This window comes from Lolium perenne, chromosome 5 (genome assembly GCF_019359855.2).
Source record: "Lolium perenne isolate Kyuss_39 chromosome 5, Kyuss_2.0, whole genome shotgun sequence".
NCBI lineage: Eukaryota > Viridiplantae > Streptophyta > Magnoliopsida > Poales > Poaceae > Lolium > Lolium perenne.
Window position 1 is genome coordinate 99869674 of NC_067248.2, and position 144179 is coordinate 100013852.

The window sequence follows — 144179 nt, forward strand, 5'->3', positions numbered from 1 at the left end:
AGTGGACTTGGAATCGGTGGTGTCCTCATGCAAAATGGAAAACCCGTGGCATACTATAGTGAGAAGTTGGATGGCGCACGCCTCAACTATCCTATATATGACAAGGAGCTTTATGCTTTAGTTCGTGTTCTTGAAGTTTGGCAACATTACCTTTGGCCAAAAGAGTTTGTCATCCACTCGGATCATGAGTCCTTGAAGTATTTGAAAAGTCAACACAATTTGAACAAGCGACATGCTAAGTGGGTTGAATTCATAGAGTCCTTCCCTTATGTAATCAAATACAAAAAGGGCAAGGAAAATGTGGTTGCGGATGCACTTTCCCGCAAGATTACTCTTCTACTCACCCGCTTGGAGTTTCACATTTTGGGTCTTGAGGAGATCAAGGAACTTTACCCTTCCGACGCTTTCTTTGGTCCAATCTTTGCCAAGTGTTCCGTGGACCACGGATTTGATGATTTCTATTTGCATGATGGCTATTTGTTTAAAGCTAACAAGATTTGCATTCCCGAGTCTTCTCTTCGTAAGTTGCTTTTGCAAGAGTCACATGGAGGTGGTCTCATGGGTCACTTTGGACGAGAGAAGACATATGCCATGCTATCAACCCACTACTATTGGCCAAGAATGTACCGCGACGTGGAACGCCTTTGCCGCCGGTGTACAACGTGCTTACAAGCTAAGTCTACTTCCAATCCCTATGGTCTTTACATGCCTTTGCCCATTCCATATGCACCTTGGTCGGACATAAGCATGGACTTTGTACTTGGCTTACCACGCACCAAACATGGTCATGACTCAATATTTGTGGTAGTGGATAGGTTCTCTAAAATGGCTCATTTCATACCATGTCATAAGAGCGATGATGCTTCACACATTGCTTCGTTGTTTTTCAGGGAAGTGGTTCGCCTACATGGGATACCGGCAAGCATTGTGTCGGATCGAGACGTCAAGTTCATGAGTTACCTATGGTAGTCGCTCATGGCGAAGTTTGGAGTGAAGCTCTTGTTCTCATCATCCTCGCACCCTCAAACCGATGGACAAACCGAAGTGGTCAATCGAAGCCTCTCCACACTCCTCCGCACACTTGTGAAGACAAATTTGAAGTCATGGGAAGATTGCCTACCCCACGCGGAGTTCGCCTACAATCGAGCCAAGCACTCCACAACCGCAAGGAGTCCCTTCATGGTCGTCTACGGATTCGAACCTCCAATGGCACTCGACATCCTCCCACTACCTCTTCATGAAAGAACGAACATGGACTTCGACGAGCGCACCACCGCCATCAAGAAGCTACATGAAGAGACAAGAGCAACCATACAAGAGCATGTACTTCGCCAAGCTACCCGCCTCAACGCCAAGAAGAAGGAACGCGTGTTTGAAGAAGGAGACCTCGTGTGGATCCACCTAAGGAAAGAAAGGTTCCCGCAAGAACGCAACTCCAAGCTCAAGCCAAGAGGAGATGGGCCTTTCAAGGTCCTCAAGCGCATCAACAACAACGCCTACGTCATCGACATACCAACATCAAAGTACTTGGTGAGCAACACCTTCAACGTCTCGGATCTTTCACCCTATCATGGAGATGAGGAGGAACAAGAGTCGAGGACGACTCTCTCCCAAGGGGGGGGGAGATGATGCGGGGTGGCCTTCGGTCACCTCCTCACCAAGACCAACAAGTCCCCCAAGTGGACCCATGACTCGTGCTCGAGCCAAAGCAATACATGACAAGGTGAACTCGCTCCTCACTACCCTCGACCTAGATACCCCATTGGATGGAATGCTACCTCATGCCGAGACACTTTGTGTGATTAGGTACATGGAGCACCAAGGCCCCGGAAAGGATGAGACGTCATGGTCAAGGGAAGGAGAGGAGCAGCAGAACCTGGAGATGAACATGGAGCCGAAGCCGACGTCGCCCGAAGAGCGCCAAGGAAGAAAAGGACGCTGGCCGGTCCAGGACCCGGTCAGACCGGCCCTACGACCGGACGCCCCGGTCAGAGACCCGGTCAACCGGACGCAAACCGGGCCAGTTCCCTCGTACCGGACGACGACCGGACCCAGGACCGGATTCTTCGCAGAATCCCGGTTGGCGACCGGTCGACCGGACCCAGGACCGGACAGCCCGGTCACAGGCCCGGTCAGACCGGACCCCTGACCGGACAGCCCGGTCCCAGGCCCGGTCTGACCGGACGCCCAACCGGATCCGACGGGAATACCCCACCAAACTGCTTTGACTTATCCATTCGCGTACCTGTTCGCCCTTGCTGGCTGTGCTTGCCTATTTAAGTAGCTGAGACCCCTCCTTTACTCTTTAGACTTGTTTAGAACTCAAACCTACCTTTGAGCTTAGTCTCCCTTGGGTATCATCCCTCTGTAATCAAGGCACCTTGGTTGTTGACTTTGAATTTGTGGAGTGAGATTCTAGTACTTGATACTCTCTCTCCCTCCCCAAGTTCATCCTCTCCAATCCCAATCTCTCTCCGGGAATTCTGCCTCGTGCCTCTTCCACGGAGATTCTATTGGCGTGGTCCATCGAGCCACGGAGGTAAGCATCGGGTGTATCGGGTTGGTGTGCGTGCGTGAGTCTCGGAGTTCATCGTGTTCCTCGTCCCCCCTCGCGTTTTCCCATCTCTCCCGCTTGGTTTCGAAGTCAATCCGCAAGATCGGGCCACACACGGGGTCTTAGACCACATCACAACTTTATGCCAACATGACAATGATTTGTCCACCAAGACCACGTAGCTCCCAATGCTTTCGTTGCACACAAGACGGTCATCATCTTTGGGAATGCCCCAATCTCCATTGTGATGTGTGCACATCCAACAAGCACATGACATGGGAGTGCAACACACCTCAAGCCCACAAGCTCTACTTCGCCCAATTGGATGCCCAATTCGCCAACAAGACACTTCAAGATACCATCATCTTCAAAGAATGGTGCAAAGAAATGGACAAGATGACGACTATGAAGCCCACACTTCAAGATGGAGCACGAGAAGGCCAAGACAAGAATGACGTTGATTCGAGCCTAGCTCTCAACAACACCATAGCGCCATCAAATGGTGTCAACATGGGAGGCGATGGAGTTGAGAAGGTTGAGCATGGGATGATCCCTTCAACCAAGGTGGCGAATGGAGTTGAGAATGGTGAGCATGGGATTCTCCCTTCACCCACGGAGGCGCATGGAGTTGAGATGGTTGAGCATGGGAAGTTCCCTTCAACCACGAAGGCGCATGGAGATGAGCAAGTCGAACCTACTCCTATATGCTTGAATGATGAGTTGGTACCAACCCCATGTGAGCATGAGAGCCACTTAGCCCACTTGAGCGAGAGTAATAGTGAGTTGAGTGACTTCCACCCCATATGTGAGTTTGAGTGCTTCCATATGGAGGACATGAGTGATACACCAAGTGAGTTGAGAGAGGTAGTTGATAGGTCTATGGAGGCCATTTCACATTCTAACAACTTAACCTCTACCTCTAGTGTGTTTTCTCATGTTGCAATAGGTTCCATGGAGGACGAGTTCCCGATCATGGAGAAGATGTACATGGTGCATGAAGATGATGATATCACACCATGCTTACAAGAAGTCAAAGATGTCGACCACATGGATCCTACCACTTCCACAACACCTACCACAAATGAGTCGGACTACAAAGGTAACAATATAGGTGTTGATGATGCCATGATCCCACTAGTGGACATGATGACTTATGAGTGCATGCATGATCTTGAGGATACAATTGCTATGCCACATGCTTTGTTCATTCCCCCATGTGATGCTTTGCTTGATAACATTGTTGATAATGTGGGTATGCTTGCTTGTGACAATATGGTCATGCCATGCTATGAGAATTTCACTTTCTCTTCTATTGCTTGCAATATGTCGAACAATTGCTCTTTCCTATGTGTTGCTTGCAATGATAATGATGATGCTTGTGTTGTGACAACCTTGACGAACAATTGCTCTTTCCATAGGTTTGTCGACAATAATGATCAAACCTTGAACATGTTTTGTGCAAAATGCTTGCAATACTCTCCCATTAACGCAACCAAAATGTTGAATACTTGCTCTTTCCAATGCTTGGTTTGCAATGATGTTAATATGCTTGTAAATGAGATTGCCCCCATAGCTCTCTCAAAATTTGGAGACTTTGCCTATATCCATGATGAGCATGTTCATGTGTTTACCCCGCATATTCACCATATCTATTATGATGCTTTGCTTAACGCTAATGGTGATGTGCAAAAGAAATGGACCATCATGATGGATGATGTGTTCATATACCATGCACACACGTTCTTTGCTTTGCCGATTGTGTGTGTAGGAACAAGAATGCCAATGTCAACCTCGATTGAGCACGAGTTGACAAAGAGAGCTCTTGAGAGCATAATTCAAGTGAGTACAAGATCGAACCCGGCTCTAATACCTTTCCCATGCTTTGCATTGAACATGCCGAACAATTTCTCTTTCTCATGGTTCTTTTGCAAGCATGATTGATGTAGCCCCGCTCGCCAACGACACTACATCAAGGCCAACAAGTCCCCCAAGTGGACCCATGACACGGGCTCGAGCCAAAGCAATACATGACAAGGTGAACTCGCTCCTCACTACCCTTGACCTCGGCTCCCCATTGGATGGAATGCTACCTCATGCCGAAACACTTTGTGTGATTAGGTACATGGAGCACCAAGACCCCGGAGAGGATGAGACGTCATGGTCAAGGAAAGGAGAGGAGCAGCAGAACCTGGAGATGAACATGAAGCCGAAGCCACCGTCGCCCGAAGATCGCCAAGGAAGAAAAGGACGCTGGCCGGTCCAGGACCCGGTCGGACCGGACCCACGACCGGACGCCCCGGCCACAGGCCCGGTCAACCGGGCGCAAACCGGGCCAGCTCCCTCGTACCGGACGACGACCGGACCCAAGACCGGATTCTTCGCAGATTCCCGGTTGGCGACCGGTCGACCGGATCCATGACCGGACAGCCCGGTCACGAGCCCGGTCGAGACCAGGACCCACCACGACGGACAGCCCGGTCCACGAGCCAGTCTGACCGGACGCACAACCGGATCCGACGGGAATACCCCACCAAACTGCCTTGACTTATCCATTCGCGTACCTGTTCGCCCTTGCTGGCTGTGCCTGCCTATTTAAGTAGCTGGACCCCCTCCTTTACTGTTTAGACTTGTTTAGAACTCAAACCTAACTTTGAGCTTAGTCTCCCTTGGGTATCATCCCTCTGTAATCAAGGCAACCCTTGTGGATGTATGGATTTGGTAGTAAGAGATTCTAGTGCTTGCACTCTCTCTCTCACTCCTTGATTCGTCCTCCCCACCGGTCTCTCCTCTCGGAATTCTACCTCGAGTCTCTTCCGGGCGGATTCTATTGGCACGGTCCATCGAGCCGTGAGGGTAAGCATCGATTGTATCGGGTTGGTGTGCGTGGTTCTTCGTGTGTTCTTCGTGTTCTTAGTGTTCTTCCGCCTCTCCCCCTCTTTCCCCCTTGATTCCTTGGGTCATTCGCGAGATCGGGCCACAATCGGGGTCTCAGACCTCATCATATGGTATCAGAGCCTTTGGTTTCCGCGGATTTGACCCTCCACCCACCCAATTTCGTTTCTAGAAAATTTTCCAAAAAAAAATAGCCCTAAATTGCCTTTGGACGGATCTGTGATTTGGTTGAGTTTTGAGTGGTTTTGCTCCGTGGATCTGGTGTTGTTGTGCTTGATCTACTATTTCCCCCACCTTTGAGCCTCCAATTCCATCGTTTCCCTTCGTTTTGGCCGATTTGGTTTTGGTTTGAGGAAGAACAGGAGAGAGAAAGCTCCAAATCGGCAGAACCCGGTTTCGCACCCGGTCAGCGGCCCCCGAGACCGGACCGTCCGGCGCAGAACCCGGTCAACCGGCCGCAAACCGGAGCAACCGGTCCCGAAAGCCGATCCAACCGGACCCCAGACCGGAGCAGCCGGCGCAGCACCCGGTCCGACCGGACCACCGACCGGGCTCCTCGTCTTCGACATCGTCTAACACCACCGCCGACCACCACTACCACCACCATCTCCACCATCGCAGGTATAACTTGCAGTAACCCTTGTAGCCCTCTTCTTTTGCGATCTATCCCACGAGCGAAGCTTCCGAGTGTTGCGAAACATCGCACGAGGTCCCGACCGTGAGGGTGTGCGTTGTGTGAGTAAAGCTCGTAAGTAGAGCTCGTGAGTGGCCAGCAAAAGAGTAAGAGCATAGTGTGCTAGTGAAAAAAAAAAAAAAAAGAGAAAAGCAAAGTGCAAAGTGCCACCGATACAAAAAGAGTGAAAAGCTTTTAAGCAAGCAAGAGAGATAGAGAAGAGAGACCTCATGCGAATCTTGGTGTTTCTAATCTATGCAACCTAGCTTCGATCTCTTCTTGCGTTAGTGTGACATTGAGCACCCTTGTTTTGGGTTTTTCCTTTTTCCGCTCGTTCCTTGGTTGCACTAACCCCGCTCATCCCGTGTGTGAGTTCCACATTTTTCCGTGTTTATAGTGATCGCCACTTTGACACTTGGATTTTTGGACCTTACCCACTCTTAACAACATACTCGATTTTGGATTTCGTCTTTTGGTTTTCCACCATCCACTCCTAACACCATATTTGCTAGCTTTTGCGTGTGCCTTTGTGTGTGTCCCGATACAATTGGTCTTACTTTCGGCTTGGTTGATTGCCTCAATACTATCTTGCCACGGTAAGAGTGAGAGGTAGTCTCCTTCCACTAACATCCACAACATAGTTCTTGTCTTGTGATCATGGATAGGAACGGAGATGAAACAAGGGATGGAGAAGTCCTCCGGAACACCGAGAGGTTGGCTACTCAACACAACCTATGGACTCAACGCCAAGAGTTCAAGGAACAACTATCACTCTTCGAGACACGCATCGACCAACAATATGAAGAAGTGGCTCACAACTTCGGCCAAGTGAACCAAGATATGAATCTTCTTCGTGAAGCTACGGACAACTTGCATGACCAAGTGACGGCCAATGATGCAAACATGGAGCGGCGCATGGATAGCCTTGAGCGCGCCATCAACAACTTGGGACGCCGACATCGACATCGCTCTACTTCCTCATCGTCATCGACTACCTCACATGATGACTACTCCCATGATCACCATTCGTCTTCAAGCTCCGACTCAAGGCATGGAGATCATCATCGCTCTCGTCGACCGCACGCTCGTCATGATGATTCTCGCTCCAACTCAAGGCGCGGAGAGTTCCATCGCCATGCTCGTCCTCATGAACGTCCGCAACAAGAACAAGCCCTTCACCAAGATCGTCATCAAGCGGCTCGCCATGCCCACCATGGGCATGACGACCAACCCCAAGACAACGTCCTCCACAACATGGACCCGGCACCTCATCGTCAAGCCCATGTGGATGCTCAAGACCAAGGTCATCATGATCCACCAAGGCGTGACCTCCGGAACCATCCTCGCCATGACCAAAGGGGTCGAGGGCAACCACAACATGATCAAGATGAGAGAGCCCTAATTGGGCAACGCCAACAACCTCGCCAAGACCCGCAACAACATCCTCAACATGAGCCAAGTGAAGCTAGTGTTCACCTCCAACGCCAACCCAATGCTATGGTTGGTCGTGGAAGACCTCCTCTACCACCTCAAGTCGCAAGAGATGAAGGCATCCGTCCTCGCCGAAGGAACATGGAAGATGAAGAGAATATGTATGGAAAGCTCAAGTTCAACATGCCCAAGTTCAAGGGTGAAGACGACGCTTGAGGCCTACCTCTCATGGGCACTCAAGGTTGACAAGATCTTCCGCATCCATAACTACTGCGGTGCCAAGAAAGTAGCCATGGCCTCCCTCGAGTTTGAAGAATATGCCAACACTTGGTGGGAACAAGTTGTCACTCTTAGGGAAGAAAAGGAGATCCTCCAATTGATACTTGGGAAGACATGAAGGAGGAGATGGAAGCTCGCTTTGTCCCTAAACACTACAAGACCGATCTCTTCAACAAGCTACAAAAGTTGAAGCAAGGCACCAAGACCGTTGAGGAATTCTTCAAGGAGATGGAGTTAACCATGATGCGAGCAAACATCCAAGAGTCCGAGAATCAAACCATCGCTAGGTTCTTCAATGGCCTCAACTACCCCATCAAGAGGATTGTGGAGTTCCAACAATACTCCAACATGGTTGAGTTGGTTCACCAAGCTTCCAAGGCCGAGCGTCAAGTGAATGAGGACATCAAGTACTCGAAGTCCAAGCAATACTTCGCCTCCAAGCTTGCCACATCAACTCCTACAACAAGTGTCAAGCCAACCGCATCCTCTACACCTTCCAAGCAACCTTCCATACAAAGTCGCATGAAGCAAACGGTATCCTCCACCGCCTCCTCTAAGGCCTCTACGGGACCCTCCAATGTCACTTGCTTCAAGTGTGGCACCCAAGGCCACAAGTCCTTTGAGTGCAAGAACACCAAGGTCATGATCACTATGGAGAATGGTGACATAGAAACTCTAAGTGAAGGTGAATATGAAGCACTAGTGCAAGCCGCCGTTGCTAATGAGGAAGACTATGATGAAGAAAGTGGAGAAGACCCCCTCTTATGCACACATGATCCAAGCCCTTCTCTTGTGGTCACTCGAGTGCTCACCACTCAACCACAAGCTATGGAAGACCAAAGATGCAACATCTTCCAAACGCGTGCCGGCATTGGTGGCAAGTCTATCAAGGTCATCATCGATGGTGGGAGTTGCCACAACTTGGCAAGCACCGAGCTATGTGAGAAGCTCAACCTCACGCTTCGCAAGCATCCTCATCCATACCATGTCCAATGGTTGAGTGACAAGGGCAATGTCAAGATTCAACACACCGTCACCGTCAACTTCAAGATAGGACCCTATGAAGACACCGTCGAGTGTGATGTGGTGCCTATGACCGTGTGCCACATGTTGCTTGGCCGCCCATGGCAATTTGACAAGAAGGCCATACATGATGGTTTCTCCAATGCATACACCTTCAAGGTCAAGGACAAGAAGTTCGAGCTTCGCCCAATGACTCCTAGCCAAATCATCGCCGACAATGCGAAGGCTTTAGCGAGGGCACAACACCACATCCACCATAGTGAGTTGAGAGGAGAGGGAGCTACCCACCAAAAAGAGAGTGAGCGCCACCACCCACATATGAGTGAGAGAAAGAGTGTCCTCCTAACCACCAAAAGCGAGTGGAGAGAAGTGAAAGACAACCCATCCACCACCATACACTACGTGCTCATTTGCAAGGGCCTCTCGTCGGAGACTAATGACTTAACCAACATTCCTTCGTCTTTGTTGTCTCTTTTGAAGGAGTTCCAAGACGTCTTCCCCGACGAGCTACCCCATGGACTACCACCGCTTCGGGGCATCGAGCATCGCATCGACCTCATACCCGGCGCTCCACTAACAAACCGCGCCGCTTACCGCACCAACCCCGAGGATACCAAGGAGATCCAACGCCAAATTCAAGACCTCCTCGCTAAAGGGTATGTCCGAGAAAGCCTTAGCCCTTGTGCCGTTCCCGTCATTCTTGTGCCTAAACCGGATGAGACGCAACGGATGTGTATGGATTGCCGCCCTATCAATGCCATTACCGTCCGTTATCGACATCCCATTCCGCGTTTAGATGACATGCTTGATGAATTGAGTGGTGCCACCATTTTCTCTAAGATTGATTTGCGTAGTGGCTACCACCAAATTCGCATGGCAATTGGTGATGAATGGAAGACGGCATTCAAGACCAAGCTTGGTCTCTATGAATGGCTCGTCATGCCGTTCGGTCTTTCCAATGCTCCTTCCACTTTCATGCGTCTTATGAATCACATTTTGCGACCTCTCATTGGCAAGAGCGTGGTTGTCTACTTTGATGATATTCTCATCTATAGCAAAAATCTCGAGGACCATGTTCAACATATGAGAGAAGTCTTATGCATCTTGCGCCACGAGAAGCTCTTTGCCAACCTTCCAAAATGCCATTTCGCTCAAAACAAATTGGTTTTTCTTGGTTTTGTGGTTTCCGCCAACGGGATTGAAGTTGATTCTTCCAAAGTTGAGGCCATCCACAATTGGCCCACTCCCACAAATGTTGGTCAAGTTAGAAGCTTCCATGGACTTGCCGGATTTTACCGCCGCTTTGTGAAAGATTTCAGCACCATTGCTTGCCCTTTAAACGAGCTTACAAAAAAGAATGTTCCGTTCGTTTGGGGCAAAGCACAACAAAAAGCTTTTGATGAATTGAAAAAGAGACTCACCGAGGCACCATTACTTGCTCTTCCCGATTTTGCCAAAACATTTGAGATCGAATGCGATGCGAGTGGCCTTGGAATCGGTGGTGTTCTCATGCAAAATGGAAAACCCGTGGCATACTATAGCGAGAAGTTGGATGGCGCACGCCTCAACTATCCTATATATGACAAGGAGCTTTATGCTTTGGTTCGTGTTCTTGAAGTTTGGCAACACTACCTTTGGCCAAAAGAGTTTGTTATCCATTCGGATCATGAGTCCTTGAAGTATTTGAAAAGTCAACAACATTTGAACAAGAGACATGCTAAGTGGGTTGAGTTCATAGAGTCCTTCCCTTATGTAATCAAATACAAAAAGGGCAAGGAAAATGTGGTTGCGGATGCACTTTCCCGCAAGATTACTCTTCAACTCACCCGCTTGGAGTTTCACATTTTGGGTCTTGAGGAGATCAAAGAACTTTACCCTTCCGATTCTTTCTTTGGACCAATCTTTGAAAAGTGTTCCATTGACCGAGGTTTTGATGATTTCTACTTGCATGATGGCTACTTGTTTAAAGCTAACAAAGTTTGCATACCCGAGTCTTCTCTTCGTAAGTTGCTTTTGCAAGAGTCACATGGAGGTGGCCTCATGGGTCATTTTGGACGCGACAAGACTCTTTCGATGCTATCCACACACTACTATTGGCCACGCATGAAGCGAGACGTGGAGCGCCTTTGCAACCGTTGCACAACGTGCTTACAAGCTAAGTCAACATCCAACCCCCATGGTCTTTACATACCTTTACCCATTCCATATGCACCTTGGTCGGATATAAGCATGGACTTTGTGTTAGGCTTACCAAGAACAAAGCATGGGCATGATTCAATCTTTGTGGTAGTGGATAGGTTCTCAAAAATGGCACATTTTATACCATGTCATAAGAGCGATGATGCTTCACACATTGCTTCATTGGTTTTCAGGGAAGTGGTTCGCCTACATGGGATACCGGCAAGCATTGTGTCGGATCGAGACGTCAAGTTCATGAGTTATCTATGGAAGTCGCTTATGGCAAAATTTGGAGTCAAGCTCTTGTTCTCATCGTCCTCGCACCCTCAAACCGATGGACAAACCGAAGTGGTCAATCGAAGCCTCTCCACACTCCTTCGCACACTTGTGAAGAAAAACTTGAAGTCATGGGAAGATTGCCTCCCCCACGCGGAGTTCGCCTACAATCGAGCCAAGCACTCCACAACATTACGGAGTCCCTTCATGGTCGTCTATGGATTCGAACCTCCAACGGCACTCGACATCCTTCCACTCCCTCTTCATCAAAGGACCAACATGGACTTCGACGAGCGCACCACCGCCATGAAGAAACTACATGAAGAAACAAGAGCAACCATACAAGACCATGTCCTTCGCCAAGCTAACCGCCTCAACGCCAAGAAGAAAGAACGAGTGTTTGAAGAAGGAGACCTAGTTTGGGTTCACCTAAGGAAAGAAAGGTTCCCTCAAGAACGCAACTCCAAGCTCAAGCCAAGAGGAGATGGGCCTTTCAAGGTACTCAAGCGCATCAACAACAACGCCTACGTCATCGACATACCAACATCCAAGTACTTGGTGAGCAACACTTTCAACATCTCGGACCTCTCCCCACACCATGGAGATGAGGAGGAACAAGAGTCGAGGACGACTCTCTCCCAAGGGGGGGGAGATGATGTAGCCCCGCTCGCCAACGACACTACATCAAGGCCAACAAGTCCCCCAAGTGGACCCATGACACGGGCTCGAGCCAAAGCAATACATGACAAGGTGAACTCGCTCCTCACTACCCTTGACCTCGACTCCCCATTGGATGGAATGCTACCTCATGCCGAAACACTTTGTGTGATTAGGTACATGGAGCACCAAGACCCCGGAGAGGATGAGACGTCATGGTCAAGGAAAGGAGAGGAGCAGCAGAACCTGGAGATGAACATGAAGCCGAAGCCACTGTCGCCCGAAGATCGCCAAGGAAGAAAAGGACGCTGGCCGGTCCAGGACCCGGTCGGACCGGACCCACGACCGGACGCCCCGGCCACAGGCCCGGTCAACCGGGCGCAAACCGGGCCAGCTCCCTCGTACCGGACGACGACCGGACCCAAGACCGGATTCTTCGCAGATTCCCGGTTGGCGACCGGTCGACCGGATCCATGACCGGACAGCCCGGTCACAGGCCCGGTCAGACCGGACCCCTGACCGGACAGCCCGGTCACAGGCCCGGTCTGACCGGACGCACAACCGGATCCGACGGGAATACCCCACCAAACTGCCTTGACTTATCCATTCGCGTACCTGTTCGCCCTTGCTGGCTGTGCCTGCCTATTTAAGTAGCTGGACCCCCTCCTTTACTGTTTAGACTTGTTTAGAACTCAAACCTAACTTTGAGCTTAGTCTCCCTTGGGTATCATCCCTCTGTAATCAAGGCAACCCTTGTGGATGTATGGATTTGGTAGTAAGAGATTCTAGTGCTTGCACTCTCTCTCTCACTCCTTGATTCGTCCTCCCCACCGGTCTCTCCTCTCGGAATTCTACCTCGAGTCTCTTCCGGGCGGATTCTATTGGCACGGTCCATCGAGCCGTGAGGGTAAGCATCGATTGTATCGGGTTGGTGTGCGTGGTTCTTCGTGTGTTCTTCGTGTTCTTAGTGTTCTTCCGCCTCTCCCCCTCTTTCCCCCTTGATTCCTTGGGTCATTCGCGAGATCGGGCCACAATCGGGGTCTCAGACCTCATCAATGATGATGTGATTCTTACCGTTGGTGTTGCCTCAAACAAGTTGACCAATTTCTCTTTCATGTGGTTTGTTGGCACGCACGGTTGTGCAAATTTTTACTTGGTGAACTTTTTGGATAATATGTTGTGTGTTGCACCAAATATGAGGACCAATTTCTCTTTCCAATGGTTTGTGTGCACACATGTTGATGATATTTTGGACACTCTTCCGTATGTGTTTTTGCCAAATTCTCCACTTGTTGCTTCAAGGATGTTGAGCAATTTCTCTTTCCGATGCCTTGAGAGCAACAATGACAATGAGTTTCTATATGAGATGGACACCACGGTTGTCTCACAATTGGGAGTTTTTGTGTTTCCACATTTGGAAGATGTTCATAAGGAGTTTTTACACATTGACCTTGCACATGCATTATTCTTGATATATTTGTGTTGTGCTAACGGTGTTGTGAACATGAAAGGACATGTCATCGATGATGTGCTCCAATATCACACACAAACATATTTTGCTTGGTCTTTGTTGTGTGAAGGTACAAGTGACTTGTGGATGAGCGTCAACGAATGGGTTCAACCCCACACTTCGACTACACAAGATCTCTCCATGAGAGCACACCGACATTATACTAAGGTGACCTCCTTATACTTGGGACATATTGCTAAATCCGTTGAACATTGGCTACGCTTTGAGTGTTGCTTGGCTTTTCTTGTGCTATTCATAGGGCTCTTGACAAGTGAAGGGACATTCAAGCGTTGGTGTCATCTACCTCCTTTACACATTCATGAAGAGTTATCGTCGAGGACGACTCTTTTTCAAGTGGGGGGAGATGATGCAGCCCGACCTTCGGTCTACACCGCATCATACACTTCATCGCCAAGAGAGGATGCCATGGAGACCCGAGGACGCAAGGCCGATGTCACGGAAGCATGGAAGAGAAGGAGAAAGAGGAGCTGGACGCTCCAGGCCGGAACTTCCGCCCCTGATGGCCGGAACTTCCGCCCCACCGGAACTTCCGCCCCAAGGACCGGAACTTCCGCCCAGATGCCGCCAAGATGCCTTCCAGCGCCCAGAGAAATGGATCAGGCCGGAACTTCCGCCCCGAGGGACCGGAACTTCCGCCCACTCGGAACTTCCGCCCAAGTTCCGCCCAAGTTCCGAAATTACGCCGAAACGCCCCTGGATGTTACTGCAAGGAAATTGGCCACTTTCGGAACTTGGCCGGAACTTGACCGGAACTTCCGGCCGGACCGGAACTTCCGGCCCCGAAGACCGGAACTTCCGCCCATGACCGGAACTTCCGCCCAAGACGGCCGGAACTTCCGCCCTACCGAACTTCAGCACAACAGCACTTTTCAGCGTGTAACTTATCCCTTCGCCCCCACCTATAAATAGGCTAGTTGGCTAAGATCTGAGATTAGACTTGATTTGAAAGAAAACCTGAGCTTAGCTCACCCTTGTGGGAACCCTACCTAGATCTATGATCTTGTACCCCCACCCGGGCTCCTTATCAACTCGTGAAGATCTCTTTGGCGACTTCTACCGTTTGTTTGATCTTTTGCTTGCACTTCTACCTATTTGGTCTTTTGCTTGCACTTCTATCAAACCTTCCGGTCTTTTCGCCCTTGTAGATCTCCCGAGCTTTGATTTGTCGATCTCTTTGCGGGACTTCTACCGGAAGGTCTTTTCCTGCAATCTCTATCGAGTTGGTGTTTCGAGCCAACGAGGGAAAACTCGAATTGTATCCGTGTGTGTGTATATCCCCGCGTTTCCCCCACGTGTTCATCGCGTTCATCCACCTACCCCCACGAATCCCTTCAAATCCGTGAAGATCGGGCACATCCCTGGGCTTAGCCCTTATCACTATTATTGGCCACGCATGAAGCGAGACGTGGAGCGCCTTTGCAACCGTTGCACAACGTGCTTACAAGCTAAGTCAACATCCAACCCCCATGGTCTTTACATACCTTTACCCATTCCATATGCACCTTGGTCGGATATAAGCATGGACTTTGTGTTAGGCTTACCAAGAACAAAGCATGGGCATGATTCAATCTTTGTGGTAGTGGATAGATTCTCAAAAATGGCACATTTCATACCATGTCATAAGAGGGATGATGCTTCACACATTGCTTCTTTATTTTTCAGGGAAGTGGTTCGCCTACATGGGATACCGGCAAGCATTGTGTCGGATCGAGACGTCAAGTTCATGAGTTATCTATGGAAGTCGCTTATGGCAAAGTTTGGAGTCAAGCTCTTGTTCTCATCATCCTCGCACCCTCAAACCGATGGACAAACCGAAGTGGTCAATCGAAGCCTCTCCACCCTCCTCCGCACACTTGTGAAGAAAAACTTGAAGTCATGGGAAGATTGCCTCCCCCACGCGGAGTTCGCCTACAATAGAGCCAAACACTCCACAACATTACGGAGTCCCTTCATGATTGTCTATGGATTCGAACCTCCAACGGCACTCGACATCCTCCCACTCCCTCTTCATCAAAGGACCAACATGGACTTCGACGAGCGCACCACCGCCATGAAGAAACTACATGAAGAAACAAGAGCAACCATACAAGACCATGTCCTTTGCCAAGCCACCCGCCTCAACGCCAAGAAGAAAGAACGAGTGTTTGAAGAAGGAGACCTCGTTTGGGTTCACCTAAGGAAAGAAAGGTTCCCTCAAGAACGCAACTCCAAGCTCAAGCCAAGAGGAGATGGGCCTTTCAAGGTACTCAAGCGCATCAACAACAACGCCTACGTCATCGACATACCAACATCCAAGTACTTGGTGAGCAACACTTTCAACATCTCGGACCTCTCCCCACATCATGGAGATGAGGAGGAACAAGAGTCGAGGACGACTCTCTCCCAAGGGGGGGAGATGATGTAGCCCCGCTCGCCAACGACACTACATCAAGGCCAACAAGTCCCCCAAGTGGACCCATGACACGGGCTCGAGCCAAAGTAATACATGACAAGGTGAACTCGCTCCTCACTACCCTCGACCTCGGTTCCCCATTGGATGGAATGCTACCTCATGCCGAAACACTTTGTGTGATTAGGTACATGGAGCATCAAGACCCCGGAGAGGATGAGACGTCATGGTCAAGGGAAGGAGAGGAGCAGCGGAACCTGGAGATGAACATGAAGCCGAAGCCGCCGTCGCCCGAAGAGCGCCAAGGAAGAAAAGGACGCTGGCCGGTCCAGGACCCGGTCGGACCGGACCCACGACCGGACGCCCCGGCCACAGACCCGGTCAACCGGGCGCAAACCGGGCCAGCTCCCTCGTACCGGACGACGACCGGACCCAGGACCGGATTCCTCGCAGAATCCCGGTTGGCGACCGGTCGACCGGACCCATGACCGGACAGCCCGGTCACGAGCCCGATCGAGCCGGACCTGGCCGGACAGCCCGGTCCACGAGCCCGGTCGACGGACGCCCAACCGGATCCGACGGGAATACCCCACCAAACTGCCTTGACTTATCCATTCGCGTACCTGTTCGCCCTTGCTGGCTGTGCTTGCGTATTTAAGTAGCTGGACCCCCTCCTTTACTTTTCAGACTTGTTTAGAACTCAAACCTAACTTTGAGCTTAGTCTCACTTGGGTATCATCCCTCTGTAATCAAGGTAACCCTTGTGGATGTATGGATTTGGTAGTGAGAGATTCTAGTGTTTACACTCTCTCCCACTCCTTGATTCGTCCTCCCCACCGGTCTCTCCTCTCGGAATTCTACCTCGATTCTCTTCCGGGCGGATTCTATTGGCACGGTCCATCGAGCCGTGAGGGTAAGCATCGATTGTATCGGGTTGGTGTGCGTGGTTCTTCGTGTGTTCTTCGCGTTCTTCGTGTTCTTCCGCCTCTCCCCCTCTTTCCCCCTTGATTCCTTGTGATGAGGCCTAAGGCCACGTGTGTTGCCCGATCTCACGAATTGACCGAGGGAAAGGCGGGGGGGAGAGGAAGAACACGAAGAACACGGCGAAGAACACGATGAACACACGCGAACGCACGCAACACAACCCGATACAATTCGGTTTACTCCCGATAGCCCGAACCACTATCCCGATAGAATCCCTCAAGGAGAGACACGAGGTAGAATCCCCGAGAGAAAGACCGATATACGATCTATGGAGTCACACGAGTGAGAGACCGCGGTAGAATCACAAGTGCGAAAGATAAATCATATAAGGAGTGCCTTGATACAACTCATAGATTTGTGTCTAAGAGAGGAGGGGGTTTCCCTAATCCCAAAGGGATGGTGGAGGCATAAGCCAAGTTCTCACTCAAGTTATGTCTAACCTAATGAAGGGGGAGGTGGGAGCCTATATATAGGGAGGCACCAAAGGAGGGGTAGTTTAGGCATACAAAGGGATAAAGGGTTCAGATTTGATGCTCTTTGCAGTGGGGCGTCAGGGCCAGCACAGGTAGGGCGATAGGGCCGGCGCAGGTAGGGCGGCAGTGCCGTCATCCTCAGGCGTAGTGGCGGTGCGGCAGTGCCGGTCTTCCTGGCGCGTCTCCTTATCCTCGACGTTCTCTTCCATGCTTCCACGACCTCGGCCTTGAGTCCTCGAGCCTCCATGGTGTCGTCCACTTCCTCCGTACTTGGCGATGTGTTCCTATCATGGTCATATGAAGGAGGATGAAGTAGCATACCATTCATGAGAGACAATTGTAGGCACGCATAAAGGAGAAGATTCACATTTGCGTGACGTGTCGGCGTTGACGCACATGATGCGGTGGAGACCGAAGGTCGCCCCGTATCATCTCCCCCCACTTGAAAAAGAGTCATCCTCGACGATAGCTCTTCATGAACGTGTATAGGAGGTAGATGACAACCACGCTTGAATGTCACTTCACTTGTCAAGAGCCCTATCAATAGCACAAGAAAAGCCAAGCAACACTCAAAGCATAGCCAATGTTCCACGGGTTTAGCAAAAGAGCGCAAGTAGAAGGAGGTCACCTTAGCAAGCTGTCGATGTGCTCTCATGGAGAGATCTTGTGTAGTGGAAGTGTGCGGGCAAAGCCACTCATTGGAGCTCACTTGTATCATGCTCTCAAGAGCTCTTTTTGTCAACTCGTGCTCAATCGAGGTTGACATTGGAGTTTGGGTACCTACACACATGTTAGACAACAAGAACAACGTGTGTGCATGGTATATGAACACATCATCCATCATGATGCGCCATTTCTTTTGCACATCACCATTAGCGGTAAGCAAGATATTATAGTACACATGGTGAATATGCGGGGAAAACTTAGGAACATGCTCAACATGGATATATGCAAAGTCTCCAAAATTTGAGAGAGCTATGGGGGCAATCTCATTTACAAGCATATTAACATCATTGCAAACCAAGCATTGGAAAGAGAAATTGTTCATCATTTTGGTTGCATTAATGGGAGAATATTGCAAGCATGTAGCACAAAACATGTTCAACATTTGATCATTGTTGTCGACAAACCTAGGGAAAGAGAAATTGTTCGGCAAGGTTGTCACAACACAAGCATCATTATCAACATTGCAAGCAATACATGGGAAAGAGAAATTGTTCGACATATTGCAAGCAATAGGATAGAAATCGAAACACTCATAGCATGGCATGGTCAAAGTGTCACAAGCAACTACTTCCACATGATCAAGAATGGTGGCATCACAAGTATCACAAGGGAAAGTGAAAGAAGCATATGACATAGCAATAGGATCATCCAACTCATGCAAGCACTCACAAATCATCATGTCCACTAGTGGGATCATGGCATCATCAACACCCATATAGGTACCTTTGTAGTCCCGCTCATATGAGGTAGGTGTTGTGGAAGTGGTAGGCTCCATGTGGCCTCCATGTTCATCTTCAAGCAACAAGCATGGTGTGATATCATCATCTTCATGCACCATGTACATCTTCTCCATGATCGGCGTCTCGTCATCCATGGAACCTAATGAGACACAAGGAAACACACTAGAGGTAGAGGGTAAGATGTTAGAATTGAAAATGGCCTCACATGACCTATCAACTACCACTCTCATCTCACTCGGTGTATCACTCATGTCCTCCAAGTGGTGGCTCTCAATCTCACATATAGTGGATGCACTCATCTCACATATAGTGGAGTCCCTCATCTCCATGGCAATGACGTCGTCGATGTCCGAGCAACCTAGCAAAGAGGAAGACAACACAAGAGGAGTAGAGGTTATGTTGTTAGAAATCAAAACGTCCTCACTCGACTCATGGTGTGTATCACTCTTGCTCTCAAGGTGTTTGAAGTATGCGTTGCACTCGGCTTTTTCTTTGGGTGTCATTTGGGCTTCTCGAGCATCTAGCTCGGCGAAGTATGCTCTCATCTCGGCTTGCTCTTGTGGGGTCATCATGTATATCTCACTAGGATAGGTGTATATGTATGGTGGAAGGAAAACTACACAAGTATCTCACCTATCAAGAAAGTATCGGAAAAGTGGTTCAAGTCAAGAGCAAAGCCAAAATGTATCGGGGTTACTCACACACACACTCAAAGCACACGCAAAAGGCTAAGAACTCTATATGTGGTGGGTAAGGGGTGGATAGCAAACGAAAAGATCAACGGAAAAGTCTATTGTCAAATGTGGGTAAGATCCAAAGTCAAATGTCAAAAGTGGTGATCTATGTCAAGGAAACACGGAAACACACACAACGGAGAACAATGGGGTTAGCGCGACCAAGGAAGTGAGCAAGTGACAAAGATGGTCCTAACGAAGACTATATGCTCGGTGTCACGCCAACACAAGAGAGACCGTAGCTTGGTTGCACAAGATAGAAGCAACAAGATTTGCACAAGGGCCACTCTTCTCTTATCTCTCTTAGTGCTCACAAACTTTGCACTCCTTTGTATCGGTGGACACACACTCTTTTTTCTATTCCTTTTTCTTTTTCTCTTTTTTTTTCACTTTTTTTTTCTATGCTTAGAAGCTTTATTTTTCTCTATGTATATGTCACACTTTTTCTTCTTTTGTGTATCGTTCTCACCGAGCTTGCTTCGGAGCTTTGCTCAACACAACGCACACACACACCCTCTCACGGTCGTGACACTTGTGCAATGCTTCGCAACGCTCGGAAAGCCACTCTCAATGGGATAGGTACGCAAAGGAAGAAAGGGGCTACAAGGGGTAGGGGAGGCAAGTTATACCTATTGACGTTAGGCGGTGTCAAGCACACGAACTTGCGATGATGGTGATGACGATGGTGTCGAAGATGCGCCGGAATCCGGGGTGCCGAAGGTGTCGCCGCGGTGTTGATGTAGGCGCGGAAGCTTGGTAGACAATCCTTGCACTCCAAAACGGAAACCGGGCAAATTAAGTCAATGCTCGAAAAGTTGAGTCAAAACGAGCGGTCAAAATTTGGTGTCCAAAAATCGTCAAAAATTAGACGTAGACTATGTAGAGTCGTTGGAGGGTGTTGTTAAAGTTTGGAGTCAAACGGGCTCCGAAAAGTTGTCAAGATTTGGGGCAAAAAGATGAGCTAAAACTGGGCGAAACTTGTGTCAAAACGCTACAGCAGCGGCACTACCGGGTGTACAACACGGCACTGCCGGAGTGCTTTGGCCGGCACTGCCGGGCTGATGCTAGCGGCACTGCCGGTGGGGTTATTTCCTGCGTGAAAGGCTGTAGGGAGCGCGCGGGCGGAATCTGCAAAAATTTGATGCGTATGATGCTGGGCAGATTGGCCTGGTGGTGGAGCGGGCGGGATGGGGGCCTGCTGCTGTCGGCCGAGCGTTGGTGGGCGAGCGCGGGTGCAGGTGGTCGCTGCGAGCTGGGGCGTGCGATGCAGGTGAGCGATTTGGCCGGAGGTGGAAGATGATGGTTGGCCTGAGCTAGGGTGCTCGCGCGGACGTGGAGACTGGGCCACGCGGGGCTTGCAGGCTCGCGCGTGCTGCGTGTGGGCGTGCGTGGCCTCGAGCGGGGCGGAGGCGGTCGCTGGTGCGTGCACAGCAGCAGCAACTTGGGGGCGGCAGCAGCGAGGTGAGCGATGGCCGTGCGCTCGATGGAGCGGAGCTGGGGCGGCGCGGCTTGGTGATTTGAGTGGGAGCTAGGTGCTGGCGGCGGGCGGGCCAGGGGCCAAGGCGCGGGCGTTGACCCAAAACGAGAACAGGATGAACTCGGGACGAACAGCCACGAGGAACGGACCAAAAATCCTCAAATTCGAGCTGAAATAGTTGGAATTGGGCTGAGAAAAATGAGGAACAAGTAGATCACCACAAGGGACAACAGATCTGTGAACCAAAACCACAAAAAACTCAACAAATCCAGAGATCCAAATTCGAGCTATTTTTTGGGGCAAAATTTTTGGGAAATTTTTTGGGTGAAATTGGTGAAATTGGAGGGTCAAATTCGTGGCAACCTTTGCTCTGGTACCATATGATGAGGCCTAAGGCCATGTGTGTTGCCCGATCTCACGAATTGACCGAGGGAAAGGCGGGGGGGAGAGGAAGAACACGAAGAACACGGCGAAGAACACGATGAACACACGCGAACGCACGCAACACAACCCGATACAATTCGGTTTACTCCCGATAGCCCGAACCACTATCCCGATAGAATCCCTCAAGGAGAGACACGAGGTAGAATCCCCGAGAGAAAGACCGATATACGATCTATGGAGTCACACGAGTGAGAGACCGCGGTAGAATCACAAGTGCGAAAGATAAATCATATAAGGAGTGCCTTGATACAACTCATAGATTTGTGTCTAAGAGAGGAGGGGGTTTCCCTAATCCCAAAGGGATGGTGGAGGCATAAGCCAAGTTCTCACTCAAGTTATGTCTAACCTAATGAAGGGGGAGGTGGGAGCCTATATATAGGGAGCCACCAAAGGAGGGGTAGTTTAGGCATACAAAGGGATAAAGGGTTCATATTTGATGCTCTTTGCAGTGGGGCGTCAGGGCCAGCACAGGTAGGGCGATAGGGCCGGCGCAGGTAGGGCGGCAGTGCCGTCATCCTCAGGCGTAGTGGCGGTGCGGCAGTGCCGGTCTTCCTGGCGCGTCTCCTTATCCTCGACGTTCTCTTCCATGCTTCCACGACCTCGGCCTTGAGTCCTCGAGCCTCCATGGTGTCGTCCACTTCCTCCGTACTTGGCGATGTGTTCCTATCATGGTCATATGAAGGAGGATGAAGTAGCATACCATTCATGAGAGACAATTGTAGGCACGCATAAAGGAGAAGATTCACCTTTGCGTGACGTGTCGGCGTTGACGCACATGATGCGGTGGAGACCGAAGGTCGCCCCGTATCACCTTGGGTCATTCGCGAGATCGGGCCACAATCGGGGTCTTAGACCACATCACATCGACACTCTTTTGATCACCATTTTTGCCCAATGCCTTTTGGAGAAACGACTTGATGCTTCGTATTTGATTGAGAGCCTCTTGTTCGCCGGTCACCAAATTGGCATCCACAAGCTTTCCTTTTGCAAGTTGTTTTTCCCCTTGTTCTTCTTCGACCGAGACTTGGCCCCTCCACCACTACATGGGAGACCCGTTATGGACTACAACAAAGACGCCTGCACTACGACGAGCATCCCTAAGGACACAAGGGCAACTATACAAGTCCTTCCCGTCTACCTCATCGGTGAGGAGGAGCAAGAGTCGAGGACGACTCTTCCCCAAGGGGGGGGAGATGATGCAGCCCTGCCTATCGTCAACGCTACACCATGGTCAAGGAGTCCCCCAAGTGGACCAACAACACCAACCCCCGCCCTATATGTCAAGGTGAACTCCTTCCTCTCGACACTCGACCTCGTTAATACCTTGAATGGTCGGCTACCTCATGCCTATCATTATGATGTCTATAGGTGCCGACATCGACAAGGACCAAGAGAGAAGGAACCCCCATGGTGCATGGAAGAAGGAAGAAGAAGAAGGGAAGAAGAGGAGAAGGAAGAGGAAGAAGAGGCGGGAGGAGGAAGGCCGGCCGGTCCCAGGCCCGGTCTGACCGGGCTCCTGACCGGACCACCCGGTCCCAGGCCCGGTCTGACCGGCCTCCTGACCGGTCCGTCCGGTTTTCAACCGGAACGTCGACCGGTGCCATCCGGAAGCAATCCCGGGGCTCCCGAAGCCCCGTCCGGTCACGTCCGGCCCAGAATCCGGTTTGGAACCGGATGGGCCGGTCCCAGGCCCGGTCTGACCGGCCCCAGGACCGGATTCGTCGGGTTTGACCCACCAACTTGTACCTTTTCGACCCATGTCGCCTTGTATGCCTATATAAGACCCCAGCTCGCCCCCATAGCTGGTTAGACAAGATTTAGGCTTAAACATGACTTTGAGCTTTGTCTCCCTAGGGTTTCATCCCCTTTGTATCAAGGCACCCCATGTTGGATGATTGGATCGATGTGAGTGAGATTCTAGTGTAGCCCACTCTCTCTCTGATACGGGGTGGCCTATGGACACCGCCGCCTCAAGACCGACAAGCCCTCCTCGTGGTCCAATGACACGAGCTCGAGTCAAAGCGCTACATGATAAGGTGAACTCACTCCTCACTACCCTTGATCTCGATACCCCATTGGATGGGCTGCTACCTCAGGCCGATATTCTTTGTGTTATCAGGTATGAACCTCGAGAGAAGGACAGCACAGCAGACCCGAAGATGGACAAGGAAGAAGGAGAAGAAGAGTCCCAGCTGAAGGACGCCCCTGCTCACCCCGGCACTGCCGGCCTGCTCACCCCGGCACTGTCGGCCTCCAGACACCGGCACTGCCGGCCCTTCCAGCTGAAGACGCAACCAGCGGCATTGCCGGCCTGGACCCAGCGGCACTGTCGGCCCTGCCGGCACTGCCGGCCCTTCCTCACCGGCACTGCCGGCCCTTCCTCACCGGCACTGCCGGCCCCACCCCTGTTGACTTCATCTCAACTGTCGATTTCGCATCCATGGACCAGGATAATTTATGTAATTCCGACTTTACCCCTGTACGAATCTGGGTCTATAAATACCTCACCCCTTCCTCCAGATTAGGGTTAGAGATGAACTAAGAAGAAACTTGAGCTTTCCTCCTACCCATGAGGGAAACCCTAGATCTATGATCTTGTATCCACCCGGGCTCCTTATCGAATCCTATTGTATCTCTTTGGTGACTTCTACCAATCTTAGTCTTTTGCTTGCACTTCTACCTATTTGGTCTTTTGCTTGCAGTTCTATTGAGTTTGGTCTTTTCACCCTTCTAGATTCATAGGATCTTCGATTTGTCGATCTCTTTGCGAGACTTCTACCGGAAGGTCTTTTCTCGCAACCTCCATCGAGTAGGTGTATCGGGCCTACGAGAAAGAACCGGTTTGTGTGTGTGTGTGAGTTGTATCCCCACGAGTTCTTCCCCGCGTTCATCGTGTTCATCCACCTCCCCCACGAAATCCACCCAAATCCGTGAAGATCGGGCACATCCCCGGGCTTAGCCTTATCATATGGTATCAGCAGCTCTTGGGTTGCCACGGATTTGACCCCCACATCACCAATTTCGCCCAAAAATTTTTCCCAAAAAATAGCCCCAAATTGGCCTTGGATCGATCTCTCGATTTGTTGAGTTATTTGTGGTTTTGCTCCAATAGAAACTTGTCTTGGGTGTTGATCTACTATTCCCCCAACTTTTCCCACCAGTTTGTGCCAATTTTCCCACGAAATCGAAGATTTTCGGGTCAGTTTTCCGCCAAATCAACGAACAGCAGCTGAGGCCGGCACTGCCGCCCCAACATCGCCGGCACTGCCGGTCAGGCCGGAACTGCCGCCGCCCAGACGCCGGCACTGCCGCTGGCCCCGAAATTTTTCACACTTTCTTCGTTTTTCGTTTTGGCACTAACCCCTTGTGTTTGGACTTCGTTGTGTGTGCCATTTCAGCTACCACTAAGCTTCCGCAACATCAACAACGACGACGGCACCCCGAAGATCCAAGCGGTTCAATTGACACCTCCACCATAGCAAGTTCAAGGTCGTCGGCCACCGTCATCAAGTGGTATAACTTGCACCTAACTTGTAGCCCTAGCTTCCTTTGCGTACCTTTCCTATCGAGAGTGGCTTTCTAGTGTTGCGAAGCATTGCGCAAGCGTCCCGACCGTGAGGGTGTGCGTGTGTTGAGCAAAGCTACGAAGCAAGCTCGTGTGAAAAGATAGGCAAAAGAAGTGTGACGTACTTACATAGATAGTGAGAAAAAGAAAGCTTCTAAGCATACAAAAAAAGAGAAAAAGAAAAAGAAAAAGAGTGTGAGTGACACCTATACACAAAAGAGTCTGATACGGGGTGGCCTATGGACACCGCCGCCTCAAGACCGACAAGCCCTCCTCGTGGTCCAATGACACGAGCTCGAGCCCAAGCACTACGCCAAGAGGTGAATTCGCTCCTCTCTACCTATGACTTTGACACCCCCTTGGATGGCTTGCTACTTCATGCAAATACCCTATGTTCAATCAGGTACATCGACCAAGACACAAGCCATGGAGACCAAGGCGTTGGAGAGAGAGCTGGAAACGATGAAGACGGAGCTACAGCGCACAGGCCGGAACTTCCGCCCCCCAGGACCGGAACTTCCGGCCAGATTCCTCTAAGATGCCCCCAAGATGCCCTCCAGCGCGCAGGAAAAAGCATCGGACCGGAACTTCCGCCCCGAGGGACCGGAACTTCCGCCCGGTCGGAACTTCCGCCTAAGTTCCGCCCAAGCTCCGAAAGTCCACGAAAAGGCCCCTGGATGTTACTGCAAGGAAATGGACGACTTTCGGAACTTGGCCGGAACTTCCGGCCTGGCCGGAACTTCCGGCCCCCAGGACCGGAACTTCCGCCCCTGACCGGAACTTCCGCCCAAGATGGTCGGAACTTCCGCCACCGCGAACTTCAGCACAACAGCACTTTTCAGCATGTAACTTAACTCTTCGCCCCCACCTATAAATAGCCTAGTTGGCTCAGATCTGGGATTAGACTTGATTTGAAAGAAAACCTGAGCTTAGCTCACCCTTGTGGGAACCTTACCTAGATCTATGATCTTGTATCGCCACCCGGGCTCCTATCGACTCGCGAAGATCTCTTTGGTGACTTCTACCGTTTGTTTGATCTTTTGCTTGCACTTCTACCTATTTGGTCTTTTGCTTGCACTTCCATCAAACCTTCCGGTCTTTTCACCCTTCTACATCTCCCGAGCTTCGATTAGTCGATCTCTTTGCGGGACTTCTACCGGAAGGTCTTTTCCTGCAATCTCTATCGAGTTGGTGTTTCGAACCAACGAGGGAAAACTCGAATTGTATCCGTGTGTGTGTGTATCCCCGCGTTTCCCCCACGTGTTCATCGCGTTCATCCACCTACCCCCACGAATCCCTACAAATCCGTGAAGATCGGGCACATCCCTGGGCTTAGCCCATATCATATGGTATCAAGAGCTCCTTGGTTGCCACGGATTTGACCCCCACACCCACCAATTCCACCAATTTCCCCCAAAAAATTTTCCAAAAAATTTTCCCAAAAAATAGCCCCAAATTGGCCTTGGTTGGATCTCGCGATTTGTTGAGTTTTTGGTGGTTTTGGTCCAATAGAAACTTGTCTTTGGTGTTGATCTGCAATTCCCCCACCTTCCCACCGCTCTTAGTGCCAAATTTTCCACGAATTCGAAGATTTTCGGCCCGGATTTCCGCCCAAATCGAAGAACAGCACGCAGATCTGATTGCGACCGGAAGTTCCGCCCCGGAGGACCGGAAGTTCCGCCCGGGACCGGAAGTTCCGCCCCTCAGGACCGGAAGTTCCGCCTGGCCGAAATTTTGACAGCTTTCTTCGTTTTTCGTTTTGGCACTAACCCCTTGTGTTTGGACTTCGTTGTGTGTGCCATTTCAGCTACCACTAAGCTTCCGCAACATCAACAACGACGACGGCACCCCGAGGATCCAAGCGGTTCATTTGACACCTTCCACCATAGCAAGTTCAACATCGTCGGCCACCATCATCAAGTGGTATAACTTGCCCCCTAACTTGTAGCCCTAGCTTCCTTTGCGTACCTTTCCTATCGAGAGTGGCTTTCTAGTGTTGCGAAGCATTGCGCAAGCGTCCCGACCGTGAGGGTGTGTGTGTGTTGAGCAAAGCTACGAAGCAAGCTCGTGTGAAAAGATAGGCAAAAGAAGTGTGACATACTTACATAGACAGTGAGAAAAAGAAAGCTTCTAAGCATACAAAAAAAAAGGAGAAAAAGAAAAAGAAAAAGAGTGTGAGTGACACCTATACACAAAAGAGTCCAAAGCTTATAAGCTAAAGAGAGAAAAGAGAAGAGAGGCGTCTTGCGCAAATCTTGTTGCTTCTCAATTTTGCAACCAAGCCACGGTCTCTCTTGCGTTAGCGTGACACCGAGCTAGTAGTCTTCGTTAGGACCAATTTTGTTCGTGCTCATTTTCCGTCGCGCTAACCCCATTTTGTCCCACGTGTGTGTTCCACATTGTGTATGCCTTTTGTGATCACCGCCTTTGACTTGTGACTTTTGGATCTTACCCACTTTTGACAATAGACTTTTCGTTTGGTTCTTCCATTTGGCTTTCCACATCCATACCTAACACCATATAGAGTTTTGTTTTGTGTGTGTGCATACATATCGGTTGTTCCTCGACTTGAAACACCTTTTCGATTTTGGTTTGCAAGTTTTGACACTCTTGGTAGTCTTTCCTAACCACCCACCACATAGTTCTTGTTTTAGTTGTAACCATGTCTAGTGGAGAAGGGAACCAACTACCGATGACGCGGCACCAACATTGGATAGCTACTCAAGCCGTCCACGCCAAGCTCAATCAATTTGAAGCCATGCTCAAGGATACCAACGTCCGCTATGAAGAAAGAGCTCAAGTGCAAAGGATTGACCTCAACAATCAAGTTCAAGAACTCAATGAGAAGATTGAAACTCAAGGCAATGAGTTGAAGGCAACACTCGCCATGCAAGGTCAAGAAACAAGAGAAATGAAGACGGCATTGGACAACATCCTCCATACACTCAACCGTCAAGAAGATAGAAGACAACATTCAAGGTCTTCGCGCTCTCATAGCTCAAGGTCACGAGCTCCTACATCGTCGCATCATGATTCCAATCAAGACCCACGCCACCATAATGTGGATGCTCAAGTGCTTCAACAACAAGCTCAAGAAGCGGAGCAAGCACGACTTCGACTTGTCCAAGAACGTCTACGCCTTGAAGAAGAACGCCTTCAACAAGAACATCTCCATGCTCAATTCCAAGAGGAACAACAACGTCTTCGTCATGATCAAGATCTCCTTCATGCACGTGAGCAAGAAAGGCTCCGCCAAGAGCAAGAGGCACGTCATCATCAAGGGCAACCTCGCCCATCTCAAGTGGCCAATGCTCAAAGGCACCACCATAATGCCGAACAAGAAGTGAACCAAGACCGCCGCATCATCAATGTTGATCAACCTCCTCGTGATAGGGCACCTCGCCGTCAAGGTCAAGACAACCGTCGTCATCATGATGATCGCCCTCATGGTAGAAGACCACCTCATCAAGCACGAGATGTTGAGATGGAGGAAGAATCAAATCATCACCAAGCATCAAGTGAAGAAAGTGTGAGGCCTCATCAACGCCACAACAATGATGATCAAGATGAAGGTCATGGAAGACCACCTTCTCCTCAACAACAAAGAAACAACAATGAAGATGCTCAAGGTCCACAACCTCAACCTCAACAACGTCAAGCTCATGGTGAAGAAAGACCACCTCCTAGACGCAATGACCGCAATGATGAAGAAATCTTTGGGAAGCTAAAATTCACCATGCCCAAGTTCCAAGGAGAGGAAGATCCCGACGCATACTTGTCTTGGGTCCTCAAGGTTGATAAGATATTCCGCATCCACAACTTCTCCGAAGCAAAGAAAGTTGCCATGGCATCACTTGAGTTTGAAGGATATGCAAATGTTTGGTGGGAAGAGGTCAACAAGAAGCGTGAGAAGGAAGACTTAGCACCCATTGACACATGGGAAGAGATGCAAGAAGTCATGCACACCCGCTTTGTACCAACTCACCACAAGCGTGACCTCTTCAACAAGCTCACTCAACTCAAGCAAAGCTACAAGTCCGTTGAGGAATATTACAAGGAGATGCACATGACCATGATGAGTGCAAATGTGGATGAGCGAGAAGAGCAAACTATGGCAAGATTCCTGAATGGCTTAAACATCCCCGTCAAGAGGATAGTGGAATTCTTGCCCTACAAAAACATGGTTGAGTTACTCCACCAAGCAACAAGGGCCGAGCGCCAAGTGCGAGAAGACCTAGCAAGTGCAAAGACAAAGACCTTCTTCGCCGCAAGAAATGCTATGAATGCCTCCTCAAGCATCAAGAACACAAGTACACTTGCCTCCAAGGATCCTCCAAAGCAAGCAAGAAGTGCCATCAAGACAACAAGCTTCAAGCCGGAGCAATCAACCATGTCCTCCAAAGCTTCCACCGGATCTAGTAACATCACTTGCTTCAAGTGTGGTGCTCAAGGACATAAATCCTTTGAATGCAAGAACACAAGAGTTATGATCACTCGAGATGATGGAGATGTGGAGTACTTGAGTGAAGGTGAATATGAAGCCTTGGTACAAGCCGCAACCTCTCATGAAGATGATGCCTTGGAAGATCAAGAGCAAGTCCTATGTGTGCATGATGCAAGCCCTTCTCTTGTGGTGACCAAAGTGTTGACAACCCATGCACTTCCCAATGAAGACCAAAGGTGCAATATCTTCCAAACAAGAGCCGGAATCAATGGCAAGTCAATAAAGGTTATCATCGATGGAGGGAGTTGCCACAATCTTGCAAGCACCGAACTATGCACCAAGCTCAACCTCCCGCTCCGGAAACACCCCCATCCCTACCATGTGCAATGGCTAAGCGACAATGGAAATGTGAAGATCCAACACACCGTCACGATATCCTTCAAGATTGGCGCTTATGAAGACACCGTTAATTGTGACGTCGTGCCTATGACGGTGTGCCACATGTTACTTGGTCGCCCTTGGCAATATGACAAGAAAGCCAACCATGATGGCTACACAAATGCCTATAGCTTCAAGGTCAACGACAAGACCTACATCCTACGCCCAATGACTCCTAGCCAAGTAATTGCGGACAATGCAAAGGCTTTAGCGAGGGCTAAGGAAGCCACTATCACTAGTGAGTTGAGATGTGAGAGAGTGATCCACCAAAAAGAGAGTGAGCGCCACAAACCATATGTGAGTGAGATGAAGAGTGTCCTCCTAGCTACCAAGAGTGAGATGAGACAAGTGCACCACAACCCATCCACCACCCTACACTACGTGCTCATTTGCAAGGGCCCCTCGGAGGAGACTAACAACTTAACCAACATTCCTTCGTCTTTGTTGTCTCTTTTGAAGGAGTTCCAAGACGTCTTCCCGACGAGCTACCTCATGGACTACCACCGCTTCGGGGCATCGAGCATCGCATCGACCTCATACCCGGCGCTCCACTACCAAACCGCGCCGCTTACCGCACCAACCCCGAAGATACCAAGGAGATCCAACGCCAAATACAAGACCTCCTCGCTAAAGGGTACGTTCGAGAAAGCCTTAGCCCTTGTGCCGTTCCCGTCATTCTTGTGCCTAAACCGGATGAGACGCAACGGATGTGTATGGATTGTAGACCTATCAATGCCATTACCGTCCGTTATCGACATCCCATTCCACGCTTAGATGACATGCTTGATGAATTGAGTGGTGCCACCATTTTCTCAAAGATTGATTTGCGTAGTGGCTACCACCAAATTCGCATGGCAATCGGTGATGAATGGAAAACGGCATTCAAGACCAAGCTTGGTCTCTATGAATGGCTCGTCATGCCATTTGGTCTTTCCAATGCTCCTTCCACTTTCATGCGTCTTATGAATCACATTTTGCGACCTCTCATTGGCAAGAGCGTGGTTGTCTATTTTGATGATATCCTCATCTATAGCAAAAATCTCGAGGACCATGTTCAACATGTGAGAGAAGTCTTATGCATCTTGCGCCACGAGAAGCTCTTTGCCAACTTACCAAAATGCCATTTCGCTCAAAACAAATTGGTTTTTCTTGGTTTTGTGGTTTCCGCCAACGGGATTGAAGTTGATTCTTCCAAAGTTGAGGCCATCCACAATTGGCCCACTCCCACAAATGTTGGTCAAGTTCGAAGCTTCCATGGACTCGCCGGATTTTATCGCCGCTTTGTGAAAGATTTTAGCACCATCGCTTGCCCTTTAAACGAGCTTACAAAAAAGAATGTTCCGTTTGTTTGGGGCAAAGCACAACAAAAAGCTTTTGATGAATTGAAAAAGAGACTCACCGAGGCACCACTACTTGTTCTTCCCGATTTTGCTAAGACATTTGAGATAGAATGTGATGCGAGTGGCCTTGGAATCGGTGGTGTCCTCATGCAAAATGGAAAACCCGTGGCATATTATAGTGAGAAGTTGGACGGCGCACGCCTCAACTATCCTATTTATGACAAGGAACTTTACGCTTTGGTTCGTGTTCTTGAAGTTTGGCAACACTATCTTTGGCCAAGAGAGTTCATTATTCACTCCGACCATGAATCTTTGAAGTATTTGAAAAGTCAACACACTTTGAACAAAAGACATGCAAAATGGGTTGAGTTCATTGAGTCCTTTCCATATGTAATCTAAAGGTATAATAGAGGCACCCTCATCAAGCCACCCGGTAAATCAGATTTAACTGTCCATTAGATCTCACAATAATGAATCTGAGCCATCCATTTTTTACAGCGTGTGGTACAAAACGACCAGCGCAGGCGGTGGAAACCCTAGCCGCCAGCCCCAAGTCTCCTCGCTCGCTTCATCTCCTCAATCCAATCGCCCACCTGTCCTCCCAATCATGTCGCTCCCCACTCCCCAATCCCGTCGCTCCCTCTCCCTCCCCAATCCCCTTCATCTTCATGGGCTCTCTCTTCTTCTCTTTCCAAGTGAGCCCGTGCGTGGTGGTGGAGATGCACAAGGCATCAGTGGCCGGCAGAAGCAACGCCTTGTGCCGCCACCGGATGAGCAGTTGGTGGCCGACCGGAGCACTGCGCCGTCGTCGCCGAAGGAGCGGCTGGTGGCCGGCGGCGCGGCGCAGCCACACCGCCGCTGTTCGTCATACGGTGGCGTCAACTAACACAAGATAGGAGCAGATGAATTGAGCATGGCGTCCAGACCTGGAGTGGAGGACATGGTCGTGATGAAGGTTGCAGGCCAAAACAACGTGATTGGTTGTGCTTTTTTGTTTGTTTCCCCACAACCTTCCCTGAACATCTCTTTTTGACTTGTGAAGTTGCAGATATGTACAGAAGTTGTTTGTGTAAATGCCTAAGGGTAAAGTCCGCTCCTGGAAGAATGCTCACAGCCCAGATTGGATTTGTAAGTTAATTATCCTCTCAAATGCATTCCTTTTGATGTTTTATATGTTTCAACATGGATTCTTGGTTCCTATAAATTTACAGGTTATGATGCCAGCAATGAAGTTTTTTGGGTAACGTCTTGCTTTTGTAAATATCTCTTTCGTTTATTTCCTTGGCATTGAAGGAGCGAGGTAATTCTCTCCCAACTACACTTTTTATGGTGTTCTGTACTTGGGATGTAATTGTACGCCGACATACTGCGACCTCTTTGGTATATTTGACTTCATATTTGCTTCTGTGGCTAGGATCGGTGCTGCAACCTTGGATTTATAAGGTGTGCTCGTCACTGATAATTTCAGGTTTTTATCAATTCATCTTGATGATGCCTCATCTAATTCATATAATAAATATTCTGAATACTACATGTAGGTACCAAATAATCTTATTTTCAACTGTGTTGACATGTACTAAATTTACTGGAGAGCAAATTTTCACAGCAAACTGAAGAAATGATGCAAGATAGTAAAACTGGTTTATTTGGATGATGCATGTACTATTTCAGATTCAATATTTGTGATCTAAAACTGAGAGGAACTGGTAGTAAAATATAGGTACGGAGATCAGTACACCAGTGTCCGATCAGTACACCAGTGTCCGGCAACAGCACACGCGATGGTGTTCAGAGGTGTGGTGTAGCAAGGCATTCTGTGAGCATGGTATGGCGAGTGCCTTGCCATCTACTGATCAACATCCTCCGACACCTATTAGCTGGTTTCCTCCAAATCTGGGTAAAATTTTATACTAGTGAAGATGAATACGTTGTATCATGGCTTTATAGTATTGTCATCTAGAGAAAAATTAATGGTCTATATTTTTTCAAAATGGGGGAAAATAATGTTCTATATATGCACTTTTTCTATTCATGTTCAGACCATCGACCTATCAAACAGAATGATATTACATTTGGTACCATTTCTGTTAGTCTACTCTTATGTATGCACTTAGGTCTTATATATGCAGTCCTCTAAACTCCCATTTGGAGTGGGCATAGCCAATGAAATAAGCATGCAAATTACCAAGTGCCTGGTAACAATGTGTTCTGTAAAAAATGGCATTGTTGTTAGAAGCTTATGGGCTTCAGTTAAGGGCATTTATCTTTGGAATAAATTGCTGCTCCAACATGTAAACATTTTTTAATATATATTAACCATGTGATAGGTTGTTCTGAAACCAGAAATTATATGGTTTATTCCATTTAATGCAGTTCCTTCTCCCAATTATAGTAAATACAAAAAATAGTGTGATTTCAGAGCTATAATGTTATTTAAGTTTTCGTTTTGGTGATGAATTGCCCTCCAAATCAATTTAGGGTTATTTCATTTGTGCTGCAACGACTTGGGATGAGCAATGGCAAGTATGTCATGTAGTAAAAAAATTGAAGGTGCATATCAGACTTAGTGTCCTAGATATAAGTACGTGTGCTTTGACATGTGCCATCTTTAGCAGGGGTTATTCCGAAACCAGCAATTATATGGTTTGTTCCATTTAATGCAGTTCCTTCTGCCAATTATAGTAAATACAAAAAATAATTTGATTTCGGAGATATTATGTTATTTAAGTTTTCCTTTTGGTGATGAATTGTCCTCCAATTCAATTTAGGGTTAGTTCATTTGTGCTGCAACGACTTGGGATGAGCAATGGCATGTCATGTACTAAAAAATTTGAAGGTGCATGTCAGACTTATTGTAGTTCAGTGTCCTAGATATAAGTACGTGTGCTTTGACATGAGCATGTATGTCTTTATATTTGCTGGCAATTTGTATCTTCTAGCCTAGCAGATACATTATTATTTTATTCTTCTAAATATAACTCCCTTTAGATTCACATTTTAGTTTCCTGCCTTTCTAAAGACATGATTCTTATGCAGCGCACGTTGTCTTCTTGTCTAATTTACTTGTGGAGAATCATAGAAATATTCACGAAATGTAGCATCTCAAATAAAACAAGCCAAAGCTTCATTCACGGGAATTTATGTTTGCGAGCATCTAATCTACTAACGGACTTGAGACCTATTACACAAAGACAATCAGTTGAACATATAGATAAAAGAGAGCTTTATCTTTTCAGAGTTTTAGGTATGCTTGGCTATTGTAATAGAATATCCGAAACTATTTCCTGATGCACAATAATCTAAATCTTCTCTGCTAAAAGACTGCAAATTTTAACAGGGCATATGCATATTTTTCTCCCAAAAAATATAAGACATGGTCATTGTGGAGTGATTTTGCCTTGTGGCTGAACCTTTTTCCAGCTTTGCTACTGTCGAAAAGAGCTCTGCTTCTTTATTTATGAAAAACTCCCATTAATCCTATTAACTATTACTTTCCTATGATCATCCAGCTATACTTTGACATGAGTACATGACTAACTGTAATATTGCTCCTGGTCTTCTAGACAATATAAATTCTAGAAATACAAAGATTCTATTCAAGAAATACGGGAGTACAAAGAAAGAGGATGTGCTCAGCTTTTCTCTGAGTTATTATGTTTACATGTATGATTGCTGGACTTGTTGCTCTTCAAAGATGTCATGCGGTTTTCTCTCTTATAGCAAGCCATATTTGTGTATCTTAATTTTCACTATTCACATGCTGCATGAACAGTTTCTTCGTTGTTTGAATCAAACATTATACTCTACATATCCTACTATTAGCGGTGGCTGAATTGTGATACAGTATTGAATTTATTTTATGTATCCCCCAGGTCTTTCCATTTGTCCTGAGCTCCTGCCATGTGTTGAATCGAAGGTAAGCTGATTGATTATGGATCGTCTGGTTCGTTGAAATGCTTATGTGTTTCTAAGTGAAGCTGCAACAATATTTGTCGGGGTTTACTTTTCATGTTCCGAGTTCAACAAGTGGTGCACATTTAATTTATGCCGGATCCAATGCTACTTCAGTACTGTAGAAACTGCTTCTGGGTTTTTGATGATGTGACATAGGACATGTTTTAAGCTTATTAAGTTTTATGGTCAGTTTGGTTTGCATAATTCCAGCTTTGCTAGTGTCGAACAGAAAAGTTACTGATCATGTGACATTCAACTTCCAAATCCCCTATAAACTGCCAACTAGAGAATAAGAAGTGCAGATCTTAGATAGTTACGATAATTAGCTTTTCCTGAAACCTACTGAGTCATACTACATGGTCTGGCTATTTGCTTGCAGAGACCTTTCTTCTTTAGTGCTGAGGGTATCTGTTGGTTATGCATGACGGCCATTTGGTCAGCTTTGTTACCCGTTGGCATCTAGGCACAATTTGCACACAATCAGCTGGTGAAGCCAAATATTTGTTCTGCTGACCAGCTGCAATGCAAATAATATTTTACCGAGCTTAAGTGAAATGGTCGTAATGTCATGTTAGGTAACATAAATTGGAATTGGAGATCAGTTCCAGTTAAGGGTGCTTGAATGACAAAGGAGTTGCACATCAGAATTAGCAGTAGTAAAGTCAAACATCACTCTGTTGTATAATATAAGACGTTTTCTTGTACTATAGAACAGAGGGGAGTACATATTAGCCTTCCGATGCTTCTTTGATTTGTGCCCTCTATTCGGTGACGAACCTGTTAAGAACATGTGGTGTATTATTGTGGGTATAATTCATTTATACATATGAATGCCTAAATTAGTGTTCCTGCTGTATGGACTATGGATGTTATTTCGCTCCAACGTTTCTGTTAAATTAGATATCCACCGATCTTTCTTATGTATGTGTGAAGTTTTTTAACATATTCTCTATATTATGAAATGTCTTGCACAATGATTTACATTCCGAGTCAAAGCTGGTGGTCATCGTCAGATTCTATCAGGCTTTCACTGTCTACAAATAATGATGTCGCAATGCAGTATGGATTTACTTATTCGACTGCTTAGTGCTTACCATCGAGTTGTATTAATTGTATTAATGTTTAAGTTTTACAAGTCCGCAATAGGCGGGTAACGTGGCAAGCACTCTACTAATATTAGATTTCAGATAGCGTTTTTGAATTGTTTATCAGTACGAAAGTCAGAACCTACTTATTTGACTGCTTAGGTGAACATAAACTGCTTACCATACGGTCAGGAACACCTAACTCCAACCATATGGAAGAGATAAATCATATGATTCATCGGTAAATCCCCAATCTCTCTCTAGATTTTGCCTGTTTGATTCATACCCATCCTCCTGGATATAGTGCATTGCATATCCCTTGCAGAAGAGGACCCTGAATGCAGGAGAAGTGTTCATTTTGCCCTTGTTTGGGTCTTACCATATGATTGGAGTGCAATTTTTCTACGAATTTGTCTCTTCCACTACATTTTGGTTTAATCCCCTAATCTTTCATTTTTGTTTGTCCAGATTCCTTTTTATTTATGCCTACATGATCTTTGATGAAAATACAAGTGGGCAACAGAGAAATGTTCCAGAGAAATATTGAGGCCTGTATTATGCATTCTACACAATAGATTTATTTTCTGAAGTTTAGCTAAAATATGTGATTTTTTTTTTTGCTTTTATATCTTCCTGTCACTTGAGCTCATCCATCCAGATTTAGGACCTGCCTATTATTCATGTATTATGTCTCTTTTCACATAGGTTATTTCCCAGGCTGTTCAGTATGCAATAGTTTATTTAGGACCTACAAATGTGCCTCCAGGTCTGCCAATTGAAAAAAGGTTTATAGTACCTAATTATTTAGAATTTTATGTAGCCTAAAATCTCAATACAGAATTAATAATATATGTGATGCTTTCTTAGGCATGATTGCTGATACGAGTACGGTGTATAGATATACAAATGACTGAATTACCATGCCATCTATTTTTGGGAGCTCATTTGTGTATCTCAATCAAGCAAAAGGATAAAATTGATAAATGCAAATTTTGAAGTCATATATATTGGTTGATCATGTGTGCTGCCACCTTTCATATGCTGTGGTGGGGTTTCAGTAGATTGGGAAAGTACCACTCGAGCACGTTCACTCGCAGATTGCTGCAGTGGGGTTTCATTAGAAAGCCAATACAAGTGAGATAGCTAACCGCACCAATCAGTTGTGTGAGTCATGTGCAAGTGTCCAGTAAAGCGGAGTGGTTGTCACTCCAAGCTGCAATGAAATATCACTCTCACTCAGCCACTTAGGTGACTCAACAACCTGACAGGTGCTCTACTCTTAGATCTTCAGAGATTCATAGTCATATAAGCATTATTATTCATGAACATTAGCAGTATTGATTATACCAATGTTATTTTCTCCCTTTGTAGGTAAATGATTACTGAGACTGTTTGGACTGAATAATGATCCATGTGAGAGAAATAGCATGCTGAGATCATCCTATCCTATAATAAGAGCAGCAGAATGGGATAATGTTGGTGGCTGAGGGTGCCTTAAACATTGGGAAGAATGGGACGTTCTGCTCTTTTTATTTGCAAACATTGGGAGGATTGAAGTGTTCTGCTCATTTTCTTTGTACAATGGTATCAAAGTCCTTCCTTCAGCGAAGCATTCCCCTAACAATAGGTCAACAACCTATCGCCACAAGCACGATGTAGGTATGTCTAGGCTCCTTATTGGTGGGTATATTACCCCAATTTCTTGATACCGTGTGTTTTGCTCTTGGTTGTGCAGGCCAAGCGGCTAATGCATTTTTTCTACTTATAGGGCAGTAAGCAGTCATATCTAACTTCAGCTGTACGAGAAATAGTGAAATTTCTTTTAGAGTATCTGCCATTTCTTTGCTGAAATTGTTGTCGACTATAATGATATACATATCTGAACCAGAAGTCCTTATGAATACTTTTCATCGCCTACAGTAGTCCATTTTCCACAGTGATAAGTACTTTCGCATATTTTCCTTACATCCTACACAGCTGGGTGCTTATGTTGAAATCACTTTTGGCTTGGTATCATTGGAAAAAAAACATGCTTCTTCCATCTTGAGATTGAGAGTTTTCGCTCGGCAGAATTTCTTTACATTTTTATATTAACACGACCTACACGGGATCGTGCGCCAAGGCGCACATCAAAATCTAGTCAAATACAAGAAGGGCAAGGACAATGTCGTTGCGGATGCCCTTTCCCGCAAGCTCACCCTTTTACTCACTCGTTTGGATTTCCATGTGTTGGGTCTTGATGAAATCAAAGAACAATATGCCTCCGATACCTTCTTTGGCCCAATTTTTGCAAAGTGTTCCATTGAAAAGGGCATCGATGATTTCTATTTGCACCAAGGATTCTTGTTTAAGGGCAACAAACTTTGTGTTCCAATGTCCTCGCTTCGCCTTTTGCTCTTACAAGAATCGCATGGTGGTGGTCTCATGGGTCACTTTGGACGAGAGAAGACATATGCCATGCTATCCACTCACTACTATTGGCCAAGAATGTACCGAGACGTGGAACGCCTTTGCCGCCGGTGCACAACATGCTTACAAGCTAAGTCCTCTTCCAATCCTTGTGGTCTTTATACACCATTGCCTATTCCTTATGCTCCTTGGTCCGATATAAGCATGGACTTTGTACTAGGATTACCTCGAACTAAATATGGTCATGATTCAATCTTTGTGGTAGTGGATAGATTCTCAAAAATGGCTCATTTTATACCATGTTCCCGAACGGATGATGCTTCACACATTGCCTCCTTGTTTTTTAGGGAAATTGTGAGACTCCACGGTGTACCAAGAAGCATTGTCTCCGACCGAGACGTCAAGTTCATGAGTTATCTTTGGAAGACACTAATGGCCAAGTTCAACGTCAAGCTTTTGTTCTCATCATCATCGCACCCCCAAACCGATGGGCAAACCGAAGTGGTGAACCGAAGCCTCTCCACACTACTACGAGTCCTTGTCAAGAAGAATTTGAAAGCATGGGAAGATTGCATCCCACATGCGGAGTTTACCTACAACCGCGCCAAGCACTCTACAACAATGAGAAGCCCCTTCATGGTCGTATACGGGTTCGAACCACCTACGGCGATTGACCTTCTTCCTCTACCGCTACATGAGCAAGTGAACATGGACATCGACAAGCGAGCACAATACATGAAGAAACTCCATGAAGACACAAGGACAACGATCGAGCAACAAGTTCTCCGTCAAGCCACAAGACTAAACTTGAAGAAAAAGGCACGGATCTTCAATGAAGGCGACCTAGTGTGGATACACCTTCGCAAGGACCGCTTCCCTCAAGAAAGAAAATCCAAGCTCAAGCCCCGAGGTGATGGTCCCTTCAAGGTCCTCAAGCGCATCAACGACAACGCCTACGTCGTCGACATACCAACATCCAAGTACTTGGTGAGCAACACATTCAATGTGTCCGACCTTTCACCATATCATGGAGATGAGGAGAACATAGAGTCGAGGACGACTCTTTCCCAAGGGGGGGGGGAGATGATACGGGGTGGCCTATGGACACCGCCGCCTCAAGACCGACAAGCCCTCCTCGTGGTCCAATGACACGAGCTCGAGCCCAAGCACTACGCCAAGAGGTGAATTCGCTCCTCTCTACCTATGACTTTGACACCCCCTTGGATGGCTTGCTACTTCATGCAAATACCCTATGTTCAATCAGGTACATCGACCAAGACACAAGCCATGGAGACCAAGGCGTTGGAGAGAGAGCTGGAAACGATGAAGACGGAGCTACAGCGCACAGGCCGGAACTTCCGCCCCCCAGGACCGGAACTTCCGGCCAGATTCCTCTAAGATGCCCCCAAGATGCCCTCCAGCGCGCAGGAAAAAGCATCGGACCGGAACTTCCGCCCCGAGTGATAGGGCAAAGATGGCCGATCTTTCGATGAGACGTGGATAATGTCGATTTGTTGGTGGAGTTCGTGCTTGACGATCCGACTACACGTGCAAAGCTCGTGCGCCAATGCAATCGCTAGGACAATCTCCGGGAGTTACTGATCTTGCGGATGCACGATCAGCCTGACCAGCGAGGGTCTTAATTCCTACCTGAAATCGAGAACAAGTAAGAACTAATATTGCAATCAGCATATTGCGGATATAGATGAAAGCTTTATTGAAAAGGTGGGATTCCGAATAGTCGGTCTTGTTCTGGGCGTTGGCCTCAAAAGAAGTACACGAGAGTTGCAGCAATGGCTAACTTTTAGTCTAATCAAAATCCGAGTCTAAACGTGACGGCTATGGAGGTATTTAAAGGAGGAAAAGGTGGGGTTTCGACCAGCCATACGTATGGTGGTCGAACCAAACGCTAGAAGGCCTTTCCCCCTTCAATACGGACTCTAAAAAGTGGCTGACTTAATTCCTGCGAAAATGACATGGGCCTGGCCCAAAACTAAAGGTGACGCAGCACCATATTATGCTATGGACGAAATTATGAAGTGGAGAACTCTATATTTCGTCCATGTCTTCATCTCTTCTTATGGTGGCTTCAAAGTTCTGAAATCTCCACTTGTGGCGTCATCTTCAATCCTCAAGTGCTTGCTGCCATCTCCTCCATGCGTGATCATGCTCCAATGCTTGTCCTCCTCATCCATGCTAGGTCCATCATTCCTAAGAGTAACAAACATATCTGATTTAGGCAGCATCATATTCTCATGTATATGAGGAATAGTTCCAAGAAACGAAAGTACCTGATAGTTAAGTTGTTTGGCACGAGCTCGAGTGATTGGTCCTTGTATTTGTGTGGCTGTAGGTACAGCGGTTGTATCAATAGATGGGATGTCCTCATCATGCCCCCCTTCTTGAATTGAAGTCGTCCTCGACGCAATCTCATCTTCTTCACCAAAGTAAGGCTTCAAATCTGCAATGTTAAATGTAGGACTTACCGGACCCAATTCTGCAGGAAGCTCAAGTTTATATGCATTATCATTTATTTTCTCTAACACCTTAAAAGGACCAGCGGCACGAGGCATTAACTTAGACTTGCGCAATGCAGGAAAACGATCTTTGCGCAAATGTAACCAAACAAGATCACCAACATCAAACACAACATGCTTTCTTCCTCTATCCCCAGCAATTTTATACTTAGCATTCATGCGTTCTATGTTGTCTTTAGTAGTCTCATGCAATTTTAATATCAATTCAGCACGTTGTGTAGCATCCAAATCATTTTGCACCGAAGATGGTAAAGGCAATAAATCAATAGGTGCACGTGGAACAAAACCATACACAATCTCAAAAGGGCACATCTTAGTGGTAGAATGCAGCGAACGATTGTAAGCAAATTCAATATGAGGCAAACACTCTTCCCACAATTTTAAGTTCTTCTTCAAAACAGCCCGCAGCATAGTAGATAATGTTCTATTTACTACTTCAGTTTGTCCATCAGTTTGGGGATGACATGTAGTACTAAACAGCAATTTAGTCCCCAACTTAGCCCATAAACATCTCCAAAAGTGGCTAAGAAATTTAGTATCACGATCAGAAACAATAGTATTTGGCACACCATGTAAACGCACAATTTCGCGAAAGAACAAATCAGCAACATGTGTAGCATCATCAGTTTTGTGACATGGAATAAAGTGTGCCATCTTAGAAAACCTATCCACAACAACAAAGATACTATCCCTCCCCTTCGTATGCGAGGCAAACCCAAAACGAAATCCATAGAAATATCCTCCCAAGGTACACTAGGAACAGGAAGAGGCATATATAAACCATGTGGATTAAGTCGAGACTTAGCTTTTTGACATGTAGTGCAGCGTGCCACAAATCTCTCAACATCTCGACGCATACGTGACCAAAAGAAGTGTGCAGCAAGTACATCCTCCGTCTTCTTCACACCAAAATGTCCCATCAATCCTCCTCCATGCGCCTCCTGCAACAACAAAAGACGAACGGAACTATCTGGGATGCATAGCTTGTTAGCACGGAACACAAATCCATCATTGAGGACGAATTTGTTCCATGTTCTACCATCTTTACAATTCAGCAACACATCTTTAAAATCAGCATCATTCAAGTATTGTTCCTTTATGGTTTCTAATCCAAAAATCTTGAAGTCAAGTTGAGATAGCATAGTATAACGGCGCGACAAAGCATCAGCAATAACATTATCTTTACCCTTTTTATGTTTGATAACATAAGGAAAAGACTCAATAAACTCAACCCACTTTGCATGGCGGCGATTCAACTTAGCTTGACTACGAATATGCTTCAAAGATTCATGATCAGAATGTATAACAAATTCTTTAGGCCATAAATAATGTTGCCAAGTTTGTAATGTCCGAACCAATGCATATAATTCTTTATCATAAGTAGAATAATTCAGACTAGGCCCACTCAATTTCTCACTAAAATATGCAACAGGTTTGCCCTCTTGTAATAACACACCTCCTAAACCAATTCCACTAGCATCACATTCAAGCTCAAAAGTCTTATTGAAATCAGGAAGTTGGAGTAATGGAGCATGTGTTAACTTATCTTTCAGTATCATGAAGGCGTCTTGTTGTGCATCGCCCCACACAAAGGGCGCATCCTTCTTTGTAAGCTCATTCAGCGGCGCAGCAATGGATCCAAAATCTTTCACAAAGCGCCTATAGAAACCAGCGAGGCCAAGAAAACTCCTCACTTGTGTGACCGTCTTTGGCTGCGGCCAATTCTCAATTGCCTCAATCTTGGCTGGATCAACTTCAATTCCCTGCGCAGTAACAACATAGCCAAGAAACGCAACTCGATTGGTGCAAAAGGTGCACTTCTCAAGATTACCATACAAACGTGCATCACGTAAAGCATTGAAAACAGCACGTAAATGATCCAAATGTTCCTCCAAAGATTTGCTATAAATCAGAATATCATCAAAGTATACCACCACAAAACGTCCAATAAAAGCACGTAAAACTTCGTTCATCAGTCTCATGAAAGTACTAGGTGCATTAGTTAAACCAAAAGGCATTACTAACCACTCATATAAACCGAACTTAGTTTTAAACGTTGTTTTCCATTCATCTCCTAATTGCATACGAATCTGGTGGTAACCACTACGCAAATCAACTTTAGAGAACATAATAGAACCACTCAATTCATCAAGCATATCATCTAAACGAGGTATAGGATGACGGTAACGAATGGTAATATTATTAATAGATCTACAATCAGTACACAAGCGTGAAGAACCATCCTTCTTAGGTACCAAGATAATAGGAACAGCACATGGGCTAAGAGACTCACGAATGTAACCTTTATCTTGGAGAACCTGAATTTGTCGCTGAATCTCTTTGGTCTCTTCAGGATTAGTACGATATGGCGCACGGTTGGGCAGCGAAGCACCTGGAATCAAGTCAATCTGGTGTTCTATCCCTCGGATAGGTGGTAGTCCAGGTGGTACATCTTGTGGGAACACATCAATGAACTCCTGCAAAAGGTTAGCAACCGCAGGTGGCAAAGAAGGAGGCATATCCTCAAATGAAAACAGAACTTCTTTGCAAATAATAGCATAGCATTGAGTAGTGTTCACATCAAGTTCAGCAATATCAGATTTGCTAGCAAGCAAACAAGGATTTTTCAAACGAATTTCAGTAGCATGGTTTGAATCAGATTTAGTATTAGTCTTATGTGGCACAAAATCTGCAGCAACAATCTGATTCTCACTCTTAAATTTCTCCTCGTTTTTTACTCTACTAGCTCTAGCAAGATCATCTTTTAGTATTTGTTCAGGAGTCATAGGTTTGAGACCAATTTTCTTTCCATCATGCATAAGAGAATACTGATTAGTTTTACCATTATGAACAGTTTCTCTATCAAATTGCCAAGGTCTACCAAGTAACAAAGAACAAGCTTGCATAGGTACAACATCACAATCCACAAAATCAGAATATGTACCAATAGTAAAATGCACACGTGTAGTTCTTGTTACCTTGAGCTTCCGAGAGCTCTCAAACCATTGAATGTAATATGGATGTGTGCGCTGCCTTGTAGGAAGAGAAAGCTTCTCCACCATGTCAACGCTAGCCAGATTATTGCAGCTCCCTCCATCAATGATGATCCTTATAGCTCGCTCTTTGACAACGCCTCTTGTTTGGAACAGATTGTGGCGTTGAGCATGCTCAGCTTTGCTCAATTGCACGCTCAACACACGTTGTGCAACTAAGCTCCTATACTGATCAGCAGTGTCAGCTTCCATTACCTCCATCTCTCTCTCAGAATCAGAATTAGCACCATCACGTGCAGCAATAAGGGCCAATGTATCTTCATCAAAGTCACTTGCAGAATCATATTCGCCATCTTCACGCACCAACATCACACGCTTGGTTCTGCATTCTCTCTCTATGTGTCCAAAACCCAAGCATTTGCGACATTGTATGTCGCGCGTCTTCCCCGTGGAGGCCATCGAAGATGAACTCCGAGGAGGACCAGCAGATGGTGGTGAAGTAGCAGCCGGTGGTGCTCGTGATGCAGGCGCGGTGTACTTAGAGGTAGAAGGTGCTGGTGTAGCCCCACGAGATTGTGGCGCTGATTGTCGCGTAGTCCATGATGATGTACGACCTGCAGAAACATTAGCTTTTCTCCATGGTGGTTGACGATCCTGCACTTCACGTTCAGCTTTGCAAGCAAGATGAAACAAGCGAGTAATAGTGTTGTACTCCTTATAATCTAAAATATGCTGAATCTCTTTATTCAAACCACCAAAGAAACGTGCAAGCATAGCCTCATTATCCTCTACAATACCACAGCGAATCATGCCAGTTTGCAATTCTTGATAATAGTCTTCTACAGAATTTTTTCCTTGTTCTAAGCGAGACAATTTCTTTAGCAAATCACGTTGATAATGTGGAGGAACAAAACGAGTACGCATAGCAAGTTTTAAACCAACCCAAGTAGTAGGAATATTAGCATGGTGTACTCTACAATGCTCAGACCACCAAATAGATGCAAAATCTGTGAACTCACAAGTAGCAGCACTAACGCGCAAATGATCAGGATAGCGTAAACATGCAAAGCGTTGCTCTACTTCCAATTCCCATGTAAGATATGCATCAGGATTATATCTACCCTCAAATGGCGGAATATTCAATTTAAGTTTAGCAACATGATCATCATCATTACGTACCGGGCGTGGAGGTGGGCGAGCGTTGCGGTTCAGTTGTCGTGGACGACCAGGTGCAGGTTGTTGGACCTCCTCGTCATCCAGCACATTCTCATCTACTTGCTCATCCTCGTTCCCTCCATAGTCCTCGTATCCTTCATCAGAAGGCGCGTCATGTGCGGCTGCTGCAGCAGGAGCGGTACCCGCCGGAACGTCCGCACGAGGAACACGGCGTGCGCGGCGCTGCACGTTGGCGCGAGGTGGCGGTAATCGAGTCAACAACTCCTGGAACTTGGTGTCGAGCTTGGAGTTGAAAGCTGCCTCGAGGCCCTCGATCTTGTCCAGCGCGTCGGTGAGTTTGGCGTCAACATCACCAAGGCGCCCATCCACGTCGGTTGCATGCCCGCCCAAAAGGTGGAGGAAGTGAGCATGCATCTCTGCATTCGTCATCGTATCCGGGTCAACGTTCGCCGACTACGTACTGTCATGGTTAGTACAGAAAAAGCACAAATGTATATGCCTACAAACTACGGAATATGGTGGTTCACGCGCAATTCGTCAAGCAAAATACAAAGTTCTTACAAGTCCTTACCAAACAGGAGGAAGGCGATGTAACAACCAACAAGGATCAGCGTCTCCAAAGATTGCCAAAGCGATTACCAAGTGTCGACACAGTGCACGTGGAGACAATATGTAGAGCTGTAGGAAGGCTAATATGGTAGCAAAACAGCAATTGTCAAAACAGCGATGCAGTATTGAAAGTATGCTCAACGACGGTACTGTGCTGGTCCTAGGCTAGACCGTACTAGAGACGCGAGCCTAGAACAGTAACGAGGTCACGGCGCGGCACACAAGCAACTAGCAGTGATGAGGTGGCGATGATGTGGCGACGCGAGGTGCGAAAAATCACTATGATGGCAAGCGTCTCAAATTGATCCCCAAGGTCTAAAAACAGTATAGCCTCAGAAAATTTTTTGTCCAAATTTCTGGAAAGTGCTCCGGAAAGCGCGCAGGCGCCAAAAAAATGTCGCTATAACGGCCAGTGGCGAAAAGTGATCGCCAAGGAGATTTTTTTTTTTTTTGCTCCTTCCAATTCTTTACTGGCGGCCGAAACTTATCTCACGGAAAATTTTCTACAGCCCAGACGAAAATAGAAGGTAACAGCTAAGTAGGAAAAACAATAAAACCTAATTCTACACGGACTCTGTCGTGGCAGAGAAACAGCACGAATCTGTGTCGCGGTGGAAGACAGGGTATATGGCAGATGTATATGGCTGTGGCGGAAGTATATGGTGGTTGTATATGGCAATGGCGGAAGTATATGGTGGGTGTATATGGCGGTGATCTGCGTATGGTGCGAGCGGGCGGCGGCGGCGTGACTAATATGACCAGAACTCGAAACTCTAAAGGAACTAGACGCTAAGACCAGCAACTCGACACGAAGATGCAGACACAAATTCAACTATGCAAAACTGAAAAGACAATGCAAGGCGTGGCAGGGGGTTTATGGGACGAGATGATCTAAACCCTAACTGTATTTTTGGCTTTTTCGTGGTTTATGGGTATGATGGCAGATGCAATCTACACTAGTAAAACAGTAAAATCTCACCGAGCAACCTGAAATCTGATACCACTTGATAGGGCAAAGATGGCCGATCTTTCGATGAGACGTGGATAATGTCGATTTGTTGGTGGAGTTCGTGCTTGACGATCCGACTACACGTGCAAAGCTCGTGCGCCAATGCAATCGCTAGGACAATCTCCGGGAGTTACTGATCTTGCGGATGCACGATCAGCCTGACCAGCGAGGGTCTTAATTCCTACCTGAAATCGAGAACAAGTAAGAACTAATATTGCAATCAGAATATTGCGGATATAGATGAAAGCTTTATTGAAAAGGTGGGATTCCGAATAGTCGGTCTTGTTCTGGGCGTTGGCCTCAAAAGAAGTACACGAGAGTTGCAGCAATGGCTAACTTTTAGTCTAATCAAAATCCGAGTCTAAACGTGACGGCTATGGAGGTATTTAAAGGAGGAAAAGGTGGGGTTTCGACCAGCCATACGTATGGTGGTCGAACCAAACCCTAGAAGGCCTTTCCCCCTTCAATACGGACTCTAAAAAGTGGCTGACTTAATTCCTGCGAAAATGACATGGGCCTGGCCCAAAACTAAAGGTGACGCAGCACCATATTATGCTATGGACGAAATTATGAAGTGGAGAACTCTATATTTCGTCCATGTCTTCATCTCTTCTTATGGTGGCTTCAAAGTTCTGAAATCTCCACTTGTGGCGTCATCTTCAATCCTCAAGTGCTTGCTGCCATCTCCTCCATGCATGATCATGCTCCAATGCTTGTCCTCCTCATCCATGCTAGGTCCATCATTCCTAAGAGTAACAAACATATCTGATTTAGGCAGCATCATATTCTCATGTATATGAGGAATAGTTCCAAGAAACGAAAGTACCTGATAGTTAAGTTGTTTGGCACGAGCTCGAGTGATTGGTCCTTGTATTTGTGTGGCTGTAGGTACAGCGGTTGTATCAATAGATGGGATGTCCTCATCACCGAGGGACCGGAACTTCCGCCCGGTCGGAACTTCCGCCAAATTCCGCCCAAGCTCCGAAAGTCCACGAAAAGGCCCCTGGATGTTACTGCAAGGAAATGGACGACTTTCGGAACTTGGCCGGAACTTGGCCGGAACTTCCGGCCTGGCCGGAACTTCCGGCCCCCAGGACCGGAACTTCCGCCCCTGACCGGAACTTCCGCCCAAGATGGCCGGAACTTCCGCCACCGCGAACATCAGCACAACAGCACTTTTCAGCATGTAACTTAACTCTTCGCCCCCACCTATAAATAGCCTAGTTGGCTCAGATCTGGGATTAGACTTGATTTGAAAGAAAACCTGAGCTTAGCTCACCCTTGTGGGAACCTTACCTAGATCTATGATCTTGTATCGCCACCCGGGCTCCTATCGACTCGCGAAGATCTCTTTGGTGACTTCTACCGTTTGTTTGATCTTTTGCTTGCACTTCTACCTATTTGGTCTTTTGCTTGCACTTCCATCAAACCTTCCGGTCTTTTCACCCTTCTAGATCTCCCGAGCTTCGATTAGTCGATCTCTTTGCGGGACTTCTACCGGAAGGTCTTTTCCTGCAATCTCTATCGAGTTGGTGTTTCGAACCAACGAGGGAAAACTCGAATTGTATCCGTGTGTGTGTGTATCCCCGCGTTTCCCCCACGTGTTCATCGCGTTCATCCACCTACCCCCACGAATCCCTACAAATCCGTGAAGATCGGGCACATCCCTGGGCTTAGCCCATATCAGAGTCCAAAGCTTATAAGCAAAAGAGAGAAAAGAGAAGAGAGGCGTCTTGCGCAAATCTTGTTGCTTCTCAATTTTGCAACCAAGCCACGGTCTCTCTTGCGTTAGCGTGACACCGAGCTAGTAGTCTTCGTTAGGACCAATTTTGTTCGTGCTCATTTTCCGTCACGCTAACCCCATTTTGTCCCACGTGTGTGTTCTACCTTGTGTATGCCTTTTGTGATCACCACCTTTGATTTGTGACTTTTGGATCTTACCCACTTTTGACAATAGACTTTTCGTTTGGTTCTTCCATTTGGCTTTCCACATCCATACCTAACACCATATAGAGTTTTGTTTTTGTGTGTGTAACCGGTTGTTCCTCACCTAGATACACCTTTTCGATTTTGGTTTGCAAGTTTTGACATTCTTGGTAGTCTTTCCTAACCACCCACCACATAGTTCTTGTTTTAGTTGTAACCATGTCTAGTGGAGAAGGGAACCAACTACCGATGACGCGGCACCAACATTGGATAGCTACTCAAGCCGTCCACGCCAAGCTCAATCAATTTGAAGCCATGCTCAAGGATACCAATGTCCGCTATGAAGAAAGAGCTCAAGTGCAAAGGATTGACCTCAACATTCAAGTTCAAGAACTCAATGAGAAGATTGAAACTCAAGGCAATGAGTTGAAGGCAACACTCGCCATGCAAGGTCAAGAAACAAGAGAAATGAAGACGGCGTTGGACAACATCCTCCATACACTCAACCGACAAGAAGATAGAAGACACCATTCAAGGTCTTCACGCTCTCATAGCTCAAGGTCACGAGCTCCTACATCGTCGCATCATGATTCCAATCAAGACCCACGCCACCATAATGTGGATGCTCAAGTGCTTCAACAACAAGCTCAAGAAGCGGAGCAAGCACGACTTCGACTTGTCCAAGAACGTCTACGCCTTGAAGAAGAACGCCTTCAACAAGAACATCTCCATGCTCAATTCCAAGAGGAACAACAACGTCTTCGTCATGATCAAGATCTCCTTCATGCACGTGAGCAAGAAAGGCTCCGCCAAGAGCAAGAGGCACGTCATCATCAAGGGCAACCTCGCCCATCTCAAGTAGCCAATGCTCAAAGGCACCACCATAATGCCGAACAAGAAGTGAACCAAGACCGCCGCATCATCAATGTTGATCAACCTCCTCGTGATAGGGCACCACGCCGTCAAGGTCAAGACAACCGTCGTCATCATGATGATCGCCCTCATGGTAGAAGACCACCTCATCAAGCACGAGATGTTGAGATGGAGGAAGATTCAAATCATCACCAAGCATCAAGTGAAGAAAGTGTGAGACCTCATCAACGCCACAACCATGATGATCAAGATGAAGGTCATGGAAGACCACCTCCTCCTCAACAACAAAGAAACAACAATGAAGATGCTCAAGGTCCACAACCTCAACCTCAACAACGTCAAGATCATGGTGAAGCAAGACCACCTCCTCGACGCAATGACCGCAATGAGGAAGAAATCTTTGGGAAGCTCAAATTCACCATGCCCAAGTTCCAAGGAGAGGAAGATCCCGACGCATACTTGTCTTGGGTCCTCAAGGTTGATAAGATATTCCGCATCCACAACTTCTCCGAAGCAAAGAAAGTTGCCATGGCATCACTTGAGTTTGAAGGATATGCAAATGTTTGGTGGGAAGAGGTCAACAAGAAGCGTGAGAAGGAAGACCTAGCACCCATTGACACATGGGAAGAGATGCAAGAAGTCATGCACACCCGCTTTGTACCAACTCACCACAAGCGTGACCTCTTCAACAAGCTCACTCAACTCAAGCAAAGCTACAAGTCCGTTGAGGAATACTACAAGGAGATGCACATGACCATGATGAGTGCAAATGTGGATGAGCGAGAAGAGCAAACTATGGCAAGATTCTTGAATGGCTTGAACATCCCCGTCAAGAGGATAGTGGAATTCTTGCCTTACAAAAACATGGTTGAGCTACTCCACCAAGCAACAAGGGCCGAGCGCCAAGTGCGAGAAGACCTAGCAAGTGCAAAGACAAAGACCTTCTTCGCCGCAAGAAATGCCATGAATGCCTCCTCAAGCATCAAGAACACAAGTGCACTTGCCTCCAAGGATCCTCCAAAGCAAGCAAGAAGCGCCATCAAGACAACAAGCTTCAAGCCGGAACAATCAACCATGTCCTCCAAAGCTTCCACCGGATCTAGTAACATCACTTGCTTCAAATGTGGTGCTCAAGGACATAAATCCTTTGAATGCAAGAACACAAGAGTTATGATCACTCGAGATGATGGATGATGAGGACATCCCATCTATTGATACAACCGCTGTACCTACAGCCACACAAATTCAAGGACCAATCACTCGAGCTCGTGCCAAACAACTTAACTATCAGGTACTTTCGTTTCTTGGAACTATTCCTCACATACATGAGAATATGATGCTGCCTAAATCAGATGTGTTTGTTACTCTTAGGAATGATGGACCTAGCATGGATGAGAGGGACAAGCATTGGAGCATGATCACACATGGAGGAGATGGCAGCAAACATGTGAGCATTGAAGAAGACGCTGCGAGTGGAGATTTCCGAACTTTGAAGCCACCATAATTGGAGATGAAGACATGGACGAAATATAGAGTTCTCCACTTCATAATTTCGTCCTCATGAGTCCATGGTGCTGCGACACCATTACTTTTGGGCCAGGCCCATGTAATTTTCGGAGGTTTTAAGTCAGCCACTTTTTAGAGTCCGTATTGAAGGGGGAAAGGCCTTCTAGGGTTTGGTTCGGCCACCATATGCATGGCTGGCCGAAACCCCACCTTTTCCTCCTTTAAATACCCCCATAGCCGTCACGTTTAGACTCGGATTTTGATTAGACTAAAAGTTAGCCAATTGCTGCAACTACGTGTACTTCTTTTGAGGCCAACGCCCAGAACAAGACCGACTATTCGGAATCCCACCATTATCAATCAAGCTTTCATCTTTATCCGCAATATTCTGATTGCATCTTTAGTTCTTGCTTGTTCTCGATTTCAGGCAGGAATTAAGACCCTTGCTGGTCAGGCTGATCGTGCTCCCGCAAGATCAGTAACTCCCGGAGATTGTCCTAGCGATTGCATTGGCGCACGAGCTTTGCACGTGTAGTCGGATCGTCAAGCACGAACTCCACCAACAAATCGATCTATCTTCATCTCATCGAAAGATCGGACACCTTTGTCCTATCAAGTGGTATCAGATTTCAGGTTGCTCGGTGAGATTTTACAGTTTTCGTAGTGTAGATTGCATCTGCCATCATACCTATAAACCAAGAAAAGGCCAAAAATACTGTTAGGGTTTTTAGATCATTGTCCCATAAACCCCCTGCCACGCCTTGCATTGTCGTTTCAGTTTTGCATAATTGAATTTGTGTCTGCATCTTCGTGTCGAGTTGCTGGTCTTAGCGTCTAGTTCCTTTAGAGTTTCGAGTTCTGGTCATAGTAGTTACGCCGCCGCCGCATACTCGCATCGCTCGCAGATCATCACCACCATATACTTCCGCCGCTGCCATATACACCCACCAGATCGTTTCCGCCACAATCATATACACCTACCATATACTTCCATCACTGCCATATACACCTGTCATCTATTTCCGCCATAGTCGTGTCCAGATAATCGCCGCCTTCCGTTTGTGAGTAGAAGAGCAAAAAAATTGCAAAAAAAAAAAAAAAAGTCAAATCCGCATCCTAGTCGGGTTGACCACGATTTCCACTAGTCAGGACCCTTTTAGTCCGAATTAGGCTGTTTTGGACAGCAAACTTTGACCGGCCATAACTTTAGCTCCGTGGTAGAGTGATCCTTGTTGGTTGTTACATCACCTTCCTCCTGTTTGGTAAGGACTTGTAAGAGCTTTGTATTTTGCTTGACGAATTGCGCATGAACCACCATATTCCGTAGTTTGTAGGCATATACATTTGTGCTTTTTCTGTACTAACCATGACAGGCACAGAGTCGGCGAACGTTGACCCGGATACGATGACGAATGCAGAGATGCATGCTCACTTCCTCCACCTTTTGGGCGGGCATGCAACCGACGTGGATGGGCGCCTCGGTGATGTTGACGCCAAACTCACCGACGCGCTGGACAAGATCGATGGCCTCGAGGCAGCCTTCAACTCCAAGCTCGACGCCAAGTTCCAGGAGTTGTTGACTCGATTACCGCCGCCTCGCGCCAACGTGCAACGCCGCGCACGCCGCGTTCCTCGTGCGGACGTTCCGGCGGGTACCGCTCCTGCTGCAGCAGCCGCACATGACGCGCCTTCTGATGAAGGATACGAGGACTATGGAGGGAACGAGGATGAGCAAGTAGATGAGAACGTGCTGGATGACGAGGAGGTCCAACAACCTGCACCTGGTCGTCCACGACAACTGAACCGCAACGCTCGCCCACCTCCACGCCCGGTACGTAATGATGATGATCATGTTGCTAAACTTAAATTGAATATTCCGCCATTTGAGGGTAGATATAATCCTGATGCATATCTTGATGCGGGGTGGCCTTCGGACACCTCCTCACCAAGACCAACAAGTCCCCCAAGCGGACCAATGACAAGGGCTCGAGCCAAAGCGATACATGACAAGGTGAACTCGCTCCTCACCACCCTTGACCTTGATACCCCTTTGGATGGATTGCTACCTCATGCCGACGTGCTATGTGTCATTAGGTACAAGGCGCACCAAGACCCCGGAGAGGACGAGACATCATGGTCAAGGGAAGGAGAGGAGCAGAGGAACCTGGAGATGAACATGAAGCCGAAGCCGACGTCGCCCGAAGAGCGCCAAGGAAGAGAAGGACGCTGGCCGGTCCAGAGCCCGGTCAGACCGGACCCACGACCGGACGCCCGGCCACGAGCCCGGTCAACCGGGCGCAAACCGGGCCAACGCCCTCGTCCGGGACGACGACCGGACCCAGGACCGGACTCTTCGCAGAATCCCGGTTGGCGGCCGGTCGACCGGACCCATGACCGGACAGCCCGGTCACAGGCCCGGTCAGACCGGACCCATGACCGGACAGCCCGGTCACAGGCCCGGTCAGACCGGACCCCTGACCGGACAGCCCGGTCACTGGCCCGGTCTGACCGGACGCCCAACCGGATCCGACGGGAATACCCCACCAAACTGCCTTGACTTATCCATTCGCGTACCTGTTCGCCCTTGCTGGCTGTGCTTGCCTATTTAAGTAGCTGGGACCCCTCCTTTACTTGGCAGACTTGTTTAGAACTCAAACCTAACTTTGAGCTTAGTCTCCCTTGGGTATCATCCCTCTGTAATCAAGGCAACCCTTGTGGATGTATGGATTTGGTAGTGTGAGATTCTAGTGTTTTACACTCTCTCTCCCACTCCTTGATTCGTCCTTCCCACCGGTCTCTCCTCTCGGAATTCTACCTCGAGTCTCTTCCGGGCGGATTCTATTGGCACGGTCCATCGAGCCGTGAGGGTAAGCATCGATTGTATCGGGTTGGTGTGCGTGGATCTTCGTGTGTTCTTCGTGTTCTTAGTGTTCTTCCGCCTCTCCCCCTCTTTCCCCCTTGATTCCTTGGGTCATTCGCGAGATCGGGCCACAATCGGGGTCTCAGACCACATCATATGGTATCAGCAGCCTTTGGTTTCCGCGGATTTGACCCTCCACCCACCCAATTTCGTTTCTAGAAAATTTTCCAAAAAATAGCCCTAAATTGCCTTTGGACGGATCTGTGATTTGGTTGAGTTTTGAGTGGTTTTGCTCCGTGGATCTGGTGTTGTTGTGCTTGATCTACTATTTCCCCAACTTTTAGCCTCCAATTCCATCGTTTCCCTTCGTTTTGGCCGATTTGGTTTTGGTTTGGGGAAGAACAGGAGAGAGAAAGCTCCAGATCGACGAACCCGGTTTCGCACCCGGTCAACCGGCCCCCAGACCGGACCGTCCGGCGCAGAACCCGGTCAACCGGCCGCAAACCGGAGCAGCCGGTCCAGAACCCGGTCAACCGGCCCACCGACCGGAGCAGCCGGCGCCACACCCGGTCCGACCGGACCACCGACCGGGCTCCTCGTCTTCGACATCGTCTAACACCACCGCCGACCACCACCACCACCACCATCTCCACCATCGCAGGTATAACTTGCAGTAACCCTTGTAGCCTTCTTCTTTTTGCGATCTATCCCACGAGCGAAGCTTCCGAGTGTTGCGAAACATCGCACGAGGTCCCGACCGTGAGGGTGTGCGTTGTGTGAGTAAAGCTCATAAGTGGAGCTCGTGAGTGGCTAGCAAAAGAGTAAGAGCATAGTGTGCTAGTGAAAAAAAAAAAAGAAGAGAAAAGCAAAGTGCAAAGTGCCACCGATACAAAAAGAGTGAAAAGCTTATAAGCAAACAAGAGAGATAGAGAAGAGAGACCTCGTGCGAATCTTGGTGTTTCTACTCTATGCAACCTAGCTTCGATCTCTTCTTGCGTTAGTGTGACATTGAGCACCCTCGTTTTGGGTTTTTCCTTTTTCCGCTCGTTCCTTGGTTGCACTAACCCCGCTCATCCCGTGTGTGAGTTCCACATTTTTCCGTGTTTATAGTGATCGCCACTTTGACACTTGGATTTTTGGACCTTACCCACTCTTAACAACATACTCGATTTTGGATTTCGTCTTTTGGCTTTCCACCATCCATTCCTAACACCATATTTGCTAGCTTTTGCGTGTGCCTTTGTGTGTGTCCCGATACAATTGGTCTTACTTTCGGCTTGGTTGATTGCCTCAATACTATCTTGCCACGGTAAGAGTGAGAGGTAGTCTCCTTCCACTAACATCCACAACATAGTTCTTGTCTTGTGATCATGGATAGGAACGGAGATGAAACAAGGGATGGAGAAGTCCTCCGGAACAACGAGAGGCTGGCTACTCAACACAACCTATGGACTCAACGCCAAGAGTTCAAGGAACAACTATCACTCTTCGAGACACGCATCGACCAACAATATGAAGAAGTGGCTCACAACTTCGGCCAAGTGAACCAAGATATGAATCTTCTTCGTGAAGCTACGGACAACTTGCATGACCAAGTGACGGCCAATGATGCAAACATGGAGCGGCGCATGGATAGCCTTGAGCGCGCCATCAACAACTTGGGACGCCGACATCGACATCGCTCTACTTCCTCATCGTCATCGACTACCTCACATGATGACTACTCCCATGATCACCATTCGTCCTCAAGCTCCGACTCAAGGCATGGAGATCATCATCGCTCTCGTCGACCGCACGCTCGTCATGATGATTCTCGCTCCAACTCAAGGCGCGGAGAGTTCCATCGCCATGCTCGTCCTCATGAACGTCCGCAACAAGAACAAGCTCTTCACCAAGATCATCATCAAGCGGCTCGCCATGCCCACCATGGGCATGACGACCAACCACAAGACAACGTCCTCCACAACATGGACCCGGCACCTCATCGTCAAGCCCATGTGGATGCTCAAGACCAAGGTCATCAAGATCCACCAAGGCGTGACCTCCGGAACCATCCTCGCCATGACCAAAGGGGCCGAGGGCAACCACAACATGATCAAGATGAGAGGGCCATAATTGGGCAACGCCAACAACCTCGCCAAGACCCGCAACAACATCCTCAACATGAGCCAAGTGAAGCGAGTGTTCACCTCCAACGCCAACCCAATGCTATGGTTGGTCGTGGAAGACCTCCTCTACCACCTCAAGTCGCAAGAGATGAAGGCATCCGTCCTCGCCGAAGGAACATGGAAGATGAAGAGAATATGTATGGAAAGCTCAAGTTCAACATGCCCAAGTTCAAGGGTGAAGACGACGCCGAGGCCTACCTCTCATGGGCACTCAAGGTTGACAAGATCTTCCGCATCCATAACTACTCCGGTGCCAAGAAAGTAGCCATGGCCTCCCTCGAGTTTGAAGATTATGCCAACACTTGGTGGGAACAAGTTGTCACTCTTAGGGAAGAAAAGGGAGATCCTCCAATTGATACTTGGGAAGACATGAAGGAGGAGATGGAAGCTCGCTTTGTCCCTAAACACTACAAGACCGATCTCTTCAACAAGCTACAAAAGTTGAAGCAAGGCACCAAGACCGTTGAGGAATTCTTCAAGGAAATGGAGTTGACTATGATGCGAGCAAACATCCAAGAGTCCGAGAACCAAACCATCGCTAGGTTCTTCAATGGCCTCAACTACCCCATCAAGAGGATTGTGGAGTTCCAACCATACTCCAACATGGTTGAGTTGGTTCACCAAGCTTCCAAGGCCGAGCGTCAAGTGAATGAGGACATCAAGTACTCGAAGTCCAAGCAATACTTCGCCTCCAAGCTTGCCACATCAACTCCTACAACAAGTGTCAAGCCAACCGCATCCTCTACACCTTCCAAGCAACCTTCCATACAAAGTCGCATGAAGCAAACGGCATCCTCCACCGCCTCCTCTAAGGCCTCTATGGGACCATCCAATGTCACTTGCTTCAAGTGTGGCACCCAAGGCCACAAATCCTTTGAGTGCAAGAACACCAAGGTCATGATCACTATGGAGAATGGTGACATAGAGACTCTAAGTGAAGGTGAATATGAAGCCCTAGTGCAAGCCGCCGTTGCTAATGAGGAAGACTATGATGAAGAAAGTGGAGAAGACCCTCTCTTATGCACACATGATCCAAGCCCTTCTCTTGTGGTCACTCGAGTGCTCACCACTCAACCCCAAGCTATGGAAGACCAAAGATGCAACATCTTCCAAACGCGTGCCGGCATTGGTGGCAAGTCTATCAAGGTCATCATCGACGGTGGGAGTTGCCACAACTTGGCAAGCACCGAGCTATGTGAGAAGCTCAACCTCACGCTTCGCAAGCATCCTCATCCATACCATGTCCAATGGTTGAGCGACAAGGGAATGTCAAGATTCAACACACCGTCACCGTCAACTTCAAGATAGGACCCTATGAAGACACCGTCGAGTGTGACGTGGTGCCTATGACCGTGTGCCACATGTTGCTTGGCCGCCCATGGCAATTTGACAAGAAGGCCATACATGATGGTTTCTCCAATGCATACACCTTCAAGGTCAAGGACAAGAAGTTCGAGCTTCGCCCAATGACTCCTAGCCAAATCATCGCCGACAATGCGAAGGCTTTAGCGAGGGCACAACACCACATCCACCATAGTGAGTTGAGAGGAGAGGGAGCTACCCACCAAAAAGAGAGTGAGCGCCACCACCCACATATGAGTGAGAGAAAGAGTGTCCTCCTAACCACCAAAAGCGAGTGGAGAGAAGTGAAAGACAACCCATCCACCACCATACACTACGTGCTCATTTGCAAGGGCCTCGCGGAGGAGACTAATGACTTAACCAACATTCCTTCGTCTTTGTTGTCTCTTTTGAAGGAGTTCCAAGACGTCTTCCCCGACGAGCTACCTCATGGACTACCACCGCTTCGGGGCATCGAGCATCGCATCGACCTCATACCCGGCGCTCCCCTACCAAACCGCGCCGCCTACCGCACCAACCCCGAAGACACCAAGGAGATACAACGACAAATACAAGACCTCCTCGCTAAAGGGTACGTCCGAGAAAGCCTTAGCCCTTGTGCCGTGCCCGTCATTCTTGTGCCTAAACCGGATGAGACGCAACGGATGTGTATGGATTGCCGCCCTATCAATGCCATTACCGTCCGTTATCGACATCCCATTCCGCGTTTAGATGACATGCTTGATGAATTGAGTGGTGCCACCATTTTCTCTAAGATTGATTTGCGTAGTGGCTACCACCAAATTCGCATGGCAATTGGTGATGAATGGAAGACGGCATTCAAGACCAAGCTTGGTCTCTATGAATGGCTCGTCATGCCGTTTGGTCTTTCCAATGCTCCTTCCACTTTCATGCGTCTTATGAATCACATTTTGCGACCTCTCATTGGCAAGAGCGTGGTTGTCTACTTTGATGATATTCTCATCTATAGCAAAAATCTCGAGGACCATGTTCAACATGTGAGAGAAGTCTTATGCATCTTGCGCCACGAGAAGCTCTTTGCCAACCTTCCAAAATGCCATTTCGCTCAAAACAAATTGGTTTTTCTTGGTTTTGTGGTTTCCGCCAACGGGATTGAAGTTGATTCTTCCAAAGTTGAGGCCATCCACAATTGGCCCACTCCCACAAATGTTGGTCAAGTGAGAAGCTTCCATGGACTTGCCGGATTTTACTGCCGCTTTGTGAAAGATTTCAGCACCATTGCTTGCCCTTTAAACGAGCTTACAAAAAAGAATGTTCCGTTCGTTTGGGGCAAAGCACAACAAAACGCTTTTGATGAATTGAAAAAGAGACTCACCGAGGCACCATTACTTGCTCTTCCCGATTTTGCCAAAACATTTGAGATCGAATGCGACGCGAGTGGCCTTGGAATCGGTGGTGTTCTCATGCAAAATGGAAAACCCGTGGCATACTATAGCGAGAAGTTGGATGGCGCACGCCTCAACTATCCTATATATGACAAGGAGCTTTATGCTTTGGTTCGTGTTCTTGAAGTTTGGCAACACTACCTTTGGCCAAAAGAGTTTTTTATCCATTCGGATCATGAGTCCTTGAAGTATTTGAAAAGTCAACACAATTTGAACAAGAGACATGCTAAGTGGGTTGAATTCATAGAGTCCTTCCCTTATGTAATCAAATACAAAAAGGGCAAGGAAAATGTGGTTGCGGATGCACTTTCCCGCAAGATTACTCTTCTACTCAACCGCTTGGAGTTTCACATTTTGGGTCTTGAGGAGATCAAAGAACTTTACCCTTCCGACGCTTTCTTTGGTCCAATCTTTGCCAAGTGTTCCATTGACCGCGGATTTGATGATTTCTATTTCCATGATGGCTACTTGTTTAAAGCTAACAAGATTTGCATTCCCGAGTCTTCTCTTCGTAAGTTGCTTTTGCAAGAGTCACATGGAGGTGGTCTCATGGGTCACTTTGGACGAGAGAAGACATATGCCATGCTCTCAACCCACTACTATTGGCCAAGAATGTACCGCGACGTGGAACGCCTTTGCCGCCGGTGTACAACATGCTTACAAGCTAAGTCTACTTCCAATCCCTATGGTCTCTACATACCTTTACCCATTCCATATGCACCTTGGTCGGACATAAGCATGGACTTTGTACTTGGCTTACCACGCACAAAACATGGTCATGACTCAATATTTGTGGTAGTGGATAGGTTCTCTAAAATGGCTCATTTCATACCATGTCATAAGAGCGATGATGCTTCACACATTGCTTCGTTGTTTTTCAGGGAAGTGGTTCGCCTACACGGAATACCGGCAAGCATTGTGTCGGATCGAGACGTCAAGTTCATGAGTTACCTATGGAAGTCGCTCATGGCAAAGTTTGGAGTGAAGCTCTTGTTCTCATCATCCTCGCACCCTCAAACCGATGGACAAACCGAAGTGGTCAATCGAAGCCTCTCCACACTCCTCCGCACACTTGTGAAGACAAATTTGAAGTCATGGGAAGATTGCCTACCCCACGCGGAGTTCGCCTACAATCGAGCCAAGCACTCCACAACCGCAAGGAGTCCCTTCATGGTCGTCTACGGATTCGAACCTCCAACGGCACTCGACATCCTCCCACTACCTCTTCATGAAAGAACGAACATGGACTTCGACGAGCGCACCACCGCCATGAAGAAACTACATGAAGAGACAAGAGCAACCATACAAGAGCATGTTCTTCGCCAAGCTAACCGCCTCAACGCCAAGAAAAAGGAACGCGTGTTTGAAGAAGGAGACCTCGTTTGGATCCACCTAAGGAAAGAAAGGTTTCCGCAAGAACGCAACTCCAAGCTCAAGCCAAGAGGAGATGGTCCTTTCAAGGTCCTCAAGCGCATCAACAACAACGCCTACGTCATCGACATACCAACATCCAAGTACTTGGTGAGCAACACTTTCAACATCTCGGATCTCTCACCCTATCATGGAGATGAGGAGGAACAAGAGTCGAGGACGACTCTCTCCCAAGGGGGGGAGATGATGCGGGGTGGCCTTCGGACACCTCCTCACCAAGACCAACAAGTCCCCCAAGCGGACCAATGACAAGGGCTCGAGCCAAAGCGATACATGACAAGGTGAACTCGCTCCTCACCACCCTTGACCTTGATACCCCTTTGGATGGATTGCTACCTCATGCCGACGTGCTATGTGTCATTAGGTACAAGGCGCACCAAGACCCCGGAGAGGACGAGACATCATGGTCAAGGGAAGGAGAGGAGCAGAGGAACCTGGAGATGAACATGAAGCCGAAGCCGACGTCGCCCGAAGAGCGCCAAGGAAGAGAAGGACGCTGGCCGGTCCAGAGCCCGGTCAGACCGGACCCACGACCGGACGCCGACCACGAGCCGGTCAACCGGGCGCAAACCGGGCCAACTCCCTCGTACCGGACGACGACCGGACCCAGGACCGGACTCTTCGCAGAATCCCGGTTGGCGGCCGGTCGACCGGACCCATGACCGGACAGCCCGGTCACTGGCCCGGTCTGACCGGACGCCCAACCGGATCCGACGGGAATACCCCACCAAACTGCCTTGACTTATCCATTCGCGTACCTGTTCGCCCTTGCTGGCTGTGCTTGCCTATTTAAGTAGCTGGGACCCCTCCTTTACTTGGCAGACTTGTTTAGAACTCAAACCTAACTTTGAGCTTAGTCTCCCTTGGGTATCATCCCTCTGTAATCAAGGCAACCCTTGTGGATGTATGGATTTGGTAGTGTGAGATTCTAGTGTTTTACACTCTCTCTCCCACTCCTTGATTCGTCCTTCCCACCGGTCTCTCCTCTCGGAATTCTACCTCGAGTCTCTTCCGAGCGGATTCTATTGGCACGGTCCATCGAGCCGTGAGGGTAATCATCGATTGTATCGGGTTGGTGTGCGTGGATCTTCGTGTGTTCTTCGTGTTCTTAGTGTTCTTCCGCCTCTCCCCCTCTTTCCCCCTTGATTCCTTGGGTCATTCGCGAGATCGGGCCACAATCGGGGTCTCAGACCACATCATATCTTACTTGGGAATTGGAAGTAGAACAGCGCTTTGCATGTTTACGATATCCTGATCATTTGCGTGTTAGTGCTGCCACTTGTGAGTTCACAGATTTTGCATCTATTTGGTGGTCTGAACATTGTAGAGTACATCATGCTAATATTCCTACTACCTGGGTTGGTTTAAAACTTGCTATGCGTACTCGTTTTGTTCCTCCACATTATCAGCGTGATTTGCTTAAAAAATTGTCTCGCTTAGAACAAGGAAAAAATTCTGTAGAAGACTATTATCAAGAATTGCAAACTGGCATGATTCGCTGTGGCATTGTAGAGGATAATGAGGCTATGCTTGCACGTTTCTTTGGTGGTTTGAATAAAGAGATTCAGCATATTTTAGATTATAAGGAGTACAACACTATTACTCGCTTGTTTCATCTTGCTTGCAAAGCTGAACGTGAAGTGCAGGATCGTCAACCACCATGGAGAAAAGCTAATATTTCTGCAGGTCGTACATCGTCATGGACTACGCGACAATCAGCGCCACAATCTCGTGGGACTACACCAGCACCTTCTACCTCCAAGTACACCGCGCCTGCATCACGAGCACCACCGGCTGCTACTTCACCACCATCTGCTGGTCCTCCTCGGAGTTCATCTTCGATGGCCTCCACGGGGAAGACGCGCGACATACAATGTCGCAAATGCTTGGGTTTTGGACACATAGAGAGAGAATGCAGAACCAAGCGTGTGATGTTGGTGCGTGAAGATGGCGAATATGATTCTGCAAGTGACTTTGATGAAGATACATTGGCCCTTATTGCTGCACGTGATGGTGCTGATTCTGATTCTGAGAGAGAGATGGAGGTAATGGAAGCTGACACTGCTGATCAGTACAGGAGCTTAGTTGCACAACGTGTGTTGAGCGTGCAATTGAGCAAAGCTGAGCATGATCAACGCCACAATCTGTTTCAAACAAGAGGCGTTGTCAAAGAGCGAGCTATAAGGATCATCATTGATGGAGGGAGCTGCAATAATCTGGCTAGCGTTGACATGGTGGAGAAGCTTTCTCTTCCTACAAGACAGCGCACACATCCATATTACATTCAATGGTTTGAGAGCTCTCGAAAGCTCAAGGTAACAAGAACTACACGTGTGCATTTTACTATTGGTACATATTCTGATTTTGTGGATTGTGATGTTGTACCTATGCAAGCTTGTTCTTTGTTACTTGGTAGACCTTGGCAATTTGATAGAGAATCTGTTCATAATGGTAAAACTAATCAGTATTCTCTTATGCATGATGGAAAGAAAATTGGTCTCAAACCTATGACTCCTGAACAAATACTAAAAGATGATCTTGCTAGAGCTAGTAGAGTAAAAAACGAGGAGAAACTTAAGGGTGAGAATCAGATTGTTGCTGCAGATTTTGTGCCACATAAGACTAATACTAAATCTGATTCAAACCATGCTACTGAAATTCGTTTGAAAAATCCTTGTTTGCTTGCTAGCAAATCTGATATTGCTGAACTTGATGTGAACACTACTCAATGCTATGCTATTATTTGCAAAGAAGTTCTGTTTTCATTTGAGGATATGCCTCCTTCTTTGCCACCTGCGGTTGCTAACCTTTTGCAGGAGTTCATTGATGTGTTCCCACAAGATGTACCACCTGGACTACCACCTATCCGTGGGATAGAACACCAGATTGACTTGATTCCAGGTGCTTCGCTGCCCAACCGTGCGCCATATCGTACCAATCCTGAAGAGACCAAAGAGATTCAGCGACAAATTCAGGTTCTCCAAGATAAAGGTTACATTCGTGAGTCTCTTAGCCCATGTGCTGTTCCTATTATCTTGGTACCTAAGAAGGATGGTTCTTCACTTTGTGTACTGATTGTAGATCTATTAATAATATTACCATTCGTTACCGTCATCCTATACCTCGTTTAGATGATATGCTTGATGAATTGAGTGGTTCTATTATGTTCTCTAAAGTTGATTTGCGTAGTGGTTACCACCAGATTCGTATGCAATTAGGAGATGAATGGAAAACAGCGTTTAAAACTAAGTTCGGTTTATATGAGTGGTTAGTAATGCCTTTTGGTTTAACTAATGCACCTAGTACTTTCATGAGACTGATGAACGAAGTTTTACGTGCTTTTATTGGACGTTTTGTGGTGGTATACTTTGATGATATTCTGATTTATAGCAAATCTTTGGAGGAACATTTGGATCATTTACGTGCTGTTTTCAATGCTTTACGTGATGCACGTTTGTATGGAAATCTTGAGAAGTGCACCTTTTGCACCAATCGAGTTGCGTTTCTTGGCTATGTTGTTACTGCGCAGGGAATTGAAGTTGATCCAGCCAAGATTGAGGCAATTGAGAATTGGCCGCAGCCAAAGACGGTCAAACAAGTGAGGAGTTTTCTTGGCCTCGCTGGTTTCTATAGGCGCTTTGTGAAAGATTTTGGATCCATTGCTGCGCCGCTGAATGAGCTTACAAAGAAGGATGTGCCCTTTGTGTGGGGCGATGCACAACAAGACGCCTTCATGATACTGAAAGATAAGTTAACACATGCTCCATTACTCCAACTTCCTGATTTCAATAAGACTTTTGAGCTTGAATGTGATGCTAGTGGAATTGGTTTAGGAGGTGTGTTATTACAAGAGGGCAAACCTGTTGCATATTTTAGTGAGAAATTGAGTGGGCCTAGTCTGAATTATTCTACTTATGATAAAGAATTATATGCGCTGGTTCGGACATTACAAACTTGGCAACATTATTTATGGCCTAAAGAATTTGTTATACATTCTGATCATGAATCTTTGAAGCATATTCGTAGTCAAGCTAAGTTGAATCGCCGCCATGCAAAGTGGGTTGAGTTTATTGAGTCTTTTCCTTATGTTATCAAACACAAAAAGGGTAAAGATAATGTTATTGCTGATGCTTTGTCGCGCCGTTATACTATGCTATCTCAACTTGACTTCAAGATTTTTGGATTAGAAACCATAAAGGAACAATACTTGCATGATGCTGATTTTAAAGATGTGTTGCTGAATTGTAAAGATGGTAGAACATGGAACAAATTCGTCCTCAATGATGGATTTGTGTTCCGTGCTAACAAGCTATGCATCCCAGATAGTTCCGTTCGTCTTTTGTTGTTGCAGGAGGCGCATGGAGGAGGATTGATGGGTCACTTTGGTGTGAAGAAGACGGAGGATGTACTTGCTGCACACTTCTTTTGGCCACGTATGCGTCGAGATGTTGAGAGATTTGTGGCACGCTGCACTACATGTCAAAAAGCTAAGTCTCGACTTAATCCACATGGTTTATATATGCCTCTTCCTGTTCCTAGTGTACCTTGGGAGGATATTTCTATGGATTTCGTTTTGGGTTTGCCTCGTACACAGAAGGGGAGGGATAGTATCTTTGTTGTTGTGGATAGGTTTTCTAAGATGGCACACTTTATTCCATGTCACAAAACTGATGATGCTACACATGTCGCTGATTTGTTCTTTCGCGAAATTGTGCGTTTACATGGTGTGCCAAATACTATTGTTTCTGATCGTGATACTAAGTTTCTTAGCCACTTTTGGAGATGTTTATGGGCTAAGTTGGGGACTAAATTGCTGTTTAGTACTACATGTCATCCCCAAACTGATGGACAAACTGAAGTAGTAAATAGAACATTGTCTACTATGTTGCGGGCTGTTTTGAAGAAGAACTTAAAATTGTGGGAAGAATGTTTACCTCATATTGAATTTGCTTACAATCGTTCGCTGCATTCTACTACTAAGATGTGCCCTTTTGAGATTGTGTATGGTTTTGTTCCACGTGCACCTATTGATTTATTGCCTTTACCATCTTCGGTGCAAAATGATTTGGATGCTACACAACGAGCTGAATTGATATTAAAATTGCATGAGACTACTAAAGACAACATCAAACGCATGAATGCTAAGTATAAAATTGCTGGGGATAGAGGAAGAAAGCATGTTGTGTTTGATGTTGGTGATCTTGTTTGGTTGCATTTGCGCAAAGATCGTTTTCCTGCATTGCGCAAGTCTAAGCTCATGCCACGTGCCGCTGGTCCATTTAAGGTGTTAGAGAAAGTAAATGATAATGCATATAAACTTGAGCTTCCTGCAGAATTGGGTCCGGTTAGTCCTACATTTAACATTGCAGATTTGAAGCCTTACTTTGGTGAAGAAGATGAGATCGCGTCGAGGACGACTTCAATTCAAGAAGGGGATCATGATGAGGACATCCCATCTATTGATACAACCGCTGTACCTACAGCCACACAAATTCAAGGACCAATCTGATGCGATCTAAGATCGAGGATGTGGCCCGATCTCGCGATTCAACCCAAGGACCAAGGGGAAAAGGTGGGAGGACGTGAGGAACACGAAGAACACGAGGAACACGGTACTCACGCACGCACACCAACCCGATACACCCGATACTTACCCCCGCGACTCGGTAGATCACGCCAATAGAATCTCCAAGGAAGAGGCACGCGGCAGAATTCCCGGAGAGAGATTGGTGTTGGAGAGAAGGGGATTGATAAGGGAGAGAGAGTGCCTGATGCGGGGTGGCCTTCGGTCACCTCCTCACCAAGTGGACCCATGACTCGTGCTCGAGCCAAAGCAATACATGACAAGGTGAACTCGCTCCTCACTACCCTCGACCTAGATACCCCATTGGATGGAATGCTACCTCATGCCGAGACACTTTGTGTGATTAGGTACATGGAGCACCAAGGCCCCGGAAAGGATGAGACGTCATGGTCAAGGGAAGGAGAGGAGCAGCAGAACCTGGAGATGAACATGGAGCCGAAGCCGACGTCGCCCGAAGAGCGCCAAGGAAGAAAAGGACGCTGGCCGGTCCAGGACCCGGTCAGACCGGCCCTACGACCGGACGCCCCGGTCAGAGACCCGGTCAACCGGACGCAAACCGGGCCAGTTCCCTCGTACCGGACGACGACCGGACCCAGGACCGTATTCTTCGCAGAATCCCGGTTGGCGACCGGTCGACCGGACCCAGGACCGGACAGCCCGGTCACAGGCCCGGTCAGACCGGACCCCTGACCGGACAGCCCGGTCCCAGGCCCGGTCTGACCGGACGCCCAACCGGATCCGACGGGAATACCCCACCAAACTGCTTTGACTTATCCATTCGCGTACCTGTTCGCCCTTGCTGGCTGTGCTTGCCTATTTAAGTAGCTGAGACCCCTCCTTTACTCTTTAGACTTGTTTAGAACTCAAACCTACCTTTGAGCTTAGTCTCCCTTGGGTATCATCCCTCTGTAATCAAGGCACCTTGGTTGTTGACTTTGAATTTGTGGAGTGAGATTCTAGTACTTGTTACTCTCTCTCCCTCCCCAAGTTCATCCTCTCCAATCCCAATATCTCTCCGGGAATTCTGCCTCGTGCCTCTTCCACGGAGATTCTATTGGCGTGGTCCATCGAGCCACGGAGGTAAGCATCGGGTGTATCGGGTTGGTGTGCGTGCGTGAGTCTCGGAGTTCATCGTGTTCTTCATCCCCTCGCGTTTTCCCATCTCATCCACTCGGTTTCGAAGTCAATCCGCAAGATCGGGCCACACACGGGGTCTTAGACCACATCATATGGTATCAGCAGCCTTTGGTTCCCGCGGATTTGACCCTCCACCCACCCGATTTCGTTTCTAGAAAATTTTCCAAAAAATAGCCCTAAAGTGCCTTTTGACCGATCTGTGATTTGGTTGAGTTTTGAGTGGTTTTGGTCCGTGGATCTGGTGTTGTTGTGCTTGATCTACTATTTCCCCAACTTTTAGCCTCCAATTCCATCGTTCCCCTTCGATTTGGTCGATTTGGCTTTGTTTTCGTGAAGAACAGGAGAGAGAAAGTGCAATCTCGAGCAGTCCGGTCCAGACACCGGTCAACCGGCCGCACGACCGGCCGATCCGGTCCAGACGCCGGTCAACCGGCCGCACAACCGGCCGAGCCGGTCCAGGATCCGGTCCAACCGGGCCTCCGACCGGGTGACGCAGCGCCTCCTTCGACCTCGACATCCGGCGATCTCCACCACCACCACCACCACCACCACCACCACCATCGCAGGTATAACTTGCAGGTTTACCCTTGTAACCCCTCTTCCTTTTGCGATCTACCCTATCGAGCATTGCTTGTCTAGTGTTGCGAGACATTGCACGTGGCCCCGCATTGTGAGGTGTGTGTGTCGCGTTGAGTAAGGCACCCAAGCAAACACTCGTGTGGCAAGATAGCAAAAGCGAGGCTAACGCTAACATAGTGCGTCAAAAAGCCCCAAAAACACAAAAAGAGTGCGAGTAGCACCATACATCCATACGCCCCATACATACCAAAGTGTCCACAAAAGCCACCAAAGATAAAAACGAGTGCAAGTGCCAACATATACAAGAGAGAAAAAGCTTTTAAGCAAAGAGAGATCGGAGAAGAGAGGCCGCGTGTGAATCTTGTTGTCTCTTCCTTTGCAACCAAAGCTTTGCCTCTCCTTGTGTTAGTGTGACACCGAGCAACTATACATACACTTTTCCGCTCGTTCCTTGGTTGCACTAACCCCGCTTATCTCGTGTGTGAGTTCCACATTTTTCCGTGTTTATAGTGATCGCACCTTGACATTTGGATTTTTGGACCTCATCCACTTTTAACAACATACTTGATCTTGGATTTGTCTTTTGGCTTTCCACAACACTCGCCTAACACCATATTTGCTAGCTTTTGCGTGTGGTTTCGCGTGTGTCCCCGATACACTTGATCTTACTTTCGGCTTGGTTGATTGCCTCAATACTATCTTACCTTGGTAAGAGTGCGAGGTAGTCTCCTTCCACTAACACATACAACATAGTTCTTGTTCTTCCATCATGGATAGGAGTGGAGATGAAACAAGTGATGGAGAAGTCCTTCGGAGCACCGAGAGGTTGGCGACTCAACACAACCTATGGATTCAACGCCAAGAGTTCAAGGAGCAACTATCACTCTTCGAGACTCGCATCGATGAACAATATGAAGAAGTGGCTCACAACTTCTCCACGGTGAACCAAGATTTGGCTCTCCTCCGTGAAGCTACGGACAACTTGAATGGCCAAATGGCGGCCAATGATGCGAACATGGAGCGACGCATGGATAACCTCGAGCGCGCCATCACCAACTTGGGTCGTCATCGCCGACACCGCTCTACTTCATCATCATCAAGCTCGTCACAAGATTACTATTCTCATGGCCACCGTTCGTCATCGAGCTCCTCCTCAAGGCATGAAGACCATCCTCGTCCTCATCGACCACATGTTCGTCAAGATGACTCTCGCTCTAACTCAAGGAGAGGTGAATTCCATCGCCATGCTCGTCCTCATGAATGACCTCCACAAGAACAAGCTCCTCACCAAGATCGTCATCAAGCGGCTCGCCATGCCCACCATGGGTATGACGACCTTCCCCAAGACAACATCCACCACAACATGGCGCCACATGGTGATGCTCCCGCCCAAGGTCGTCAAGAGCAACCAAGGCGTGATCTCCGGAATCATCCTCGCCATGACCAAAGGGGCCGAGGGCAACCACAACATGATCAAGATGAGAGGGCCATAATTGGGCAACGCCAACAACCTCGCCAAGACCCGCAACAACATCCTCACCATGAGCCAAGTGAAGCTAGTGTTCACCTCCAACGCCAACCCAATGCTATGGTTGGTCGTGGAAGACCTCCTCCACCTCCTCAAGTCGCAAGAGATGAAGGCATCCGTCCTCGCCGCCGCAACATGGAAGATGAAGAGAATATGTATGGAAAGCTCAAGTTCAATATGCCCAAGTTCAAGGGTGAAGACGATGCCGAGGCCTACCTCTCATGGGCACTCAAGGTTGACAAGATCTTCCGCATCCATAACTACTCCGGTGCCAAGAAAGTAGCCATGGCCTCCCTCGAGTTTGAAGATTATGCCAACACTTGGTGGGAACAAGTTGTCACTCTTCGGGAAGAAAAGGGTGATCCTCCAATTGATACTTGGGAAGACATGAAGGAGGAGATGCAAGCCCGCTTTGTCCCTACACACTACAAGACCGGTCTCTTCAACAAGCTACAAAAGTTGAAGCAAGGCACCAAGACCGTTGAGGAATTCTTCAAGGAGATGGAGTTAACCATGATGAGAGCAAACATCCAAGAGTCCGAGAACCAAACCATCGCTAGGTTCTTCAATGGCCTCAACTACCCCATCAAGAAGATTGTGGAGTTCCAACCATACTCCAACATGGTTGAGTTGGTTCACCAAGCTTCCAAGGCCGAGCGTCAAGTGAATGAGGACATCAAATACTCCAAGTCCAAGCAATACTTCGCCTCCAAGCTTGCCACATCAACTCCTACAACAAGTGTCAAGCCATCCGCATCCTCTACACCCTCCAAGCAACCTTCCATACAAAGTCGCATGAAGCAAACGGTATCCTCCACCGCCTCCTCTAAGGCCTCTACGGGACCCTCCAATGTCACTTGCTTAGAGTGTGGCACCCAAGGCCACAAGTCCTTTGAGTGCAAGAACACCAAAGTCATGATCACTATGGAGAATGGTGATATAGAGACGCTAAGTGAAGGTGAATATGAAGCCCTAGTGCAAGCCGCGGTTGCTAATGAGGAAGACTATGATGAAGAAAGTGGAGAAGACCCCCTCTTATGCACACATGATCCAAGCCCTTCTCTTGTGGTCACTCGAGTGCTCACCACTCAACCCCAAGCTATGGAAGACCAAAGATGCAACATCTTCCAAACGCGTGCCGGCATTGGTGGCAAGTCTATCAAGGTCATCATCGATGGTGGGAGTTGCCACAACTTGGCAAGCACCGAGCTATGTGAGAAGCTCAACCTCACGCTTCGCAAGCATCCTCATCCCTACCATGTCCAATGGTTGAGTGACAAGGGCAATGTCAAGATTCAACACACCGTCACCGTCAACTTCAAGATAGGACCCTATGAAGACACCGTCGAGTGTGACGTGGTGCCTATGACCGTGTGCCACATGTTGCTTGGCCGCCCATGGCAATTCGACAAGAAGGCCATACATGATGGTTTCTCCAATGCATACACCTTCAAGGTCAAGGACAAGAAGTTCGAGCTTCGCCCAATGACTCCTAGCCAAATCATCGCCGACAATGCGAAGGCTTTAGCGAGGGCACAACACCACATCCACCATAGTGAGTTGAGAGGAGAGGGAGCGACCCACCAAAAAGAGAGTGAGCGCCACCACCCACATATGAGTGAGAGAAAGAGTGTCCTCCTAACCACCAAAAGCGAGTGGAGAGAAGTGAAAGACAACCCATCCACCACCATACACTACGTGCTCATTTGCAAGGGCCTCTCGGCGGAGACTAATGACTTAACCAACATTCCTTCGTCTTTGTTGTCTCTTTTGAAGGAGTTCCAAGACGTCTTCCCCGACGAGCTACCACATGGACTACCACCGCTTCGGGGCATCGAGCATCGCATCGACCTCATACCCGGCGCTCCACTACCAAACCGCGCCGCCTACCGCACCAACCCCGAGGACACCAAGGAGATCCAACGCCAAATTCAAGACCTCCTCGCTAAAGGGTATGTCCGTGAAAGCCTTAGCCCTTGTGCCGTTCCCGTCATTCTTGTGCCTAAACCGGATGAGACGCAACGGATGTGTATGGATTGCCGCCCTATCAATGCCATTACCGTCCGTTATCGACATCCCATTCCGCGTTTAGATGATATGTTGGATGAATTGAGTGGTGCCACGATTTTCTCTAAGATTGATTTGCGTAGTGGCTACCACCAAATCCGCATGGCAATTGGTGATGAATGGAAGACGGCATTCAAGACCAAGCTTGGTCTCTATGAATGGCTTGTCATGCCGTTTGGTCTTTCCAATGCTCCTTCCACTTTTATGCGTCTTATGAATCACATCTTGCGACCTCTCATTGGAAAGAGTGTGGTTGTCTACTTTGATGATATTCTCATTTATAGCAAAAATCTCGAGGACCATGTTCAACATGTGAGAGAAGTCTTATGCATCTTGCGCCACGAGAAGCTCTTTGCCAACCTACCAAAATGCCATTTCGCTCAAAACAAATTGGTTTTTCTTGGTTTTGTGGTTTCCGCCAACGGGATAGAAGTTGATTCTTCCAAAGTTGAGGCCATCCACAATTGGCCCACTCCCACAAATGTTGGCCAAGTGAGAAGCTTCCATGGTCTTGCCGGTTTTTACCGCCGTTTTGTGAAAGATTTTAGCACCATTGCTTGCCCCTTAAACGAACTTACAAAAAAGAATGTTCCGTTCGTTTGGGGCAAAGCACAACAAAAAGCTTTTGATGAATTGAAAAAGAGACTCACCGAGGCACCATTACTTGCTCTTCCCGACTTTTCCAAAACATTTGAGATCGAATGCGATGCGAGTGGACTTGGAATCGGTGGTGTCCTCATGCAAAATGGAAAACCCGTGGCATACTATAGTGAGAAGTTGGATGGCGCACGCCTCAACTATCCTATATATGACAAGGAGCTTTATGCTTTAGTTCGTGTTCTTGAAGTTTGGCAACATTACCTTTGGCCAAAAGAGTTTGTCATCCACTCGGATCATGAGTCCTTGAAGTATTTGAAAAGTCAACACAATTTGAACAAGCGACATGCTAAGTGGGTTGAATTCATAGAGTCCTTCCCTTATGTAATCAAATACAAAAAGGGCAAGGAAAATGTGGTTGCGGATGCACTTTCCCGCAAGATTACTCTTCTACTCACCCGCTTGGAGTTTCACATTTTGGGTCTTGAGGAGATCAAGGAACTTTACCCTTCCGACGCTTTCTTTGGTCCAATCTTTGCCAAGTGTTCCGTGGACCACGGATTTGATGATTTCTATTTGCATGATGGCTATTTGTTTAAAGCTAACAAGATTTGCATTCCCGAGTCTTCTCTTCGTAAGTTGCTTTTGCAAGAGTCACATGGAGGTGGTCTCATGGGTCACTTTGGACGAGAGAAGACATATGCCATGCTATCTACCCACTACTATTGGCCAAGAATGTACCGCGACGTGGAACGCCTTTGCCGCCGGTGTACAACGTGCTTACAAGCTAAGTCTACTTCCAATCCCTATGGTCTTTACATGCCTTTGCCCATTCCATATGCACCTTGGTCGGACATAAGCATGGACTTTGTACTTGGCTTACCACGCACCAAACATGGTCATGACTCAATATTTGTGGTAGTGGATAGGTTCTCTAAAATGGCTCATTTCATACCATGTCATAAGAGCGATGATGCTTCACACATTGCTTCGTTGTTTTTCAGGGAAGTGGTTCGCCTACATGGGATACCGGCAAGCATTGTGTCGGATCGAGACGTCAAGTTCATGAGTTACCTATGGAAGTCGCTCATGGCGAAGTTTGGAGTGAAGCTCTTGTTCTCATCATCCTCGCACCCTCAAACCGATGGACAAACCGAAGTGGTCAATCGAAGCCTCTCCACACTCCTCCGCACACTTGTGAAGACAAATTTGAAGTCATGGGAAGATTGCCTACCCCACGCGGAGTTCGCCTACAATCGAGCCAAGCACTCCACAACCGCAAGGAGTCCCTTCATGGTCGTCTACGGATTCGAACCTCCAATGGCACTCGACATCCTCCCACTACCTCTTCATGAAAGAACGAACATGGACTTCGACGAGCGCACCACCGCCATCAAGAAGCTACATGAAGAGACAAGAGCAACCATACAAGAGCATGTACTTCGCCAAGCTACCCGCCTCAACGCCAAGAAGAAGGAACGCGTGTTTGAAGAAGGAGACCTCGTGTGGATCCACCTAAGGAAAGAAAGGTTCCCGCAAGAACGCAACTCCAAGCTCAAGCCAAGAGGAGATGGGCCTTTCAAGGTCCTCAAGCGCATCAACAACAAGGCCTACGTCATCGACATACCAACATCAAAGTACTTGGTGAGCAACACCTTCAACGTCTCGGATCTTTCACCCTATCATGGAGATGAGGAGGAACAAGAGTCGAGGACGACTCTCTCCCAAGGGGGGGGAGATGATGCGGGGTGGCCTTCGGTCACCTCCTCACCAAGACCAACAAGTCCCCCAAGTGGACCCATGACACGGGCTCGAGCCAAAGCAATACATGACAAGGTGAACTCGCTCCTCACCACCCTCGACCTAGATACCCCATTGGATGGAATGCTACCTCATGCCGAGACACTTTGTGTGATTAGGTACATGGAGCACCAAGGCCCCGGAAAGGATGAGACGTCATGGTCAAGGGAAGGAGAGGAGCAGCAGAACCTGGAGATGAACATGGAGCCGAAGCCGACGTCGCCCGAAGAGCGCCAAGGAAGAAAAGGACGCTGGCCGGTCCAGGACCCGGTCAGACCGGCCCTACGACCGGACGCCCCGGTCAGAGACCCGGTCAACCGGACGCAAACCGGGCCAGTTCCCTCGTACCGGACGACGACCGGACCCAGGACCGGATTCTTCGCAGAATCCCGGTTGGCGACCGGTCGACCGGACCCAGGACCGGACAGCCCGGTCACAGGCCCGGTCAGACCGGACCCACAGCCGGACAGCCCGGTCCCAGGCCCGGTCTGACCGGACGCCCAACCGGATCCGACGGGAATACCCCACCAAACTGCTTTGACTTATCCATTCGCGTACCTGTTCGCCCTTGCTGGCTGTGCTTGCCTATTTAAGTAGCTGAGACCCCTCCTTTACTCTTTAGACTTGTTTAGAACTCAAACCTACCTTTGAGCTTAGTCTCCCTTGGGTATCATCCCTCTGTAATCAAGGCACCTTGGTTGTTGACTTTGTATTTGTGGAGTGAGATTCTAGTACTTGTTACTCTCTCTCCCTCCCCAAGTTCATCCTCTCCAATCCCAATCTCTCTCCGGGAATTCTGCCTCGTGCCTCTTCCACGGAGATTTTATTGGCGTGGTCCATCGAGCCACGGAGGTAAGCATCGGGTGTATCGGGTTGGTGTGCGTGCGTGAGTCTCGGAGTTCATCGTGTTCTTCATCCCCTCGCGTTTTCCCATCTCATCCACTCGGTTTCGAAGTCAATCCGCAAGATCGGGCCACACACGGGGTCTTAGACCACATCAGTGCCTTGCACTAGAATCTCACTTAGCAATTCACAAATCAACAACAAGAGTGCCTTGATTACAGAGGGATGATACCCAAGGGAGACTAAGCTCAAAGTTAGGTTTGAGTTCTAAACAAGTCTAATCTCAGATCTGAGCCAACTAGGCTATTTATAGTCGGGTGGGCGAATGGGTAAGTTACACGCTGAAAAGTAGTCTTTGTCTTGAAGTTCGCGGTGGCGGAAGTTCCGGCCGACTTGGGCGGAAGTTCCGGTCAGGGGCGGAAGTTCCGGTCCTGGAAGGCGGAAGTTCCGGCCCGGCCGGAAGTTCCGGCCAAGTTCCGGTCAAGTTCCGAAATAAGCCCATTTCCTTGCAGTAACATCCAGGGGCGTTTTGACGGACTTTCGGAACTTGGGCGGAACTTGGGCGGAAGTTCCGGGTGGGCGGAAGTTCCGGTCCCTCGGGGCGGAAGTTCCGGCTGGTTCCACTTCTCTGGGCGCTGGACGGCATCTTGGCAGCATCTGGGAGGAAGTTCTGGTCCTGGAGGGCGGAAGTTCCGGTCCTGGGGGGCGGAAGTTCCGGCCCTGGAGGGCGGAAGTTCCGGCCTGTGCGCTGGAGCTCCATCTTCATCATTTCCAGCTCTCTCTCCATTGGCTTGGACTCCATGGCTTGTGTCTTGACCGATGTACCTGATTGAACATAGTGTATTTGCATGAAGTAGCAAGCCGTCCAAGGGTGTATCAAAGGCATAGGTAGAGAGGAGCGAATTCACCTCTTGGCGTAGCGCTTGGGCTCTAGCTCGTGTCATTGGACCACGAGGAGGGCTTGTTGGTCTTGATGTAGTGTCGTTGGCGAGCGGGGCTACATCATCTCCCCCCCCCCTTGGGAGAGAGTCGTCCTCGACTCTTGTTCCTCCTCATCTCCGTAGTGTGGGGATAGATCGGAGATGTTGAAAGTGTTGCTCACCAAGTACTTGGATGTTGGTATGTCGATGACGTAGGCGTTGTTGTTGATGCGCTTGAGTACCTTGAAAGGCCCATCTCCTCTTGGCTTGAGCTTGGAGTTGCGTTCTTGAGGGAACCTTTCTTTCCTTAGATGAACCCAAACGAGGTCTCCTTCTTCAAACACTCGTTCTTTCTTCTTGGCGTTGAGGCGGGTAGCTTGGCGAAGGACATGGTCTTGTATGGTTGCTCTTGTATCTTCATGTAATTTCTTCATGGCGGTTGTGCGTTTGTCGAAGTCCATGTTCGTCCTTTGATGAAGGGGGAGTGGAAGGATGTCGAGTGCCGTTGGAGGTTCGAATCCATAGACGACCATGAAGGGACTCCGTAATGTTGTGGAGTGTTTGGCTCGATTGTAGGCGAATTCCGCGTGGGGGAGGCAATCTTCCCATGACTTCAAGTTTTTCTTCACAAGTGTGCGGAGGAGTGTGGAGAGGCTTCGATTGACCACTTCGGTTTGTCCATCGGTTTGAGGGTGCGAGGATGATGAGAACAAGAGCTTGACTCCAAACTTGGCCATGAGCGACTTCCATAGATAACTCATGAACTTGACGTCTCGATCCGACACAATGCTTGCCGGTATTCCGTGTAGGCGAACCACTTCCCTGAAAAACAATGAAGCAATGTGTGAAGCATCATCGCTCTTATGACATGGTATGAAATGAGCCATTTTTGAGAACCTATCCACTACCACAAAGATTGAATCATGCCCATGCTGATGCGGGGTGGCCTTCGGACACCTCCTCACCAAGACCAACAAGTCCCCCAAGCGGACCAATGACAAGGGCTCGAGCCAAAGCGATACATGACAAGGTGAACTCGCTCCTCACCACCCTTGACCTTGATACCCCTTTGGATGGATTGCTACCTCATGCCGACGTGCTATGTGTCATTAGGTACAAGGCGCACCAAGACCCCGGAGAGGACGAGACATCATGGTCAAGGGAAGGAGAGGAGCAGAGGAACCTGGAGATGAACATGAAGCCGAAGCCGACGTCGCCCGAAGAGCGCCAAGGAAGAGAAGGACGATGGCCGGTCCAGAGCCCGGTCAGACCGGACCCACGACCGGACGCCCCGGCCACAGGCCCGGTCAACCGGGCGCAAACCGGGCCAACTCCCTCGTGCGGACGACAGCCAGGACCCAGGACCGGACTCTTCGCGAGAATCCCGGTTGGCGGCGGTCGACCGGACCCATGACCGGACAGCCCGGTCACAGGCCGATCGAGCCGGACCCCTGACCGGACAGCCCGGTCCCAGGCCCGGTCTGACCGGACGCCCAACCGGATCCGACGGGATTACCCCACCAAACTGCCTTGACTTATCCATTCGCGTACCTGTTCGCCCTTGCTGGCTGTGCTTGCCTATTTAAGTAGCTGGGACCCCTCCTTTACTGTTCAGACTTGTTTAGAACTCAAACCTAACTTTGAGCTTAGTCTCCCTTGGGTATCATCCCTCTGTAATCAAGGCAACCCTTGTGGATGTATGGATTTGGTAGTAAGAGATTCTAGTGCTTGCACTCTCTCTCTCACTCCTTGATTCGTCCTCCCCACCGGTCTCTCCTCTCGGAATTCTACCTCGAGTCTCTTCCGGGCGGATTCTATTGGCACGGTCCATCGAGCCGTGAGGGTAAGCATCGATTGTATCGGGTTGGTGTGCGTGGTTCTTCGTGTGTTCTTCGTGTTCTTATTGTTCTTCCGCCTCTCCCCCTCTTTCCCCCTTGATTCCTTGGGTCATTCGCGAGATCGGGCCACAATCGGGGTCTCAGACCACATCATATGGTATCAGCAGCCTTTGGTTTCCGCGGATTTGACCCTCCACCCACCCAATTTCGTTTCTAGAAAATTTTCCAAAAAATAGCCCTAAATTGCCTTTGGACGGATCTGTGATTTGGTTGAGTTTTGAGTGGTTTTGCTCCGTGGATCTGGTGTTGTTGTGCTTGATCTACTATTTCCCCACCTTTGAGCCTCCAATTCCATCGTTTCCCTTCGTTTTGGCCGATTTGGTTTTGGTTTGGGGAAGAACAGGAGAGAGAAAGCTCCAAATCGACGAATCCGGTTTCAAACCCGGTCAACCGGCCCCCAGACCGGACCGTCCGGCGCAGAAACCGGTCAACCGGCCGCAAACCGGAGCAGCCGGTCCAGAAGCCGGTCAACCGGACCACACAGAGCAGCCGGCGCGCAAAGACCCGGTCCGACCGGACCACCGACCGGGCTCCTCGTCTTCGACATCGTCTAACACCACCACCACCACCACCATCTCCACCATCGCAGGTATAACTTGCAGTAACCCTTGTAGCCCTCTTCTTTTGCGATCTATCCCACGAGCGAAGCTTCCGAGTGTTGCGAAACATCGCACGAGGTCCCGACCGTGAGGGTGTGCGTTGTGTGAGTAAAGCTCGTAAGTAGAGCTCGTGAGTGGCCAGCAAAAGAGTAAGAGCATAGTGTGCTAGTGAAAAAAAAAAAAAGCAAAGTGCAAAGTGCAAAGTGCCACCGATACAAAAAGAGTGAAAAGCTTTTAAGCAAGCAAGAGAGATAGAGAAGAGAGACCTCGTGCGAATCTTGGTGTTTCTACTCTATGCAACCTAGCTTCGATCTCTTCTTGCGTTAGTGTGACATTGAGCACCCTCGTTTTGGGTTTTTCCTTTTTCCGCTCGTTCCTTGGTTGCACTAACCCCGCTCATCCCGTGTGTGAGTTCCACATTTTTCCGTGTTTATAGTGATCGCCACTTTGACACTTGGATTTTTGGACCTTACCCACTCTTAACAACATACTCGATTTTGGATTTCGTCTTTTGGCTTTCCACCATCCACTCCTAACACCATAGTTGCTAGCTTTTGCGTGTGCCTTTGTGTGTGTCCCGATACAATTGGTCTTACTTTCGGCTTGGTTGATTGCCTCAATACTATCTTGCCACGGTAAGAGTGAGAGGTAGTCTCCTTCCACTAACATCCACAACATAGTTCTTGTCTTGTGATCATGGATAGGAACGGAGATGAAACAAGGGATGGAGAAGTCCTCCGGAACACCGAGAGGTTGGCTACTCAACACAACCTATGGACTCAACGCCAAGAGTTCAAGGAACAACTATCACTCTTCGAGACACGCATCGACCAACAATATGAAGAAGTGGCTCACAACTTCGGCCAAGTGAACCAAGATATGAATCTTCTCCGTGAAGCTACGGACAACTTGCATGACCAAGTGACGGCCAATGATGCGAACATGGAGCGGCGCATGGATAGCCTCGAGCGCGCCATCAACAACTTGGGACGTCGACATCGACATCGCTCTACTTCCTCATCGTCGTCGACCTCCTCACATGATGACTACTCCCATGATCGCCATTCGTCCTCAAGCTCCGACTCAAGGCATGGAGATCACCATCGCTCTCGTCGACCGCACGCTCGTCATGATGATTCTCGCTCCAACTCAAGGCGCGGAGAGTTCCATCGCCATGCTCGTCCTCATGAACGTCCGCAACAAGAACAAGCTCTTCACCAAGATCGTCATCAAGCGGCTCGCCATGCCCACCATGGGCATGACGACCAACCCCAAGACAACGTCCTCCACAACATGGACCCGGTACCTCATCGTCAAGCCCATGTGGATGCTCAAGACCAAGGTCATCATGATCCACCAAGGCGTGACCTCCGGAACCATCCTCGCCATGACCAAAGGGGCCGAGGGCAACCACAACATGATCAAGATGAGAGGGCCATAATTGGGCAACGCCAACAACCTCGCCAAGACCCGCAACAACATCCTCAACATGAGCCAAGTGAAGCTAGTGTTCACCTCCAACGCCAACCCAATGCTATGGTTGGTCGTGGAAGACCTCCTCTACCACCTCAAGTCGCAAGAGATGAAGGCATCCGTCCTCGCCGAAGGAACATGGAAGATGAAGAGAATATGTATGGAAAGCTCAAGTTCAACATGCCCAAGTTCAAGGGTGAAGACGATGCCGAGGCCTACCTCTCATGGGCACTCAAGGTTGACAAGATCTTCCGCATACACAACTACTCCGGTGCCAAGAAAGTAGCCATGGCCTCCCTCGAGTTTGAAGATTATGCCAACACTTGGTGGGAACAAGTTGTCACTCTTAGGGAAGAAAAGGGTGATCCTCCTATTGATACTTGGGAAGACATGACGGAGGAGATGGAAGCTCGCTTTGTTCCTAAACACTACAAGACCGATCTCTTCAACAAGCTACAAAAGTTGAAGCAAGGCACCAAGACCATTGAGGAATTCTTCAAGGAGATGGAGTTAACCATGATGCGAGCAAATATCCAAGAGTCTGAGAACCAAACCATCGCTAGGTTCTTCAATGGCCTCAACTACCCTATCAAGAGGATTGTGGAGTTCCAACAATACTCCAACATGGTTGAGTTGGTTCACCAAGCTTCCAAGGCCGAGCGTCAAGTGAATGAGGACATCAAGTACTCGAAGTCCAAGCAATACTTCGCCTCCAAGCTTGCCACTTCAACTCCTACAACAAGTGTGATGTGGTCTAAGACCCCGTGTGTGGCCCGATCTTGCGGATTGACTTCGAAACCAAGCGGGTGAGATGGGAAAAACGCGAGGGGATGAAGAACACGACGAACTCCGAGACTCACGCACGCACACCAACCCGATACACCCGATGCTTACCTCCGTGGCTCGATGGACCACGCCAATAGAATCTCCGTGGAAGAGGCACGAGGCAGAATTCCCGGAGAGAGATTGGGATTGGAGAGGATGAACTTGGGGAGGGAGAGAGAGTAGCAAGTACTAGAATCTCACTCCACAAATTCAAAGTCAACAACCAAGGTGCCTTGATTACAGAGGGATGATACCCAAGGGAGACTAAGCTCAAAGTTAGGTTTGAGTTCTAAACAAGTCTAAAGAGCCAAAGGGGTGCTTGGGGTGCTTATATAGTCTTACAAGGCGACACAGGCCGAAAAGGTAAGTTTGGGCCGAAAATATAACTTAAGTCGTGCAGGCCGGTCAGGGATCCGGTCGGACCGGGCCTGTGACCGGGTGGCCGGTCGAGATCCGGTCGACCGGGCTGTGATCGGCGGTCCGGTCCGGACCGGGCCTGTGACCGGGCGCCGACCGGACGAGGTCCCGAGGCCCCGGGATGTTGTCCGGATGGCACCGGTTGGTAGCCCGGTTGCGATCCGGGTGGCCCGGTCAGGCGGCCGGTCGACCGGATCCTGAGCCGGGTGGCCCGGTCAGCAGCCCGGTCAGACCGGGTTCGGGACCGGCCGTCCGTCTCCTCTTCCTTGCGCTCTTCGGGCGACGTCGGGTCCAGCTCCGTGTACATCTTCTCGATCAGCTGCTCCTCTCCTTCCCTTGACCATGGCGTAACGTCCTCTCCGTGATCTTGATGCTCCACGTACCTAATGACACAAAGGGTTTCGGCATGAGGTAGCATCCCATCCAATGGGGTATCTAGGTCGAGGGAAGTGAGGAGCGAGTTCACCTTGTCATGTAGAGCTTTAACTCGAGCCCTTGTCATTGGTCCACTTGGGGGACTTGTTGGCCTTGATGTAGAGTCGTTGGTGAGCGGGGCTACATCATCTCCCCCCCCTTGGGAGAGAGTCGTCCTCGACTCTTGTTCCTCCTCATCTCCATGATGTGGGGAGAGGTCCGAGATGTTGAAAGTGTTGCTCACCAATTACTTGGATGTTGGTATGTCGATGACGTAGGCGTTGTTGTTGATGCGCTTGAGGACCTTGAAAGGCCCATCTCCTCTTGGCTTGAGCTTGGAGTTGCGTTCTTGAGGGAACCTTTCTTTCCTTAGGTGAACCCAAACAAGGTCTCCTTCTTCAAACACTCGTTCTTTCTTCTTGGCGTTGAGGCGGTTAGCTTGGCGAAGTACATGGTCTTGTATGGTTGCTCTTGTTTCTTCATGTAGTTTCTTCATGGCGGTGGTGCGCTCGTCGAAGTCCATGTTGGTCCGTTGGTGAAGAGGGAGTGGAAGGATGTCGAGTGCCGTTGGAGGTTCGAATCCATAGACGACCATGAAGGGACTCCGTAATGTTGTGGAGTGTTTTGCTCGATTGTAGGCGAACTCCGCGTGGGGATGCAATCTTCCCATGACTTCAAGTTTTTCTTCACAAGTGTGCGGAGGAGTGTGGAGAGGCTTCGATTGACCACTTCGGTTTGTCCATCGGTTTGAGGGTGCGAGGATGATGAGAACAAAAGCTTGACTCCAAACTTGGCCATGAGCGACTTCCAAAGATAACTCATGAACTTGACGTCTCGATCCGACACAATGCTTGCCGGTATCCCATGTAGGCGAACCACTTCCCTGAAAAACAACGAAGCAATGTGTGAAGCATCATCGCTCTTATGACATGGAATGAAATGTGCCATTTTTGAGAACCTATCCACTACCACAAATATTGAGTCATGACCATGTTTTGTGCGTGGTAAGCCAAGTACAAAGTCCATGCTTATATCCGACCAAGGTGCATATGGAATGGGTAAAGGCATATAAAGACCATGGGGGTTGGATGTTGACTTAGCTTGTAAACAAGTGGTGCAACGGTTGCAAAGGCGCTCCACGTCTCGCTTCATGCGTGGCCAATAGTAGTGTGTGGATAGCATCGAAAGAGTCTTGTCGCGTCCAAAATGACCCATGAGGCCACCTCCATGTGACTCTTGCAAAAGCAACTTACGAAGAGAAGACTCGGGTATGCAAACTTTGTTAGCTTTAAACAAGTAGCCATCATGCAAGTAGAAATCATCAAAACCTCGGTCAATGGAACACTTTTCAAAGATTGGTCCAAAGAAAGCATCGGAAGGGTAGAGCTCTTTGATCTCTTCAAGACCCAAAATGTGAAACTCCAAGCGGGTGAGTAGGAGAGTAATTTTGCGGGAAAGTGCATCCGCAACCACATTTTCCTTGCCCTTTTTGTATTTGATTACATAAGGGAAGGACTCTATGAACTCAACCCACTTAGCATGTCGCTTGTTCAAATTGTGTTGACTTTTCAAATACTTCAAGGACTCATGATCCGAGTGGATGACAAACTCTTTTGGCCAAAGATAGTGTTGCCAAACTTCAAGAACACGAACTAAAGCATAAAGCTCCTTGTCATATATAGGATAGTTGAGGCGTGCGCCATCCAACTTCTCGCTATAGTATGCCACGGGTTTTCCATTTTGCATGAGAACACCACCGATTCCAAGGCCACTCGCATCGCATTCGATTTCAAATGTTTTGGAAAAGTCGGGAAGAGCAAGTAATGGTGCCTCGGTGAGTCTCTTTTTCAATTCATCAAAAGCTTTTTGTTGTGCTTGGCCCCAAACGAACGGAACATTCTTTTTGGTAAGTTCGTTTAAAGGGCAAGCAATGGTGCTGAAATCTTTCACAAAACGGCGGTAAAATCCGGCAAGACCATGGAAACTTCTCACTTGGCCAACATTTGTGGGAGTGGGCCAATTGTGGATGGCCTCAACTTTGGAAGAATCAACTTCTATCCCGTTGGCGGAAACCACAAAACCAAGAAAAACCAATTTGTTTTGAGCGAAATGGCATTTTGGAAGGTTGGCAAAGAGCTTCTCGTGGCGCAAAATGCATAAGACTTCTCTCACATGTTGAACATGGTCCTCGAGATTTTTGCTATAGATGAGAATATCATCAAAGTAGACAACCACGCTCTTTCCAATAAGAGGTCGCAAGATGTGATTCATAAGACGCATGAAAGTGGAAGGAGCATTTGAAAGACCAAAAGGCATGACGAGCCATTCATAGAGACCAAGTTTGGTCTTGAATGCCGTCTTCCATTCATCACCAATTGCCATGCGGATTTGGTGGTAGCCACTACGCAAATCAATCTTAGAGAAAATCGTGGCACCACTCAATTCATCCAACATATCATCTAAACGCGGAATGGGATGTCGATAACGGACGGTAATGGCATTGATAGGGCGGCAATCCATACACATCCGTTGCGTCTCATCCGGTTTAGGCACAAGAATGACGGGAACGGCACAAGGGCTAAGGCTTTCACGGACATACCCTTTAGCGAGGAGGTCTTGAATTTGGCGTTGGATCTCCTTGGTGTCCTCGGGGTTGGTGCGGTAGGCGGCGCGGTTTGGTAGTGGAGCGCCGGGTATGAGGTCGATGCGATGCTCGATGCCCCGACGGTGGTAGCCCATGTGGTAGCTCGTCGGGAAGACGTCTTGGAACTCCTTCAAAAGAGACAACAAAGACGAAGGAATGTTGGTTAAGTCATTAGTCTCCGCCGAGAGGCCCTTGCAAATGAGCACGTAGTGTATGGTGGTGGATGGGTTGTCTTTCACTTCTCTCCACTCGCTTTTGGTGGTTAGGAGGACACTCTTTCTCTCACTCATATGTGGGTGGTGGCGCTCACTCTCTTTTTGGTGGGTCGCTCCCTCTCCTCTCAACTCACTATGGTGGATGTGGTGTTGTGCCCTCGCTAAAGCCTTTGCATTGTCGGCGATGATTTGGCTAGGAGTCATTGGGCGAAGCTCGAACTTCTTGTCCTTGACCTTGAAGGTGTATGCATTGGAGAAACCATCATGTATGGCCTTCTTGTCAAATTGCCATGGGCGGCCAAGCAACATGTGGCACACGGTCATAGGCACCACGTCACACTCGACGGTGTCTTCATAGGGTCCTATCTTGAAGTTGACGGTGACGGTGTGTTGAATCTTGACATTGCCCTTGTCACTCAACCATTGGACATGGTATGGATGAGGATGTTTGCGAAGCGTGAGGTTGAGCTTCTCACATAGCTCGGTGCTTGCCAAGTTGTGGCAACTCCCACCATCGATGATGACCTTGATAGACTTGCCACCAATGCCGGCACGCGTTTGGAAGATGTTGCATCTTTGGTCTTCCATAGCTTGGGGTTGAGTGGTGAGCACTCGAGTGACCACAAGAGAAGGGCTTGGATCATGTGTGCATAAGAGAGGGTCTTCTCCACTTTCTTCATCATAGTCTTCCTCATTAGCAACCGCGGCTTGCACTAGAGCTTCATATTCACCTTCACTTAGCGTCTCTATATCACCATTCTCCATAGTGATCATGACTTTGGTGTTCTTGCACTCAAAGGACTTGTGGCCTTGGGTGCCACACTTGAAGCAAGTGACATTGGAGGGTCCCGTAGAGGCCTTAGAGGAGGCGGTGGAGGATACCGTTTGCTTCATGCGACTTTGTATGGAAGGTTGCTTGGAAGGTGTAGAGGATGCGGATGGCTTGACACTTGTTGTAGGAGTTGATGTGGCAAGCTTGGAGGCGAAGTATTGCTTGGACTTGGAGTATTTGATGTCCTCATTCACTTGACGCTCGGCCTTGGAAGCTTGGTGAACCAACTCAACCATGTTGGAGTATGGTTGGAACTCCACAGTCTTCTTGATGGGGTAGTTGAGGCCATTGAAGAACCTAGCGATGGTTTGGTTCTCGGACTCTTGGATGTTTGCTCTCATCATGGTTAACTCCATCTCCTTGAAGAATTCCTCAACGGTTTTGGTGCCTTGCTTCAACTTTTGTAGCTTGTTGAAGAGATCGGTCTTGTAGTGTGTAGGGACAAAGCGGGCTTGCATTTCCTCCTTCATGTCTTCCCAAGTATCAATTGGAGGATCACCCTTTTCTTCCCTAAGAGTGACAACTTGTTCCCACCAAGTGTTGGCATAATCTTCAAACTCGAGGGAGGCCATGGCTACTTTCTTGGCACCGGAGTAGTTATGGATGCGGAAGATCTTGTCAACCTTGAGTGCCCATGAGAGGTAGGCCTCTGCGTCATCTTCACCCTTGAACTTGGGCATATTGAACTTGAGCTTTCCATACATATTCTCTTCATCTTCCATGTTGCGGCGGCGAGGACGGATGCCTTCATCTCTTGCGACTTGAGGTGGTGGAGGAGGTCTTCCACGACCAACCATAGCATTGGGTTGGCGTTGGAGGTGAACACTAGCTTCACTTGGCTCATGGTGAGGATGTTGTTGCGGGTCTTGGCGAGGTTGTTGGCGTTGCCCAATTATGGCTCTCTCATCTTGATCATGTTGTGGTTGCCCTCGGCCCCTTTGGTCATGGCGAGGATGATTCCGGAGATCACGCCTTGGTTGCTCTTGACGACCTTGGGCGGGAGCATCACCATGTGGCGCCATGTTGTGGTGGATGTTGTCTTGGGGATGGTCGTCATACCCATGGTGGGCATGGCGAGCCGCTTGATGACGATCTTGGTGAGGAGCTTGTTCTTGTGGAGGTCGTTCATGAGGACGAGCATGGCGATGGAATTCACCTCTCCTTGAGTTAGAGCGAGAGTCTTCTTGGCGAGCATGTGGTCGATGAGGACGATGATGGTCTTCATGCCTTGAGGAGGAGCTTGATGACGAACGGTGGCCATGAGAATAGTAATCTTGTGACGAGCTTGATGATGATGAAGTAGAGCGGTGTCGGCGATGACGACCCAAGTTGGTGATGGCGCGCTCGAGGTTGTCCATGCGTCGCTCCATGTTCGCATCATTGGCCGCCATTTGGCCATTCAAGTTGTCCGTAGCTTCACGGAGGAGAGCCAAATCTTGGTTCACCGTGGAGAAGTTGTGAGCCACTTCTTCATATTGTTCATCGATGCGAGTCTCGAAGAGTGATAGTTGCTCCTTGAACTCTTGGCGTTGAATCCATAGGTTGTGTTGAGTCGCCAACCTCTCGGTGCTCCGAAGGACTTCTCCATCCCTTGTTTCATCTCCACTCCTATCCATGATGGAAGAACAAGAACTATGTTGTATGTGTTAGTGGAAGGAGACTACCTCGCATTCTTACCAAGGTAAGATAGTATTGAGGCAATCAACCAAGCCGAGAGTAAGATCAAGTGTATCGGGGACACACGCAAAACCACACGCAAAAGCTAGCAAATATGGTGTTAGGAGAGTGTTGTGGAAAGCCAAAAGACAAATCCAAGATCAAGTATGTTGTTAAAAGTGGATGAGGTCCAAAAATCCAAATGTCAAAGTGCGATCACTATAAACACGGAAAAATGTGGAACTCACACACGAGATAAACGGGGTTAGTGCAACCAAGGAACGAGCGGAAAAGTGTATGTATAGTTGCTCGGTGTCACACTAACACAAGGAGAGGCAAAGCTTTGGTTGCAAAGGAAGAGACAACAAGATTCACACGCGGCCTCTCTTCTCCTATCTCTCTTTGCTTAAAAGCTTTTTCTCTCTTTGTATATGGTGGCACTTGCACTCGTTTTTATCTTTGGTGGCTTTTGTGGACACTTTGGTATGTATGGGTGTATGGTGCTACTTGCACTCTTTTTGTGTTTTTGGGGCTTTTTCACGCACTATGTTAGCGTTAGCCTCGCTTTTGCTATCTTGCCACACGAGTGTTTGCTTGGGTGCCTTACTCAACGCGACACACACACCTCACAATGCGGGGCCACGTGCAATGTCTCGCAACACTAGACGAGCAATGCTCGATAGGGTAGATCGCAAAAGGAAGAGGGGTTACAAGGGTAAACCTGCAAGTTATACCTGCGATGGTGGTGGTGGTGGTGGTGGTGGTGGTGGTGGAGATCGCCGGATGTCGAGGTCGAAGGCGGCGCTGCGTCACCCGGTCGGAGGCCCGGTTGGACCGGATCCTGGACCGGCTGGGCCGGTTGTGCGGCCGGTTGACCGGCGTCTGGACCGGATCGGCCGGTCGTGCGGCCGGTTGACCGGGGTCTGACCGGACTGCTCGGGATTGCACTTTCTCTCTCTGTTCTTCACGAAAACCAAGCCAAATCGACCAAATCGAAGGAAACGATGGAATTGGAGGCTAAAAGTTGGGGAAATAGTAGATCAAGCACAACAACACCAGATCCACGGACCAAAACCACTCAAAACTCAACCAAATCACAGATCGGTCAAAAGGCACTTTAGGGCTATTTTTTGGAAAATTTTCTAGAAACGAAATCGGGTGGGTGGAGGGTCAAATCCGCGGGAACCAAAGGCTGCTGATACCATATGATGTGGTCTAAGACCCCGTGTGTGGCCCGATCTTGCGGATTGACTTCGAAACCAAGCGGGTGAGATGGGAAAACGCGAGGGGATGAAGAACACGACGAACTCCGAGACTCACGCACGCACACCAACCCGATACACCCGATGCTTACCTCCGTGGCTCGATGGACCACGCCAATAGAATCTCCGTGGAAGAGGCACGAGGCAGAATTCCCGGAGAGAGATTGGGATTGGAGAGGATGAACTTGGGGAGGGAGAGAGAGTAGCAAGTACTAGAATCTCACTCCACAAATTCAAAGTCAACAACCAAGGTGCCTTGATTACAGAGGGATGATACCCAAGGGAGACTAAGCTCAAAGTTAGGTTTGAGTTCTAAACAAGTCTAAAGAGCCAAAGGGGTGCTTGGGGTGCTTATATAGTCTTACAAGGCGACACGGGCCGAAAAGGTAAGTTTGGGCCGAAAATATAACTTAAGTCGTGCAGGGCGGTCAGGGATCCGGTCGGACCGGGCTGTGACCGGGTGGCCGGTCGAGATCCGGTCAGACCGGGCTCGTGATCGGCGGTCCGGTCCGGACCGGGCCTGTGGACCGGCGCCGACGGACGAGGTCCCGAGGCCCCGGGATGTTGTCCGGATGGCAGCGGTTGGTAGCCCGGTTGCGATCCGGGTGGCCCGGTCCGGCGGCCGGTCGACCGGATCCTGAGCCGGGTGGCCCGGTCAGCAGCCCGGTCAGACCGGGTTCTGGACCGGCCGTCCGTCTCCTCTTCCTTGCGCTCTTCGGGCGACGTCGGGTCCAGCTCCGTGTACATCTTCTCGATCAGCTGCTCCTCTCCTTCCCTTGACCATGGCGTAACGTCCTCTCCGTGATCTTGATGCTCCACGTACCTAATGACACAAAGGGTTTCGGCATGAGGTAGCATCCCATCCAATGGGGTATCTAGGTCGAGGGAAGTGAGGAGCGAGTTCACCTTGTCATGTAGAGCTTTAACTCGAGCCCTTGTCATTGGTCCACTTGGGGGACTTGTTGGCCTTGATGTAGAGTCGTTGGTGAGCGGGGCTACATCAAAGTGTCAAGCCAACCGCATCCTCTACACCTTCCAAGCAACCTTCCATACAAAGTCGCATGAAGCAAACGGTATCCTCCACCGCCTCCTCTAAGGCCTCTACGGGACCCTCCAATGTAACTTGCTTCAAGTGTGGCACCCAAGGCCACAAGTCCTTTGAGTGCAAGAACACCAAGGTCATGATCACTATGGAGAATGGTGACATAGAAACGCTAAGTGAAGGTGAATATGAAGCCCTAGTGCAAGCCGCCGTTGCTAATGAGGAAGACTATGATGAAGAAAGTGGAGAAGACCCTCTCTTATGCACACATGATCCAAGCCCTTCTCTTGTAGTCACTCGAGTGCTCACCACTCAACCCCAAGCTATGGAAGACCAAAGATGCAACATCTTGCAAACGCGTGCCGGCATTGGTGGCAAGTCAATCAAGGTCATCATCGACGGTGGGAGTTGCCACAACTTGGCAAGCACCGAGCTATGTGAGAAGCTCAACCTCACGCTTCGCAAGCATCCTCATCCATACCATGTCCAATGGTTGAGTGACAAGGGCAATGTCAAGATTCAACACACCGTCACCGTCAACTTCAAGATAGGACCCTATGAAGACACCGTCGAGTGTGATGTGGTGCCTATGACCGTGTGCCACATGTTGCTTGGCCGCCCATGGCAATTTGACAAGAAGGCCATACATGATGGTTTCTCCAATGCATACACATTCAAGGTCAAGGACAAGAAGTTCGAGCTTCGCCCAATGACTCCTAGCCAAATCATCGCCGACAATGCGAAGGCTTTAGCGAGGGCACAACACCACATCCACCATAGTGAGTTGAGAGGAGAGGGAGCTACCCACCAAAAAGAGAGTGAGCGCCACCACCCACATATGAGTGAGAGAAAGAGTGTCCTCCTAACCACCAAAAGCGAGTGGAGAGAAGTGAAAGACAACCCATCCACCACCATACACTACGTGCTCATTTGCAAGGGCCTCTCGTCGGAGACTAACGACTTAACCAACATTCCTTCGTCTTTGTTGTCTCTTTTGAAGGAGTTCCAAGACGTCTTCCCCGACGAGCTACCGCATGGACTACCACCGCTTCGGGGCATCGAGCATCGCATCGACCTCATACCCGGCGCTCCACTACCAAACCGCGCCGCCTACCGCACCAACCCCGAAGACACCAAGGAGATACAACGACAAATACAAGACCTCCTCGCTAAAGGGTATGTCCGAGAAAGCCTTAGCCCTTGGGCCGTTCCCGTCATTCTTGTGCCTAAACCGAATGAGACGCAACGGATGTGCATGGATTGCCGCCCTATCAATGCCATTACCGTCCGTTATCGACATCACATTCCGCGTTTAGATGACATGCTTGATGAATTGAGTGGTGCCACCATTTTCTCTAAGATTGATTTGCGTAGTGGCTACCACCAAATTCGCATGGCAATTGGTGATGAATGGAAGACGGCATTCAAGACCAAGCTTGGTCTCTATGAATGGCTCGTCATGCCATTTGGTCTTTCTAATGCTCCTTCCACTTTCATGCGTCTTATGAATCACATTTTGCGACCTCTCATTGGCAAGAGCGTGGTTGTCTATTTTGATGATATCCTCATCTATAGCAAAAATCTCGAGGACCATGTTCAACATGTGAGAGAAGTCTTATGCATCTTGCGCCACGAGAAGCTCTTTGCCAACCTTCCAAAAGTTTCCGCCAATGGAAGAATCAACTTCAATCCCGTTGGCGGAAACCACAAAACCAAGAAAAACCAATTTGTTTTGAGCGAAATGGCATTTTGGTAGGTTGGCAAAGAGCTTCTCGTGGCGCAAGATGCATAAGACTTCTCTCACATGTTGAACATGGTCCTCGAGATTTTTGCTATAGATAAGGATATCATCAAAGTAAACAACCACGCTCTTGCCAATGAGAGGTCGCAAAATGTGATTCATAAGACGCATGAAAGTGGAAGGAGCATTGGAAAGACCAAACGGCATGACGAGCCATTCATAGAGACCAAGCTTGGTCTTGAATGCCGTCTTCCATTCATCACCAATTGCCATGCGAATTTGGTGGTAGCCACTACGCAAATCAATCTTAGAGAAAATGGTGGCACCACTCAATTCATCAAGCATGTCATCTAAACGCGGAATGGGATGTCGATAACGGACGGTAATGGCATTGATAGGGCGGCAATCCATACACATCCGTTGCGTCTCATCCGGTTTAGGCACAAGAATGACGGGAACGGCACAAGGGCTAAGGCTTTCTCGGACATACCCTTTAGCGAGGAGGTCTTGAATTTGGCGTTGGATCTCCTTGGTATCCTCGGGGTTGGTGCGGTAAGCGGCGCGGTTTGGTAGGGGAGCGCCGGCATGAGGTCGATGCCCCGAAGCGGTGGTAGTCCATGAGGGAGCTCGTCGGGGAAGACGTCTTGAAACTCCTTCAAAAGAGACAACAAAGACAAAGGAATGTTGGTTAAGTCATTAGTCTCCGACGAGAGGCCCTTGCAAATGAGCACGTAGTGTATGGTGGTGGATGGGTTGTCTTTCACTTCTCTCCACTCGCTTTTTGTGGCTAGGAGGACACTCTTTCTCTCACTCATATGTGGGTGGTGGCGCTCACTCTCTTTTTGGTGGGTAGCTCCCTCTCCTCTCAACTCACTATGGTGGATGTGGTGTTGTGCCCTCGCTAAAGCCTTCGCATTGTCGGCGATGATTTGGCTAGGAGTCATTGGGCGAAGCTCGAACTTCTTGTCCTTGACCTTGAAGGTGTATGCATTGGAGAAACCATCATGTATGGCTTTCTTGTCAAATTGCCATGGGCGGCCAAGCAACATGTGACACACGGTCATGGGTACCACATCACAATCAACGGTGTCTTCATAGGGTCCTATCTTGAAGTTGACGGTGACGGTGTGTTGAATCTTGACATTGCCCTTGTCACTCAACCATTGGACATGGTATGGATGAGGATGTTTGCGAAGCGTGAGGTTGAGCTTCTCACATAGCTCGGTGCTTGCCAAGTTGTGGCAACTCCCACCATCGATGATGACCTTGATTGACTTGCCACCAATGCCGGCACGCGTTTGGAAGATGTTGCATCTTTGGTCTTCCATAGCTTGGGGTTGAGTGGTGAGCACTCGAGTGACCACAAGAGAAGGGCTTGGATCATGTGTGCATAAGAGAGGATCTTCTCCACTTTCTTCATCATACTCTTCCTCATTAGCAACGGCGGCTTGCACTAGGGCTTCATATTCACCTTCACTTAGAGTCTCTATGTCACCATTCTCCATAGTGATCATGACCTTGGTGTTCTTGCACTCAAAGGACTTGTGGCCTTGGGTGCCACACTTGAAGCAAGTGACATTGGAGGGTCCCGTATAGGCCTTGGAGGAGGCGGTGGAGGACACAGTTTGCTTCATGCGACTTTGTATAGACGGTTGCTTGGAAGGTGTTGAGGATGCGGTTGGCTTGACACTTGTTGTAGGAGTTGATGTAGCAAGCTTGGAGGCGAAGTATTGCTTGGACTTGGAGTACTTGATGTCCTCATTCACTTGACGCTCGGCCTTGGAAGCTTGGTGAACCAACTCAACCATGTTGGAGTATTGTTGGAACTCCACAATCCTCTTGATGGGGTAGTTGAGGCCATTGAAGAACCTAGCGATGGTTTGGTTCTCGGACTCTTGGATGTTTGCTCGCATCATGGTTAACTCCATCTCCTAGAAGAATTCCTCAACGGTCTTGGTGCCTTGCTTGATGTAGCCCCGGTCACCGACGTCGCTACACCAAGATCATCAAGTGCAACCCCGCCTATCGTCGACGCTACACCATGGCCAAAGAGTCCCCCAAGTGGACCAACAACACAAACCCCCGCCATATACGTCAAGGTGAACTCCTTCCTCTCGATACTCGACCTCGTAGATACCTTGGATGGAATGCTACCTCATGTCGGCATGTTATATGTCATTAGGTACAAGAGTCATCGAGGACCGGAGAGGAGGAACACCCATGGTGCAAGGAAGCAAGGGAAGGGAAGAGGAGCCATTCATCATGGTGCAAGGAAGAAGGAAGAAGGAAGGAAGAAGGAAGGAAGAGGAAGAAGAGGCGAGAGGAGGAAGGCCGGCCGGTCCCAGGGCCGGTCAACCGGGCCACAGGCCGGCCCACCCGGCCCCAGGGCCGGTCTGACCGGGCCCCTAACCGGCCTGGCCGGTTTCGACCGGAATCCCCGCTTGTGCCATCCGGACGCATTCCCGGGGCTTCGGGAGCCTCGCCCGGTCACAGCCCGGCCCAGAATCCGGTTTGGACCGGATGGCCCGATCCCAGACCCGGTCGGACCGCCCCCTGGACCGGATTTCACGGGTTTGACCCACCAACTTGTACCTTTTCGACCCATGTCGCCTTGTATGCCTATATAAGACCCCAGCTCGCCCCCATAGCTGGTTAGACAAGATTTAGGCTTAAACATGACTTTGAGCTTTGTCTCCCTAGGGTTTCATCCCCTTTGTATCAAGGCACCCCATGTTGGATGATTGGATCTATGTGAGTGAGATTCTAGTGTAGCCCACTCTCTCTCCCTCACCTACCTCCATCCTCAACACCGATCTCTCACTCCGGGATTCTACCTCGAGTCTCTCCCGTGGTGATTCTATTGGCGTGGTCCATCGAGCCACGAGGGTAAGTATCGATTGTATCGGGTTGGTGTGCGTTGTGTTCTTCGCGTTCTTCGTGTTCTTCCGCCTCTCCCTCTCTTTCCCCCTTTGATTCTTGGGTCATTTGCAAGATCGGGCCACACACGGGGTCTTAGACCTTAACATATGGTATCAGAGCCTTTGGTTTCCGCGAATTTGACCCCCCACCCACCCAATTTCCCCTCTAAAAATTTTCCTAAAAATTCCCCAAAAAATAGCCCTAATTTGCCTTTGGATGGATCTGCGATTTGGTTGCGTTTTGAGTGGTTTTGGTCCATGGATTTGGTGTTGGAGTGCTTGATCTACTACTTCCCCAACTTTTAGCCCCCAATTCCATCGTTTCCTTTCGATTTGGTCGATTTGGCTTGGTTTTCGTGAAGAACAGGAGAGAGAAAGCTCAATCCCGCGAAATCCGGTTGAGCAGCCGGTCGACCGGGCTACAGACCGACCGGGCCGGTCCAGATTCCGGTCAACCGGCCACGCAACCGGCCACGCAACCGGCCAGGCCGGTCCACAACCCGGTCCAACCGGACCTCCGACCGGGCAACTCAGCGCCCTCCTTCGACCTCGACATCCGGCGATCTCCACCACCACCACCACCACCATCGCAGGTATAACTTGCAGCTTCCACCTTGTCACCCCTCTTCCTTTTGCGATCTATCCCATCGAGCATTGCTTGTCTAGTGTTGCGAGACATTGCACGTGGCCCCGCATTGTGTGGTGTGTGTGTCGCGTTGAGTAAGGCACCCAAGCAAACACTCGTGTGGCAAGATAGCAAAAGCGAGCTAACGCTAACATAGTGTGAGAAAAAGCCGCCAAAACACAAAAAGAGTGCAAGTGCACAATAGAGCAAAAGAGTGCGAGTAGCACCATACATCCATATACCCATACATACAAAAGTGTCCATGTGCCACCAAAGATAAAAAACGAGTGCAAGTGCCACCATATACAAGAGAGAAAAAGCTTTTAAGCAAAGAGAGAAGAGAAGAGAGGCCGCGTGTGAATCTTGTTGTCTCATCGTTTGCAACCAAAGCTTTGCCTCTCCTTGTGTTAGTGTGACACCGAGCAACCTTGCTTTCGGGCTTCATACACTTTTCCGCTCGTTCCTTGGTTGCACTAACCCCGCTTATCCCGTGTGTGAGTTCCATACCTTTTCCGTGTTTATAGTGATCATCGCTTTAACATTTGAGTTTTTGGATTTCACCCACCCTTAACAACAAACTTGATTTCGGATTTCATCTTTTGGCTTTCCACCACACTCACCTAACACCATATTTGCTAGCTTTTGCGTGTGTCTTTGTGTGAGTGCCCGATACAATTGTTCTAACTCTTGGTTTGTTGGATCACCCCAATCTTGTCATACCACGGTAAGATTGCGAGGTAGTGTTCTTCCACTAACATACACCATATAGATATTGGCTTGCTAACATGTATAGCGAAGAAGAAGATACGGAGGAGTACACGGAGCACTTCGAGGAGGATACCTCTTCAAGCACCGCGGATGTGGAGGAACATGTGGAGCTCTACACCGACTATGGCTCCGCATGCATCGCCAACATGACCGACATCGAGGAGCTCTACACCGACTATGGCTCCGAGAGCATCGCCAACATGGACGACATCGACGAGCTCTACATCGACACTTGCTCAACAAGCATGGACGACATGGTGGAGCACCACCACGAGGACGACATCGACCCCACCATGTCCACCGCCGATGCTCCCACATACCCCTACTTGGCCAATGGAGCTACATATGAAGATAGAGGACCTCCACGATGGCACAATCATATGGAACCTCAAGAGCGTCCTCAACATGTTCGTCTTCGACACACTTCTCCGAGCTCGACAAGGCGCCGCCATGAGAGTGCTTATGCACAAGATCAAGGACATCATATGGAGCATCAAGAGCGTCCCCAACATGATCGCCATCGACACGCTTCTCCAAGCTCCTCTAGGCGCCGCAAGCAACATGCCAAGTCGCATGAGCCATCATCTAGGCATGGCAAGGACCGTCATCGACTCACACCATCTCATGATCGTCGTCGACCACCACCACCTCATAGTCTACATCGACATCCCTCCACACATGATCTCCGACGACACCACTCAAGACATGGTGATGAGGCAAGAAGACGAGAGCCTCGACATGAAGACCTTCCTCATAAGGCGACTTCTACCTCTTGCGCCACCACCACAATGGCCCCTACCTCGTCATATGCCTATGGACTCCGATGCTACAAGTGCAAGCAACAAGGCCACCTTCCACGGGAATGTCCCAATCTCCTATGTGAGGTGTGCAAGGCTAAGGGTCACGTGGCATGGCAATGCACAACGCCAAGCGCCAAGAAGCTCTACTTCGACGAGCTCAACGCACAAGTCTCCAAGATGCCACCACTTGAGGACGACTTAGGAGGCGATGGAGTTGAGCATGGTGAGCATGGGATTCTCCCTTCACCCACGGAGGCGCATGGAGTTGAGATGGTTGAGCATGGGATGTTCCCTTCAACCAAGGAGGCGCATGGAGATGAGCAAGTCGAGCCTACTCCTATATGCTTGATTGATGAGTTGGTACCAATCCCATGTGAGCATGAGAGCCACTTAGCCCACTTGAGCGAGAGTGATAGTGAGTTGAGTGACTTCCACCCCATATGTGAGTTTGAGTGCTTCCATTTGGAGGACATGAGTGATACACAAAGTGAGTTGAGAGAGGTAGATGATAGATCCATGGAGGACATCGCGTTTGCTAACACATTAACCTCTCCCTCGCTTGTGTCTTCTTATGTTGCACTAGATTCCACGGAGGACGAGTTCCCGCTCATGGAGAAGATGTACATGGTGCATGAAGACGATGATATCTCACCATGCTTGCTCCAAGATGGACATGTCGACCACATGGATCCTCCTACTTCCACAACACCTACTTCACATGAGTCGGCCTTCAAAGGTAACAACATAGGTGTTGATGATGCCATGATCCCACTAGTGGACATGATGAGTTATGAGTGCATGCATGATCTTGATGATACATTTGCTACGTCACTTGATTCTTTCATGTTCCCATGTGATGCTTTGCTTGCTAACATTGTTGACCATGTGGAATTGATTGATTGTGATAACATGAACATGCCATGCTATGAGAGCTTCAATTTTTCCACCATTGCTTGCAATATGTCGACCACTTGCTCTCTACCATGTATTGCTTGCAATGATAATGACAAGGATGACATTAGCTTCCGCATGCTTTGCCCCACATGTTTGCACTATTCCATGATCCTTGCATCCAAGATTGCGAACAATTGCTCTTTCTTATGCTTGGTATGCAAGAATGCTTATTTTATTGTTCACGAGATGGCCCCCATAGCCTTCTCAATCTTTGATGATCATGAGTCACCACATGCCATGAATGCACCTTCTTGCCATATGCACCATCGCCATGCATTTCATACTATCTTGCTTGACACTAATGGTGATGTGCACAAGACATGGAACATCATGATGGATGATGTATTCATCTACCATGCACACACGCTTTTTGTCTTGTTTCTTCCATGTGTAGGTACACGGACGACCACTTCCACCGCTACGGAGCATGATCTCACGAAACGCGCAATTGAGAGCTACCCCATCAAGGACCTAACCCGCGGGACTCACACCAAAGGGTATGTTTCCCAACGCCTTCGCCATCGTGTGTTTCCGACATTTCTTGTCGAGCTTCCGGTTTGGTCCAATTCCTCGTCACCTCTTTTGCTTCTTATGCAACATCTCTTGACACATCTTGTTGGCACAATGGTTGTATGTATTGATGACACCATCATACACTCCGAGAATCTCAAGGATCATGTCATACATGTGAGAGACACATTATGCACCTTGTGCCACATGCCACACCAAAAGTTGCTCTCCTTTGGATTTCTCATTTCACCTTTGGCATTTGCAATGGATTCTTTGACACTTGAGGAAACCCATAATAGGCTCACGCCAACCATACTTTCCCAAGCTAGAGGTCCCCATAGCTTTGCCATTGCACATAACAATTTTGCCCCAAATTTTGCCGCCGATACTTGCCTTTTGATTGTTCCATTTGTGTGGGACAATGCTACACACCACATTTTTGACACCTTCCAAAGCAAACTTTTACTTGCACAAATTTTTGTCCTACCACATTTTGGACACATCGACACTCTTTTGATCACCATTTTTGCCCAATGCCTTTTGGAGAAACGACTTGATGCTTCGTATTTGATTGAGAGCCTCTTGTTCGCCGGTCACCAAATTGGCATCCACAAGCTTTCCTTTTGCAAGTTGTTTGTCCCCTTGTTCTTCTTCGACCGAGACTTGGCCCCTCCACCACTACATGGGAGACCCGTTATGGACTACAACAAAGACGCCTGCACTACGACGAGCATCCCTAAGGACACAAGGGCACCTATACAAGTCCTTACCGTCTACCTCATCGGTGAGGAGGAGCAAGAGTCGAGGACGACTCTTCCCCAAGGGGGGGGAGATGATGTAGCCCCGGTCACCGACGTCGCTACACCAAGACCATCAAGTGCAACCCCGCCTATCGTCGACGCTACACCATGGCCAAAGAGTCCCCCAAGTGGACCAACAACACAAACCCCCGCCATATACGTCAAGGTGAACTCCTTCCTCTCGATACTCGACCTCGTAGATACCTTGGATGGAATGCTACCTCATGTCGGCATGTTATATGTCATTAGGTACAAGAGTCATCGAGGACCGGAGAGGAGGAACACCCATGGTGCAAGGAAGCAAGGGAAGGGAAGAGGAGCCATTCATCATGGTGCAAGGAAGAAGGAAGAAGGAAGGAAGAAGGAAGGAAGAGGAAGAAGAGGCGAGAGGAGGAAGGCCGGCCGGTCCCAGGGCCGGTCAACCGGGCCACAGGCCGGCCCACCCGGCCCTAGGGCCGGTCTGACCGGGCCCCTGACCGGCCTGGCCGGTTTCGACCGGAATCCCCGCTTGTGCCATCCGGACGCATTCCCGGGGCTTCGGGAGCCTCGCCCGGTCACAGCCCGGCCCAGAATCCGGTTTGGACCGGATGGCCCGGTCCCAGACCCGGTCGGACCGGCCCCTGGACCGGATTTCACGGGTTTGACCCACCAACTTGTACCTTTTCGACCCATGTCGCCTTGTATGCCTATATAAGACCCCAGCTCGCCCCCATAGCTGGTTAGAGAAGATTTAGGCTTAAACATGACTTTGAGCTTTGTCTCCCTAGGGTTTCATCCCCTTTGTATCAAGGCACCCCATGTTGGATGATTGGATCTATGTGAGTGAGATTCTAGTGTAGCCCACTCTCTCTCCCTCACCTACCTCCATCCTCAACACCGATCTCTCACTCCGGGATTCTACCTCGAGTCTCTCCCGTGGTGATTCTATTGGCGTGGTCCATCGAGCCACGAGGGTAAGTATCGATTGTATCGGGTTGGTGTGCGTTGTGTTCTTCGCGTTCTTCGTGTTCTTCCGCCTCTCCCTCTCTTTCCCCCTTTGATTCTTGGGTCATTCGCAAGATCGGGACACACACGGGGTCTTAGACCTTAACATTGCTTCAACTTTTGGAGCTTGTTGAAGAGATCGGTCTTGTAGTGTTTAGGGACAAAGCGAGCTTCCATCTCCTCCTTCATGTCTTCCCAAGTATCAATTGGAGGATCACCCTTTTCTTCCCTAAGAGTGACAACTTGTTCCCACCAAGTGTTGGCATAATCTTCAAACTCGAGGGAGGCCATGGCTACTTTCTTGGCACCGGAGTAGTTGTGTATGAGGAAGATCTTGTCAACCTTGAGTGCCCATGAGAGGTAGGCCTCGGCATCGTCTTCACCCTTGAACTTGGGCATGTTGAACTTGAGCTTTCCATACATATTCTCTTCATCTTCCATGTTCCTTCGGCGAGGACGGATGCCTTCATCTCTTGCGACTTGAGGTGGTAGAGGATGATAGGGCAAAGGTGGCCGATCTTTCGATGAGACGTGGATAAATCGATTTGTTGGTGGAGTTCGTGCTTGACGATCCGACTACACGTGCAAAGCTCGTGCGCCAATGCAATCGCTAGGACAATCTCCGGGAGTTACTGATCTTGCGGATGCACGATCAGCCTGACCAGCGAGGGTCTTAATTCCTACCTGAAATCGAGAACAAGTAAGAACTAATATTGCAATCAGAATATTGCGGATATAGATGAAAGCTTTATTGAATAAGGTGGGATTCCGAATAGTCGGTCTTGTTCTGGGCGTTGGCCTCAAAAGAAGTACACGAGAGTTGCAGCAATGGCTAACTTTTTGTCTAATCAAAATCCGAGTCTAAACGTGACGGCTATGGAGGTATTTAAAGGAGGAAAAGGAGGGGTTTCGACCAGCCATACGTATGGTGGTCGAACCAAACCCTAGAAGGCCTTTCCCCCTTCAATACGGACTCTAAAAAGTGGCTGACTTAATTCCTGCGAAAATGACATGGGCCTGGCCCAAAACTAAAGGTGACGCAGCACCATATTATGCTATGGACGAAATTATGAAGTGGAGAACTCTATATTTCGTCCATGTCTTCATCTCTTCTTATGGTGGCTTCAAAGTTCTGAAATCTCCACTTGTGGCGTCATCTTCAGTCCTCAAGTGCTTGCTGCCATCTCCTCCATGCGTGATCATGCTCCAATGCTTGTCCTCCTCATCCATGCTAGGTCCATCATTCCTAAGAGTAACAAACATATCTGATTTAGGCAGCATCATATTCTCATGTATATGAGGAATAGTTCCAAGAAACGAAAGTACCTGATAGTTAAGTTGTTTGGCACGAGCTCGAGTGATTGGTCCTTGTATTTGTGTGGCTGTAGGTACAGCGGTTGTATCAATAGATGGGATGTCCTCATCATGCCCCCCTTCTTGAATTGAAGTCATCCTCGACGCAAGCTCATCTTCTTCACCAAAGTAAGGCTTCAAATCTGCAATGTTAAATGTAGGACTTACCGGACCCAATTCTGCAGGAAGCTCAAGTTTATATGCATTATCATTTATCTTCTCTAACACCTTAAAAGGACCAGCAGCACGAGGCATTAACTTAGACTTGCGCAATGCAGGAAAACGATCTTTGCGCAAATGTAACCAAACAAGATCACCAACATCAAACACAACATGCTTTCTTCCTCTATCCCCAGCAATTTTATACTTAGCATTCATGCGTTCTATGTTGTCTTTAGTAGTCTCATGCAATTTTAATATCAATTCAGCACGTTGTGTAGCATCCAAATCATTTTGCACCGAAGATGGTAAAGGCAATAAATCAATAGGTGCACGTGGAACAAAACCATACACAATCTCAAAAGGGCACATCTTAGTGGTAGAATGCAGCGAACGATTGTAAGCAAATTCAATATGAGGCAAACACTCTTCCCACAATTTTAAGTTCTTCTTCAAAACAGCCCGCAGCATAGTAGATAATGTTCTATTTACTACTTCAGTTTGTCCATCAGTTTGGGGATGACATGTAGTACTAAACAGCAATTTAGTCCCCAACTTAGCCCATAAACATCTCCAAAAGTGGCTAAGAAATTTAGTATCACGATCAGAAACAATAGTATTTGGCACACCATGTAAACGCACAATTTCGCGAAAGAACAAATCAGCAACATGTGTAGCATCATCAGTTTTGTGACATGGAATAAAGTGTGCCATCTTAGAAAACCTATCCACAACAACAAAGATACTATCCCTCCCTTCTGTATGCGAGGCAAACCCAAAACGAAATCCATAGAAATATCCTCCCAAGGTACACTAGGAACAGGAAGAGGCATATATAAACCATGTGGATTAAGTCGAGACTTAGCTTTTTGACATGTAGTGCAGCGTGCCACAAATCTCTCAACATCTCGACGCATACGTGGCCAAAAGAAGTGTGCAGCAAGTACATCCTCCGTCTTCTTCACACCAAAGTGTCCCATCAATCCTCCTCCATGCGCCTCCTGCAACAACAAAAGACGAACGGAACTATCTGGGATGCATAGCTTGTTAGCACGGAACACAAATCCATCATTGAGGACGAATTTGTTCCATGTTCTACCATCTTTACAATTCAGCAACACATCTTTAAAATCAGCATCATGCAAGTATTGTTCCTTTATGGTTTCTAATCCAAAAATCTTGAAGTCAAGTTGAGATAGCATAGTATAACGGCGCGACAAAGCATCAGCAATAACATTATCTTTACCCTTTTTGTGTTTGATAACATAAGGAAAAGACTCAATAAACTCAACCCACTTTGCATGGCGGCGATTCAACTTAGCTTGACTACGAATATGCTTCAAAGATTCATGATCAGAATGTATAACAAATTCTTTAGGCCATAAATAATGTTGCCAAGTTTGTAATGTCCGAACCAGCGCATATAATTCTTTATCATAAGTAGAATAATTCAGACTAGGCCCACTCAATTTCTCACTAAAATAAGCAACAGGTTTGCCCTCTTGTAATAACACACCTCCTAAACCAATTCCACTAGCATCACATTCAAGCTCAAAAGTCTTATTGAAATCAGGAAGTTGGAGTAATGGAGCATGTGTTAACTTATCTTTCAGTATCATGAAGGCGTCTTGTTGTGCATCACCCCACACAAAGGGCACATCCTTCTTTGTAAGCTCATTCAGCGGCGCAGCAATGGATCCAAAATCTTTCACAAAGCGCCTATAGAAACCAGCGAGGCCAAGAAAACTCCTCACTTGTGTGACCATCTTTGGCTGCGGCCAATTCTCAATTGCCTCAATCTTGGCTGGATCAACTTCAATTCCCTGCGCAGTAACAACATAGCCAAGAAACGCAACTCGATTGGTGCAAAAGGTGCACTTCTCAAGGTTACCATACAAACGTGCATCACGTAAAGCATTGAAAATAGCACGTAAATGATCCAAATGTTCCTCCAAAGATTTGCTATAAATCAGAATATCATCAAAGTATACCACCACAAAACGTCCAATAAAAGCACGTAAAACTTCGTTCATCAGTCTCATGAAAGTACTAGGTGCATTAGTTAAACCAAAAGGCATTACTAACCACTCATATAAGCCGAACTTAGTTTTAAACGCTGTTTTCCATTCATCTCCTAATTGCATACGAATCTGGTGGTAACCACTACGCAAATCAACTTTAGAGAACATAATAGAACCACTCAATTCATCAAGCATATCATCTAAACGAGGTATAGGATGACGGTAACGAATGGTAATATTATTAATAGATCTACAATCAGTACACAGGCGTGAAGAACCATCCTTCTTAGGTACCAAGATAATAGGAACAGCACATGGGCTAAGAGACTCACGAATGTAACCTTTATCTTGGAGAACCTGAATTTGTCGCTGAATCTCTTTGGTCTCTTCAGGATTGGTACGATATGGCGCACGGTTGGGCAGCGAAGCACCTGGAATCAAGTCAATCTGGTGTTCTATCCCACGGATAGGTGGTAGTCCAGGTGGTACATCTTGTGGGAACACATCAATGAACTCCTGCAAAAGGTTAGCAACCGCAGGTGGCAAAGAAGGAGGCATATCCTCAAATGAAAACAGAACTTCTTTGCAAATAATAGCATAGCATTGAGTAGTGTGCACATCAAGTTCAGCAATATCAGATTTGCTAGCAAGCAAACAAGGATTTTTCAAACGAATTTCAGTAGCATGGTTTGAATCAGATTTAGTATTAGTCTTATGTGGCACAAAATCTGCAGCAACAATCTGATTCTCACTCTTAAGTTTCTCCTCGTTTTTTACTCTACTAGCTCTAGCAAGATCATCTTTTAGTATTTGTTCAGGAGTCATAGGTTTGAGACCAATTTTCTTTCCATCATGCATAAGAGAATACTGATTAGTTTTACCATTATGAACAGATTCTCTATCAAATTGCCAAGGTCTACCAAGTAACAAAGAACAAGCTTGCATAGGTACAACATCACAATCCACAAAATCAGAATATGTACCAATAGTAAAATGCACACGTGTAGTTCTTGTTACCTTGAGCTTCCGAGAGCTCTCAAACCATTGAATGTAATATGGATGTGTGCGCTGTCTTGTAGGAAGAGAAAGCTTCTCCACCATGTCAACGCTAGCCAGATTATTGCAGCTCCCTCCATCAATGATGACCTTATAGCTCGCTCTTTGACAACGCCTCTTGTTTGGAACAGATTGTGGCGTTGATCATGCTCAGCTTTGCTCAATTGCACGCTCAACACACATTGTGCAACTAAGCTCCTGTACTGATCAGCAGTGTCAGCGTCCATTACCTCCATCTCTCTCTCAGAATCAGAATTAGCACCATCACGTGCAGCAATAAGGGCCAATGTATCTTCATCAAAGTCACTTGCAGAATCATATTCGCCATCTTCACGCACCAACATCACACGCTTGGTTCTGCATTCTCTCTCTATGTGTCCAAAACCCAAGCATTTGCGACATTGTATGTCGCGCGTCTTCCCCGTGGAGGCCATCGAAGATGAACTCCGAGGAGGACCAGCAGATGGTGGTGAAGTAGCAGCCGGTGGTGCTCGTGATGCAGGCGCGGTGTACTTGGAGGTAGAAGGTGCTGGTGTAGCCCCACGAGGTTGTGGTGCTGATTGTCGCGTAGTCCATGATGATGTACGACCTGCAGAAACATTAGCTTTTCTCCATGGTGGTTGACGATCCTGCACTTCACGTTCAGCTTTGCAAGCAAGATGAAACAAGCGAGTAATAGTGTTGTACTCCTTATAATCTAAAATATGCTGAATCTCTTTATTCAAACCACCAAAGAAACGTGCAAGCATAGCCTCATTATCCTCTACAATACCACAGCGAATCATGCCAGTTTGCAATTCTTGATAATAGTCTTCTACAGAATTTTTTCCTTGTTCTAAGCGAGACAATTTTTTAAGCAAATCACGCTGATAATGTGGAGGAACAAAACGAGTACGCATAGCAAGTTTTAAACCAACCCAGGTAGTAGGAATATTAGCATGATGTACTCTACAATGTTCAGACCACCAAATAGATGCAAAATCTGTGAACTCACAAGTGGCAGCACTAATACGCAAATGATCAGGATATCGTAAACATGCAAAGCGCTGTTCTACTTCTAATTCTCAAGTAAGATATGCATCAGGATTATATCTACCCTCAAATGGCGGAATATTCAATTTAAGTTTAGCAACATGATCATCATCATTACGTACCGGGCGTGGAGGTGGGCGAGCGTTGCGGTTCAGTTGTCGTGGACGACCAGGTGCAGGTTGTTGGACCTCCTCGTCATCCAGCACGTTCTCATCTACTTGCTCATCCTCGTTCCCTCCATAGTCCTCGTATCCTTCATCAGAAGGCGCGTCATGTGCGGCTGCTGCAGCAGGAGCGGTACCCGCTGGAACGTCCGCACGAGGAACGCGGCGTGCGCGGCGTTGCACGTTGGCGCGAGGCGGCGGTAATCGAGTCAACAACTCCTGGAACTTGGCGTCGAGCTTGGAGTTGAAGGCTGCCTCGAGGCCATCGATCTTGTCCAGCGCGTCGGTGAGTTTGGCGTCAACATCACCGAGGCGCCCATCCACGTCGGTTGCATGCCCGCCCAAAAGGTGGAGGAAGTGAGCATGCATCTCTGCATTCGTCATCTTATCCGGGTCAACGTTCGCCGACTCTGTGCCTGTCATGGTTAGTATAGAAAAAGCACAAATGTATATGCCTACAAACTACGGAATATGGTGGTTTACGTGCAATTCGTCAAGCAAAATACAAAGCTCTTACAAGTCCTTACCAAACAGGAGGAAGGCGATGTAACAACCAACAAGGATCGGCGTCTCCAAAGATTGCCAAAGCGATTACCAAGTGTCGACACAGTGCACGTGGAGACAATATGTAGAGCTGTAGGAAGGCTAATATGGTAGCAAAACAGCAATTGTCAAAACAGCAATGCAGTATTGAAAGTATGCTCAACGACGGTACTGTGCTGGTCCTAGGCTAGACCGTACTAGAGACGCGAGCCTAGAACACAAACGAGGTCACGGCGCGGCACACAAGCAACGAGCAGCGATGAAATATGGTGGCGGTTGGCTCCCACAAGCACAAAGGAATAGCTCAAAAGCAAGATATAAGTGAAGAACACAGGAATTTTCGGGTAGTAAACTTAAAGGTCAAAAATCTCAACCTTCCCGACGTTTTTTGGCAATTCTGAGAGCTCGGAAAAGCGCACAAGGGCGAAGCGGTTGTGGCTGGATAGAACTTTTTCTCCCGATCGTTTTGAGTGGTCAAACGTCGAAAACGGAGTTCGTATGCAAAAGTTATGGCCGGTCAAAGTTTGCTGTCCAAAACAGCCTAATTCGGACTAAAAACGTCCTGACTAGTGGAAATCGTGGTCAACCCGACTAGGATGCGGATTTGACTTTTTTTTTTTTTTTGCAAATTTTGTTTTTCTTTTTTGCAACTTTTTTTTTTTGCAACTTTTTTTTTTCTACTCACCAACGGAAGGCGGAAGTATATGACAGGTGTATATGGCAGTGACGAAAGTATATGGCAGATGTATATGATTGTGGCGGAAACGATCTGGTGGGTGTATATGGCAGCGGCGGAAGTATATGGTGGTGATGATCTGCGAGCGATGCGAGTATGCGGCGGCGGTGTAACTACTATGACCAGAACTCGAAACTCTAAAGGAACTAGACGCTAAGACCAGCAACTCGACACGAAGATGCAGACACAAATTCAATTATGCAAAACGAAAACGACAATGCAAGGCGTGGCAGGGTTTTTATGAGACGATGATCTAAAAACCCTAACAATATTTTTGGCTTTTTCTTGGTTTATAGGTATGATGGCAGATGCAATCTACACTACGAAAACTGTAAAATCTCACCGAGCAACCTGAAATCTGATACCACTTGATAGGGCAAAGGTGGCCGATCTTTCGATGAGACGTGGATAAAACGATTTGTTGGTGGAGTTCGTGCTTGACGATCCGACTACACGTGCAAAGCTCGTGCGCCAATGCAATCGCTAGGACAATCTCCGGGAGTTACTGATCTTGCGGATGCACGATCAGCCTGACCAGCGAGGGTCTTAATTCCTACCTGAAATCGAGAACAAGTAAGAACTAATATTGCAATCAGAATATTGCGGATATAGATGAAAGCTTTATTGAGTAAGGTGGGATTCCGAATAGTAGGTCTTGTTCTGGGCGTTGGCCTCAAAAGAAGTACACGAGAGTTGCAGCAATGGCTAACTTTTTGTCTAATCAAAATCCGAGTCTAAACGTGACGGCTATGGAGGTATTTAAAGGAGGAAAAGGAGGGGTTTCGACCAGCCATACGTATGGTGGTCGAACCAAACCCTAGAAGGCCTTTCCCCCTTCAATACGGACTCTAAAAAGTGGCTGACTTAATTCCTGCGAAAATGACATGGGCCTGGCCCAAAACTAAAGGTGACGCAGCACCATATTATGCTATGGACGAAATTATGAAGTGGAGAACTCTATATTTCGTCCATGTCTTCATCTCTTCTTATGGTGGCTTCAAAGTTCTGAAATCTCCACTTGTGGCGTCATCTTCAGTCCTCAAGTGCTTGCTGCCATCTCCTCCATGCGTGATCATGCTCCAATGCTTGTCCTCCTCATCCATGCTAGGTCCATCATTCCTAAGAGTAACAAACATATCTGATTTAGGCAGCATCATATTCTCATGTATATGAGGAATAGTTCCAAGAAACGAAAGTACCTGATAGTTAAGTTGTTTGGCACGAGCTCGAGTGATTGGTCCTTGTATTTGTGTGGCTGTAGGTACAGCGGTTGTATCAATAGATGGGATGTCCTCATCAGAGGAGGTCTTCCACGACCAACCATAGCATTGGGTTGGCGTTGGAGGTGAACACTAGCTTCACTTGGCTCATGTTGAGGATGTTGTTGCGGATCTTGACGAGGTTGTTGACGTTGTCCAATGTTGGCTCTCTCATCTTGATCATGTTGAGGTTGTCCTCGGCCCCTTTGGTCATGGCGAGGATGATTCCGGAGATCACGCCTTGGTGGATCTTGATGACCTTGGTCTTGAGCATCCACATGGGCTTGACGATGAGGTGCCGGGTCCATGTTGTGGAGGACGTTGTCTTGGGGTTGATCGTCATGCCCATGGTGGGCATGGCGAGCCGCTTGATGACGATCTTGGTGAAGAGCTTGTTCTTGTTGCGGACGTTCATGAGGACGAGCATGGCGATGGAACTCTCCGCGCCTTGAGTTGGAGCGAGAATCATCATGACGAGCGTGCGGTCGACGAGAGCGGTGATGATCTCCATGCCTTGAGTCGGAGCTTGAGGACGAATGGTGATCATGGGAGTAGTCATCATGTGAGGAGGTCGATGACGATGAGGAAGTAGAGCGATGTCGATGTCGGCGTCCCAAGTTGGTGATGGCGCGCTCGAGGCTATCCATGCGCCTCTCCATGTTTGCATCATTGGCCGTCACTTGGCCATGCAAGTTGTCCGTAGCTTCACGAAGAAGATTCATATCTTGGTTCACTTGAGCGAAGTTGTGAGCCACCTCTTCATATTGTTCATCGATGCGAGTCTCGAACAAGGTAAGTTGCTCCTTGAACTCTTGGCGTTGCACCCATAGGTTGTGTTGGGTGGCCAACCTCTCGGTGTTGCGGAGGACTTCTCCATCCCTTGGCTCCTCTCCGTTCCTATCCATGATGGAAAGACAAGAACTATGTTGTGGATGTTAGTGGAAGGAGACTACCTCGCACTCTTACCTTGGTAAGATAGTATTGAGGCAATCAACCAAGACCAAAGTAAGACCAAGTGTATCGGGACACACACAAAGGCACACGCAAAAGCTATCAAATATGGTGTTAGGTGTGGATGGTGGAAAGCCAAAAGACGAAATCCAGAATCGAGTATGTTGTTAAAAGTGGGTAAGATGCAAAAGTCACAAGTCAAAAGCGGTGATCACAAAAGGCATACACAATGTGGAACACACACGTGGGACAAAAAGGGGTTAGCGCGACGGGAAATGAGCACGAACAAAATTGGTCCTAACGAAGACTACTAGCTCAGTGTCACGCTAACGCAAGAGAGACCGTGGCTTGGTTGCAAGATTGAGAAGCAACAAGATTTGCGCAAGACGCCTCTCTTCTCTTTTCTCTCTTTTGCTTATAAGCTTTGGACTCTTTTGTGTATAGGTGTCACTCACACTCTTTTTTTTTGTATGCTTAGAAGCTTTCTTTTTCTCACTATCTATGTAAGTATGTCACACTTCTTTTGCCTATCTTTTCACAACGAGCTTGCTTCGTAGCTTTGCTCAACACACGCACACCCTCACGGTCGGGACGCTTGCGCAATGCCTCGCAACACTAGAAAACCACTCTCGATAGGAAAGGTACGCAAAGGAAGCTTAGGCTACAAGTTAGGTGCAAGTTATACCACGTGATGACGGTGGCCGACGAGCTTGAACTTGCTATGGTGGAAGGTGTCAAATGAACCGCTTGGATCCTCGGGGTGTCGTCGTCGTAGTTGATGTTGCGGGAGTTATCTGAAATGGCACACACTACGAAGTCCAAACACAAGGGGTTAGTGCCAAAACGAAAACGAAGTTAGCTGTGAAAAATTCGGCCAGGCGGAAGTTCCGGTCCTGAGGGGCGGAACTTCCGGTCCGGGGGCGGAACTTCCGGTCCTGCCGGCCGGAACTTCCGGTCGCAATCAGATCTGCGGGCTGTTCTTCGATTTGGGCGGAAATCCGGGCCGAAAATCTTCGAATTCGTGGAAAATTTGGCACTAGAAGCTGTGGGAAGGTGGGGAACTTGTAGATCAACACCAAAGACAAGTTTCTATTGGATCAAAACCACTCAAAACTCAACCAAATCACAGATCGGTCCAAAGGCAATTTGGGCTATTTTTTTTTATTTTTTTTGGAAAATTTTCTAGAAACGAAATCGGGTGGGTGGAGGGTCAAAATCGCGGTAACCAAAGGCTGCTGATACCATATGATGCGATCTAAGATCGAGGATGTGGCCCGATCTCGCGATTCAACCCAAGGACCAAGGGGAAAAGGTGGGAGGACGTGAGGAACACGAAGAACACGAGGAACACGGTACTCACGCACGCACACCAACCCGATACACCCGATACTTACCCCCGCGACTCGGTAGATCACGCCAATAGAATCTCCAAGGAAGAGGCACGCGGCAGAATTCCCGGAGAGAGATTGGTGTTGGAGAGAAGGGGATTGATAAGGGAGAGAGAGTGCCTTGCACTAGAATCTCACTTAGCAATTCACAAATCAACAACAAGAGTGCCTTGATTACAGAGGGATGATACCCAAGGGAGACTAAGCTCAAAGTTAGGTTTGAGTTCTAAACAAGTCTAATCTCAGATCTGAGCCAACTAGGCTATTTATAGTCGGGTGGGCGAATGGGTAAGTTACACGCTGAAAAGTAGTGCTGTGCTGAAGTTCGCGGTGGCGGAAGTTCCGGCCGACTTGGGCGGAAGTTCCGGTCAGGGGCGGAAGTTCCGGTCCTGGAAGGCGGAAGTTCCGGCCCGGCCGGAAGTTCCGGCCAAGTTCCGGTCAAGTTCCGAAATAAGCCCATTTCCTTGCAGTAACATCCAGGGGCGTTTTGACGGACTTTCGGAACTTGGGCGGAACTTGGGCGGAAGTTCTGGGTGGGCGGAAGTTCCGGTCCCTCGGGGCGGAAGTTCCGGCTGGTTCCACTTCTCTGGGCGCTGGACGGCATCTTGGCAGCATCTGGGAGGAAGTTCCGGTCCTGGAGGGCGGAAGTTCCGGTCCTGGGGGGGAAGTTCCGGCCCTGGAGGGCGGAAGTTCCGGCCTGTGCGCTGGAGCTCCATCTTCATCATTTCCAGCTCTCTCTCCATTGGCTTGGACTCCATGGCTTGTGTCTTGACCGATGTACCTGATTGAACATAGTGTATTTGCATGAAGTAGCAAGCCGTCCAAGGGTGTATCAAAGGCATAGGTAGAGAGGAGCGAATTCACCTCTTGGCGTAGCGCTTGGGCTCTAGCTCGTGTCATTGGACCACGAGGAGGGCTTGTTGGTCTTGATGTAGTGTCGTTGGCGAGCGGGGCTACATCACAATCACTCGAGCTCGTGCCAAACAACTTAACTATCAGGTACTTTCGTTTCTTGGAACTATTCCTCACATACATGAGAATATGATGCTGCCTAAATCAGATGTGTTTGTTACTCTTAGGAATGATGGACCTAGCATGGATGAGAGGGACAAGCATTGGAGCATGATCACACATGGAGGAGATGGCAGCAAACATGTGAGCATTGAAGAAGACGCTGCGAGTGGAGATTTCAGAACTTTGAAGCCACCATAATTGGAGATGAAGACATGGACGAAATATAGAGTTCTCCACTTCATAATTTCGTCCTCATGAGTCCATGGTGCTGCGACACCATTACTTTTGGGCCAGGCCCATGTAATTTTCGGAGGTTTTAAGTCAGCCACTTTTTAGAGTCCGTATTGAAGGGGGAAAGGCCTTCTAGGGTTTGGTTCGGCCACCATATGCATGGCTGGCCGAAACCCCACCTTTTCCTCCTTAAATACCCCCATAGCCGTCACGTTTAGACTCGGATTTTGATTAGACTAAAAGTTAGCCAATTGCTGCAACTACGTGTACTTCTTTTGAGGCCAACGCCCAGAACAAGACCGACTATTCGGAATCCCACCATTATCAATCAAGCTTTCATCTTTATCCGCAATATTCTGATTGCATCTTTAGTTCTTGCTTGTTCTCGATTTCAGGCAGGAATTAAGACCCTTGCTGGTCAGGCTGATCGTGCTCCCGCAAGATCAGTAACTCCCGGAGATTGTCCTAGCGATTGCATTGGCGCACGAGCTTTGCACGTGTAGTCGGATCGTCAAGCACGAACTCCACCAACAAATCGATCTATCTTCATCTCATCGAAAGATCGGACACCTTTGTCCTATCAATGGAGATGTGGAGTACTTGAGTGAAGGTGAATATGAAGCCTTGGTACAAGCCGCAACCTCTCATGAAGAAGATGACTTGGAAGCCCAAGAGCAAGTCCTATGTGTGCATGATGCAAGCCCTTCTCTTGTGGTGACCAAAGTGTTGACAACCCATGCACTTCCAAATGAAGACCAAATGTGCAATATCTTCCAAACAAGAGCCGGAATCAATGGCAAGTCAATAAAGGTTATCATCGATGGAGGGAGTTGCCACAATCTTGCAAGCACCGAACTATGCACCAAGCTCAACCTCCCGCTCCGGAAACACCCCCATCCCTACCATGTGCAATGGCTAAGCGACAATGGAAATGTGAAGAGCCAACACACCGTCACGATATCCTTCAAGATTGGCGCTTATGAAGACACCATTGATTGTGACGTCGTGCCTATGACGGTGTGCCACATGTTACTTGGTCGCCCTTGGCAATATGACAAGAAAGCCAACCATGATGGCTACACAAATGCCTATAGCTTCAAGGTCAACGACAAGACCTACATCCTACACCCAATGACTCCTAGCCAAGTAATTGCGGACAATGCAAAGGCTTTAGCGAGGGCTAAGGAAGCCACTATCACTAGTGAGTTGAGAGGTGAGAGAGTGATCCACCAAAAAGAGAGTGAGCGCCACAAACCATATGTGAGTGAGATGAAGAGTGTCCTCCTAGCTACCAAGAGTGAGATGAGAGAAGTGCACCACAACCCATCCACCACCCTACACTACGTGCTCATTTGCAAGGGCCCCTCGGCGGAGACTAACTACTTAACCAACATTCCTTCGTCTTTGTTGTCTCTTTTGAAGGAATTCCAAGACGTCTTCCCCGACGAGCTACCTCACGGACTACCACCGCTTCGGGGCATCGAGCACCGCATCGACCTCATACCCGGCGCTCCCCTTCCAAACCGAGCCGCCTACCGCACCAACCCCGAAGACACGAAGGAGATTCAACGCCAAATACAAGACCTCCTCGCCAAAGGGTACGTTCGAGAAAGCCTTAGCCCTTGTGCCGTTCCCGTGATTCTTGTGCCTAAACCGGATGAGACGCAACGGATGTGTATGGATTGTCGCCCCATCAATGCCATTACCGTCCGTTATCGCCATCCCATTCCGCGTTTAGATGACATGCTTGATGAATTGAGTGGTGCCACCATTTTCTCTAAGATTGATTTGCGTAGTGGCTACCACCAAATTCGCATGGCAATTGGTGATGAATGGAAGACGGCATTCAAGACCAAGCTTGGTCTATATGAATGGCTTGTCATGCCATTTGGTCTTTCTAATGCTCCTTCGACTTTCATGCGTCTTATGAATCACATTTTGAGACCACTCATTGGCAAGAGCGTGGTTGTTTACTTTGATGACATCCTCGTCTATAGCAAAAATCTCGAGGACCATGTTCACCATGTGAGAGAAGTCTTATGCATACTACGCCACGAGAAGCTCTATGCCAACCTCCCAAAATGCGCCTTTGCTCAAAACAAATTGGTTTTTCTTGGTTTTGTGGTTTCCGCCAACGGGATTGAAGTTGATTCTTCCAAAGTTGAGGCCATCCACAATTGGCCCACTCCCACAAATGTTGGCCAAGTTCGAAGCTTCCATGGACTCGCCGGATTTTACCGCCGCTTTGTGAAAGATTTTAGCACCATCGCTTGCCCTTTAAACGAGATTACTAAAAAGAATGTTCCGTTTGTTTGGGGCAACGCGCAACAAAAAGCTTTTGATGAATTGAAAAAGAGACTCACCGAGGCACCACTCCTTGTTCTTCCCGATTTTGCTAAAACATTTGAGATAGAATGTGACGCGAGTGGCCTTGGAATTGGTGGTGTCCTCATGCAAAATGGAAAACCCGTGGCATATTATAGTGAGAAGTTGGATGGCGCACGCCTCAAGTATCCTATTTATGACAAGGAACTTTACGCTTTGGTTCGTGTTCTTGAAGTTTGGCAACACTATCTTCGGCCAAAAGAGTTCATTATTCACTCCGACCATGAATCTTTGAAGTATTTGAAAAGTCAACACACTTTGAACAAAAGACATGCAAAATGGGTTGAGTTCATTGAGTCCTTTCCATATGTAATCAAATACAAGAAGGGCAAGGACAATGTCGTGGCGGATGCACTTTCCCGCAAGCTCACCCTTTTACTCACTCGTTTGGATTTCCATGTGTTGGGTCTTGATGAAATCAAAGAACAATATGCCTCCGATACCTTCTTTGGCCCAATTTTTGCAAAGTGTTCCATTGAAAAGGGCATCAATGATTTCTATTTGCACCAAGGATTCTTGTTTAAGGGCAACAAACTTTGTGTTCCAATGTCCTCGCTTCGCCTATTGCTCTTACAAGAATCGCATGGTGGTGGTCTCATGGGCCACTTTGGACGAGAGAAGACATATGCCATGCTATCCACTCACTACTATTGGCCAAGAATGTACCGAGACGTGGAACGCCTTTGCCGCCGGTGTACAACATGCTTACAAGCTAAGTCCTCTTCCAATCCATATGGTCTTTATACACCGTTGCCTATTCCTTATGCTCCTTGGTCCGATATAAGCATGGACTTTGTACTAGGATTACCTTGAACTAAATATGGTCATGATTCAATCTTTGTGGTAGTGGATAGATTCTCAAAAATGGCTCATTTTATACCATGTTCCCGAACGGATGATGCTTCACACATTGCCTCCTTGTTTTTTAGGGAAATTGTGAGACTCCACGGTGTACCAAGAAGCATTGTCTCCGACCGAGATGTCAAGTTCATGAGCTATCTTTGGAAGACTCTAATGGCCAAGTTCAACGTCAAGCTTTTGTTCTCATCATCCTCACACCCCCAAACCGATGGGCAAACCGAAGTGGTGAACCGAAGCCTCTCCACACTACTACGAGTCCTTGTCAAGAAGAATTTGAAAGCATGGGTGATGCAGCCCCACCCAAGGTCGACACTACATCAAGACCGACAAGCCCTCCTCGTGGTCCAATGACACGAGCTCGAGCCCAAGCACTACACCAAGAGGTGAATTCGCTCCTCTCTACCTATGACTTTGACACCCCCTTGGATGGCTTGCTACTTCATGCGAATACCCTATGTTCAATCAGGTACATCGGTCAAGACACAAGCCATGGAGACCAAGCCAATGGAGAGAGAGCTGGAAATGATGAAGATGGAGCTACTGCGTCCAGGCCGGAACTTCCGCCCTCCAGGACCGGAACTTCCGGCCAGATTCCTTCAAGATGCCCCCAAGATGCCCTCCAGCGCGCAGGAAAAAGCATCGGACCGGAACTTCCGCCCCGAGTGACCGGAACTTCCGCCCGGTCGGAACTTCCGCCCAAGTTCCGCCCAAGCTCCGAAAGTCCACGAAAAGGCCCCTGGATGTTACTGCAAGGAAATGGACGACTTTCGGAACTTGGCCGGAACTTGGCCGGAACTTCCGGCCTGGCCGGAACTTCCGGCCCCCCAGGACCGGAACTTCCGCCCCTGACCGGAACTTCCGCCCAAGATGGCCGGAACTTCCGCCACCGCGAACTTCAGCAAAACAGCACTTTTCAGCATGTAACTTAACTCTTCGCCCCCCACCTATAAATAGCCTAGTTGGCTCAGATCTCAGATTAGACTTGATTTGAAAGAAAACCTGAGCTTAGCTCACCCTTGTGGGAACCCTACCTTGATCTATGATCTTGTATCGCCACCCGGGCTCCTATCGACTCGTGAAGATCTCTTTGGTGACTTCTACCGTTTGTTTGATCTTTTGCTTGCACTTCTACCTATTTGGTCTTTTGCTTGCACTTCCATCAAACCTTCCGGTCTTTTCACCCTTCTAGATCTCCCGAGCTTCGATTAGTCGATCTCTTTGCGGGACTTCTACCGGAAGGTCTTTTCCTGCAATCTCCATCGAGTTGGTGTTTCGAGCCAACGAGGGAAAACTCGAATTGTATCCGTGTGTGTGTGTATCCCCGCGTTTCCCCCACGTGTTCATCGCGTTCATCCACCTACCCCCACGAATCCCTTCAAATCCGTGAAGATCGGGCACATCCCTGGGCTTAGCCCTTATCATATGGTATCAAGAGCTCCTTGGTTGCCACGGATTTGACCCCCACACCCACCAATTCCACCAATTTCGCCCAAAAAATTTTCCAAAAAATTTTCCCAAAAAAAAAAAAAAATAGCCCCAAATTGGCCTTGGTTGGATCTCGCGATTTGTTGAGTTTTTGGTGGTTTTGGTCCAATAGAAACTTGTCTTTGGTGTTGATCTGCAATTCCCCCACCTTCCCACCGCTCTTAGTGCCAAATTTTCCACGAATTCGAAGATTTTCGGCCCGGATTTCCGCCCAAATCGAAGAACAGCCCGCAGATCTGATTGCGACCGGAAGTTCCGCCCCGCAGGACTGGAAGTTCCGCCCCCGGACCGGAAGTTCCGCCCCTCAGGACCGGAAGTTCCGCCCGGGACCGGAAGTTCCGCCCTTCAGGACCGGAAGTTCCGCCTGGCCGAAATTTTGACAGCATTCTTCGTTTTTCGTTTTGGCACTAACCCCTTGTGTTTGGACTTCGTTGTGTGTGTGCCATTTCAGCTGCCACAAAGCTTCCGCAACATCAACTACGACGACGGCACCCCGAGGATCCAAGCGGTTCATTTGACACCTTCCACCATAGCAAGTTCAACATCGTCGGCCACCGTCATCAAGTGGTATAACTTGCCCCCTAACTTGTAGCCTTAGCTTCCTTTGCGTACCTTTCCTATCGAGAGTGGCTTTCTAGTGTTGCGAAGCATTGCGCAAGCGTCCCGACCGTGAGGGTGTGCGTGTGTTGAGCAAAGCTTCGAAGCAAGCTCGTGTGAAAAGATAGGCAAAAGAAGTGTGACATACTTACATAGATAGTGAGAAAAAGAAAGCTTCTAAGCATACAAAAAAAAAAAAAGAGAGAAAAAGAAAAAGAAAAAGAGTGTGAGTGACACCTATACACAAAAGAGTCCAAAGCTTCTAAGCAAAAGAGAGAAAAGAGAAGAGAGGCGTCTTGCGCAAATCTTGTTGCTTCTCAATTTTGCAACCAAGCCACGGTCTCTCTTGCGTTAGCGTGACACCGAGCTAGTAGTCTTCGTTAGGACCAATTTTGTTCGTGCTCATTTTCCGTCGCGCTAACCCCATTTTGTCCCACGCGTGTGTTCCACCTTGTGTATGCCTTTTGTGATCACCGCCTTTGACTTGTGACTTTTGGATCTTACCCACTTTTGACAATAGACTTTTCGTTTGGTTCTTCCATTTGGCTTTCCACATCCATACCTAACACCATATAGAGTTTTTGTTTTGTGTGTGTGCATACATATCGGTTGTTCCTCGACTTGAAACACCTTTTCGATTTTGGTTTGCAAGTTTTGACACTCTTGGTAGTCTTTCCTAACCACCCACCACATAGTTCTTGTTTTAGTTGTAACCATGTCTAGTGGAGAAGGGAACCAACTACCGATGACGCGGCACCAACATTGGATAGCTACTCAAGCCGTCCACGCCAAGCTCAATCAATTTGAAGCCATGCTCAAGGATACCAATGTCCGCTATGAAGAAAGAGCTCAAGTGCAAAGGATTGACCTCAACAATCAAGTTCAAGAACTCAATGAGAAGATTGAAACTCAAGGCAATGAGTTGAAGGCAACACTTGCCATACAAGGTCAAGAAACAAGAGAAATGAAGACGGCGTTGGACAACATCCTCCATACACTCAACCGCCAAGAAGATAGAAGACAACATTCAAGGTCTTCGCGCTCCCATAGCTCAAGGTCACGAGCTCCTACATCGTCGCATCATGATTCCAATCAAGACCCACGCCACCATAATGTGGATGCTCAAGTGCTTCAACAACAAGCTCAAGAAGCGGAGCAAGCACGACTTCGCCTTGTCCAAGAACGTCTACGCCTTGAAGAAGAACGCATTCAACAAGAACATCTCCATGCTCAATTCCAAGAGGAACAACAACGTCTTCGTCATGATCAAGATCTCCTTCATGCACGTGAGCAAGAAAGGCTACGCCAAGAGCAAGACGCACGTCGTCATCAAGGGCAACCTCGCCCATCTCAAGTGGCCAATGCTCAAAGGCACCACCATAATGCCGAACAAGAAGTGAACCAAGACCGCCGCATCATCAATGTTGATCAACTTCCTCGCGATAGGGCACCACGCCGTCAAGGTCAAGACAACCGTCGTCATCATGATGATCGCCCTCATGCTAGAAGACCACCTCATCAAGCACGAGATGTTGAAATGGAGGAAGACTCAAATCATCACCAAGCATCAAGTGAAGAAAGTGTGAGGCCTCATCAACGCCACAACAATGATGATCAAGATGAAGGTCATGGAAGACCACCTCCTCCTCAACAACAAAGAAACAACCATGAAGATGCTCAAGGTCCACAACCTCAACCTCAACAACGCCAAGCTCATGGTGAAGAAAGACCACCTCCTAGACGCAATGACCGCAATGAGGAAGAAATCTTTGGGAAGCTCAAATTCACCATGCCCAAGTTCCAAGGAGAGGAAGATCCCGACGCATACTTGTCTTGGGTCCTCAAAGTTGATAAGATATTCCGCATCCACAACTTCTCCGAAGCAAAGAAAGTTGCCATGGCATCACTTGAGTTTGAAGGGTATGCAAATGTTTGGTGGGAAGAGGTAAACAAGAAGCGTGAGAAGGAAGACTTAGCACCCATAGACACATGGGAAGAGATGCAAGAAGTCATGCACACCCGCTTTGTCCCAACTCACCACAAGCGTGACCTCTTCAACAAGCTCACTCAACTCAAGCAAAGCTACAAGTCCGTTGAGGAATATTACAAGGAGATGCACATGACCATGATGAGTGCAAATGTGGATGAGCGAGAAGAGCAAACTATGGCAAGATTCTTGAATGGCTTGAACATCCCCGTCAAGAGGATAGTGGAATTCTTGCCCTACAAAAACATGGTTGAGTTACTCCACCAAGCAACAAGGGCCGAGCGCCAAGTGCGAGAAGACTTAGCAAGTGCAAAGACAAAGACCTTCTTCGCCGCAAGAAATGCAATGAATGCCTCCTCAAGCATCAAGAACACAAGTGCACTTGCCTCCAAGGATCCTCCAAAGCAAGCAAGAAGTGCCATCAAGACAACAAGCTTCAAGCCGGAGCAATCAACCATGTCCTCCAAAGCTTCCACCGGATCTAGTAACATCACTTGCTTCAAGTGTGGTGCGCAAGGACATAAATCCTTTGAATGCAAGAACACAAGAGTTATGATCACTCGAGATGATGGAGATGTGGAGTACTTGAGTGAAGGAGAATATGAAGCCTTGGTACAAGCCGCAACCTCTCATGAAGATGATGACTTAGAAGACCAAGAGCAAGTCCTATGTGTGCATGATGCAAGCCCTTCTCTTGTGGTGACCAAAGTGTTGACAACCCATGCACTTCCCAATGAAGACCAAAGGTGCAATATCTTCCAAACAAGAGCCGGAATCAATGGCAAGTCAATAAAGGTTATCATCGATGGAGGGAGTTGCCACAACCTTGCAAGCACCGAACTATGCACCAAGCTCAACCTCCCGCTCCGGAAACACCCCCATCCCTACCATGTGCAATGGCTAAGTGACAATGGAAATGTGAAGATCCAACACACCGTCACGATATCCTTCAAGATTGGCGCCTATGAAGACACCATTGATTGTGACGTCGTGCCTATGACGGTGTGCCACATGTTACTTGGTCGCCCTTGGCAATATGACAAGAAAGCCAACCATGATGGCTACACAAACGCCTATAGCTTCAAGGTCAACGACAAGACCTACATCCTACGCCCAATGACTCCTAGCCAAGTAATTGCGGACAATGCAAAGGCTTTAGCGAGGGCTAAGGAAGCCACCATTACTAGTGAGATGAGAGGTGAGAGAGTGATCCACCAAAAAGAGAGTGAGCGCCACAAGCCATATATGAGTGAGATGAAGAGTGTTCTCCTAGCTACCAAGAGTGAGATGAGAGAAGTGCACCACAACCCATCCACCACTCTACACTACGTGCTCATTTGCAAGGGCCCCTCGGAGGAGACTAACGACTTAACCAACATTCCTTCGTCTTTGTTGTCTCTTTTGAAGGATTTCCAAGACGTCTTCCCCGACGAGCTACCTCATGGACTACCACCGCTTCGGGGCATCGAGCACCGCATCGACCTCATACCCGGCGCTCCCCTTCCAAACCGAGCCACCTACCGCACCAACCCCGAAGACACAAAGGAGATTCAACGCCAAATACAAGACCTCCTCGCAAAAGGGTACGTTCGAGAAAGCCTTAGCCCTTGCGCCGTTCCCGTGATTCTTGTGCCTAAACCGGATGAGTCGCAACGGATGTGTATGGATTGTAGACCCATCAATGCCATTACCGTCCGTTATCGCCATCCCATTCCGCGTTTAGACGATATGTTGGATGAATTGAGTGGTGCCACGATTTTCTCTAAAATTGATTTGCGTAGTGGCTACCACCAAATTCGCATGGCAATAGGTGATGAATGGAAGACGGCATTCAAGACCAAACTTGGTCTCTATGAATGGCTTGTCATGCCATTTGGTCTTTCAAATGCTCCATCTACTTTCATGCGCCTCATGAATCACATCTTGCGGCCTCTCATTGGCAAGAGTGTGGTTGTCTATTTCGATGACATTCTCATTTATAGCAAAAACCTCGAGGACCATGTGCAACATGTGAGAGAAGTCTTGTGCATCTTGCGTCATGAAAAGCTTTATGCTAACCTCCCCAAGTGCACTTTTGCTCAAAACAAGTTGGTTTTTCTTGGTTTTGTGGTTTCCGCCAACGGGATTGAAGTTGATTCTTCCAAAGTTGAGGCCATCAACAATTGGCCCACTCCCACAAATGTTGGTCAAGTTCGAAGCTTCCATGGACTAGCCGGATTTTACCGCCGTTTTGTGAAATATTTTAGCACCGTCGCTTGCCCTTTAAACGAGCTTACCAAAAAGAATGTTCCGTTTGTTTGGGGCAACGCACAACAAAAAGCTTTTGATGAATTGAAAAAGAGACTCACCGAGGCACCACTCCTTGCTCTTCCCGATTTTGCTAAAACATTTGAGATAGAATGTGACGCAAGTGGCCTTGGAATCGGTGGTGTCCTCATGCAAAATGGAAAACCCGTGGCATATTATAGTGAGAAGTTGGATGGCGCACGCCTCAACTATCCTATTTATGACAAGGAACTTTACGCTTTGGTTCGTGTTCTTGAAGTTTGGCAACACTATCTTTGGCCAAAAGAGTTCATCATTCACTCCGACCATGAATCTTTGAAGTATTTGAAAAATCAACACACTTTGAACAAAAGACATGCAAAATGGGTTGAGTTCATTGAGTCCTTTCCATATGTAATCAAGTACAAGAAGGGCAAGGACAATGTCGTAGCGGATGCACTTTCCCGCAAACTCACCCTTTTACTCACTCGTTTGGATTTCCATGTGTTGGGTCTTGATGAAATCAAAGAACAATATGCCTCCGATACCTTCTTTGGCCCAATTTTTGCAAAGTGTTCCATTGAAAAGGGCATCGATGATTTCTATTTGCACCAAGGCTTCTTGTTCAAGGGCAACAAACTTTGTGTTCCAATGTCTTCGCTTCGCCTTTTGCTCTTACAAGAATCTCATGGTGGTGGTCTCATGGGTCACTTTGGACGTGACAAGACGCTCTCTATGCTCTCCACCCATTACTATTGGCCACGAATGAAGCGCGATGTGGAGCGCCTATGCAACCGTTGCACGACATGTTTACAAGCTAAGTCCACCTCCAACTCTTATGGTCTTTATACACCGTTGCCTATTCCTTATGCTCCTTGGTCCGATATAAGCATGGATTTTGTCCTAGGATTACCTCGAACTAAATATGGTCATGATTCAATCTTTGTGGTAGTTGATAGATTCTCAAAAATGGCTCACTTTATACCATGTTCCCGAACGGATGATGCTTCACACATTGCCTCCTTGTTTTTTAGGGAAATTGTGAGACTACACGGTGTACCAAGAAGCATTGTCTCCGACCGAGATGTCAAGTTCATGAGCTATCTTTGGAAGACACTAATGGCCAAGTTCAACGTCAAGCTTTTGTTCTCATCATCCTCGCACCCCCAAACCGATGGGCAAACCGAAGTGGTGAACCGAAGCCTCTCCACGCTACTCCGAGTCCTTGTCAAGAAGAATTTGAAAGCATGGGAAGATTGCATCCCACATGCGGAGTTTGCATACAATCGCGCCAAGCACTCTACAACAATGAGAAGCCCCTTCATGGTCGTCTACGGCTTTGAACCACCTACGGCAATCGACCTCCTCCCTCTTCCGCTACATGAGCAAGTGAACATGGACATCGACAAGCGAGCACAATACATGAAGAAACTCCATGAAGACACAAGGGCAACGATCGAGCAACAAGTTCTCCGTCAAGCCACACGACTAAACTTGAAGAAAAAGGCACGGATCTTCAATGAAGGCGACCTAGTGTGGATACACCTTCGCAAGGACCGCTTCCCTCAAGAAAGAAACTCCAAGCTCAAGCCCCGAGGTGATGGTCCCTTCAAGGTCCTCAAGCGCATCAACGACAACGCCTACGTCGTCGACATACCAACATCCAAGTACTTGGTGAGCAACACGTTCAATGTGTCCGACCTCTCACCATACCATGGAGATGAGGAGAACATCGAGTCGAGGACGACTCTTTCCCAAGGGGGGGGAGATGATGCAGCCCCACCCAAGGTCGACACTACATCAAGACCGACAAGCCCTCCTCGTGGTCCAATGACACGAGCTCGAGCCCAAGCACTACACCAAGAGGTGAATTCGCTCCTCTCTACCTATGACTTTGACACCCCCTTGGATGGCTTGCTACTTCATGCGAATACCCTATGTTCAATCAGGTACATCGGTCAAGACACAAGCCATGGAGACCAAGCCAATGGAGAGAGAGCTGGAAATGATGAAGATGGAGCTACTGCGTCCAGGCCGGAACTTCCGCCCTCCAGGACCGGAACTTCCGGCCAGATTCCTTCAAGATGCCCCCAAGATGCCCTCCAGCGCGCAGGAAAAAGCATCGGAACGGAACTTCCGCCCCGAGTGACCGGAACTTCCGCCCGGTCGGAACTTCCGCCCAAGTTCCGCCCAAGCTCCGAAAGTCCACGAAAAGGCCCCTGGATGTTACTGCAAGGAAATGGACGACTTTCGGAACTTGGCCGGAACTTGGCCGGAACTTCCGGCCTGGCCGGAACTTCCGGCCCCCAGGACCGGAACTTCCGCCCCTGACCGGAACTTCCGCCCAAGATGGCCGGAACTTCCGCCACCGCGAACTTCAGCACAACAGCACTTTTCAGCATGTAACTTAACTCTTCGCCCCCCACCTATAAATAGCCTAGTTGGCTCAGATCTCAGATTAGACTTGATTTGAAAGAAAACCTGAGCTTAGCTCACCCTTGTGGGAACCCTACCTTGATCTATGATCTTGTATCGCCACCCGGGCTCCTATCGACTCGTGAAGATCTCTTTGGTGACTTCTACCGTTTGTTTGATCTTTTGCTTGCACTTCTACCTATTTGGTCTTTTGCTTGCACTTCCATCAAACCTTCCGGTCTTTTCACCCTTCTAGATCTCCCGAGCTTCGATTAGTCGATCTCTTTGCGGGACTTCTACCGGAAGGTCTTTTCCTGCAATCTCTATCGAGTTGGTGTTTCGAGCCAACGAGGGAAAACTCGAATTGTATCCGTGTGTGTGTGTATCCCCGCGTTTCCCCCACGTGTTCATCGCGTTCATCCACCTACCCCCACGAATCCCTTCAAATCCGTGAAGATCGGGCACATCCCTGGGCTTAGCCCTTATCAATGGGAAGATTGCATCCCACATGCGGAGTTCGCCTACAACCGCGCCAAGCACTCCACAACAATGCGAAGCCCATTCATGGTCGTCTACGGGTTTGAACCACCTACGGCGATTGACCTCCTTCCTCTTCCGCTACATGAGCAAGTGAACATGGACATCGACAAGCGAGCACAATACATGAAGAAACTCCATGAAGACACAAGGGCAACAATCGAGCAACAAGTTCTCCGTCAAGCCACAAGACTAAACTTGAAGAAAAAGGCACGGATCTTCAATGAAGGCGACCTAGTGTGGATACACCTTCGCAAGGACCGCTTCCCTCAAGAAAGAAACTCCAAGCTCAAGCCCCGAGGTGATGGTCCCTTCAAGGTCCTCAAGCGCATCAACGACAACGCCTACGTCGTCGACATACCAACATCCAAGTACTTGGTGAGCAACACATTCAATGTGTCCGACCTTTCACCATATCATGGAGATGAGGAGAACATAGAGTCGAGGACGACTCTTTCCCAAGGGGGGGGGAGATGATACGGGGTGGCCTATGGACACCGCCGCCTCAAGACCGACAAGCCCTCCTCGTGGTCCAATGACACGAGCTCGAGTCAAAGCGCTACATGATAAGGTGAACTCACTCCTCACTACCCTTGATCTCGATACCCCATTGGATGGGCTGCTACCTCAGGCCGATATGCTTTGTGTTATCAGGTATGAACCTCGAGAGAAGGACAGCACAGCAGACCCGAAGATGGACAAGGAAGAAGGAGAAGAAGAGTCGCAGCTGAAGGACGCCCCTGCTCACCCCGGCACTGCCGGCCTCAAGACCCCGGCACTGCCGGCCTGCTCACCCCGGCACTGCCGGCCTCCAGACACCGGCACTGCCGGCCCTTCCAGCTGAAGACGCAACCAGCGGCACTGCCGGCCTCCAGACACCGGCACTGCCGGCCCTTCCAGCTGAAGACGCAACCAGCGGCTGCCGGCTGGACCAGAGCGCTGCCGGCTGCCCCGGCCTTGCCGGGCCCTTCCTCACGGGCCTTGCTGCCCCACCCCTGTTGACTTCATCTCAACCGTCGATTTCGCATCCATGGACCAGGATAATTTATGTAATTCCGACTTTACCCCTGTACGAATCTGGGTCTATAAATACCTCACCCCTTCCTCCAGATTAGGGTTAGAGATGAACTAAGAAGAAACTTGAGCTTTGCTCCTACCCATGAGGGAAACCCTAGATCTATGATCTTGTATCCACCCGGGCTCCTTATCGAATCCTATTGTATCTCTTTGGTGACTTCTACCAATCTTAGTCTTTTGCTTGCACTTCTACCTATTTGGTCTTTTGCTTGCACTTCTATTGAGTTTGGTCTTTTCACCCTTCTAGATTCATAGGATCTTCGATTTGTCGATCTCTTTGCGAGACTTCTACCGGAAGGTCTTTTCTCGCAACCTCCATCGAGTAGGTGTATCGGGCCTACGAGAAAGAACCGGTTTGTGTGTGTGTGTGAGTTGTATCCCCACGAGTTCTTCCCCGCGTTCATCGTGTTCATCGTGTTCATCCACCTCCCCCACGAAATCCACCCAAATCCGTGAAGATCGGGCACATCCCCGGGCTTAGCCTTATCACTCTCCCTCACCTACCTCCGTCCCCAACACCGATCTCTCACTCCGGGATTCTACCTCGAGTCTCTCCCGTGGTGATTCTGTTGGCGTGGTCCATCGAGCCACGAGGGTAAGTATCGATTGTATCGGGTTGGTGTGCGTCGTGTTCTTCGCGTTCTTCGTGTTCTTCCGCCTCTCCCTCTCTTTCCCCCTTTGATTCTTGGGTCATTCGCGAGATCGGGCCACACACGGGGTCTTAGGCCTCATCAATGTGTCTCTCACATGTATGACATGATCCTTGAGATTCTCGGAGTGTATGATGATATCATCAATACATACAACAACCATTGTGCCAACAAGATGTTTCAAGATATGTTGCGTAAGAGGCAAAAGAGGTGACGAGGAATTGGACCAAACCGGAAGCTCGACAAGAAGCGTCGGAAACACATGAGGGTGAAGGCTTGTGGGAACATACCCTTTGGTTTGAATCCCGCGGGTTAGGTCCTTGATGGGGTAGCTCTCAATTGCGCGTTTCGTGAGCTCATGCTCCGTAGCGGTGGAAGTGGTCGTCCGTGTACCTACACATGGAAGAAACAAGACAAAAAGCGTGTGTGCATGGTAGATGAATACATCATCCATCATGATGTTCCATGTCTTGTGCACATCACCATTAGTGTCAATCATGATAGTATGAAATGCATGGCGATGGTGCATATGGCAAGAAGGTGCATTCATGGCATGTGGTAACTCACGATCATCAAAGATTGAGAAGGCTATGGGGGCCATCTCGTGAACAATAAAATAAGCATTCTTGCATACCAAGCATAAGAAAGAGCAATTGTTCGCAATCTTGGATGCAAGGATCATGGAAGAGTGTAAACATTTGGGACAAAGCATTTGGAAACTAATGTCATCCTTGTCATTATCATTGCAAGCATTACATGGGAAAGAGAAAGTGGTTGACATGTTGCAAGCAATGGTAGAAAAATTGAAGCTCTCATAGCATGGCATGGTCATGTTATCACAAGCATTCACTTCCACATGATCAACAATGTTATCAAGCAAAGTATCGCATGGGAAAATGAAAGTAGCATGTGACGTAGCAAATATATCATCAAGGTCATGCATGCACTCATAAGTCATCATGTCCACTAGTGGGATCATGGCATCATCAACACCTATGTTGTTACCTTTGAAGGCCGACTCATGTGATGTAGGTGTTGTGGAAGTAGGAGGATCCATGTGTTCGACATGTCCATCTTGGAGCAAGCATGGTGAGATATCATCGTCTTCATGCACCATGTACATCTTCTCCATGAGCGGGAACTCGTCCTCCGTGGAACCTAGTGCAACATAAGAAGACACAAGCGAGGGAGAGGTTAATGTGTTAGCAAATGCGATGTCCTCCATGGACCTATCCTCTACCTCTCTCAACTCACTTTGTGTATCACTCATGTCCTCCAAATGGAAGCACTCAAACTCACATATGGGGTGGAAGTCACTTAACTCACTATCACTCTCACTCAAGTGGGTTAAGTGGCTCTCATGCTCACATGGGATTGGTACCAACTCATCAATCAAGCATGTAGGAGTAGGTTCGACTTGCTCATCTCCATGCGCCTCCTTGGTTGAAGGGAACATCCCATGCTCAACCATCTCAACTCCATGCGCCTCCGTGGGTGAAGGGAGAATCCCATGCTCACCTTGCTCAACTCCATGCGCCTCCGTGGGTGAAGGGAGAATCCCATGCTCACCATGCTCAACTCCATCGCCTCCTAAGTCGTCCTCAAGTGGTGGCATCTTGGAGACTTGTGCATTGAGCTCGTCGAAGTAGAGCTTCTTGGCGCTTGGCGTTGTGCATTGCCATGCCACGTGACCCTTGGCCTTGCACACCTCACATAGGAGATTGGGACATTCCCGTGGAAGGTGGCCTTGTTGCTTGCACTTGTAGCATCGGAGTCCATAGGCATATGACGAGGTAGGGGCCATTGTGGTGGTGGCGCAAGAGGTAGAAGTCGCCTTATGAGGAAGGTCTTCATGTCGAGGCTCTCGTTTTCTTGCCTCATCACCATGTCTTGAGTGGTGTCGTCGAAGATCATGTGTGGAAGGATGTCGATGTAGACCATGAGGTGGTGGTGGTCGACGACGATCATGAGATGGTGTGAGTCGATGACGGTCCTTGCCTTGCCTAGGTGATGGCTCATGTTGGGGGCGCTCTTGATGCTCCATATGATGTACGTGATGTCGATGATCTTGTGCATAGGCACTTTCATGGTGGCGCCTTGTGGAGCTCGGAGAAGTGTGTCGATGCCGAATATGTTGGGGACGCTCTTGATGATCCACATGATGATGCCATCGTGGAGGTCCTCGATGTTCATATGTAGCTCCATTGGCCAAATAGGGGTATGTGGGGGCATCGGCGGTATGCATGGTGGGGTCGATGTCGTCCTCGTGGTGGTGCTCCATCATGTCGTCCATGCTTGTTGAGCAAGTGTCGATGTGGAGCTCGTCGATGTCGTCCATGTTGGCGATGCTCTCGGAGCCATAGTCGGTGTAGAGCTCCTCGATGTCGGTCATGTTGGCGATGCTCTCGGAGCCATAGTCGGTGTAAAGCTCCACATGTTCCTCCACATCCGCGGTGCTTGAAGAGGCATCCTCCTCAAAGTGCTCCGTGTACTCCTCCGTATCTTCTTCTTCGCTATACATGTTAGCAAGACGGTATCTATATGGTGTATGTTAGTGGAAGAACACTACCTCGCAATCTTACCGTGGTATGACAAGATTGGGGTGATCCAACAAGCCGAGAGTTAGAACAATTGTATCGGGCACTCACACAAAGACACACGCAAAAGCTAGCAAATATGGTGTTAGGTGAGGGTGGTGGAAAACCAAAAGATGAAATCCGAAATCAAGTTTGTTGTTAAGGGTGGGTGAAGTCCAAAAACTCAAATGTCAAAGGGATGATCACTATAAACACGGAAAAGATGTGGAACTCACACAACGGATAAGCGGGGTTAGTGCAACCAAGGAACGAGCGGAAAAATGAAAAACCCCAAAGCAAGGGTGCTCAATGTCACACTAACGCAAGAAGAGATCGAAGCTAGGTTGCATAGAGTAGAAACACCAAGATTCGCACGAGGTCTCTCTTCTCTATCTCTCTTGCTTGCTTAAAAGCTTTTCACTCTTTTTGTATCGGTGGCACTTTGCACTTTGCTTTTCTCTTTTTTTTTTTCACTAGCACACTATGCTCTTACTCTTTTGCTGGCCACTCACGAGCTCCACTTATGAGCTTTACTCACACAACGCACACCCTCACGGTCGGGACCTCGTGCGATGTTTCGCAACACTCGAAAGCTTCGCTCGTGGGATAGATCGCAAAAAGAAGAGGGCTACAAGGGTTACTGCAACTTATACCTGCGATGGTGGAGATGATGGTGGTGGTGGTGGTCGGCGGTGGTGTTAGTCGATGTCGAAGACGAGGAGCCCGGTCGCTGGTCCGGTTGGACCGGAGTTAGCGCCGGCGTGTCCGGTCTGGTGGCCGGTCGGACCGGTCTCTGAGCCGGCTGTCCGGTTTGCGGCCGGTTGGCCGGGTTCTGCGCCGGACGGTCCGGTCTGGGGGCCGGTTGACCGGGTTCGAAACCGGGTTTCACGATTTGGAGCTTTCTCTCTCCTGTTCTTCCCCAAACCAAAACCAAATCGACCAAATCGAAGGAAAACGATGGAATTGGGGGCTATAAAGTGGGGGAAATAGTAGATCAAGCACCTCAACACCAAATCCATGGACCAAAACCACTCAAAACGCAACCAAATCGCAGATCCATCCAAAGGCAAATTAGGGCTATTTTTTGGGGATTTTTGGGGAAATTTTTTTTAGAGACGAAATTGGATGGGTGGGGGGTCAAATTCGCGGAAACCAAAGGCTGCTGATACCATATGTTAAGGTCTAAGACCCCGTGTGTGGCCCGATCTCGCGAATGACCCAAGATCCACAGGGGGAAAGAGAGGGAGAGGTGGAAGAACACGAAGAACGCGAAGAACAACGCACACCAACCCGATACAATCGATACTTACCCTCGTGGCTCGATGGACCACGCCAATAGAATCACCACGGGAGAGACTCGAGGTAGAATCCCGGAGTGAGAGATCGGTGTTGAGGACGGAGGTAGGTGAGGGAGAGTGATGTGGTCTAAGACCCCGTGTGTGGCCCGATCTTGCGGATTAACTTCGAAACCAAACGGATGAGATGGGAAAACGCGAGGGGATGAAGAACACGATGAACTCCGAGACTCACGCACGCACACCAACCCGATACACCCGATGCTTACCTCCGTGGCTCGATGGACCACGCCAATAGAATCTCCGTGGAAGAGGCACGAAGCAGAATTCCCGGAGAGAGATTGGGATTGGAGAGGATGAACTTGGGGAGGGAGAGAGAGTAGCAAGTACTAGAATCTCACTCCACAAATTCAAAGTCAACAACCAAGGTGCCTTGATTACAGAGGGATGATACCCAAGGGAGACTAAGCTCAAAGTTAGGTTTGAGTTCTAAACAAGTCTAATCTCAGATCTGAGCCAACTAGGCTATTTATAGTCGGGTGGGCGAATAGGTAAGTTACACGCTGAAAAGTAGTGCTGTGCTGAAGTTCGCGGTGGCGGAAGTTCCGGCCGACTTGGGCGGAAGTTCCGGTCAGGGGCGGAAGTTCCGGTCCTGGAAGGCGGAAGTTTCGGCCCGACCGGAAGTTCCGGCCAAGTTCCGGTCAAGTTCCGAAATTAGCCCATTTCCTTGCAGTAACATCCAGGGGCGTTTTGACGGACTTTCGGAACTTGGGCGGAACTTGAGCGGAAGTTCCGGGTGGGCGGAAGTTCCGGTCCCTCGGGGCGGAAGTTCCGGCTGGCTCCACTTCTCTGGGCGCTGAACGGTATCTGGGCAGCATCTGGGCGGAAGTTCCGGTCCTGGAGGGCGGAAGTTCCGGTCCTGGGGGGCGGAAGTTCCGGCCCTGGAGGGCGGAAGTTCCGGCCTGCGCGCTGGAGCTCCATCTTCATCATTTCCAGCTCTCTCTCCATTGGCTTGGACTCCATGGCTTGTGTCTTGACCGATGTACCTGATTGAACATAGTGTATTTGCATGAAGTAGCAAGCCATCCAAGGGGGTGTCAAAGGTAGAGGTAGAGAGGAGCGAATTCACCTTATCATGTAGAGCTTTAACTCGAGCCCTTGTCATTGGTCCACTTGGGGGACTTGTCGGTCTTGGTGAGGCGGTGTCCGAAGGCCACCCCGCATCATCTCCCCCCCCTTGGGAGAGAGTCGTCCTCGACTCTTGTTCCTCCTCATCTCCATGATAGGGTGAGAGATCCGAGATGTTGAAAGTGTTGCTCACCAAGTACTTTGATGTTGGTATGTCGATGACGTAGGCGTTGTTGTTGATGCGCTTGAGGACCTTGAAGGGTCCATCTCCTCTTGGCTTGAGCTTGGAGTTGCGTTCTTGCGGGAACCTTTCTTTTCTTAGGTGGATCCACACGAGGTCTCCTTCTTCAAACACGCGTTCCGTACATGCTCTTGTATGGTTGCTCTTGTCTCTTCATGTAGTTTCTTGATGGCGGTGGTGCGCTCGTCGAAGTCCATGTTCGTTCTTTCATGAAGAGGTAGTGGGAGGATGTCGAGTGCCGTTGGAGGTTCGAATCCGTAGACGACCATGAAGGGACTCCTTGCGGTTGTGGAGTGCTTGGCTCGATTGTAGGCGAACTCCGCGTGGGGTAGGCAATCTTCCCATGACTTCAAATTTGTCTTCACAAGTGTGCGGAGGAGTGTGGAGAGGCTTCGATTGACTACTTCGGTTTGTCCATCGGTTTGAGGGTGCGAGGATGATGAGAACAAGAGCTTCACTCCAAACTTCGCCATGAGCGACTTCCATAGGTAACTCATGAACTTGACGTCTCGATCCGACACAATGCTTGCCGGTATCCCATGTAGGCGAACCACTTCCCTGAAAAACAACGAAGCAATGTGTGAAGCATCATCGCTCTTATGACATGGTATGAAATGAGCCATTTTAGAGAACCTATCCACTACCACAAATATTGAGTCATGACCATGTTTGGTGCGTGGTAAGCCAAGTACAAAGTCCATGCTTATGTCCGACCAAGGTGCATATGGAATGGGTAAAGGCATGTAAAGACCATAGGGATTGGAAGTAGACTTAGCTTGTAAGCATGTTGTACACCGGCGGCAAAGGCGTTCCACGTCGCGGTACATTCTTGGCCAATAGTAGTGGGTTGATAGCATGGCATATGTCTTCTCTCGTCCAAAGTGACCCATGAGACCACCTCCATGTGACTCTTGCAAAAGCAACTTACGAAGAGAAGACTCGGGAATGCAAATCTTGTTAGCTTTAAACAAGTAGCCATCATGCAAATAGAAATCATCGAATCCGTGGTCAACGGAACACTTGGCAAAGATTGGACCAAAGAAAGCGTCGGAAGGGTAAAGTTCCTTGATCTCCTCAAGACCCAAAATGTGAAACTCCAAGCGGGTGAGTAGAAGAGTAATCTTGCGGGAAAGTGCATCCGCAACCACATTTTCCTTGCCCTTTTTGTATTTGATTACATAAGGGAAGGACTCTATGAACTCAACCCACTTAGCATGTCGCTTGTTCAAATTGTGTTTACTTTTCAAATATTTCAAGGACTCATGATCCGAGTGGATGAGAAACTCTTTTGGCCAAAGGTAATGTTGCCAAACTTCAAGAACACGAACCAAAGCATAAAGCTCCTTGTCATATATAGGATAGTTGAGGCGTGCGCCATCCAACTTCTCGCTATAGTATGCCACGGGTTTTCCATTTTGCATGAGGACACCACCGATTCCAAGTCCACTCGCATCGCATTCGATCTCAAATGTTTTGGAAAAGTCGGGAAGAGCAAGTAATGGTGCCTCGGTGAGTCTCTTTTTCAATTCATCAAAAGCTTTTTGTTGTGCTTTGCCCCAAACGAACGGAACATTCTTTTTTATAAGCTCGTTTAAAGGGCAAGCAATGGTGCTGAAATCTTTCACAAAGCGGCGGTAAAATCCGGCAAGTCCATGGAAGCTTCTCACTTGACCAACATTTGTGGGAGTGGGCCAATTGTGGATGGCCTCAACTTTGGAAGAATCAACTTCAATCCCGTTGGCGGAAACCACAAAACCAAGAAAAACCAATTTGTTTTGAGCGAAATGGCATTTTGGAAGGTTGGCAAAGAGCTTCTCGTGGCGCAAGATGCATAAGACTTCTCTCACATGTTGAACATGGTCCTCGAGATTTTTGCTATAGATGAGAATATCATCAAAGTAGACAACCACACTCTTGCCAATGAGAGGTCGCAAGATGTGATTCATAAGACGCATAAAAGTGGAAGGAGCATTGGAAAGACCAAACGGCATTACGAGCCATTCATAGAGACCAAGCTTGGTCTTGAATGCCGTCTTCCATTCATCACCAATTGCCATGCGGATTTGGTGGTAGCCACTACGCAAATCAATCTTAGAGAAAATCGTGGCACCACTCAATTCATCCAACATATCATCTAAACGCGGAATGGGATGTCGATAACGGACGGTAATGGTATTGATAGGGCGGCAATCCATACACATCCGTTGCGTCTCATCCGGTTTAGGCACAAGAATGACGGGAACGGCACAAGGGCTAAGGCTTTCACGGACATACCCTTTAGCGAGGAGGTCTTGAATTTGGCGTTGGATCTCCTTGGTGTCCTCGGGGTTGGTGCGGTAAGCGGCGCGGTTTGGTAGTGGAGCGCCGGGTATGAGGTCGATGCGATGCTCGATGCCCCGAAGCGGTGGTAGTCCATGGGGTAGCTCGTCGGGGAAGACGTCTTGGAACTCCTTCAAAAGAGACAACAAAGACGAAGGAACGTTGGTTAAGTCATTAGTCTCCGCCGAGAGGCCCTTGCAAATGAGCACGTAGTGTATGGTGGTGGATGGGTTGTCTTTCACTTCTCTCCACTCGCTTTTGGTGGTTAGGAGGACACTCTTTCTCGCACTCATATGTGGGTGGTGGCGCTCACTCTCTTTTTGGTGGGTCGCTCCCTCTCCTCTCAACTCACTATGGTGGATGTGGTGTTGTGCCCTCGCTAAAGCCTTCGCATTGTCGGCGATGATTTGGCTAGGAGTCATTGGGCGAAGCTCGAACTTCTTGTCCTTGACCTTGAAGGTGTATGCATTGGAGAAACCATCATGTATGGCCTTCTTGTCAAATTGCCATGGGCGGCCAAGCAACATGTGGCACACGGTCATAGGCACCACGTCACACTCGACGGTGTCTTCATAGGGTCCTATCTTGAAGTTGACGGTGACGGTGTGTTGAATCTTGACATTGCCCTTGTCACTCAACCATTGGACATGGTATGGATGAGGATGTTTGCGAAGCGTGAGGTTGAGCTTCTCACATAGCTCGGTGCTTGCCAAGTTGTGGCAACTCCCACCATCGATGATGACCTTGATAGACTTGCCACCAATGCCGGCACGCGTTTGGAAGATGTTGCATCTTTGGTCTTCCATAGCTTGGGGTTGAGTGGTGAGCACTCGAGTGACCACAAGAGAAGGGCTTGGATCATGTGTGCATAAGAGAGGGTCTTCTCCACTTTCTTCATCATAGTCTTCCTCATTAGCAACCGCGGCTTGCACTAGGGCTTCATATTCACCTTCACTTAGCGTCTCTATATCACCATTCTCCATAGTGATCATGACCTTGGTGTTCTTGCACTCAAAGGATTTGTGGCCTTGGGTGCCACACTTGAAGCAAGTGACATTGGAGGGTCCCGTAGAGGCCTTAGAGGAGGCGGTGGAGGATACCGTTTGCTTCATGCGACTTTGTATGGAAGGTTGCTTGGAAGGTGTAGAGGATGCGGATGGCTTGACACTTGTTGTAGGAGTTGATGTAGCAAGCTTGGAGGCGAAGTATTGCTTGGACTTGGAGTACTTGATGTCCTCATTCACTTGACGCTCGGCCTTGGAAGCTTGGTGAACCAACTCAACCATGTTGGAGTATTGTTGGAACTCCACAATCTTCTTGATGGGGTAGTTGAGGCCATTGAAGAACCTAGCGATGGTTTGGTTCTCGGACTCTTGGATGTTTGCTCATCATGGTTAACTCCATCTCCTTGAAGAATTCCTCAACGGTCTTGGTGCCTTGCTTCAACTTTTGTAGCTTATTGAAGAGATCGGTCTTGTAGTGTGTAGGGACAAAGCGGGCTTGCATCTCCTCCTTCATGTCTTCCCAAGTATCAATTGGAGGATCACCCTTTTCTTCCCTAAGAGTGACAACTTGTTCCCACCAAGTGTTGGCATAATCTTCAAACTCGAGGGAGGCCATGGCTACTTTCTTGGCACCGGAGTAGTTATGGATGCGGAAGATCTTGTCAACCTTGAGTGCCCATGAGAGGTAGGCCTCGGCATCGTCTTCACCCTTGAACTTGGGCATATTGAACTTGAGCTTTCCATACATATTCTCTTCATCTTCCATGTTGCGGCGGCGAGGACGGATGCCTTCATCTCTTGCGACTTGAGGAGGTGGAGGAGGTCTTCCACGACCAACCATAGCATTGGGTTGGCGTTGGAGGTGAACACTAGCTTCACTTGGCTCATGTTGAGGATGTTGTTGCGGGTCTTGGCGAGGTTGTTGGCGTTGTCCAATTATGGCCCTCTCATCTTGATCATGTTGTGGTTGCCCTCGGCCCCTTTGGTCATGGCGAGGATGATTCCGAAGATCACGCCTTGGTTGCTCTTGACGACCTTGGGCGGGAGCATCACCATGTGGCGCCATGTTGTGGTGGACGTTGTCTTGGGGATGGTCGTCATACCCATGGTGGGCATGGCGAGCCGCTTGATGACGATCTTGGTGAGGAGCTTGTTCTTGTGGAGGTCGTTCATGAGGACGAGCATGGCGATGGAATTCACCTCTCCTTGAGTTAGAGCGAGAGTCTTCTTGACGAGCATGTGGTCGATGAGGACGAGGATGGTCTTCATGCCTTGAGGAGGAGCTTGATGACGAACGGTGGCCATGAGAATAGTAATCTTGTGACGAGCTTGATGATGAAGAAGTAGAGCGGTGTCGGCGATGACGACCCAAGTTGGTGATGGCGCGCTCGAGGTTATCCATGCGTCGCTCCATGTTCGCATCATTGGCCGCCATTTGACCATTCAAGTTGTCCGTAGCTTCACGGAGGAGAGCCAAGTCTTGGTTCACCGTGGAGAAGTTGTGAGCCACTTCTTCATATTGTTCATCGATGCGAGTCTCGAAGAGTGATAGTTGCTCCTTGAACTCTTGGCGTTGAGCCCATAGGTTGTGTTGAGTAGCCAACCTCTCGGTGTTCCGAAGGACTTCTCCATCCCTTGTTTCGTCTCCACTCCTATCCATGATGGAAGAACAAGAACTATGTTGTATGTGTTAGTGGAAGGAGACTACCTCGCACTCTTACCAAGGTAAGATAGTATTGAGGCAATCAACCAAGCCGAAAGTAAGATCAAGTGTATCGGGGACACACGCAAAACCACACGCAAAAGCTAGCAAATATGGTGTTAGGCGAGTGTTGTGGAAAGCCAAAAGACAAATCCAAGATCAAGTATGTTGTTAAAAGTGGGTAAGATGCAAAAGTCACAAGTCAAAAGCGGTGATCACAAAAGGCATTCACAATGTGGAACGCACACGTGGGACAAAATGGGGTTAGCGCGACGGAAAAATGAGCACGAACAAAAATGGTCCTAACGAAGACTACTAGCTCGGTGTCACGCTAACGCAAGAGAGACCGTGGCTTGGTTGCAAAATGGGAAGCAACAAGATTTGCGCAAGACGCCTCTCTTCTCTTTTTCTCTCTTTTGCTTAGAAGCTTTGGACTCTTTTGTGTATAGGTGTCACTCACACTCTTTTTCTTTTGCTTTTTCACACTCTTTTTTTTTGTTGTATGCTTAGAAGCTTTCTTTTTCTCACTATCTATGTAAGTATGTCACACTTCTTTTGCTTATCTTTTCACAACGAGCTTGCTTCGTAGCTTTGCTCAACACACGCACCCCTCACGGTCGGGACGCTTGCGCAATGCTTCGCAACACTAGAAAGCCACTCTCGATAGGAAAGGTACGCAAAGGAAGCTAAGGCTACAAGTTAGGTGCAAGTTATACCACTTGATGACGGTGGCCGACGAACTTGAACTTGCTATGGTGGAAGGTGTCAAATGAACCGCTTGGATCCTCGAGGTGCCGTCGTCGTAGTTGATGTTGCGGAAGGTATCTGAAATGGCACACACTACGAAGTCCAAACACAAGGGGTTAGTGCCAAAACGAAAAACGAAGTTAGCTGTGAAAAATTCGGCCAGGCGGAAGTTCCGGTCCTGATGGGCGGAACTTCCGGTCCGGGGGCGGAACTTCCGGTCCTGCCGGCCGGAACTTCCGGTCGCAATCAGATCTGCGGCTGTTCTTCGATTTGGGCGGAAATCCGGCCCGAAAATCTTCGAATTCGTGGAAAATTTGGCACTAGAAGCTGTGGGAAAGTGGGGGAATTGCAGATCAACACCAAAGACAAGTTTCTATTGGACCAAAACCACTCAAAACTCAACCAAATCACAGATCCGTCCAAAGGCAATTTGGGCTATTTTTTGGAAAATTTTCTAGAAACGAAATCGGGTGGGTGGAGGGTCAAATCCGCGGGAACCAAAGGCTGCTGATACCATATGATGTGGTCTAAGACCCCGTGTGTGGCCCGATCTTGCGGATTGACTTCGAAACCAAACGGATGAGATGGGAAAACGCGAGGGGATGAAGAACACGATGAACTCCGAGACTCACGCACGCACACCAACCCGATACACCCGATGCTTACCTCCGTGGCTCGATGGACCACGCCAATAGAATCTCCGTGGAAGAGGCACGAAGCAGAATTCCCGGAGAGAGATTGGGATTGGAGAGGATGAACTTGGGGAGGGAGAGAGAGTAGCAAGTACTAGAATCTCACTCCACAAATTCAAAGTCAACAACCAAGGTGCCTTGATTACAGAGGGATGATACCCAAGGGAGACTAAGCTCAAAGTTAGGTTTGAGTTCTAAACAAGTCTAATCTCAGATCTGAGCCAACTAGGCTATTTATAGTCGGGTGGGCGAATAGGTAAGTTACACGCTGAAAAGTAGTGCTGTGCTGAAGTTCGCGGTGGCGGAAGTTCCGGCCGACTTGGGCGGAAGTTCCGGTCAGGGGCGGAAGTTCCGGTCCTGGAAGGCGGAAGTTCCGGCCCGACCGGAAGTTCCGGCCAAGTTCCGGTCAAGTTCCGAAATTAGCCCATTTCCTTGCAGTAACATCCAGGGGCGTTTTGACGGACTTTCGGAACTTGGGCGGAACTTGAGCGGAAGTTCCGGGTGGGCGGAAGTTCCGGTCCCTCGGGGCGGAAGTTCCGGCTGGCTCCACTTCTCTGGGCGCTGAACGGTATCTGGGCAGCATCTGGGCGGAAGTTCCGGTCCTGGAGGGCGGAAGTTCCGGTCCTGGGGGGCGGAAGTTCCGGCCCTGGAGGGCGGAAGTTCCGGCCTGCGCGCTGGAGCTCCATCTTCATCATTTCCAGCTCTCTCTCCATTGGCTTGGACTCCATGGCTTGTGTCTTGACCGATGTACCTGATTGAACATAGTGTATTTGCATGAAGTAGCAAGCCATCCAAGGGGGTGTCAAAGGTAGAGGTAGAGAGGAGCGAATTCACCTTATCATGTAGAGCTTTAACTCGAGCCCTTGTCATTGGTCCACTTGGGGGACTTGTCGGTCTTGGTGAGGCGGTGTCCGAAGGCCACCCCGCATCAGAGAGAGAGTGGGCTACACTAGAATCTCACTCACATAGATCCAATCATCCAACATGGGGTGCCTTGATACAAAGGGGATGAAACCCTAGGGAGACAAAGCTCAAAGTCATGTTTAAGCCTAAATCTTGTCTAACCAGCTATGGGGGCGAGCTGGGGTCTTATATAGGCATACAAGGCGACATGGGTCGAAAAGGTACAAGTTGGTGGGTCAAACCCGACGAATCCGGTCACAGGGCCGGTTGGACCGGGTCTGGGACCGGGCCATCCGGTTCCAAACCGGATTCTGGGCCGGACGTAACCGGGCGGGGCTTCGGAAGCCTCGGGATTGCTTCTGGATGGCACCGGTCGACGTTCCGGTCGAAAACCGGCCGGCTGGTCAGGAGCCCGGTTGACCGGGCCTGTGACCGGGCGGTCCGGTCAGGAACCCGGTCGACCGGGTCTGTGACCGGGCGGCCTTCCTCCTCCCGCCTCTTCTTCCTCTTCCTTTCTTCTTCCTTCATTCTTCTTCTTCTCTCTTCCTTGCACCATGGGAGTTCCTTCTCTCCGGTTCCTCGATGACTCTTGTACCTAATGACATGTAACACACCGACATGAGGTAGCATTCCATCCAAGGTATTGTCGAGGTCGAGTGTCGAGAGGAAGGAGTTCACCTTGACATATATGGCGGGGGTTGGTGTTGTTGGTCCACTTGGGGGACTCCTTGACCATGGTGTAGCGTCGACGATAGGCGGGGTTGCACTTGACGGTCTTGAGGCGGAGGGGTCCGAAAGCCACCCCGCATCAAGTTTTTAGGAAAGAAAGAGATGAGCTTGAGGAAATTTTTCTTCGCCAACCTATTCTCAAGCATGATTTACCGGTGGAAGATTTGGGTACAACACCGCCACCAAAGGAAGATCCTGTTTTTGATTTAAAGCCTTTACCTGATAATCTTAAATATGCTCATATTGATGATAAGAAAATATATCCTGTAATTATTAGTTCTAAGCTTTCAGAGATTGAGGAAGAAAGGTTATTGGAAATATTGAAGAAACACCGAGGAGCTATTGGCTACACTCTTGATGATTTGAAGGGGATTTCTCCTTCTATTTGCCAACATGCTATCAATATGGAAGATGATGCAAAGCCTGTTGTTGAACATCAGCGTCGTCTAATTCCGAAGATGAAGGAGGTGGTAAGGAATGAGGTATTAAAACTTCTTGAAGCTGGTATTATATATCCTATTGCTGATAGTAGATGGGTTAGTCCTGTGCATTGTGTTCCTAAGAAAGGAGGAATGACTGTTGTGCCTCATGATAATGATGAGCTCATCCCTCAAAGAGTAGTTGTAGGGTATAGAATGTGCATTGATTTTCGAAAAGTCAATAAAGTTACTAAGAAAGATCATTACCCTTTACCCTTTATTGATCAAATGCTAGAAAGGTTATCTAAAAATACTCACTTTTGTTTTCTTGATGGTTATTCTGGGTTTTCACAAATTGCTGTTAAAGCTAAAGATCAAGAGAAAACCACTTTCACTTGTCCTTATGGAACTTATGCTTATAGGCGTATGCCTTTTGGTTTATGTAATGCTCCTGCTACTTTTCAAAGATGCATGTCCGCTATTTTTCATGGCTTTTGCGAGAGTATTGTAGAGGTGTTCATGGATGATTTTTCTGTCTATGGGAATTCTTTTGATAATTGCTTGCGAAACCTCGATAAAGTTTTGCAGAGATGTGAAGAAACTAATCTTGTTCTTAATTGGGAGAAATGCCACTTTATGGTTAATGAAGGAATTGTATTGGGACATAAAATTTCCGAGAGAGGTATTGAAGTTGATAGAGCTAAAGTTGAAGCAATTGAGAAGATGCCCTATCCGAGGGATGTTAAAGGTATTCGTAGTGTTCTTGGTCATGCTGGGTTTTATAGGAGATTTATTAAAGATTTCTCCAAGATTTCAAAGCCTCTTACTAATCTTCTTCAAAAAGATGTACCTTTTGTTTTTGATGATGATTGTAAGGAAGCTTTTGAAACTCTAAAGAAAGCCTTAACAACTGCTCCTGTAGTTGAACCTCCTGATTGGAATTTGCCTTTTGAAATTATGTGTGATGCTAGTGATTTTGCTGTAGGCGCTGTTCTTGGACAGCGAGTAGATAAAAAATTAAATGTTATTCATTATGCTAGTAAGACTCTTGATGCTGCTCAAACAAATTATGCTACAACTGAAAAGGAATTGTTAGCTGTAGTCTTTGCTTGTGACAAGTTTAGACCCTATATTGTTGATTCAAAAGTCACGATTCATACTGATCATGCTGCAATTAGATACCTTATGACAAAGAAAGATGCTAAGCCAAGGCTTATTAGATGGGTACTTCTTTTGCAAGAATTTGATTTACATATTATAGACAGGAAAGATGTTGATAATCCTGTTGCTGATAATTTGTCTAGATTGGAAAATATTGCTTATGATCCTGTTCCTGTTAATGATAGTTTTCCAAATGAACAATTGGCTGTAATAAAGGTGAGCTTGCGAGAGAGCCCTTGGTATGCTGATTATGCTAACTTTATTGTTTCGAAGTATTTGCCTCCAACCTTTTCAGCTCAGCAAAGGAGGAAATTCTTTTATGATTTGAGGCATTATTTTTGGGATGACCCACACTTATATAAAGAAGGAGTAGACGGTATTATGCGAAGATGTGTTCCTGAATATGAACAACAGGAGATACTGAGTAAATGTCATGGTAGTGTTTATGGAGGACATCACGCCGGAGATAGAACCGCGCAAAAGGTTCTACAATCAGGTTTTTATTGGCCAACACTTTTCAAAGATGCACGGAAGTTTATCTTATCTTGTGATGAATGTCAAAGAGTTGGTAATATCTCTAGACGCAATGAAATGCCTATGAATTATACTCTTGTTATTGAACCATTCGATTGTTGGGGATTCGACTTCATGGGTCCTTTCCCTTCTTCAGAAGGTAACACTCATATACTTGTCGCTGTTGATTATGTTACTAAATGGGTAGAAGCTATACCCACGAAAAGTGCTGATGGTGAGACCTCTTTAAAAATGCTTTTAGATATTATTTTTCCTAGATTTGGAGTACCTAGATATATTATGACTGATGGAGGTTCTCACTTTATTCATGGAGGTTTTAGGAAAACTCTTGCTAAGTATGGTATTAATCATAGAATTGCTTCCGCTTATCACCCTCAAACTAGTGGTCAAGTAGAATTATCAAATAGAGAGATTAAATCTATTTTGGGAAAGACCGTTAATAAATCTAGAAAGAATTGGGCTAGTAAATTGAAGGAAGCACTATGGGCTTATAGAACTGCTTATAAAAATCCTATGGGAATGTCACCTTATAAAATGGTTTACGGAAAAGCTTGTCATTTACCTTTAGAACTAGAACACAAAGCTTATTGGGCTGTCAGAGAACTAAAAAAAGATCCTAAACTAGCCGGTAATAAGAGGTTGCTGCAATTAAGTTCTCTAGATGAATGGAGAAGTGAAGCTTATGAAAATGCTAAACTCTTTAAAGAAAAAGTTAAGAAATGGCATGATAGAAGGATCATCAAAAGAGAGTTTAATATTGGGGATAAAGTCCTATTGTATCGGTCTCGTCTCAGACTCTTTGCAGGGAAATTACTCTCGAAATGGGAAGGACCATATGTTGTTGAGGAGGTGTATCGTTCAGGAGCAATTAAAATTAGCTCTCTCCAAGGCAATGCTACGCAAGTGGTGAATGGACAAAGACTCAAGCATTATATCTCGGGTGATTCTTATAATGTTGATGTTGATATTATTCAAGTGGAAACACCGGAGGCTTTCATCAAAGGACAAATTGATAGTCCGCCAGAACTCGACTTTGAATAGGTAACAGTACAGGTAATAAAAAGTCCGCGTTTAGCTTTCCGAACAATGTTTCTGCTGTTTTTGGAAAATATGAAAAATTACGGGATCGAAACGGAGTGGAGGAGACGCACGAGGGCGTGCCCCCATAGGCCGGCGCGGGCCCCAGCCTGGCCGCGCCGCCCTATGAGGACACCGCCTCGTTGTCCCCCTCCGACTCTTGTTCGACCTGGAACCTTCCTTTTGTTGTAAAAATATTTGCTATATAATTCCCCGGACCCTGGAGGTCCGTATATCGTTTTCTCGTCGTGTTTTGTTTCGAGCTGTTTTCTGCCAGGATCTGCTTCGGATCTAGATCCACCATGTCTTCGTCGGGAACTCAGAAGGACAGCTTCTTTGAGGACGTCGTCAACCCGTACATGAACGAGCTGAAGATGCACCCCAAAGAATTGCTGCTCGTAGATGGAGAGTTGCAGATCAAAGATGTCCAGGGTCCTAAGGGGGAAGGGAGTTTGGAAGACAGGATGGAGAAACTTGGAACAAGAGGTCTTCAACTACAAGAAGATGGCTGAGCGTGAAGTGGACATCTTTCACAAGATTGTGTCTGAACTCATTGATGGACACAAGAGGGAGACTGCAAAGTTGTGGGACGATATCTTCTCACTTCACGACACCACCAACAAACTCCAAGCTCAACTCTATGATGTTCATAATCAAAACTGTGAGTATGAAAACAGGTTTAAGCGCATAAGTCATGCTGCTAGTTTCAGGTTTCCGGAGACCAAGATGTCTTTTGTTGATGGAGAGCCTCTTCCATGGAAGTCTGATGATGGCAAGGATTCGCCATCATCACCGAAGGAGTAATTCATCATCGGTATTGGCATCCCCTTGGTTTGTTCCAAGCTTGGGGGAGTGCCGCGGTATCACATCATCACTACCTTTATCTTTTACTATCAAGTAGTGTCATATCATGAGTAGGAAAGTTATCTTATGTGATGAGGCCTAAGGCCACGTGTGTTGCCCGATCTCACGAATTGACCGAGGGAAAGGCGGGGGAGAGGAAGAACACGAAGAACACGGCGAAGAACACGATGAACACACGCGAACACACGCAACACAACCCGATACAATTCGGTTTACTCCCGATAGCCCGAACCACTATCCCGATAGAATCTCTCAAGGGAGAGACACGCGGTAGAATCCCCGAGAGGAAGATCGGTATACGATCGGTAGAATCACACGAGTGAGAGACCGGTGGTTGAATCACAAGTGTGAGAGACTAATCATATAAGGAGTGCCTTGTACAATAGATTTGGGTAAATCTAAGGAGGGGGTTTCCCTAATCCCAAAGGGATGGTGGAGGCATAAGCCAAGTTCTCACTCAAGTTATGTCTAACCTAATGAAGGGGGAGGTGGGAGCCTATATATAGGGAGCCACTAAAGGAGGGGTAGTTTAGGCATACAAAGGGATAAAGGGTTCAGATTTGATGCTCTTTGCAGTGGGGCGTCAGGGCCAGCACAGGTAGGGCGATAGGGCCGGCGCAGGTAGGGAGGCAGTGCCGTCGTCCTCAGGCGTAGTGGCGGTGCGGCAGTGCCGGTCTTCCTGGAACGTCTCTTTATCCTCGACGTTCTCTTCCATGCTTCCGCGACCTCGGCCTTGAGTCCTCGAGCCTCCATGGTGTCGTCCACTTCCTCCGTACTTGGCGATGTGTTCCTATCATGGTCATATGAAGGAGGATGAAGTAGCATACTATTCATGAGAGATAATTGTAGGCACGCATAAAGGAGAAGATTCACCTTTGCGTGACGTGTCGGCGTTGACGCACATGATGCGGTGGAGACCGAAGGTCGCCCCGTATCATCTCCCCCCACTTGAAAAAGAGTCGTCCTCGACGATGAGTCTTCGTGAACGTGTAGAGGAGGTAGATGACACCAACGCTTGAATGTCCCTTCACTTGTCAAGAGCCCTATCAATAGCACAAGAAAAGCAAAGGAACAATCAAAGCGTAGCCAAAGTTCAATGGATTTAGCAAGAGAGCGCAAGTAGAAGGAGGTCACCTTATCAAAATGCCGGTGTGCTCTCATCGAGAGATCTTGTGTAGTTGATGTATGTGGGCAAAACCACTTATTGGAGCTCACTTGTATCATGCTCTCAAGAGCTCGTTTGGTCAACTCGTGCTCAATCGAGGTTGACCGTGTCTTCCGTGTACCTACACACACAATAGGCAAAGCAAAGAACGTGTGTGCATGGTATATGAACACATCATCCATCATGATGGTCCATTTCTTTTGCACATCACCATTAGCATTAAGCAATTTATCATAGTCGATGTGGTGAATATGTGGAGTAAACATGGGAACATGCTCAACATGGATATATGCAAAGTCTCCAAAATTTGAGAGAGCTATGGGGGCAATCTCATTCACAAGCATATTAACATCATTGCAAACCAAGCATTGGAAAGAGAAAGTATTCAACATTTTGGTTGCACTAATGGGAGAATATTGCAAGCATGTAGCACAAAACATGTTCAAATTTTCATCATTGTTGTCGACAAACCT

At 48.3% G+C, this 144179-nt stretch overlaps 1 pseudogene; it reads right to left on the minus strand.

Moving 5' to 3' along the window:
• Nucleotides 1-21068: 21068 nt before the first annotated feature.
• On the minus strand, nt 21069-105192 carry LOC139831550 (uncharacterized; annotated as a pseudogene).
• Nucleotides 105193-144179: the final 38987 nt, after the last annotated feature.